Here is a 144,179-nt window from a genome sequence, read left to right on the forward strand (position 1 = left end):
AAGAAACAAAAGAAAAGCAGACACTGGGGAACAACTGAACAAGTGGCGTGAAAGAAATAAAGAGAAGAAAAAGAAAAGGAAGGAAATATGGTGGAGTGGGACAGGTGGCGTTGGCGTGAAGAAAAGAAGGTTCTTAAAGTGGGTTTGGTCCATGGCCAAATCAAAAAATAAAAATAAAATAAAAAATGATTTAGGGTGCGTTTGGGAGTGCGTTTTTTAAAAAATAATCTGCGATTTTAAACCAAATCGTAATTTTAGGGTGTTTGGGATTGCGATTTTAAAAACGCAAATTCTAAAATCGCAAAAAAATCTGCGATTTCCATAAGCTGATTAGAGGGTGCTTATTTGAAAAAGTGCGAATTTAAAACAAAATCACGATTTCTATTAAAAAGATATTTGGCGCAATAGTTACCTTTTTTAGAACGGAAATGAAAAAAATACCAAGAATACCCACCAAAAATATATTAAAACCCTTATTTTCTCTTTTTATTTTTTTCTTCTTCCTCTCTATCTTGTTCATCCTTATTGGTAATTTGGTCATGAAACCGCAATTATATGCTAATGTTATCCAAACACTCAATTGATAAAAAAAAGTACTTTTTAGTATGTTTTACCAAACGTCTGTGCGATTTTAAAAAGTAGCGATTTTAAAAACACAATTTTTAAAAAAGTAATTTTTAAAATTGCACTTATTGAAATCGCACTCCCAAACAGGCCCTTAGCCGTCGAAGATATATGATAGGGCCAAAGCCACTGCAATGGCCAAATAAATAAAAAAATAAAAAAATTAATTAGGCCATTGAGGGTGGCCGATGGCCAGTCTACCCTTATGTCTCAATATGTGGTGGCCGGTCATCCCTTATTGTCAAGATGGAGTGGCTAACTACCCTTATTTTTTTTAATATTTGTTTTAAATTTTTTATTATTTTGTTTTTTAGTTTTGAAAGTTTTATTATTATTTTCTTTAATAAGACATTTGTCTTATTGATGGCTCTAGAGAGATCTTAGCCATCAATTAGGTCATCTCCCATCTAAAATAGACTGAAAATGATCATATTTCCATTATTCCAATCCATTAGTGATATATCACGTCTTTATACCATTGGAGAGGATCTGATTGGCCATGATTCCCATTAAGGTGGAATTTTTGTGTCATGCTTTCCGCACAACGTGCACCAGGCTGCCAGGCATATATTGTAGTGGGGTCAACTACAATACAATTGAAAGGTATTTTGTATTATTCATTAAAAGAAAATTTTTTTTAACTTTTAAAACTTTTAGAGAAAGATTCGCCCGGCCCCCACCCATCCACAAGTGAAATGTATATGGATGGTTTGGTTTTGATTGTTTGTGAATGCGTTGACCAGTCAAAGGTTGTGGGCCCAGCAGTCGTTGTAAATTGCACAAGTTCCTTCCAAGAAATTTCCTGGACGAAACAAAGAGACTTCCTTAATGCAACAAAATTCCTTCCTTCCTTCCTGGTATCTTCTACGTTTGATTTTTGTTAATGCAAAGAAGATGCTCTCTTATATTTATATATGAAGTCGAGTTTACAAGTTTGGCCAACTTTGGGAGAGAAGTGAGAAGGAGGAGGATGGGAAGAATGGGTTTTTTGTCGGTGTTTGATGTGCAAGAGAAGGTGATCGGAAGAGAAGGGGCAGGCAGCGCCTGCCCATATTGTGGAGGCCCGGTGCTCGCCTGGGACTATGATGCTCATTTACTCTTTTGTTTCTTTCCAATTTCCCACAAAACCAAGAGGAAGTTTTACTGCACTATTTGCTCCAGGCGTTTAATTCCTGCCCTTTAATTTCTTCTCTATCCTCTTTTTCCATTATAATATTATTTTTACTTTTTTTGGGCATTGCTTGTATCTTTGTTATGTATTACAACGTGTGATGTGAGCAAAAGCTGAAAAACAAATTTTTTTTATTGTTATTATTGTTATGGCTATTGTTGTAACATGTAACGATTTGTAATGAAACAATAAGAATTTTATTACATGTGGCATTTAACTAATTTGTATTGCATTATTGCTCAACCCATTAACGCGTTAAAAAGTATCATTCAAGTTCAAATCATCCTAAAGATCACACCTTATAAAACAAAAGCTCATAGAACAAAAGTTACTAGTTCAAATTTTCGTTCTTTTTCCCTCCCCTTTGTAAACCCATTGACGTTCACATAATCAAAATTATATAAGAATTCTCCAGGCAACTCTAGCGGAAGATTTGGTTTAGATTAGAGAGAAAGTAAACGAATACACATAGAGGAGTGTATTTGATGAAAAGCCCCGACCAGATACTGGATTCACGAGACTGAGAAGCTGCATGGTAGTTTCATAATTCGTGTGCTTTGTTCCCTCCAAAACTGCATTCCACCACAATGATCTTGATAATGCTACGCTTACACCCTCTTTCCCTTTCCTTTTTTTTTTTTTTTTTATAAATTTTCAGCTAATTACACTAACCGTTATCTTTACCTTTGGAGTTAGTCCATAGAGATAAGTTGATGCATTTTTAAATGACGTGGCAATTTGATATATTTTAAGCAGCAAAAAATAGTTTCATATAATACTTCCGACTGCAGGTAGAATCCATGATAAACAAGTCACAACACAAGTCATTAAAAACAATTTAGCACTACAGAGCACAGAAAAAATTGTAACAACTTTCTAAGGAGGTAAGAGCTTGCAACAAAACTTTCTGAAATTAAAATTCAGAAACAAAAGTGGACAATAAAAAGTTTCTTACTTAAAAGACGACATTTTATCTAACTTCAAATAAATTTTTAAGTAAAAAGAATAAAAATTGGAGTTGTAGATTACTTCAAGAGCCGAATCCTCTGACTAACAAATAGAGCCAAAGCCTAATTCATCCTCCTGATTAGCTCATTGATGTAGTTCTCACGATTTCCTGCATCTCCTCCCTCGACATAGTGGTTCCTTTTCTTCTTTAGACCACCCAAGGGTGCCTTGAGCTTAAATGGCCACAGGAAATTGTTTGCCTCCTTAAAGTGAGGTCCAACTGACATGATCTCATGGATGAGATCTTCCGTGCAGATAATGCCATACTTGCCCAGAGCCTGTGATGACATTATAGCATGTAAGCAACAAAGCATTTACTGGACCAAAACAGGACTAGCAGGAGAACACGAACCTGTTCAATTATGGAGTTGTCAATCAAAGCAGTTCTCTGCTTGTTCAATTTTCCATATCCCCTCTTATAAATCAGTTCTCTCACACTCTTCAAGTTGGGATATCTATTATCACGTGAATCCAATTAACAAAACATGGAACAAAAGTTTAACACATACAATTTCTTTTTTTTAAGAAACACATACAATTTCAATGAAAGCCTAATAGCATCAGTGGGGGAGAGAGAGAGAGAGACACACACACCCATAAGTCACGTAAGGCTCAACCCTATGAAGCATATTCATTGTGGCCTTGTTCACTTTCAAAAAGACACCATTGAAGATCTGTTTAAAAAAGAATGATCAAAGCATGAAGATGAAAGAAATAGCATTTTCTGTAAATAATGCACTAGATCAACCAGGAATATTGTTCCACAGTAGGCAAACAGAAATCATACCAAAACAACTTAAAGCCATAATGACAAACATGTTTAATTCCCCACTTAAAGCAGTGCCTACTAAATCATCATCACATCCAATTATTGATAACACTTGTTTTTAATGATTTTACCATATCCCTTAAGACATAAATTTCATAGTTTCAATACCCAATTATTAAAACTATGAAAAATAAATTTGGCAGATCACTTTAAAATGCAAAGTAATTCTATAAGTTCCTCGTGTCCCTCCAAAAATGAGGTGACTTTTAAAATTACCATTTGATCAAAATTCAATAGTGATCAATCACAAGCCTATTAGTGATTTTAAAAGTTACATCATTCTTGAAGGGACACGAGAGGAACTTCTACAGCATTACTCTAAAATGTAGGGTTTAATTTGAAGGCCCACAAACACCAAGGTATTGGTATCATTTATTTTTCAAAAGTATCATTCTGATACCTATGTAGGGCTGGAAATAGAATTCTGAATTTCTGACATAGTGCAAGAAAACAACATATCATGCCACATTGTAAAAGTAACCAAAGTTGGTTTCAGATTTAGCTTATTCAAAGCCTTTCAGCAATTGTAAAGAGATCTTAAGTTTGACACTGCTCAACAAGATACCAATAGGCATACTGTTTTAATTGATGTTTATTTAAAGCTCTCAAAAGCTCAAAACAAAAAGGTGCTTACACCAAAACAACTGGACATTAGAGGTTTCGGCTTCGACTGAAAGGGTTGTAGGCCTTGCCTCAACTCTCATGGAGCTTACACCTAAACACCTTGAAAAACAAAATCACTAGCACCACAAATACCCAAGACAATAAAGCCTTGAATCTGAACTCACCCTACCCTTCAAATAGGAATCATAACAAACACACACAAAATATATACAAAACCTCAGTACGCAGATATCATAATGTAACACCATTCCTTGTCTACAAGGGATTCATTTAATGCAGTACTCTCAAAGGATTAGAGTCGTTACACTACCTGTCTAAGACGCAAGAGTTGCAAAATCTTTCTCGTCTTTGGGTGCATGGCATTGATACTGTAAGTCCCAAGTTTAACAAATATAAGAACCAGCACATTTAACATTAAGATACATGTAACAGTGTAATCTAACATGAGAACATACCCACGAATACGAACGATGAACAATAACTTAGCCTCAGGGTCAACATAAAATCCTCCTTTCAACTTCGCCTCTCGCTTCAGTCTAATCAGATCCTTCTCCTGAATAGCCAACAAAACTCAATAATCAGTGAACCATCAAGCACCAAATGAGCGTACAAATAACTAATATATACCTGCTCCTCATACTCCTCCGCATACTTCTTGGCTCTATTGTAAATTAGCTTTCGGTTCTCAGTGTTCTTCTTTTTTGTCACTTCAAGATTTTGTTTCTTTGCCAAAGCCCAATCTTCTTCCCTCTTCCTCTTCTTTAAGAGTGACTCTGGAATCACTGCCTTGACTGCCTCTTCACCCATGTCTGCAGAAACAATATAAAAAGGAATGAAAATGCAAGTTCCAAGTTCACAACAAAAATTTCTTACTCATAAATTTTTTATATTTTTTTGATAAGTAAAGATGCATTATCAAAGCGCAAAGGGGCGCAACCCTAGTACACAGGAAGTATACAAGAGAGCGACTAAGAGGGAGAAAAATAAGAAGAAAACATAAAGAGGAAATCAGGGAAACTAATCACTAAGGGTGCTAACCAACCAGCAGTCCAAGTGAATAGGGTGTACAAGAAAAAGTGTGTGAGATCCTCAATATTCCTAAACAAGTCCTCAAAACATCTAGCATTTCTCTCAATCCAGATGCACCACATAAGGCAAAGAGAAACCATCTTCCACACAACAGCACTGCGAGCTTTGCCACCCGCCCACCAAGAATCATACAACCCCCTAACGCTGCCAGGCATCACCCAGCACAAACCAAACCGAGAGAAAACGGCATTCCACAAGATACGCGCAACCCCACAATGAAGAAAGAGATGGTCAACTGACCCCCCATCCGATTCACACATGCAACAACGGTTTATCACAACAATACCTCTCTTCCGAACATTATCCAAGGTCAAAGTCTTCCCAAGCACGGCCGTCCAAGCAAAAAAAGCCACTTTCGAAGGAGCCTTGGTGCGCCATAAACTCTTCCAGGGGAAAGGGGAGGGATCTTTAGAAGCAAGGATCCTCTAAAAAGATCTAACCTCAATAATTCTTACTCATAAATTTTTTAAACACCAACCATATGTTGACTGAAAAAAATATCAGCTCACGATCACTTCCGAGCATACACAATGAATTATTCCATTTCATTGCCTAGAAAATGGCTAGTAGAACAACAAAAGTTGGAATTCCACAATTTTTATTGTTAGGGTAATTGAAATAGTTGAATTTTTTAGTACTTCCATGTTTGAAAACCAAAAAAGCACATACTTCAAAGAAGCTATTTCATTCGGTCCTTTGAATCATCAACCATTAAGTGGTAAATAGACTAAAAAACAATTAGAAATTCATCATTCGCCGTAAGCAAGAACTTGTGAAGAATAACATAGAATAGTTATGTAATAAATTTTAAACTCTAATGAAAGTAAAAATGAATAACAGCTATATTTTTTTCTCAGATGGAAATAAAATGGCCAAATTGAACCTAAAACAAACTATATTAAGCACCAACAGAGAAATTAAAGGCAAAAATGAACTTTTGTAAAATCCAACTAATCATTTCCCATTTCACTTCACCACCAAGTAATTCCTTTTTACACATATTTAACTACTAGTGATTTCCCATATTTAACCACTAATTATCAACTCCAAATAAATAAATGAACACCCAAAGAAACATAATAATACTAAAGATTCACTATTCATGAATTTTTCACAGCAGCCAGACATGTGTCAAACTAGAAGTTCGCTTGGTCAATGCCAAGAAAACGTTGAAACCTAATCTCATATAAGCCTAACTCATTAATTTAATTTAATTTCGATGAAAGAAGTATTTCGCGTACTTATTATAACCCAAAATATATGTTTATACAAAAAAATAATAATGCAAGCCGATAAACAACATAAAACACAATGCTTAATTTTCCTTCAGTTTTCCTAGCAAATAGATGTGGAACAAAAACTTAAACGCAGATTGATCGAAACTTAATTTTCCCCGCAATCAAGCAGACATAAATCAAAAGCCAGCAAGCGTACAGCAAAATATAAACACCGAAAAGGCTTTAATACAGTTACGAACCCGATTCACCTAAACCACAGAACAAAACGAAAATAGAGAAATGTTTGAGATATAATGCTTAAAATTCACAAATCAGCACAATTGAAATCAAATGCCAGAGTCAGATTACGTTGAAGAAGCTAAGATCTCTGAAAGGAACTCACCGAACTAAGCTCTCTGAGCTCTGCGGAGGGTGGGACTCGAAACCTAAAGGCTAGGGTTTTCCCAGCGGACTAAGGCTGGCCGGGAACGGAACTAGGATTTTGTAGGGTTTGTATGCGCTTCGGCTTGGGTGATCCGACGGGGAAGATTTGTTTTCGAGATGAAGGTGGATCTTAGCCGTTGACTGGAGGGTTTTATGCCACGTATGTACTGTGAAAAATAAATGGCCTGAATGTGCCCTAAGGCCCAATTTGTTTTGTTTTTGTAGGGTTGGTGAAAAAGAATCCTTAGCTTTGCATTAAAATTTAAAAGAAACAAATCAAATACTAACACAAAAAGAGGCCTAAAATATAGAATTTGAATACTACTGTTAAGGACTCGTGCCGATAGTCGGGATAAATGAACTTTAGGCCAATGTGAATTGAAGTTTTTTTTTTTTTTTTTTTTTTTTTTTGACAAAAAGCTCTTTTGAGTTTTAAAAAATGATTGATTACTTCTTAGAGTAAGGGCCTGTTTGGGGTATTTGAGAGGCTTAAAAGTGTTTTTAACGCTTAAAAAATCCGTTTGAAGAAAAAAGTATTCGATTGGTAAAAAAATTAACAGTGCTTTTAAAGGTCCAAAAAGTCTAAAAATGGTCAAAAAGCATTTTTGGCAAAAGCTTCAAAATAAAGCTTTTGCCCAAAAGCTCTTTTTGACTTAAAAACTTTATTTCTCAAACGCAATCTCAAACAGACTCTAAGCCAAAAGAACAATTTGGTCATATTGTTTGTAAATGACACGGGTGTGTCCAGCAAGAATCCATTAACAATTTTCCAAGCTTCAGTCCAACTAAGAGCATGTTTAGAATTACATTTGAGAAATAGAGTTTTTAAGTCAAAAACAGCTTTTGAACAAAAGCTTCATTTTTAAGCTTTTGCCAAAAGTGTTTTTTTGGTCATTTTTAGGCTTTTTGGACCCTTAAAAGCGCTTTTAATTTTTTTACCAAACGAGTACGTTTTTCTTCAAACAGGCTTTAAGAATGTTAAAAGCACTTTTAGGCCCCTCAAACGCAATTCCAAACAAGCCCTAAGTCCACAAGCCCAACAGAATGCCAAGGCCCAAATTAAAGAAATTCTGATGCAGTCTAGAGAATTTTAGTGAATTCAAAAAATCATAGTCGTCCATTACTTCATCATTTTAAAAGCATCATAGTCGTTCATTACTTCATCAGAATCTTATCTTTCCAACTAAAAAGGTTTCAGATCATTTGGAGTCGTGTGTCAAAAGTTATGACCGTTTGAAGTGGAGTGGTCAGCCTTCTCGGAAATATGCATTAAGGTGGTTGTTTGTCCTCTTGTCTGCTACTCCACAAATTAATTATTGTTTTCTGCCATTATTACTTGTTTAACTTCATTAGATGCTTATCCTATGCTTATAGGGTTGTTCTAAGCTTATATAATACTTGTGTGTTCAAGTGTAGGTCGGACTAGAGTATTGTGTTAACTGGCTTTTGAGATGGGAGTTCTCATTGTATCTCTGTATCTCTTTGGTGTGAGCCTTAGAATGGTGAGTGTTCTAGTTTTATATCTCTTGTTATAATCCTTTGGGTGGTGATATTCTATATCCCTTTGATGTTATCTCTTGGGTGGTGAACTTCTATCTGTCATTTGAATGTGAATTTGTGTACTTGTTTTCCATCTCAATTTCTGTTCGGTATCAAATTGGTATCAAAGCTAAGGTTGCTCAAGTCTTGATTTCTATGGCTGCTCGTGGTCGTCGTGCTCAGGCTAACCAACCCCTAGCAGCTCCAAAAAGAGACCCGCGAGATATTGAAATGGACAACTTGAGGAGACAAGTCCAGCAGCTCCAAGAACGTTTACAACATTTTGCAGCCTCTAAACATGATGCCTCTCATCATGACTCGGAGGATGAAGTTTCCAGTGACGATGGAGAGAGAGTTAATCCTTTCCACCAGGCTCGTAATCACACCTCGAGTGATAGCACTCCACCTCATCCTCGAAACCTAAGAATTCATAGTGTCCATGCCATTATTATGTCAAGGTGGACATTCCAGAATTTGAAGGAAGAATGCAGCCTGATGAATTCATTGATTGGCTTAACACCATTGAGCAAATCTTTGATTACAAAGATGTTCCAAAACACCACAAGGTGAAGCTTGTTGCCATCAAGTTGAGGAAACGTGCTTCTATTTGGTGAGAGCACCTTAAGAAACAGCGGGAACATGAAAGGAAAAGCCGCATTGTGACTTGGGCAAAAATGAAGAAGGCTCTCAAGAAGAAGTATTTGCCAGATCATTATCAGCAAGATGCTTTTCTTAAGTTCCACAACTTTCGGCAAAACGAACTTTCTGTGGAGGAGTACACGGCAGACTTTGATTATTCTATGATGTGTAGTGATATTGTAGAACTGGAAGAGCAAATGGTAGCCCATTACCTTGGAGGTTTACGTTCCAAAATCAATAATGTTGTTCAGTTACAACCTTATTGGACTTACAATGATGTTTGTAAGCTAGCACTCAAGGTGGAGAGACAATTGAAGGAAGGGCATAGGAATACTTATCGACCTTTCAATCAAGGAGGAATCACCAACCGGGGGAGTAGTTTTACTGCCAAGACCACTCCATATCCCAAGAATGCAGCTACCAAACCAGCTAAGAGTGAAGCCAAACAACCAGCCAAGAATGAAGCTCCAGCAGGTTCAAATCGCTCCAATACTTCTAACTCAAGTAGAAAATGCTTTAAATGTCATGGTTTTGAACATATTGCTTATGATTGTCCAAATCGCATGATAATCTCACTTGTTGAAGAAGACTTGGAAGATGATGAGGATGAACCAGTTGATGAAGAGTCTGAGGAAGGCTTGACATATGCGGATCAAGGGGAGTCTTTTGTAATTCCCAGGATCTTGAAATCCACCTACACAGAAGAAGATTGGCTTCGGAACAACATTTTCCACACCAAGTGCACCTCTAGTGGCAAGGTATGTAATGTCATCATTGATGGGGGAAATTGTGAGAATGTGGTGTCTACAACCATGGTGGAGAAACTCAACCTGAAAACAAAACCTTATTCCCATCCTTACATGCATCAATGGCTTAAAAAGGGCAATGATATCCAGGTAACAAAGAAATGCTTAGTTCAATTCTCTATTGGGAAGAATTACTAAGATGAAGTTTTGTGTAATGTTGTTCCTATGGATGCATGTCATATATTGCTTGGTAGGCCATGGCAGTTTGATAGAAGAACTTTTCATAATGGTTTCAAAAACACTTATTCTTTTGAAAAAGATGGCACCAAAATTACTGTAGCTCCATTAAGAATGTTGACTACACCTAAACCTTCTAAAGGGGAGGGTAATAATCTACTTTCTACATGTGAAGTTGAGAGAGCTTTAACAGAATGTGGGGAAGGGTATGCTCTAATGGTAGTTGAAAAGAAAGACCCAATTGAAATTCCTCTTATCTTACAACCAGTTCTTGAGAAATTTCCTAATGTTATTCCGGAAGAGCTTCCACTGTGTCTTCCACCCATGAAAGACATATAGCACCACATTGACCTTTTTCCAGGTTCCGTTCTACCTAACAAGGCAGCCTATCGAATGAATCCAAGAGAGCATGAAGAGTTGCAGAGACAAATTGATGAATTGATCACCAAAGGCCTTGTGAGAGAAAGCATGAGTCCTTATGTTGTTCCAGCACTTCTAGTACCAAAGAAGGATGGTTCTTAGCGTATGTACATCGACAGTAGGGCTGTGAACATGATCACCATCAGGTATCGCTTTCCCATACAGGGGCTAGGTGACCTCCTTGATCAACTTCATAGAGCCACAATCTTCTCCAACTTGGATCTTCGTAGCGGATACTATCAAATTCGCATGAGAGATGGTGATGAATGGAAGACAACTTTTAAAACTAGAGATGGTCTTTATGAATGGATAGTCATGCCATTTGGACTCTCTGATGCTCCTAGTACATTTATGCGTCTCATGAATCATGTTTTTAAACCTTTTATAGGAAAATTTGTTGTTGTTTACTTTGATGATATCTTAGTTTACAACAAATCTCCAGAACATCATTTGGAGCACCTTCAACAAGTCATTCAAACTCTATGAGAGCAGAAGTTGTATGTCAACATGAAGAAGTGTCGTTTCTTCACAAATAGCCTAGTGTACTTAGGCTATGTTGTTTCTAAGGAAGGAATCATGATGGATCAGAGCAAAATTGAGGCAATCACCATCTGGCCTATTCCCAAGTCCCTTTCATAACATCAGAAGCTTTCATGGACTTTCATCATTCTACCGGCATTTCATCAAAGGCTTCAGCACCATTATTGCTCCCATCACAGAATGCCTTAAGGGAGGAACGTTTAAGTGGACTGAAGAAGCCCAAAAGAGCTTTGAACTTCTCAAGCAGAAAGTAACGGAGGCACCAATCCTTGTGCTTCCAAATTTCTCCAAAGTATTTGAAATTGATTGCGATGCTTCTAATCTGGGAATTGGTGGTGTTCTCAGCCAAGAAGGCAAGCCGCTTGCCTTTTTCAGTGAAAAGCTCAATGACTCTCAAAAGAAGTATTCCACCTATGACCAAGAATTTTATGTTCTTGTTCATGTCTTGGAGCATTTGAGTAATTATCTACTCTCCAAAGAATTTATACTTCATTCTGACCATGAAGCTTTGAAGTACTTGAACAACCAGTAGAAGCTCTACACACGACATGCAAAATGGAGTGAGTTTTTGCAAGCTTTTTCATTCTCAATCAAGCACAAGGTAGGTAAACTCAATCAAGTAGCTAATGCTTTAAGTCGAAGACACTCTGTACCTAATACCATGCAAGTGCAAGTTGCAGGTATTGAAGTTTTCAACCAACTTTACAAAGATGATCCTGATTTTGGCTATGCTTGGAAGGAATGTTCTAATGGTCCTAACAACCATTTCTTGCTGCAAGATGGTTTTCTTTCAAAAACAATCATTTATGCATTCCCCAATGTTCATTAAGAGAAGCCATTATCAAATAAGCTTATGGAGGAGGTCTTACTTGTCATTTTGGTAGAGACAAAACTTTAGCTCTTGTCCAGGAGAATTTCATTTGGCCTAAGATGGTACGAGATGTTGTGCAACACATAAAGCAATGTCGAATTTGCCACCTCGCAAAGAGTCACAAATAGAACACCGGACTATATATCCCATTGCCTGTTCCAAATGTCTCATAGGAGGATATTAGTCTTGACTTTGTTGTGGATTTACCCAGAACCCAAAGGAACAAAGATTCCATTATGGTGGTGGTTGATCGATTCTCAAAGATGGCCCATTTTGTCCCTTACAACAAAACTCTTGATGCATCTCATGTTGCGGATTTGTATTTCAGGGAGATAGTCAAGCTTCGTGGCATTCCCAAAACAATTACTTCCGATCGTGATTCCAAGTTCGTTGGTCATTTTTGGCGTACACTTTGGCGAAAGCTTGGAACTATCCTCCAGTTCAACTCTACATACCACCCTCAAACAGATGGTCAAACTAAAGTTGTTAATCGAAGTTTGGGAAACCTCGTGAGGAGTTTTGTGGGAAAGAACATCCATCAATGAGATCTTCTCCTTGCCCAAGCTGAATTTGCCTATAATAGGTCTACTAGTGGTTGTAGTCCTTTTGAAGCTGTCTATGGCCAAAACCCTATTAGCCCTCTTGATTTGGCTCCAATTCCTACAAACATTCAATTTAGTGGCGATGCTGCTGAATGAGCCAAGGGAATCAAGAAGCTGCATGAGCAGATTCAAGGTCATATTGAGAAGCAAAATGAAAAGTATCAAACACAGGCCAATAAGCATAGAAAGCCAATGGTTTTCAAAGAAGAAGATTTAGTATGGATTCATTTCCGAGAAGAAAGTTTTCCAGCTCAATGGTGATCTAAGCTCCTACCACGAGCAGATGGTCCTTTCAAAGTGCTCCAACGCATTGGAGAAAATGCTTACAAAATTGAGCTCCCTAGAGAGTATGATGTATCTGCCACTTTCAATGTATGTGACTTGGCACCATATGAAGAAATCGAAGAGGCCACAGACTTGAGGGCAAGTCCTCATCAACTGGGGGAGTATGACACATGTGTGTCCTGCAAGAGCCCATTAACATTTCCCAAGCTTCAGTCCAAATAAGTCCACAAGCCCAACAAAATGCCAAGGCCCAAATTGAAGAAATCCTGATGTAGTCTAGAGAGTTCTAGCGAGTTCAAAAACATCATAGCCGTCCATTACTTCATCATTTCGAACACATGCCTAGGTCTAACTTGAAGTTTAGAATCTTATCTTTCCAACTAAAAGGGTTTCAGATCATTTGGAGTCGTGTGCCAAAAGTTATGACCATTTGAAGTGGAGTGGTCAGCCTTCTCAGGAATATGCATTAAGGTGGCTGTTTGTCCCATTGTCTGCTGCCCCACGAATTAATGATTGGTTTTTGCCATTATTACTTGTTTAACTTCATTGGATGCTTATCCTATGCTTAAAGGGTTGTTCTAAGCTTATATAATACTTGTGTGTACAAGTGTAGGTCAGACTAGAGTATTATGTTAAAAAACTAGTCTTTGGCTTTTGAGAGGAAAGTTCTCCTTGTATCTCAGTATCTCTTTGGTGTGAGCCTTAGAGTGGTGAGTGTTCTAGTTCTATATCCCTTGTTATAATCCTTTGGGTGGTGATATTCTATATCCTTTTGGTGTTATCTCTTGGGTGGTGAACTTCTATCTGTCATTTGAGTGTGAATTTGTGTACTTGTTTTCTATCTCCATTTCTGTCCGGTATTAGTAAAGCTTACAGAATATGTTATAATCATAAATACTAACATGTACCTTTTGTCCATGTTCCGTCCATTTTTTAAAGGAGATCCCCGTCAACATGCTAAACAATACAATACATGCCCTATATGGATTATTAATATTATTTTTTAAAAAAGAAGCTTAAAAAGAAAACCAAATAAAAAGTTACTTTGTCCAAAATACAGGCATCTAGCTTGAGCCAACCCCAACTTGCAAAATATGAATGATCAAAACCACCTGCAAAGGCCCCTGACTAGGGTGAACCATCCCATGGCCCTTGGAAAAAACAAAACAAAAACAAAAACAAATTTGGGGGTGGTTCGGCCATCCCCCACAATTTCAAAAAATAAATAAAAAAAATTGTTTGGAGGGTTCACCCCTTGGAGGTAGCTGAACAATCCCCAAAGACTATGGAGGTGCTTCGCCCACCCATAAATTAGCCATAGAAGGTGCCAAAACCACCTTCAAACCAAATAGGGTGCAAAATTTATTTGTTTTTTTTTCTTCGTTTTTTGTTTTTTTTTCTTTTTTGAATAGAAATTTTCTCCAAATCAGTTTGGATGAAATTTCCTCGAACCTACTTCAATAAGTGCCAAGTGTCATATCTCACATATTTTATTTAATATTTTTAACAGTTATTTATTGTCATTTTACTAACCTAGAAACCTAAACATTAATTTTTTAGAAACCCAAAGATTTTAAGTGACACTTGTCACTTATTGAAATAGGTTTGAGGAAATTTGTGTCTTTTTATTTTTTATTTTTGGAAAAAGTACACTTTACCCCCAAAGTTTGAGCCGATTTTCAATTCAACCCCCAATGTTTCAATTTTTACAATGCACCCCACCAAAGTTTGTCTTCTCTGACAGAAATATGATCACGTGACCCGCACATGATCACTTAAGCTAATTCCTCCCCCAAAATGCCCCCAACCCCCATCTTCTTCATCAAAGACCCTGTAACATTGTCTTCTGGGATTACATATAACCGTGAAAATGGCCGAAGAATGAACTTTAAAAATCAAGCACTGTAAATTTATTGAATTAACAAGTACTGATACCTAATTAAATCATGGCAAAAATGGAATCCACAAACTCTCTTTCTGAGTAAAGAAAAAGGCATATCATGTTCATAAGTAGCTTGACAAATAAACCTCTTGGCACATCCAAACGAAGATAGTTTTCCTCCAAACTTCCTCCAACTCAGTCTATAAGAATGACATATGTCATTTGAACATGTGAGATGCATATGTTTTTTTAATAGTAGAAAAAAAGTTGGAATAAATAATTTTAAAAACTCATGTGCATCTCACATGTAATTAAAAAAAGAGACACATGTCATTTTTATAGACTGGGTTGGAAGAAGTTCCTCCAACCCAATTTGGAGGAAAACTCTGCCCCATCCAAAAATCTCCAGCAGCTTCAATTCTAAAGAATATCAACTCTCTTGCACCAAATATCAATCTGTTCTAAAGCCAAAATACACAAACTATATATGTTATCACCACTGTGAACCGAACAAAAAATCTTTGGCAAAATTTAAAAAAATAAAATAAAACCCAATTTCAGAATATAAAATCTAAATTCAACCAGAATCCAAAAGAAGATTAGCAGCAAAATATCAGCCTCACTGTTTAAGCAAGACCCAGATGAAGAAATTACATAAAAAAACAAAGGAAGCCATAGAATCACAGCTTTTGCTTTCCCAAAAAAAGACGAGCAGAAAAATATTAGCCTTACTATTGGAGGAGACCCAGATGCAGAAATTGTATAAGAACGAAAAAAACAAAACAGAGGAAGTTATTAGACAACTTAGTTGAGAGTTGTCTACATATGCACATGTATAAAATGTATTTCAGTTTGTAAGTTTGTTATTATAGTTGCAGTTAGTTACAGTTAGTTGGAGATTAGTCGAAGTTAGTTGTTAGCTAAGTTGTTAGCTGCAGTTAGTAGTTAGAAGCTTGTTAAGCTTATGATCAAGTATATAAACAGTGTATTTCATCATTCTTAATAGGTAAGTTGAATATACAGAAAGTTCATTCAATCTCTCTGTTTTCAATCTTAGTGTTCATCTAGTTTTTGTGCTTGTTGTTCTTCTTCCTTTCTTCTTTGCATTCAATTGTTACAGATTGCAATGTTTGACATGGTATCAAAGACATGATCACACATGTGATTCTTCTGCATTTTTAGTTCATCTTCAAATGGCAGGCATTCCACATCTTCTGCTCATCCAAACATTCCATCTCCTGCTGTAAATCCAAATGATTTTTTAGCTTTAATTGCAAAAAATCATACACACACTCTTCCAAACAATTTGGAAGATAATCTTCCAAACAATTTTTTCAATCTTTTTGTAATCACTCATCCCATACATTCATCCAGTCCTCTTTTTCTCCATAATGGAGATAATCCAGGACTTTTGCTTGTTCCTCAGCCATTGGCAGGAGAAAATTACAGTACCTAGAGCCGCTCAATGCTTGTTGCTTTGAATCCAAAGAACAAGATGTGTTTCATTAATGGTTCTTTTCCTAAACCTTCAATGTTTGAGAGTTCTTACAATGCCTGGATTCGTTGTAATGACCTTGTTGTTTAATGGATTCTCAATTCCATTTCCAAGGAGATTTATCCTACTATTATATACATCACATCCTCTAAAGTAATGTGGCAGGATCTTAAGGATCGATATTCACAAAGGAATGGCCCTCGAGTCTTCCAGCTACAGAAGGCCATCTTAGTGGTTGCTCAGGAGAATACTTCTACACGTCAATATTTCACTCAATTTAAGACTCTTTGGGAAGAACTCAATAACTATAGGCCTATTTCTATATGCAACTGTTGTCATTGTGGTCACATGAAATCCATTCTTGAGCTCTATAGCCAAGAACGAGTCTTGCAATTTTTGATGGGTTTGAATGACTCATTTTCTGCTGTTAGAGCTTAGATTTTGCTAACAGGTCCTCTTTCATCCATCAACAAAGTCTTTTCCCTCATCATTCAAGAAGAAAAACAAAGGGAAATAATTGCAAGTTCCCCTAGTCATGATACTTCTTCTACACTCATGACAAAATCACTCATGCCTAACCCTATTGCCTCATACATCATTCCTCATGAACCTGCTGTATTCATGACCAAAACCACACCACCAGAGCCTAGGTTTGCTAAACAGAACTTTAGGAAGGATCATCCTATATGTTCTCACTGTGGAGTAGCAGGTCATACTATTGAGAAGTGTTACAAAGTTCATGGCTATCCATCTGGATTCAAGTTCACTCGAAACAAACCCAACCAATCTATTCAACACTCATCAAATCAAGTGTAGGGTACTAATTTGACTAAGTTTCATCAATTGAACAATCCTCCTCTGTTGACAATGATTTCTTAGCAGTGTCAGCAATTAATGGAATTGTTCCAATTCAAATTTTCTTGCACATAGACTATGTGCCGGGAAATAATTGTCTTGGCTTCCTAGCACATAAATTATGTGCCATTAAAATTTCCTGGCATATAGTTTATGTGCCAAGAAATAATTTTCCTAACATTGAGATTGTCGAGCTATACATTATGTCAGCAATTAAACATCAATATGGGTTTTCTTGACATTTAAAACCGGTTTGCTAGCATTTAAAAAATGCTACTAAGTACTTTTTTTTTTCTTTTTTTTTTTTTGTAGTGTATATGAGTTATTAATAGTATTTAAAATTACACATTTAAAAAAAAAAAAAATTATTTTTTTAGAAAGCAAACAAAAAAAACTTAGAAAACAAAAAGAAGGGAAAACTATACTTTACCCCCCAAAGTTTGAGCTGATTTTCAATTCGGCCTATTCGTTAATCGCTGCCATCTTCTCTGATTTTAATGTGATCAAGTGACCTACACGTGATCACTTATGCTGATTCATTCCCCAAAATGCCCCCAACCCCATCTTCTTCATCAAAGTTCATTCTCTGGCCATTTTTACAGTGCTTGATCTTCGTGAGCCAGCTAGTGGTTTAGATCAGCCTACAATCAGACCAGTTTGGTGTAAACTAAGTAGCCTTCTGTTTAGTTAAGAGCCAACTAGTCCATATCATTCAGATACAAGAATGAAGGAGAGTTTTTATAGCAATGCAGAAGAGAGTAAGAGCGTCCCCTATGGGACATCTGATAAAATTGGAATGCGCAAGGATGACACGCATAAATCGAGAAATCTGTCATAAAATCTGCGATTCTATGGTGTCAAGCATTGCAATCTGTAACAATTGAATGCAAAGAAGAAATGAAGAAGAACAACAAGCACAAGAACAAGATGAACACTCAGATTGAAAACAGAGAGATTGAATGAACTTTCTATATATTCAACTTACCTTTTAAGAACGATGAAGTACACTGTTTATATACTTGATCATAAGCTTAACAAGCTTCTAACTACTAACTACAGCTAACAACTTAGCTAACAACTAACTTCAACTAATCTTCAACTGTAACTAGCTACAATTATAATAACAAACTTACAAACTGAAATACATTTTGTACATATGCATTTGTAGACAACTCTCAACTGCGTTGTCTAATAATACTCCCCCTCAAGGAGGATTGCAAATGTCCTTGACAGACAACATGGAGAGCAAACCGATGAAGTCTTTAAAACCAAGTCCCTTGGTAAAAATGTCTGCCAACTGATGTTGGGAATAAGATAACAGTCAATCTCTATATGCTTGGTTCTCTAATGGAAAACATGATTTGCTACAATATGGAGAGCAGATTGACTATCAGAGAAGAGTAATGCAGCCTTTGGATGAGAGACCTGAAACTCTTTAAGCCAAGAGAACAACCACATGAGTTCACAACAAGTAGAAGCCATTGCGTGGTATTCTGCCTCAACAGAGGATCTAGAAACTGTTTGTTGCTTCTTAGATTTCCAAGAAATCAATGAACCACCAATGAAGATGCAAAATCCAGTAATATACCTTCGAGTATCAACACACCTTGCCCAATCAGAGTCTGAAAAAGCGCCTTCAACTGAAAGTCCGAAATTGTTGGAAAGAATAGACCTTGTGCAGAAGAACTCTTAACATACCTCAAGACTCTTGTGGTAGCATCTAAATGTGATTGTCTTGGTTTATCCATAAATTGGCTTAGGATTTGCACTGAGTATGTTATATCAGGTCTGGTAATAGTGAGATAGAGAAGTCTGCCAACTAACCTCCTATAAGAGGTAGAATCCGATGAAAGAATGCCTTCATCTTTTGACAATTTCAAATTCTGCTCAATTGGAAAACTAACTGGCTTAGAAGCAAGTAACCTAAATCTTCAAGAATCTCTAAGGCATATTTTCTTTGGCATACAGAAATGCCTTCTGTGGACCTAGCAATCTCGAGTCCTAGAAAATATTTCTAAGGTCGTAAGTCCTTTAAACGAAACCTATCATTCAAGAGAATGATGAAATCAGAAACTGCTTTTGGATCATTGCTAGCTATGGCAACATGATCAACATAAACTAAAAGATCAATATAAAAGGAACCTTTGAGCCTTGTGAACAGAGAATCATCAGCCTTGGATTGAGCAAAACAAAGATCAATTAATGTTGCAGAGAATTTGGAGAACCATTGTCGGGAAGCCTGCTTCAAACCATACAATGATTTAGCCAGTCAACAAACCATACTCTCCCACTTGCTGCCAAAACCAGGAGGCATAGTCATATAGACTTTTTCATCTAAGTCCTCATGCAAGAATGCATTATTCACATCCAATTGATGCAATATCTAACCTTTAGCTGCTGCAAGAACTAAGAAACATTTCATTGTTGTTATCTTGGATACAGGAGAGAAGGTTTCATGATAATCCAACCATTCACATTGAGTGTACCCTTTGGCCACCAACCTAGCCTTGTACCACTCAATACTGCCATCAGATTTCTGTTTTATCTTATACACCCATTTGCAGCCAATAGCCTTCTTGTTTGGAGGTAATGCGGTAACTATCCAAGTCTTGTTTGCTTCAAGTGCTAAGATTTCAGCCTGCATAGCCTCACGCCAATGCACATCCTTAATAGCTTGATGATAGAACTTAGGTTCAATGTTGAGTGAGTGCTAAGGCAAAAATGTTTATGAGAACGAGACAAGTTATCATTGGAAACAAAATAAGACAATGGATAAGATTTACCTGAATTAGTAGACATTGCAATAGATGGGGGTGGAGAAGATGAAACAAATTAATAATGATAATCCTGCAAGTAACTAGGTCTGGTTTTGATCCTAGTGGATTTTTTAATGGATGGACAGGACAATTGACTAGGAACAGAAGAGGGAACATAATAAGATGGAGGATTTGGTTCAACAGAAGGTGTTGAATCTGATGAGGTATTAGGTTCAGAAGTAGGTGAAATGAATGGCTGTGAGTAGGGGTTTGTTATGACTAGCTATGGTTGAGGAATAGGAGATGAGATTGACATTGCTGGATTAGGAGGAAAATCTGAGATATCAAATGTATCAGAATTTGGAAAATGGATGGATGAAAGATTGGTGTTATCATGAGCTATAGATAATGAATGATCTAAGTGAGAAGTAAAAGGAAAAATGGTTTCATGAAAGATAACATGTCTGAAAATGATGACAGAATGATTATGAAGACTAAAAAATTGGGAAAAATCCAATTTACCCCCCTGAAGTTTCAGGGGTTTTTCAATTTGAACCTCAAAGTTTAAAAATTGGCAGTGTACCCCCCAATGTTTCAAAAATTTTCCATTTAAACATTCAGTTACTAATTTCCGTCAAATTAGATGGAAATTTATGAAATTACATAATTACTCTCAGGCTTTTTTTTAAAAAAAAAAAAAAAAAAAAAAAAAAAAATTTCGTCCAATTTAACGGAAATTAGTAACGAAAGGTTTAAATTGAATTTTTTTGAAACATTAGGGGGGTACATTGCAAATTTTTAAACTTTGGGGTTCAAATTGAAAAACACCTGAAACTTCAAGAGGGTAAAGTGGATTTTCCCCTAAAAAATTTATAACCATTCATGCCATATGGATATCTTATGAAAATACATGGAATAGCTTTTGGATCAAACTTGGTTCTATTTTTAGATATAGTTAACACATAAGCTAAGCATCCAAAAATTTTGAGATGAGAATATGATGGGACTGCAGAATATAGCAGCTCATGAGGTGATTTGTTTGAAAGAAAGAGTGTAGGTATTCTATTTATAATGTGAGTGATTGTGAGTATGCAATCTCCCCAAAATTTTAAAAGAAGATGTGATTGAAATCTTAAAGCTCTTGCAACATTTAGTAGGTGTTGGTATTTTCTCTCAACTATGGCCTTCTGTTGTAGGGTTTCAACACAACTAAGTTGATGAATGATGCCTTGATCAGAAAAATAATCTTTCAGTTACATTTAGCACCATTATCTGATCTAAGACACTTGACTTTAGTTTGAAACTAAGTTTGAACAAGTTGAAAGAAATATTTGATAATGGAACTAGTTTGAAATTTGTGTTGCATCAAATGAACCCAAGTAAACCTTGAATAGTCATCCACAATTGTAAGAAAGAAAATAGAACCATTTATTGACTTGGTGGCCAGAGGACCCCAAATATCGCAATGAATGAGATCGAATGCTAACAAAGATACATAAGTGCTAACTGAAAAAGGAAGCTGATGTTGTTTGGCCATTTGACAAATTGAACAAATGCTATCAAATTTACATGGGATTGCAGGAACATGCTTTTGTAACAACCTTATTCTAGATATGGAAAGGTGCCCTAGTCTATAGTGTCAAACATCATGTGAGGATTGTTTGATGGAATTAAAAGGTGCATGTTGTTGAAAGGAAGGAAATGATGCAGCTTGGGCATGGGTAGATACCTTGTTCTCTTGCAACAAGACAAATAAACTAGCTTCTTCCTTACCCACCCCAATCGTTCTCCAATGGTACAAATTCTGTATAAAACAATATCCAGTAAGAAAGATGAGACAACATGTTAGATTTTTAATGAGTTTGCTAGTTGAAATTAGATTGAGGGTAAAAGATGGAACACATAAAACTTTAGTCAATGTAAGATTGTCTGAAAGTTTGACAGTTTTGCCTATGTGTGTGATAGATGCTATAGATCAATTAGGTAACTTCACGTGTTGAGACTATAGCTGTAATTGAAGTAAAAATGTGATCAGTTGCACCAGTGTCTATAATCCAAGAGGTAGTTTTCTGTTTTGAATGTGGCACAATGTTAACAAAGGAACCAGAAAAAACAAAGTATTTAGGATTGAGGGCACATAGGCTATGTGCCAAGAAAACTTGAATTTCTTGGCACATATTCTATGTGCCAAGAAACTTGAATCCAGTATAATATATATTTTTTTAATATATTCACAATATAATCACCAATAAAAATTTTTTTATTTAATGGTGAATTTAAGAACCACATCACATTTGGGAGGACTCTACTCCTCCTTATATCATTACTCCATAAAGTGCTAGTGCATTATACAAAACAAAATCAACTAATGGTCACTAATGATCCAAAACAAAAGTAGATTGGTCACTAATGGGAGTGCACAAGCCATTTACGATGTTGTATGTAATATTTGATATAATTACATATTTAGTTTCCTATTAAAGAAGACATGTTTTCTTCAACCCAATGGATCATATAAAACAAAAGCATATTAAAAAATGGGCAATCCAAAGAAGGTGGGTGATTTCTTGGTTGTTGATACTTGGGTTACTTGTAATGCACTTGTGTTTTTCCTTGATAGTGTTTTTCCCAGAGCGAGGTCACCTTCTGCTTGGCATAAATCCAGCCCATTGACTATAACCTTCAACAAAAACAACAATATTTTATTATTTAGGGTTTACCACGATAATTTAACAAATCGCAACTTTTTTGAGGAGATTTACCAAAATTGATGTCACATGCACTCGAACAAGATTTACCAAAATTGATGTCACGTGCAAGCTTCCATTTATGACTCAACAAAGGCAAGACACAATAGAACTCCCCTACATAAATTCTACCTGTATTGCCTATCAACTGCACCAGCCAAGTAATTACCATTAGCAAGATTGACTTTGAGAGAAAGAAACATGAAAAAAAAATTAGTTCCAATGATGAAGCAATACTTCAGTAACATCTCTCTTGATTGCACATTTGTCCTCCATGTTATCTTTTCAGAAAAAAGCTGCAAGCAAATAAAGAAAAATGTGAAAGAGTGAAAGAACTTGCACCAGAAATAGTCGAGTAATGTGCAGATTTCTCAGCACAAATTATTTGAAGCTCCACTCCAAGAGAGTAGAAAATATTAATAACCAACGAAAAAATGAAAAAGCACTCAATTTTTGGCATTTAAAAAAAATATGCCACCAAAATGTAAAAAACTTGGTATTTAGAATAAATGCTAGGTAAAAAAAAAAAAAAGCCAAAAAGACCAATTTTTGTTGTAGTGATAGAACATGTGTCCCTTTTTGAAAGGCATTGACGTGTAGATCCATATAATTATGGATGAAACCTATACATAAGGTGCATGTCGGTATTTAGGATGATGACAGGTACCACTTGTAACACTTTTTGAAACCGAGATGGCTATTTGATTATGGCCCTTACCATAAGTACCAAATCAACATTTAACCCAAAAACAAATTTAGGGTAATTTCAAATCAATTGTCTTCTAATATCGTCGCTAAAACTCCTTCCCCTCAAACGCCATCCAAATCTCTTAATCTTCCCTCTATGCTACCTAGCAAATTTTCGAATAGTCACCCAAATTGTTGATTTCAGTCATCTTTGTGACATTTCAATGCCTTTGTCATCATCATTGTCTTTGTCTCCCTCACCGCTGCTTTTCGTTGCAGCAAAAAGTTGCCACCTACAAAGGTAAGGAAATAACACCTTTGTTGCTTTCCGTCGTCATTGCTTTCAGTTACTATTATTTGTATTTGAGTAATTTGTTAATGCATTATAGCACTCACATTGGATTAGCCATATATGACTTTTATGCAAAATGGCTAAGCAAATGAATAAAAGTGTCTCCACATCAGCTTACGTAAAATAAATGCAAAATGCATTTTTAACTCATTTGTGAACAGTACACCGCTACATGTAGCGACACTGTTTACCAATGCATTTAATATTTTATTATTTCTCTCTCCCCCTCTCTCTTTTCCAGAAACTTCAACATTTCGTTTCTCACTTTATTTCTTCCTCTCTAGTTCCTCTCTCTCTCTCTCTCGTTCTCGCCCTTTCGCTCAGCCACCCCGCCTCCTCATCCTATCGCCTCCTTCGCCGGAATGTGGCTGTTGAAGTTGAGTCCATTAAAGCATTTTTAGCAGCCTCACCAAATTTTACTCACCAAAATAGCCAAAAGTACATTTTTTTTTTCTATTTTAACAACTCATTTTTTTAGAGCACCCCAGTAGCCTCACTATTTTAATAATCCACTTTCACTATTCCATTTAAATATTCTTTTTCAAAATATTAGTTTATTCTTTTTTAACTATTAAAGAGAAAGAGAGAGAAACAAAAAGCAAAAACGAAGAGGGAGAAATGAATTGTTTAATCAATAAGTGAGTGAATAGTCCTTTTTTTTTATATTTGGTGAGTACTGTTCACTTCACTATTATTATTATTTTTTTTGTTAAAGTATTGAGTCTGAAAAGTGAAGATTTAAGCCACTTTTGTTAAATTGCCTCACCAAAATAGCCAAAAAATAGTTTGGTGAGGCTGCAAGAAATGCTCTTATAGATTGTGTTGTTAGTGGGTCAGCTTGTTAGTAGGAGTTATAGTCCACTAAGGAGGGTTAGTGGGTCAGAGTCCTGTATCTCAGTTACAAGCATTAGGTCATGGGTACAACACTATGTTAGTTGGTCAGGAATTACATATTTCTTGTATTTAATCTTCAAGCTTTACATAATGAAATCATCCAAAAAATTATCTAGTGTTTGTGTCTCCTAGGCATGAGTTTGAGAGAGTGAAGGGATTGGCCACTTGAAGTGACAAAATTGTTTATCTTTATTATCTTTTATTGTTATTTCCTTACAAATCTATGCTCATAACACCCATGCGATCCTCGTTCACTATTGATAAGTGCCAAATGTTGCATATTTGGACCCATTTATTTACATTAGTTAATCCTTTAGCTGTGTCGTTATTTAATATTTTGTGTTCGTTTTGTGTTTTTAGTGTTTTGTAGGTCATTAAAGAAAAACTACAGCTTTAAAGGAAAAAAGTGCAAAGTTTGGAGGAAAGCATACTTTGAGAAGACCTAGATGATGTGGTTAAGTTTAACCAAATCCAAGAAAAATGTTAAATCAGATTAAATTGGATAAAAGATCAGATTTGATAAGATTTCGGATCAGATTCAAATTCAAATTCTGTATATATCTCAGTATTTTGACCATAACTTTCTGCTAAAATATTGGATTGAAGTGATTCAAGTGGCATTGGAAAGATAACGCAAAATACTACAATTTCTTGTGAAATAGGATTTTCCTAATTCGGATGGTTACTATGCTAAAATTGCCCCGCAAGTAAATGACACAAATCTGAACCAATCCTATTCCGATTTCAAACTTCTATTTTGACTGGGAGACAGGCCTCTGAATTATCTAGGTTTAATAAAGCTTCTAAGACTTCCCTAAACCTCTAAATAGACTTCTTTACATTCAAAAAAAGATATACAAGTACAGAGAGCAAAATTCTACAACTTTTATCTTTAGTTTTTTTTTTTTTTTTTTTTTTTTTTTTTTTTTTTTCAGGTTTAGGTTTAGGTTTTATTTTTTATGTGTAGCTAAATTTCCAACTAAGGTTGGGGATGAAGCCTCACCGATGAAGAACGACATCACTTTTATGTAAGTCTTTATTTATCTGATTTTATTGAGTTTATTATTTCAATTGTTTTACTTCTAATCAATTGTGTAGAGTGATTATTGGATATCTCTTGTGATTTAAGAATACATGTGATGATTTGAGATAATTTCATATGATTGATTGTTTGGTTTTTAACTTATAAAAATTGGATATCCCTTGTGATTTGTTCTACGGATACATCTGGTGTTTCAATTGAATTTGGATTCCTTTTGTGATTTGTGAAATGAATGGATACATGGGATGATTTAGATTAACTGTTGAAGCATAGTAAAACATACATAAGATTTTAATTGTGAGAATTTCGGATAAATATTGATGAATATGGAGTATGTTGTTATGATTCGGTGAATGTGGATTCCCAAACCTTAATCTTTATCTTTTGTTTTATTTAGTTTATGTTTATCCTTTAATTTTCAAAACTCAAAATTCAAAAACCGTTTGGAACTAGGTTAGGATTTAATTAGTTTAGATTTAAATTTGTTATTCAAAAATACAATTCCCTGTGGGTTCGACCTCGCACTTCATTATATTGCAAACGATTCGTGCACTTGCGAGTATATTAAAATTTGCACGACAAGTTTTTGACAAATCCTATTCCGATTTCAGACTTCTATTTTGACTGAGAGACAGACCTCCGAATTATCTAGGTTTAATAGGGCTTCTAGGACTTCCCTAAGCCTATAAATAGACTTATTTGCATTCAAGAAAGGATATACAAGTCCAGAGAGCAAAATTCTACAGCTCTTCTCTTTAATTTAGTTTTTCTTTAACGAGATACAAAACACTAAAAACACAAAATATTAAATAACGACACAGTTAAAGGATTAACTAATATAAATAAAGGGGTCCAAATATGCAACATTTGGCACTTATCAACTATCCTCATCCCCACCATGTTATAGTTCAGGTTTAGTACCACCCTTATCTTGATCCTTGTTTGGGGGAAGTTTTATTTATGGCTTTCGCCATTCCAATTTATGGGATGGCTACTGCATAAATAGCAATCAAATTACATGAATGCTGTCAAATTATAGATTTATGTTCTTTGATTTGATTTGATTTGGTTTGGGTTTTCTCTTTGATTTGGTTATAGGATTTTTTTAATGCTCTGTTCTAGGTTTGTTGATTCAATATTGGTAGTCTCACTATTGTCAATGACAAACTCTTACGCGAAACTGAAAATCTGGTGTCATTGGTGACTAGTTGAGAATTGATTGCCCTCCATGCTAGCACTATGCTGCACCATATCATATTGATTTGTGCTTGTTCCATGCTTGCTCCAAATTCCGTTGTTTGATCGCTTAACAGTGTGACATCCACATTGTTCGAGGGTTTGGTTGGTGATATCGGCATTCTTCCCTAACTCCTCACTCCTCATTCGAAATGGGGGTAGCCGAAACCACCCCCAAACCCACCCCATTGGGGCCCTTGGGGATGGTTCGACCACCCCCAATCCGGCCATTTAGGGGTGGCTCGGCCACCCGTTGGCCTGCACTGAATCACCAGCAGTACAACGGAGCTTCGCAACTTAGGTGGTGTTTGTTAAACAACAACAAATACCACCACACTATTTATCTCATTTTTTTTAAAAAAAAAATCAACATCAAAACATTCTCACTTTTTATACCACATCATTTACTTTTTACTACTATTTAAATAAATAAATAAAAAAATACTACAAAACAAAATTTTTCACTTTTCAATACCACTTTTTTACTTTTCTATACCAATCATTATTTTTTTTAAATTTTTTTTTTTAATGTCAACAGTATCATGGAAAAGGCCTTGTTGTTTAACAAACAAGGCCTCAAAGAATGTGTTGAAATTATTTCCAATCCTCCTCGATAGCTATATTGTCCCACAGATAAAAGGAATTGCTCTAAAAAAAAAAACAAATCCCCTCCTCTTTGTATCTCCGACAGTGTAGGAGGAGGGAGTTACGACTCCCTCCTCCCCACCCCTTTCCCCTTTATTCCCCCTCCCCTTCCCGCCTCTTTTGAGGTCCTATTAGTCTCCTTGGAGACCTTATCCACCTCTTTAGAGGCTTTTTCTTGTCTGTCTAGCAACATGGTCGATCCCTCCTCCACCGTAGTACGCTAGGTTCTAGCCTCCAGCAGCCGCTCTTATCCTTGGATCTACCCCTTTTCTGAAGGTTTTGGTTTGATTTTTTTCAAAATCAGATCTAGAATTTTTAGGAAATTCAACCATCTCGCGCTCCATCCCGCCGTGATCCAGGGTCTTTCTTCTTCCAGCCGCCACCAGCCGTGTCTCCTTCTGGCAAGCACGCACCCACGCGTGGCCAACACGCGTTGCCACGTGTCCAACCTTTTGCAATGCGTGCTGCCTGCCACCGTCTCCCGCTGCTTATGCCTGTCTACTATGGTGGTCCCCCACCATCCCCCAACACCCACTGCTGGTGCGTGGTCTTCACATGCCTGTGAGTGTCTTGCACTCGCTGGACCACTCCATGTTCCTTTACCATGCCCACCTTGGGGTTACTGTGTTGCTTTTACTGTTTTATGTAATTGATGTTCTTCTGCATTTTCTGTTGGTCTATGCTATATTTACTGTTTTCTGTGCGTTATAATCTCCCTGTACTGAAGTTGTTTGATCTACTGGAAGATATTTTAGATGCTGGTGGTCGTCCTTCAACGGCTCTACTTCGGTTTTCTGCAGTGCCTGTCCTGCAACAACCATTTAACAGTGGTTGTTGCTTTTACCACAAAGGACCCTTCATTGAGTTCTTTTGCAAACCGCCTTATGCGGCTCTGGAAAAGGCCCGGCTTATTTACGGTTCTTATAGAACTATAGACAAAACTATTGTGTGCTGTTTGGTCCTTTTGGATCAGATCCAGAATTTGTTTTTGAATTTGTATTGCATTTACCATTTGGGCTTTGTTGTCGGGGTGCCCACCCTTTTGGTTGTTTTATCCTGTAACCCGCTTTCCCTTATTTGATTAAAAAAAAAAAGCCCTCAAAGTCTAATGCTTTCTGAGTTGACACTCTTGTTCATTTTTGCATTCCCATCAAAATCCAAGGTAATAATTTCAGCTCATAGACTTGATACTCATTGCTATTGAGCCTAAAAATTGGCCTACTGGGTTCTCTATTCATCTTACACTTTCAAATCTCATCAAACTAGTCATGACCCATTTGCCAAAGCTTAGGATACTATCTATTCTCAAATGGGTTTCTTCAAATATTGGTGAAAATCACCTTGGTTCATCAAAATCCCGATTTTGGCCGTGGCACTCTCAATATATATATATATATATATATATATATATATATATATTTTAATTTAATTAAAAAAACATTTTTTAATGTTTTTAATTAAAAAAAACTATTTTTTTTTTTAATTTTTAATTAGGTATATGGACACTAGCCACCCTCATTTTTTTTTAAATTTAATTAAAATTAATTTTTTAATGTTTTAAATTAAAAAAAAAAACTATATTTTTTTTAATTTTTAATTAGGTATATGGACACGTGTCAATTTCTTAATGTTCTGACGTGGCTTTTCGTCAAATTTTGGTCGGAATTTAGACAAAGGTAGTACCATTTCCATCTTTATGTAACCCTCTTGTGATAAAAATTTAAACCCTAGGGGGCAAAAAATCAAATTGTTAAACCAATGGACAAAAGGTATTTAACCCTAAAATGAATTAAAAAAATTTAAGAAATATTATTTTAATAAATATGTAAGAAGTTTAGATAAGCTAGGTCTTGAAAAGTGGTTAGCCAAACTAGATAAAATGGGTTTTGGTTTGCCCTTTTGCCTAAAAATTTAGATAAACTAATGTGAATGCTCTTGCAAGAGCAAATACTTAAAGTACACAAGCAATGGAGGTGCAAAACGACTTGACCATTTGATGAATGTATAGGTGAGTTTATTACTGGGTTGATTATCTGATGTTGGGGATTTGGTCAATTGGACAAAAATTGTTAAGACCCAATTTTCTAAAGTAGATCTTAAACCCACCAAATGGTCATTGGACAAAATTGAATGTATATGCTTTCTTTCTATCATAGTACAAATCATTGATGCAATCCCACCTACAAATGGAACAACTTGGACAAACACGAAGCCCCAACTTGAAACTTTCTTAACCTTTTCATTTGTTGCATTTTACTATCAACTAATAGAACCAATAGAATCAGGCTCTGCTCACATGTCCTCTGGAAATTGATCTTCACATGTAGAGAAAAGTGATGTTAAGAATTTTGCAAATTCTATGTGATTTCTGTCATTTATTGCGCTTGTGTAAATATAGCTCTCTTATGTTTCGAATGGTTCTCATTTCAATGTTATACTACTAACAAGCACCACCGGCATTCAACTCCTCTAGATTCTTCTCTTAGGTGGCATCTGACGCACTCTTCGACTACTACATTTCGAGAAACATTATTATGGAGATGATGGTGGTCTTCAACGACTTTACGGAGACTTATCCACACATTGGAGAGGTGTTCGCCCATCAAGGATGGACATAGATGCGCTCTCCACAGGGGTCAAGATATCGTTGACCCTTGTTCGTGAGTTCTAAGTGAACATACGTTACTAAAACAAGGACACCTTCGAGTTACGCAAATACTTTTTTTCATATGTCAAACACCTCGCTATTTTGCAAATTAGCAGGTTGTCATGGTGTAGAGTGAGAAATTCACAAGGATGAATATGTCGAGCGAATGGCTGACATTGTCAAGTTTGCTTAAATAGATGTAACTGATAATGTTATAGTAATGTTTATTTGAAAGCTTTGAGGTCATATGAATAGTTGTCTCATATCATTTATTTATGCTTTCCGCATGTTTATACTATGATAGATTAACGTTTAGTGTAATACCTCCAGTCAATTAATAGTTAATTGGCCTGAATGAATTACCAGTAAGGCAGCAACACTCCAAATTAATCAAAAATTAACTAACCTAATTTTGGGGCGTGAGACAAGGTCAGTTGCTCAACCACCAAATGTATGAGGAATGAGGGAAAGCAACTGCATGTAGAGCTCAATGTGTTTGACTCGACAACACCAAAGCTGTTAGAAGCTACTATGAAATCCCACTTGTTAATGGAAGTTTCTATTCACACTCTCATATTCCATTTTCATGAGTTTTAGATAGTTTTTTAATTTCATCTCAAATGTGTGTTTGAGAAAGTAATAGTATATGCTCTCAATCGACAGTCATTAGTGGCTTTTGGGCATCCATTGGGTACGGTCGAGCATGTTGTGGTGAATGATGTAAAAATCGATAATAGCTTAAAAATACTTCATTCTTTTTTCTTTTTTCTTTTTCTTTTTTTTTTTATTTTTTTTTTATTTTTATTTATTATTTATTATTATTATTATTATTAAAGTGAGCATTATAATTCCTTAGTTTGCTATAATTTTTGCATTTTATATTTAATTGGAAAATATTGTTTAATCACTAAACTTGAGATTAAATAATATACTAATTCAAGTATTTTTTTTTTTTTAGGAATTAAAATAATAAAACCAAGAAAGAAAGAAAAATCAAAGCAAGGGATGAAGAAGAAATTGTTTTCCTTTGTGAAAGAATGAACCGGGTAAAGAAGTGGTGCAAGGCAAAACAAGAAAGAGTGTTTTTTGTCCTATACGTATGTGGATCCCGAAAAAAAAAAAAAAAGGGTTAAAATGTGACAAAACACCGGAAAAAAGTGCTAGGGAGCAAAATAAATGAATTAAGAAAAATTTTCAAACTAACGTGGCAAGTTTTTTTTATTGAAAAAATTCGCTTTCTCTCTCCCCTGTTTGCCACCCACCAATTGCCACATCAGTTTAGAAATTTTTCTGGGTTCATTTGTTTGGATCCTAGTACTTCTCAACACCGGAAGAGAGGAGACTTTTCAACTTAAGTAAACGTGACCCCACGACACAGTGTTAACAAAAAAGTGAAACTTTATAAAGGATTCTTAAACTACTACGCGTTTTGAGAAGACCTTCATAAATTTTAAAAATTCTCAATTTCACCTTTCGAACTTTAATTTGATGCAATTTACCTGCTCCGTCAATTTTTGCCATTAAAACACCTAAAAAGATAAAATTATCCTCCGATTTTATTTTATTTTTTAAAAAAAAGGAAAAAAATGAGAAAAAGAAAAAAAGAAAAAAAGGGTCACAAGGTGGCCCAACCGTGGGTCACCTTGTGATTTTTTTTTATTTTTATTTTTTTTTAAAAAAAAAAATTTGAAATTAAGGGTAAAATTGATTTTTTCTTAAAAAGTCAAGGGTATAATGGTCATTGTGTCACTTTTAACGTTTAAAAACTAATGGGGTTTAAATTGATTGCAATTAAAAGTTGAGGGGTTCAAATTGAGAGTTTTTTTAACTTTGGAGGGTCTTCTCAAAATGCACAGTAGTTCAGATATCTAAAGTGAAGTTTCTCCTAAAAAGAAAGAAAGAAAGCAAGAATTTGTGTATGGCAAAAGCATTTTTTCCTTTGTTATCACTACAAAAAAAGAAAAAATAAATAAATAATTTTTTTTTAAAAAATTTTTTTTTCTTCACACGTCACCAATTAGTGACATGTCAATTTCTCACATGTCACTATTGTTTTTAGTGATGTATCAAAATATTGTTCTGTTTCGTCCTCTCTTTTCAAGGTATTCTTTAGGGGTGTAAAAAATTATCGGGAAACCGGAACCAGAACCGCAAAACCGAAAACTGGGAAACCGGGGTCCCGGTTCCGGTTTGAAAAATTCAAAAATCGGGTACCCCGGTTTCGGTACCGGTTTTTGGTACCCGGTTTTTACCGGAAATACCGGAACCGGGTTTTCATTTTATTTAATAATATTTATATATTATTATATTTATATATTAATATATATATTATATATATTAATATTTTTTACACTTAGGTTTAGGTTTAGGGTATTTTAAAAAATTAAATTTTTATTTCTAAGGCCCAAATAGGCAAAAACATTGATTTTTTAGGATTTTTGGACTCTTTTAGGTTTATTTTTTAATTATTTGGAACAATCACAACAAAGCCCATTTAATTTAGACAAAGAAACTAATAGATTTTTTTTAAAAAAATTGGCTAACTTATGAAAAAAAAAAAATTGCTTATTTTAGGCCCAATACTTAAAATAAGCCCAAAAACCAATTTTTTAAAAAAACCGGTTACTGGACCGGGTAAAACCGGAACCGGCCGGTAACCGGGACCCGGGTAAGAACCGGCTCCGGCTCCGGCTCCGGCTCCGGTTTTGGCCAAAAACCAAGAAACCGGATCGGGTTGACACCCCTATTATTCATGTAACTAGTATTTTATGCTCAATAATATTTTCTAAATATTATTTTATGTGTTGTTATTTTCTTGGACATTACATCAACTACAAAGTGTGATACTACATTACGATCTGTAATATTAATCATGTGTATATAAGATACTGGACATCCTTCTTTTGCATTTTGAGGTTTATTGTACAGAGCATCTTCAGCAAAAGTAGTTATTTTAGCTATTAGTTTCTAGTTTATTGTACAGAGCATCTTCAGCATCTTCATTTTAGCTACTAGTTTCTTGTTACACACTTAAGTAGAATATCTATTTTAACTCTCTACTCTAATTAAATATTATTTTTATTGTTTTTATTTTCATTGAGGGAGAGGGAGAGAGAAAGGGGAGAGAAAAAAAGAATAAATTTTTTTTACAAGTTGCTATAGTGAGCTCCAAAAAGGGTTATACAAAGCTAAATTTTAACAAAACTTATATTTTAAAGTGATTGTTGGAGATGCACTAATGTTTGTATTTTAAATAAGAGGAAGAAACATTTCTTAAGAGATTCTTCCTGCCCCAATTTTGTGGTCCTTTGGACACCATTTCAATAATCACATAAAGGAATAGGAAAGGCAAGTATGAACATGTCAAGCTCAGTCAGAACTAATGACTTTCACTTCATAAGAAATAATTTTCAGCATTTTGAGCTACTTCATGGGTACATAATTAGTAATATTTAATAAAGAGAAATAAATAAAATGGCACACAAAGATAAATGGGGCATTCAACCGTTCTAAGTAGTAGACCAACGGTGGTTGGGAGATGAGAAAATAAAAGCCATTTATGGTAGTCGTCCTTCCATTTATTCATTTAGGGCCAACGGAGGTTGGGAGATGAGAAAATAAAAGCCCTTTATGGTAGGCATCTTTCCATTTATTCATTTAGGGAAGTGTTAGGAGGTCAAATAAATGAACTTAGAAAATTTTTTAAATTAATTTGATAAATCATGAGTGACAAACAAGAAAAAGGAAATTATATTTTTTTTTAATTTAAAAATCACTGCCACGTAGTTTGAAAATTTATATTGTAAATTATGTCTTTCAACTTTAATATTAAGACAATATTATTCTTCATTTTACACTCGTTTGAAATACATGGGAAGAGGAAGGGTCCCTTATGTTCATAAGGGTAGAATTGTTATTTAGCTTTCATTTGGACAATTATACCCCTATAAAATAAAGATGCCCGATGGAGAGGATCCTTCTTCGCCCTTCCATGCTTCAGAGAAATCAGAGAGCCTCTCTCTCTCTCGCTCGCTTTACAGTAGAATCTACAGACGTAGTGTAAATGCTCCCAAGTTTGATTCCCACCATCTGTTCCTTCTCTCTCTCATTCAACTCATTAAAGCCTTTCTTTTTTAATAAATTTTGGCTTTGAATTTATGCTTTCTCAATCTACTCATTTCCTACCTTTGCTTTTTCTAATGCGTTTTGATAATATCTCTGAATCTTTCTCTAACTTCCTCACTCTCAGATCGCAATTCTTTTAGATTGCCCATTGCTTGCTATTTCTTCACAGATCCTGAAAATTGGATTTCTGAAAATTGCTTTATTCTTTCTTGCACACCCCTGAAAATGAGGCATTTTCCCCGAGAGCAGAGACCACATGGCCAATTTTGCCCTGATCAGCTGAAGAACAACAATGGACGGTGCATCATGCGTGGGACGGTGGGAGGAGTGAGGGGTTTAGAGACGAACAAGATGGAACACGTTTTTTTTCCGTTTTTCACGTGGCGTTTTTTTGTTTTTGTTTTGGTATGGATGACGTGGCTTAGCTTTTAATTTTGAGGGTAAAATGAGAAATAGACCTCTTTAAAATATGAGGACTTTAATAACCAAATATATATATATATATAGTCATTATTTTATTAAAAAGAAAATAAAAAAAGAAAAAGAAAAAAAGAGCGCGGAAGTTTCTTCGAAATTTCCTACGCGCACTTTTTTTGGTTTATTCTGTGTACGTGAAAGCAACAATTATTCTCCCTCTGTCTCTGTTCACTCTCTCTGCGAGACAAAGATGATCTGGTGGTGAAGATCGTTTGCCATTAGGTGTATTGTTGGTTTGGCTGGCGAAGAATCGAGCTCCTTCTCTGGCGGTGATTGTTTTGATCAGAAACCAGTACTTGAAAGTCGTAAGCACAACCACTGATTTATTGTTTTTGTTTTGGTTTTGGTGTTGAATTTGCTTCCTCCATTCCCCCCCCCCCCCCCCAAATCACTCCACCGCACGATGCGTGTTTTTTTCTTTCTAAAATTAAGAAGCAAAAAAATGATGCCCACATGCAGCGCCACCCTGTCATTACCTCAAAATAACACATGTTGTTGTTCTCCGTGGTTTTCTGATCTGGTGTTGTTAGTGGGTGGGCGAGTTGTGGGGCCCGAATGAGCAGGGCATGGCAGGTGATTGATTTTTGTGCTACGGCTTCTTGCCATCTCTCTTGCGACAGTTAAATTCCTCTTGAGGAGAGGCGGAGGAGGTGATTTCTATCTATCTATCTATCTATGGCCACCCGTGGTTCCACCTCTTCCACCAATGGCCTCTTGCCGCCGCTCTCCAACCATCATGACGAAGAGGCGGGCCCCAGCAAGGCCTGTGACCACGATGACATCCACGCCCCGACCTCTGATCCCTTCGACATTGCCCACACCAAGAATGCGCCATTCGAGACGCTCAGGCGATGGAGGGTAATCTTACTACAACAACAACAATGTCTCCAAATTGCTATTCCATTCTGTATATCTATCTTTATATGCATTTCATATTCCATGTCTATTTTTCAACTTTCATGCGCTCAGATATGCGTGTCTTTGTAGTGTATGTACGTTCTTTGTCGTCAAATTGTTTAACTCATATATATATATATATATATGCATTTTATTTCTATCACTTACCTTTATGGAATTGCGAGGTCTCTGAATTTGAGTTTTGTATTCATGGCTTTCATAATTCTGTTTCATTTGACATTTATGAAATACACTAACAGTCTTCTATTTGAAGTGATTATTATATTAAAGGAAGCTGCACAAAAGCATAGGACCATATCCCAGAACAAAAAAAAAAAAAAAAATTGAAGAAGAGATAGGGAATACAAAAGCAACAAGAGCAACCGGGTTGAGAGAGGGCTCAATCCCTACTCAACACACACAAAAAAAAAAAAAAAAAAAAAAAAAGAAAAAAAAAACGAAAAAAAAAAATGAAGCAGGGTTTAGTGAGCTAATATCTCCTCCGAGAACCCTCATGACCTTTGACGGCACCTATTTTCCTGAGATGGCTTAAGGCCATGGAGACTGTTAATTCTTCCTCTATTCACAAAACATGACATCTTGAAGTATATATTACACACAGGTCGGGGCTAATGAAGATGTGTTGTACTTTTTTCTCTTCAAGTGGAATACATGGAAATAACAAACATGAACTTGCAAACTAGACTGCAAAGGGACTTATCCTTGAACCTTTAAGCTATCCAGAGGACATTCCTTTTCAAGATCTTTTAGACTACGGAATATTCCATTTGGAGCAAGATCTCCCTCTGAGAAGGGACACGAGAAAAAGAGGTGATCCAAGTCTTCATGAGCTTGTCTACAAAGTATACTTTATATCTTGGAGCAAGTCAAGTAAGTGAAGTCTATGCTGAGTGTATAGTCCGTCTTGAATGGCTAGCCACAAACTCGTAGTCTATAAGCTGATGGTGCGTATAGTGATAGGCTTCATAACAGGGCTGAATGTTTCAGCATAATCAATACATGGTTGTTGATGAAAGCCTTTAGCAACAAGTCTTGCTTTTTATCTATCTATACTTCCATGAGCTCTTCGCTTGATTCCAAACACCCACTTGGAGCCAACAATGTTCATAGATGAAGATTAGTTGACTAGGGACCACATGCCATTTTTTAGGAGAGCATCAAACTCCTCATTCATGGCCTGATGTCATTTAGAGGTTCACTTTCCTCAGATTGTAAGCAGGGATGAAGGGCCCGTGGTGGATATTTGATTCTCCCATCAGTGAGTTGCTGTGGCTGTAAAATATCATGTTGAGAACATCCCGTGTGTGGTGCGTGGGAGAGGCCTTGGTTCAGTAGAATCAGTGGAGGAATTGGATGAAGCTTGCAAGGAGATTACACTGGAATGGCACTTGAGGGTGGGGAAATGGAGATAGAGGTGGGGGTTGAGTTGTCGGAAGTGATAGAGGGTGGCGATGGTGAGATTGTGAGGTGTGAATAGGTTGAGAGGGTAAGATGAACATAGCTGGAATAGATTGATGGTCATTGGGCGGAGTAGGGGACAACCGTTTGCTTTTAGAGAACGGGAAGGATGACTCGTTCAACACTAGGGCTGTTAAGAGACCAAGCCGCTCGCTCACTCGCTCGAGCTCGGCTCGCATAAGCTTGGCTCGTGCTCGATTCGAATATTAAATGAAGCGATTTATGAACACGGATTCTGGCTCGAATATTAAATGAAGCTAATTTGGCTCGACTTGGCTAAGCTCGTGAGCAGCTTGTATAAAGCTCGAATTGGTAGTTATTCACATAATTCCTCTTATTAATATTAAAAATTGATGATTTTTTTTTTTTTCCTAATAGCATCATTTTATTATAAAATGATGTACATATTCTCTCTATTTGAAACCAACCTTATTGTATTGACTCGGGCTCCATACTCCGCTAGCCAGACTAAGCAAATACTCATATGCAAGCTGGCTTCTTGAGCTGTTTAAGAGTGCTTGAAGTTTAAATTTATAATAAAAAAATAAATTAATAAATTAAATATAAGAGCCAGCTCGTGAATTAGCTCGGCTCGGCTTGACTTATTATGAGCTCGAGCTCGAGTTCGATTTTTTGGCTCGTCCTTAAGCTCGGCTCGAGTAAAATTTAAACAAGCCGAACCCAAACAAGGGAAGCTCGCTCAAGCTCGGCTCGTTTACACCCCTCTTCAACACAACATGACGAGCAATGTACACCTTCCCACACTGGGAAGGTGTAGGCATTTGTAGCCTTGATCCTCTTTGCTATAGCCAATAAAAACACATGCCTTGGAACGAAAGTCTAACTTATGTGTGTTGTAAAGTCTAAGAAAGGGCCAACATTCGCAACCAAGGTTTGGGGAATTTGTAATCGGGAGTGAGATTGAAAAGAAGTTGGAATGGAGATTTATTTTGGGTGACCTTGCAAGGGAGGCAGTTGATGAGGTATGTGGCTATTTCAAATGGAAAGTCCCACAAGGATAGTGGGGTGAGAGCCATGTCAAGGAGAGTGAGGCCAGTTTCAATAATGTGTCTATGACGACGCTCAACAGAACCCATTTGGTGATGAGTGTGAGGGCAGCTGGATCTATAGGTGATGCCCATCGATAGTAAGGTGGATTGGAGAGGACGAAATTCCCCTCCATTGTCACTTCGAACAGCTTGAATTTTTTCGTCAAAGTAGGTTTCAACTAAGTTTTTAAAACGAAGAAAGATGGCAGAAACCTCAAATTTATGTGTTATAGGGAATAGACATATTTGGAGTGAAAGAAATGCTAGATGTTTTGATAATTCCACTAGGACCATAGAGGAATTGACTCATTTCTTCTTATTTACGCTTTACTCTTGGACGGCCGCTTGGCTAGCTCCTTTAGTGATTAGCTTCTCTGATTTTCTTTTTCATTTCTCCCCCTCCTAGGCGCTCTCTGTTTATACTTCCCGTGTATATGGGTTGCGCCCCTCTGCGCTTTTTTATATCATGATTACTTATCAAAAATAGGGAATAGACATATATATTTTGTGAAGTCATCAACACTACAAAAATAGAACTTCTTCTTATTGATTGAAAATTAAAGGAGCAACGCCCCATACATCAAGAAAGAGTAATTGTAAGGGGTTGCTCGAACGGACATGGACACTGGAAAATTGTAGACGATCGCTTTTGCCTTGTTGACACAAGGAACAAATTAAAGCAGTGTGGGATGATGAAGATATTGGAAGTCTATTTGAACGAAGAACTCGACGAATAACGGGAGGAGCAAGATGGCCTAACTGACGGTGCCAATCATCCATGGGAACCTTCTCTCCAATATGGGCAGCTGGTTCCTTGGAGGAGGGATGGGAGGAAGGCCATGGGTACAACCCGTTTCTACTCGGGCCTTGGAGCAGCCGTTTGCGGGAGCGGAGGTTCTTAACAAAGAAGCAGTTAGGATGAAATTCAACAAAGACACCATTGTCACGAGTAAATTGATTTACGGATTTGAGATTTTTTTTTTTTTTTTTTTTTTTTTTTTTTTTTTTCTATTTGAGGAACATGAAGTAAAGAGGAAAGACCAAATTTATGATTGGAAGAAGGTACAGTAGCAGTGCGAATGTGTAATATACGCAAACCTTAGTCGTTTCCCACTTTGATTTGGTCTGAGCTAGTGTAGTCATCTGCACAAACATTAAAGTTGGCTAACTCATTGGCAAGATGGTTTGCATCTAGTGTCATGATATCATTGATAGTCTGGAGCAGTATTGGCAGTGGCCATGAAAGCAGCGACTTGATTTGAATCCAGGGCAAAAGAGCCATCATAGCGTTGCCAGCAGTTAGGAGCAGTGTGCCCAATCTTCTGACAGAGTTGACAGGTTGGTTTAGACGAGTAACTGTAGCCAGAAGAGTGTGGTGGAGCACCTCTACCACGACCACGTCCAAGTCCACGGCCGCAAATGGTGTAGTTGTTGCGGGGTCTAGTATTATGGGAGGTACCATGAGGAGGGTGGTACTGAGGAGACGAGTACTGTTGAGCATTGTTGGCAGTGGAGATCGAGAGATCAATGGCAGCAGTGTGGTGCTCAAGTGCAGAGATCTTTTGATGCTGTGTATGGACTAATTATGCATTTATAAGGAGATATCTCCTGATGCATTCAAGTCTCGAGATGCCTCAATTTCAGTCAATCAGACCATAGTGGGGTTGAAAAGTACTGAATTTGAGTGATACAAGGATGCTATGATCTACAAATTCTAGAAAAACAGGATTATGACATGCAGATGAAATTAATTTCAGTAAACCTGGAAAAGGAAATTTTGCTAATTGATAGTTAAGAGATTTGTAGTTAGCACTTTGCTTTTATGCTACAAAATATGGGACAACTAAGGAATAAAGTGCTCTTACAATCATAATAGCTGAAATTACAATTTTGAGGTAAATGGGTGGTAAGAGACAAAACTTTACAATTTGGAGACGGAGGATCTTGTGTGATAGATGCAAAAATAATACTCACCATCTTACCCCGGTGAAGCATTTACCTATCAAATGATAAAGCGTTTTTTTCCCTCCTTGACCAAGAATGCGTTCACAAGTGAAGCTGCTCAAAGAAATATAGTCTTCTTGCTGGATTTTGTGCTACATGAATGCGTGAATCTGAGGAAGCACTTTGATGAAAGACTTCTTATAATTTGCTAATGAATTCTGATTTCCATGCCTTTACATCTTGTCCCTACTAAGTTCCTCTTTGTCTAGGATATAATTTTTGGATTATCTCCATACTATCTTGTTGAAAGATTGGATATATTTGACATTTGCCAGAACATTGGAGTCTAGTTTGAGGTGGGGGTGGGTTCGAAAGTTCGTTTCTGGCATGATACTTGGTGTGGGGAAACTCCATTGAAACAAGCTTTCCCTTCTCTGTTTAGCATTGCTAGAGATAAAGAAGCTTGGGTGAAGGACAATTTAATTTGGAGGAGTGGGGTTATAGAGTGGAATGTCACTTTTGTGCGACATGTTCAGGATTGGGAGATGGATTTGGTTGCTCCTTTTTTTTAGCGGTTGTACTCGTGCAAGATCTCTGTAGGTACGGTGGATCGTATTTGCTAGGCCTTGTCTAGGAAAGGTAAGTTCGAGGTTAAGTCGCTCTTCAAGGCCTTGTCTAATTTTGGCCATGAGATGTTTCCTTGGAAGAGTATTTGGCGCACTAAGGTGCCTTTGAGAGTGGCTTTTTTTGGGTGGTCCGCGGCCCTTGGCAAAATTTTGACTCATGATAATCTGCGGAAGAGGAACCTTGTGGTGGTGGAGTGGTGTTGTATGTGCAAAAAGTCAGGAGAGTCAGTAGATCATCTTCTTCTCCATTGCGAAACTGCAAGAGCTCTTTGGCACACTATTTTCAGTCGGTTTGGGTTATGCCTTGCAGAGTAAAGGATTTGTTATATTGTTGGTGGTCGGGAGGTCGTGCTAGAAGTGCGGTAGTGTGGAAGATGATTCCTCTATGTCTTATGTGGTGTATATGGATTGAAAGAAATGTTAGATGTTTTGAGAATTCTACTAGGACTATAGAGGAACTGACTCATCTTTTCTTCTTTACTCTTTACTCTTGGACAGCCGCTTGGCTAGCTCCTTTAGTAATTAGCTTCTCTGATTTCCTCTTTTATTTCTCTCCCTCTTAGGCGCTCTCTTTTATACTTCCCTTGTATATGGGTTGCGCCCCTCTGCGCTTTTGATATAAATTTATTACTTATCAAAAAAAAAAAAACATTGGAGTCAAGTAATCATTCAAGTTCTTGTTTTCTGTGGGTACTGTGCTAGCTTGTGGTTGATCTGGACTTGGTTGTATTTCAATCTTCCAATCAGGTTCCTAAAGTTTCTTGCGTTACTGCTGTCCTTCCTCTTGTTTCATATAGCAGGATGGTTCTCTAGTTTTGTGGAATGACTCTTGCTCATCTATACGACTGGCGATCAATCTTGAGATTTTGGGCATAGGACTTGGAGACATGAGTAGATCACGAACTCTGCCTCTCCTAAAACAGTTTATTCTTAAGCAGCTATCTTTTTCTTTTTTGGAGTATGATGAGCATATGAGTTTCTGCTTGTAGGCAATGCCTGTTTTAACTGTTCATTGTTGATTTAATTTCTTATTTTTTTATATTTCCTCACATCATATGCCAAACTTGAGTTTTTAAATTGCTGTTGCATGTTAAACTCTAGTATTGTGGTTAGAAAAAAGTTATTTTATTTCTGCGTGGACTTTGGACTGAAAGAGCTTTGGTCCTCTACAGCAAGCGGCACTGGTGCTAAATGCTTCCCGTCGATTTCGATACACTTTGGACTTAAAAAAGGAAGAAGAGAAAGAGCAAAGGAGAAGAATGATAAGAGCCCATGCACAAGTCATAAGAGTAATGTTTTTAATATTGGCAAAGGATTTAGTTTGGTTTTTCAGATTGTTTTATCTAATCAATGACTACTTGTATTAGGCAGCATTACTTTTCAGACTGGCTGGGGAAAGGCAAATTGGTATATAACACTGTCTGAACTTCTTCAGCTATCTTCAAATGGTTATTTAACTTTGATCTGTTCTTGATGGCAGTTAGTTGTATGTTATGTGCTCTTAGTTAAAGCTGTTTTTTGTTCTTGTTTTACTTTTTTATTTTATTAATGTACAATTATTACAAGGAGAGGATTTGAAAGAGAATATGGGACTCTGAAATTGTTTGCACGTATGTCATGGAGAAATAGACAGAACCAGGATTTGATAAAATATATGAGATAGAAGAACAATTTATTACTTGCTGCTCCTAGCACTACCTTTATCATTCCTCTTTATTGACAGCATCATATATTTAAATTGTAATCATCCCCTAACTTCCACTTTGCAATATATATATGCAAACTTTAATATTAAATACATGGCTGACAAACGAAATCCTCCAACATTTGTTTTGAGTCCACCAAGGAGTTTTCATTTGCATCATTTCATTTTTTTCCTAACCTGATGTCTTCCTATGCATTGATGACTTTGAGAGCTATATAATTATTTCTATTTTGATTAAGACTTTATGGTCATATAGTTTTTGGACGTTGGTATAAGCTAGTCACAAAAGAAAGTCATATTTTGCTATAACTATAATACATGTGTATATTCATTTTGTTAGAATATTAGTTAACTAATTCAATTCATCATTTTTTATTGGTTAAATTTTTTGAAATAATTGGTAATTTAATACGGAATTAGAAAGGTGGTCATCAATTTGAATCTTGACTTCACACTTTATTATTATTATTATTTTTTTTGATAAATAAGTGATTCATTGAAAATCACAGAGGGGCGCAACCCTAATATACCGGAAGTATACAAAGAAAAGCCCCATTGTAGACCAAAAGTGGAACATAAAGATAAAAATTGAGACATGGTGGAAATCTTAGGCACACTACAAGCTTTGGTCCAATGGAACAATGTTTGAATAAGCAACTTTTTGAGCTCTTCCATTGACCTTTCTTGATCTTCAAAGCATCTTGCATTCCGCTCTCGTCAAATGATCCACATAAGACACAATGGTGCTATTCGCCACACCTCCTTAGTTAAAATATTACCACGCTAACCACACCAACATACTAACAAATCTGTCACCCCTTCAGACATAACCCATGTGACATCAAAAAGAGTGAGTACTACACTCCATAACGCTCGTGCCACTTCACAATGAGGGAGAAGATGGTTGATAGACTCACCACTTTGCTTGCACATGCAACACCATCCCACCACAATTATACCTCTTTTACGCAAGTTGTCCAAAGTCAAAATCTTTCCTAAAGTCGCTGTCCACACAAAGAAACTAACTCGCAATGGAACTTTGACTTTCCATATACTCCTCCATGGGAAAGTAGAAGTTTCTGTTCCCGAAGAAGAGAGCATGCGAAAAAAAGATTTTACCTAAAAAATATTTCGTTTGGAAGGATTCCACAACATGTAATCCGTCGCTCCCATACGCATGCGAAAAGTATATAACTTCCCAAAGAACGTTGTCACCAACTCTACCTCCCAATCTTGGACAGCTCGTATGAAGGGAACATTCCACTATATGCTGCCATTGGACAGTTGCATATGATCCTTAACCCATGCCTCCTTATTGCAAGCTATTCGAAATAATTCAGGAAAAGCTTCCTTCAATGGCTGATTCCCGCACCAGTTATCGTGCCAAAATCTAACATGGGAACCATCACCTATCCCAAAAATAATAAATCTCGAGAAAACTTCCCATCCTCTTCGAATATGTTTCCACACTCCCACTCCATAAGGACCCTCCACCACTTTGGTACATTGACCGCCATTCATGCGCCCATGCTTGACCTCAACAACCAACCTCCAATATGCCTCCTTTTCCGTAGCATATCTCCATAACCATTTACCCAATAAGGCGAGATTAAAAATGCGCAAGTTCCAGATGCCCAAACCTCCATCTTGCATGTGTGAGCAAATTGTAGTCCATTTCACTAAATGAAATTTAGTCTCCTCATTTAGTCCACCTCATAGGAAATCTCTTTGTTGTTTCTCCAATCTGTGTGCCACACTCACCGGAATAGGAAATAGAGACAAGAAGTATGTAGGGAGGTTGGACAAAGTGCTTTTAATCAGTGTGAGCCTCCCTCCTTTTGATAGATATATTTTCTTCCAACCCGCCAATTTCCTTCTCATTTTCTCAACAATGTCATTCCAAATGGTGGTAGACTTGTAAGACGTCCCCAAAGGAAGACCTAAGTATTTCATGGGTAATCCTGCCACCCTACAACCAAAGATTCTTGCCAGCTTATCAACGTTCTCCACCTCACCAATTGGAACAATCTCAAACTTTGCCAAATTAACTTTTAGCCCCGAGACAGCTTCAAAGCATAAAAACAGACAGTGCAAATTTTTGAGTTGGTCCTCATTGGGACTGCAAAAGATCAATGTATCATCAGCAAACAGTAAATGTGAGACACTAAGTCCAGGATTGTTTCTCGTCCCCACATAAAATCCAGACACAAGATTACTGTTTTCTATAGCCTCCATCATCCTACTCAACCCCTCCATAACAATAACAAATAGAAGAAAAGGAGATAGTGGATCTCCTTATTCCCCGAGAGCTACTAAGGGTTCTCCATTAATCAAAACTGAATATCGGACTGTAGAAATGCAGAACGCTATCCAGTTCCTCCATTTTTCCCCAAACCCACTTTGTTGCAATATGAATAGCAAAAACTTCCAATTCACATGATCATACGCCTTTTCTAAGTCCAATTTACATAACAAATCGGATTCTCTAGGTCTAAGCCGGCTGTCGATGCGTTCATTTGCTATCAGTACCGAATCTAGAACCTGTCTCCCCTTGATATACGCATTTTGAAACTTCGATATTATCTTCTCTAACACATTTTTCAACTGATTAGCTAGCACTTTGGAGATCAATTTATACACAATTCCCACCAAACTAATAGGTCAAAAATCCTTTAACTCCTCCGCCCTTGCTTTTTTTGGAATGAGCGCGATGAATCTAGCATTTAGATTTTTCTGAAACCTTTCCTTCTTGTGAAAATCTCGGAAAACAGCCATAATGTCTTCTTTAATTACTTCCCAACATATTTGCACAAAACCCAATGAAAAGCCATCAGGGCCCGGAGATTTGTCTCCTTGTAGCTCCTTAACCACCTCTAACACCTCATTTTCTTCAAAGTCCCTTTCTAACCACAACCCTTCCTCACTACCAATATATTGAAAGGATAAACCATCCGGTGTTGGCCTCCTACTACATCTTTCAGTATATAAATGGGTATAGAATTGAACAATGTGTGCCTTGATATTAGTGGCCTCTGAAGACAAAGAATCATTGATAATTAAAGACTCAATGGCGTTGTTTCTTTTGTTTGAGTTTGCCATCCTGTGAAAAAATTTGGTATTCTTGTCCCCCTCCCTTAACCATAGTGCCTGAGATTTCTGACGCCAACTTATCTCTTCACACAACAATAATCTTTCCAACTCCGAAGATAATTCCTCCTTGCTCCTCCTTTCCTCCTCGTTGAACCCACGACCTTCCCCACTAATATCAAACTTCCTGATGTCATCTAGCAACATCTTCTTTCAACGATTTGCAGCCAAACCAATTGACTTCACACTTTATTTCTAATTCAACTAAATGGTATCAGAGTAATAGTCTTGAGTTTGATTTCTGACTCCACACTTTACCTTCTATTTTAGTCAAGTATTCAATGTCTTGAGTTCCACTTATTAAGGATGAGCCTGAACCCATGCGTGGGAATGTTAGAATATTACTTAAATTATTAAATTCACTAATTCCTATTAGCTTAAATTTTTTGGATAATTGCTGATTTAATACATATATTAGATACATGTATTTATATACTTTGGTGGGGTAAAATTTATAATAAATAGCTTAATAAACCTTATGTGCCGAGCTTTGGATCTAAGAGATGATCTATGGATTTCTTCGATATTGGTAGTTTTCTCTAATTATTATTATTATTATTTTTGATTAGTTTCTATATTTCATTACCATATAGTATTAGTTTTGAAATATAATTTTTCTAAGAATTTGTTCAGGCAATTGTATTAGTAGTCTTGGTATTTGATTCACTGATGCTTCATTATACCAGTTTAAAATCAGAATGTAGATGTTCAAACCTTTGTCTCTAATGACAAATTACCATGAATAAGCAACTGCTAATGTATCATGCATATGATGGTTTTCCAATTTATATTTATATCCGTACTTTATTATAGCACTCTTGCATTATGATCGATAATCAAGTTATGCTTGCTTTTTTATGCCAACGTTTCTTTACAAAGTTAATCTGTATGCTATAGTTGAATGGTGTTGACTTTTAAGATTTTTATAACCTTAGATTTATATTTGAATTTTTTTGCTCATGCCATCCAAGTTTCTTGTTCCTCGTTTTAACTTATGTTTGAATCATCTAGTGTTAGGTCCCATGACATCACCCTCAACTCCAACTGGTGATTATTCAATTGATCTTGAACAACTTGCTTCTATGACCAGGGATCATAATCTTTCTGCTTTACAAGAATATGGAGGGGCAAGTCATCAATGAATTTATTTTTCGTCGTTAATGTGATTTTTTTCTGTAGACTAAGCTTACATCATGTCAATGGTCAGTCCTCTAACAGGTTAAAGGTTATGTCCTCTGACAGGTTAAAGGTTTATCAGAATTACTGGAGACAAATCTAGATAAAGGGATCAATGGGGATGAAACTGATTTGTTAAGAAGAAGGAACTCATTTGGATCAAATACTTATCCTCGGAAGAAAGGGCGCAGTTTCTTGGTATTTTACTGAATTTTTTTAACTGAGTATATTTTTTATTTAGTATCGAGTAGCTATCACTTCATCCCCATTCTGTTTGCTGCAGAGGTTCTTGTGGGAAGCGTGGCAAGATTTAACCCTTATCATCTTGATCGTAGCTGCAGTTGTGTCATTGATTCTTGGAATAAAAACAGAGGTGTGCTTGACGTGTTATTTACATGTTACATTTTTATACTGTGGACTATGCCTGTTTCTCTAGATGCAAGCAAGCTCCTGAATTTATTGTGAATATTTCTTGCTCTCTGAATTGAGGATTTAATGATACTTGCTACGATATTGCAAAAAGAAAAGACAAAGTGATCTAGAAAGGAATAGGAGGAACCATACATTATAGCAATATCATTAGTTGGACGAAGAGCACGCACAATATCAAATGGTAAGAAAGGTCACTAAAGGTGCAAGTACAAATTTACTACATCAATATGCCAAATTTGACTAATATCTGATCATTAATGGTCTGCAAGGCCACTAAAGATGCAACTGCAAATTTGCCATCTAAATTCCGAGAATGTTATTCTTCTTCAATCATGTCATAGATCTTGACAAGTTTGCAACTGCAAATTTTTGATGCATGGGGCGAGACACAAGTCTTATTTACTTTTAGAGATCAATTCTATTTGTTTTTATTTTATTTTTGGGTTTGGTTTCTCGTTGTTTTATGTAAAGAAGTGAGTTCTAGCTTTATTGCTGGTGTGTTTCAGTGTTTTGTTTGTGTTGGAATGAAAATTTTATTCATAAAAAAAAAAAATTCTATATGGTTTTTTTTTTTTTTTTGGATTTTGTTTTAATTTCTGGTAATATTGGTCCATGTAGTTTTATTAAGGTCATATTAGTTAATTGGGTTATTATTATTTAGTTTTATGCTTTATTTCATTTTCAAAAGCCAATGGTTTTATTGTAATTCAATAAATAGGCTTTGCCTAAAGTCCCTTAGATTAGGGTTTAGTCTTTAGTCTATTCTAAGTGTATTTTGTACTCCAATGGAAGTAGACTTTAATGAAATAAAAAAATATGTGGAATTAATTCTTGTTCTTTCTCTCTTTCCCTCTTCTTAGCTTCTGCTCTCTTTCTCTCTCCTTAGCTTCTTCTTTCTTTCTCTCTCTTTTAGCTTCTTTTTTCTCTCCCCTTAGCTTCTTCTTTCTTTTTCCCCTTGTGGTTTCTTTCTCCTCTCTTTTCCCTACTTTCAATGTCTGATTTTTGTGATTATTGTTAGTTCTACATCAGTTAATGGTTCAAGGGGTGTGACACGAATTTTACTTTAGTTTAATCTTATTTAATTTTAGAGAACAATTTTTATTTTTTATTTTTATTTTTCTGGCAATGTTGGTTCATGTGGTTCTATTTAATTTAGGCCCTATTAGTTAATTGGGTTATTACTATTTGTTTTATGTTTTATTTGATTTCAATAGGGTGTTTTTGTAATTCAACAAAAGGCCTTTGCCCAAAGTCAATTAGATTGGGGTTTAGTTGTTAGTCTATTTAAGCAGACTTTGATGAAATAAAAATGTGGAATTGATTCTCGTTCTTTCTCTCTTTCCCTCCCCTTAGCTTCTTCTATTTCTCTCCCCCCTCTTAGCTTATTTCTTTCTCTCTCTCTTCCCTTAGCTTCTTCTTTCTTTCTCCCCCTTTTAGTGTCTTTCTCCGCTATTTTCCCTACTTTCACCATGTGATTTTTGTGATTATTGTTGGTTCTACGTCAGTTTTTTAGCCTTTATGGTTGACATATCGTGGGATGTTAATGAAAGCACCTGGCATTGTCATTTTCATTGGAAATCTTCAGATTGGGGAATGTATCAACTTTATAGCTAAGCATTTTGATGCATATGAAGACCTAAAGCCCAGCGTTCACAGTAATAAAATCATTTTGGTCCTATTACACTCGAAATTAATGCTTATGTATAATATGATTGTCATATTTTTTGGGTCACAATCAAATTCTACTTTACTCGTTTGTTTTCCTTGTCTCCTCTCTCTATTCACTCACTCTTATGGTGCTTGTTCCTTTGATCATCTTGGTATGTTTGCATCTTTAACCCTTCTCTCTTTCTCTCTATTTTTTTTTTGTTTGTCTTTAACCGAGGTGTTCTCCATTTTGTATTTTAATATTTCTCACAGGGTCTAAAAGAAGGATGGTATGATGGGGGAAGCATTGCATTTGCTGTTTTTCTTGTTATAATAGTCACAGGTATGCAATTTTATCTTCTCATTCTTTCCATAGTTAAATGTGTCCACTGATTGCCATTTGGATGGAAGTAAAGTAAATAAATCCATGAAACTTACGACTCTATGGGGTTCTGAAATGCTTATAAAGATGCATAGTCCATTTTCTCCCATCCTCTTGATAACTAAAACTCAAACTCAAAGTAAGACTTAATTTCAGTTAATATGGGGATCCTCTGGGCATCTAAGTTAATTTCAGTTAATATGGGGATCCTCTGGGCATCTAAATTGAATTGTTCTTATGTTATATTCCTGGTGAGGAAAAAATGCATATGCAGCTGATATTTTTAGATTGACCGTGGTAGGTCCTTTACGTGTGTTGCTTATAGTAGACAAATTTGCACTAGAGTTTCAAACTTTCTTAAATCTATTGGTGTTCTTGTTTCCAGCGATTAAAATCGGAGAAACTTCAATTTTTCCTTCTCTTCATTAACTTTTATTACCAGACTAATGATCCCCCCCCTCCTTTTTTTTTTGCTGTTAACCAGCTGTTAGTGATTATCGACAATCTCTTCAGTTTCAAAATTTAAATCAGGAGAAGCAAAATATACTATTGGAGGTGTGTACTGTTATGGCTTGAGAACATTAATGTTAATTTTTGGGATGCTTAATTTATTTTATACATTTGAAACTATATGCAGGTCTTGAGAGGTGGTAGAATAGTAAAGATTTCGATATTTGATATTGTTGTTGGTGATGTTGTACCTCTGAAAATTGGTGATCAGGTGAGGAACTTAATTGTTGAGTTTGTTCAGCAGGAAAAATGAATTTAATCTTTTATTCAATTCTTATTTGGGATTGCATAGGTCCCTGCTGATGGCATCTTAATTGCTGGTCATTCTCTGGCCATCGATGAATCTAGCATGACTGGAGAAAGCAAGACTGTGAGCTAATTATTATATCTTCTTGTAGTTTAAATATCTAACTGCTAATCCTTTTTATTCTGAAGTATGGCATTTTGTGCAGGTCCACAAAGATCAGAAAGCACCTTTTTTGATGTCTGGTTGCAAGGTAGCAGATGGCGTTGGTACCATGCTGGTAAATATAGTGTCATATTCTTTTTCCCAATTTCCTTGTAATTTATTGCTTTCGCATGGTTTCCATTGAAGCGTACGCCATGTTCTTTTTCTAAATTTGACTAATGTCATATAATTGATTTTTAGTCCATGTACTGCATAATCTTTTGGATCCTTGTGTACTTGTATAGTGAAATACATTCCCATTATTGTTGTTCATGTATGTAATTACTACAGTAGCATCTTCGTATTATTTTACTTGCATAAGACCATCCAGTAATCTTTACCTCAAAGTTTTGATCCTTATGTAGCTTCTCTATCATTATTCTAAAACAAATTTCCTTTATGACTATGAAGATTTCACCCTTTTAAGCAATCTGTAGGTAACTGGTGTTGGGATCAATACGGAATGGGGATTGTTGATGGCAAGTATCTCAGAAGATACTGGTGAAGAGACTCCCTTACAGGTTTTCCTTCTCCTGAAATATTGTTGCTTTTTCACTACCTTATGGAAATTGTGTACAATATTTTTTGTGACCTGTGATAGGTACGGTTGAATGGAGTTGCCACTTTTATCGGCATAGTTGGGCTTTCAGTAGCTGTTTCTGTGCTTGCTGTCCTTTTGGTCAGGTAAATTTGTATATCATTAAGTAGTTCATATTTACAAGAATTGAAGGCCATTTTACCGGCTACAATCTGATCTGGAGTTATAGGTACTTTACTGGATATACAAAAAATCCAGATGGAACAGTCCAATTTGTGCGTGGTAAGACTAGCGTTAGTGGCACAGTAGATGGAGTCGTTAAAATATTCACAATTGCAGTAAGTGCATTTTTAAAATTTTTGTCATGTACTATATTTAAAATTTTTCTTTCACTATTTTCCTTTTCTTTTGTTATTTCTTCACTAATTATAGAACCCATTAGGTCACCATTGTGGTTGTTGCAGTGCCCGAAGGCCTTCCTTTGGCTGTTACCTTGACGTAAGTATGAGCCACCGTTTTGTTTCATACTGCAGCTAGAATAGGGCTAAGGCTAGTCTTTTTCAATTTGTACACAATTTCCATAAGATTCTTTTATGGTGTACAATATTGTTGCTTTTCCTGAGGATTCTCTAAGATTCTTTTTAATTCTGTCTCTGTTCTTCAACTGGATGATAGCCTAGCTTACTCAATGCGGAAAATGATGGCAGATAAAGCCTTGGCAAGTATCCATATCAATTTTGGTTCTCATAAATTGCTTTATATCTCTATTTTTTTTTTTTTTTTTTTAAAATTGTACTTCTATAGTACCTCTTTTTGACACATGTAGATGTGCAGGTGCGTAGGCTTTCAGCTTGTGAAACTATGGGCTCTGCAACAACAATTTGCAGCGATAAGACAGGAACATTGACCCAGAATCAGGTGTGTTCTTACTAGCAAATTAACATAATATTCTGGCATGCCCAAAACCCCAAATCGGCATGGTGCGTGCTAGAAGCATTCATTTTAAAGAAATTTCTGTAAACTTTTTTCCAAAATAACTATCCTATCAAGGTAGAATATTTGTCCACAATATGCAACACCATTTATTCTGCAAGATTTCTTTCAACCAAAGACGGACATGATAATGGCTATAAATGCAACATTTCTCACACACAAAAAAAAAAAAAAAATGCATACTCAATTTTTTACTAAACAAGCTAGAGTTCTAAGATTCTACAGTACATCAAACAATATTCTTGACTTCCATATCCTACAGAAACTAAGAAATATAGACATATAATACCTTTTCCACAGTAAGGTTCCAAAATAAACCTTAGTAAAAAAGTTCATTTCAACATTAATTTTAGAGCTTCAACTGGGCTGGCAAAACAGGTACCTGGCAAATAAATAGATACCAGTTTATCCTATACATGTAACTATTTTTTATGACGTCTATATGAACTTTATTATAAAAAAAACATGCATAGGATAAACGGGTCGTAAATGTGTCATATCAGGTACCTATTTTGCCAGCCCTACAGTTCAACATTCCCATACAATCTCCAATAACCCCACTTGTGTTTGTACATTAGAGACCTAACCCAAGATAAGGTTGCAATACCTGTCGTCAAATGTTTTTGTCTCGTCTAACTGGGTTGTGTTTCCCATTGTTGGACTGGGACCCTTTCTTTAGCCTAAGAAGAGGCGACTTCTTTGGAGCTTTAACTAGAGGCCCTCATTTGACCTGGCGCAAATATTGCTCCTCCTTTGGCCCAACATGGTTGTGCTATTCATGGGGATCCTCTCATTAGGACTAAGATATGATCCTGAGCCACTACCTCACACACCTTAGGAAGGTTCAAAGCGCTCACAACCATATATAATATTCAAGAAAGCCATACTCAAATGTGCCAGACTTAATGTTTACAAGATTTGTGCAATTCTTAAAATAGTGCAAGTTAGATCATCACATGAGTTTACAATGGCACTGTTATATGACTAGATGTCAGTATGCATCATGCTTACAATAAGTTAGCTCGACTCATACTAGTTTTCTGATTTTATTTTGAAAATAAAGTATAATGAATACATATATGTTCCCAAATACTAATTTGTTCTAGCATTCATCCTTTCATTTCAAGACAACACATTTAGGTATGTTTGAGCAGCCCACATTAACTAAATCCACTTACTTTTGTTAAAGTATTGATTAAATGATTAAATTTACATCATCCTATAAGCTTAAGTTTTTTAGGACAACTGGTGATTTAACGTTGTGTGTGCATACGATGACCAAGAAATGTAACAGTTGCTTCAATTCCACTTGATCCTAAAAAAAACATAATCACAAGTCAATATCTAAGATTAGGTTCCAAAACCACTAATTTTTCCTAATACAATAGTACCTAAGAGTATAATTTTCCAAATTAAACCCGTTTTGCTCAAGGTCATATTTGCTCAATGCATTCAGTCTTCAGTTAAGGACCTTGATTCATGATTGAGTCATCAATTTGGGAATGCCGGAATTAGCCTCGTAAAATCCTCAAATTTGATGGTACTACCAAACCCTAATTTCAAAAATTCTTCAATTCACAACTAATTGGATTCAACTAAAAATGACATCAAAATATTGTAAATCAAGTTAGAAAAACACAGCTAAAATGAATTAATTTGGTGAAATTCACCCTATAGGTTTTGGTTGGTTTGGGTCGTTCAATGGGTACCAAACAGACGGATTCCGGTCAAACCAAGTTTTTTTGGCAGTGAGGAGTGCGGTGAAATCCCCATCATTGCTAAACAATTCTCTCTCTCTCTCTCTCTCTTTCGTGGTGGTTTCCATGATTTGCAGTGGTTTGGAGGAGAGAGGAAGAAGAGAAGAGTAAAGGAATGAAGAAGGATGAAGGGTGGATAGACGGTTGAAATGACGAAGTGATTGATCGCGCCTGGGGGGTGGGGGGAATTAGGGAGAAAAAAAAAATGGAGTCTAGGCCACACATGCAATTGTGTAGAAATACCCTCCACTTTGCAAATTATGAAGCAACCCAGGGGCGGACCTATGTTGTAAGGTGGGGGGACCCTCACAACCCTTAAAATTTTTTAACTTCTTCTATCCAGAGCAATTTTACATGAAGTCTCAGCAAATTTGTGTGTTTGGCCACCCCTAGGTTTGGTCATGGCCACCCCAAACTTATTGTCCAATGGTATTTAAAACAAAACAAGATGTCCTCTGTCAAATGCCAATTAAATTTCTGCCTTTGTGACCTGATACCGGTCTCATTGTGTCTACGTGGGCTTCTTTTACCAAGTTGTCCCTTGCACAGTTTTAGTATTCATCCTCCTTTAGCTTCTCAAATCATTGTATGGATCCGGATAAACTATGAATAAGAAATTCATTCGGTCTTGATTTTTTTTTCTTTATCATTGACCAATACCAATACCATTTCCGACCCAATAGATTATTTGAATCTGCACTTCTTTGAAGAGTCATGCTATTTAGTAAATTATTATATTACTATTATTTAACCATTATTTTTATGTCATCTTAATTATATATAAGTCATATATCAACTTATTAAATAGCATTACTCGTTTTTAAAAATTGAGTAATAGTATACAATTGTCATAAAATTGAAAGAACTTTAGTAGTGAAAATCAATTATTGATTTTTTTTTTTACAAGCACCTATTGATCCAAAAACTAATTTTTATTGACACATCGTCTCAATTATATAACAAGTTTACTTATCAAAAAAAAAAAAAAAAAAAAAAAAATTATATAACAAGTTTACTATATAGCATGTCTCTTAAAAATTCTTATAAGAATCGAATTATGTTAATCCTATTAAAAAAAAGTGATTTTTTATGCGCCTCCCACCTCCATATTACCTTGTTCTCCACCCTGAACATGATGAGGCCCACCTATTAGACTTGCTAGCCATGATGAGGCCAATGTCTCTGCACCAACCACAGGTGCTGCCTCACTTGTTTATCTTTTCTTCTTCACGAAATCTTTTGCCTTTAGTTCTGGCCACCCCAAACAAATTTTTCTAGTTCTGGCCTTGAAGCAACCCTACAGAATTTTGTAATTATCAAAATAACTCCTTTTTGACCATCTAGAAATTCATCCACAAAACTATCATAAATAAAAAGGAGATGATTCATGTCAATATTTTCCATATCTTTTCCTTATCTCATCCTATAAATTCAATAGATCAACTATTAAATTGTTGAACTCATGTGGACTTCACACAAATTCAATGGTGGATTTATCTATTCACTATAGAGAGGATTGAAATGAGAATGAATTATATCATTTCTCTAAATAAATTTCTAATCCACAAAACTATCATAAATAAAATTCTAAGTATTAGGATATTTAAAAATTATGCATGTCACATCAAAAGTTATCACCCAATATCATTCAAATTATCATAGTGAAATATTTAAATTCACAATATTAAAATCTTTCTCAAGATGTGTAACTGTACTAGCAAAATTTGGGTTCAAAACATTTAAGCACCACTACCTAGTATTTGTACAATAAAACCTCGAAATAGTTAAACCCAGTATGATAATTCTTACAACATGAACTAAGGAACCATAAAGACCATAAGAACATGGATAAAGATGATCCTTGATACGTTTACATGGAGTCAAATAGAAAAGAATTAATTATGGATATGTAAGCTAGAATTGAAAGAGAAAGAAAAATGGAGAAAGAAAGTTTGAATTGAAAGAGAAGAAAAATTGACAAATACGAGAAGAAATGATCTTAGTTTTCCTTGTTGATCTTATTGATAGAATTACATGCGTTTATAAAGAGTAGTAATAAATTTAATATGGAAAATACAATAAATGGGAAATATTTGGAAATCAAATTTTGGAAATCATATCATAATTAGATCAGCCGCATATCTTCAAAACGGCCCTTTCAAGTTGAGGCAAAGATGTCTTGTATGCCCAACATGTACATGGTTGACTGAAGAACACCACTGGACACTCCCTTCGTCAAAATATTCACAAGTTGGTCCCTTGTTTTAACATAAGGTGTACAAATGAACCTTGCACACAACTTTTCATTGATAAAATGTCTATCAATTTCAATGTGTTAAGCTTGATCATGTTGAACTGGGCTATGAGCAATATTAATCTCGGTCTCGTTGTCGTAGTATAATCTCATATGCTACTTACAATCATATCTAAGCAAAATTTTCAACCATAATATCTCACATATCCCACGGGCCATGGCTTGAAATTTAGCTTCTACGCTAGATCTAGCAACCATTAACTGACTTTTACTACTTCAAGTAACTGGATTTCCTCCCACAATAGTGTAATATCCCAAAGTAGATCTTTTATTCGTGATTGACCTAGCTCAATTTGCGTGTGTATAAGCTTCTAACTTTAGGTGATCATGTTGGGCAAACAACAATCCTTTTCTGGTGAAAGATTTCAAATATTGAAGAATTCTGGAAATTGCTTTCATATGAGACTGCCAGAGTGAATGCATAAACTAACTCACTACACTAATTGCATAGGCAAATATATTAACTTTGGTATCCTACTTATCAAAAAAAATATTAACTTTGGTATCTTCCTTTATCCACTAGAGGACTCTCACTACTCTCTTCTAACTTTTTATTCTTTTCCACTGGGAGAAGAAGATACCATGTCTCAATCTTGCTACTTCAAACTAGAAAATATTTTAGAGGCATAAGAAATCTCAAATCCACTAGCTAGATAATTCTTCAAACGCTGCATTTCCTTATTATCATTTCCATTCAACAAGAAATTGTCTGCATAAACAATTAAGGCAGTTATCTTTCCCTGCAAAAAATGTTTGATGAACAATGTATGATTTGCATGATTTTGTTTATAGCCAAATCCTTGCATAACTTAGGAGAATCTCTCAAACCATGCCCTCAGTGATTGTTTCAATCCATATGGGGTTTTCTTTAATGTACACGCTTTACCCTTATTCTTCTTCCTCTAAATCTTCAAGACGGAATTAATTCTTCACATCAAGTTGTTGAAGTAGACAATCTAAGTTTGTTGACAAAGAAAGTAGAATTCAGATAGAATTCATCTTCGTTGTCAGGGCAAGCAACTCCTCGTAGTCTATCCCATAAGTTTGAGTACAGCCTTTTGCCACCGATCACGCATTATATCTTTCCACTGATCCATTAGTAGCCTTATGCTTCAATGTAAACACCTATTTGCATGCAACCGCCTTTTTTCCGGTAGGCAAATCGATTAGCTCCCATGTGTTATTTTTGTATAGAGTGCTAATCTCTTCTTGCATTGCTCTCTCCACTTTGGATAACTAATTGCCTCATGTATATTTTGAGGAATAGAATGGAAGACAATTTGGATACAAAGGTACGATATGAGGGTGAGAGATGCTAATAGGATATAAAGTTAAATATAGGTGGTTGAGTACAAGATTTAACAACGCTTTAAGTTGAGCAATAGGCAGATTCATATAATCGACCACAATTATTGAAGAATTTAAATTAGGGGTAGAAGTACTATTCCCTGATTCAAGGTCAAATTTGCTAGGTAGCATCGAGAATAGCCTTATTTTTTATCGTTTGGACTTAACTCTTAGCTCTTCTACTGGTGGCGGCTTATACAACTCATTAGCAACTTGTCATGCTCTGGCACAAGAGTAGGGACGTGTAAAGGATTACTTATAGAAAACTTCTCTTCACTTGGAAAGTGTGGATGAGTGAAAATATGATTGTGACTCAAGAAAGGTAACATCTGTTGAGGCAAAACATTTATGTGAAGGGGATGATAACATTTATACCCTTTCTAAGCAAAGGAATAACTGAAAAAGATACATTTGTGAGCACGAGAATCTAATTTACTCTGAGTCGCACCATGAATGTGAACAAAACAGATGCAACCAAACACTTTGGAGGGACACCCTTGGAAGTAGATAAGGGTGGGGACAACACCTCAAGAGGTGTTTTGAAATCTAAGGCATGTGAGGGAATCCTATTAATGAGGTATATGCTGGAGTAAGGCATCATAAGGGTGGGGACAACACCTTAAGAGGTGTTTTGAAATTTAAGGCATGTGAGGGCATCCTATTGATTACATATATGCTGCAGTAAGGCATCACCCCAATAAGATTTAGGGACATGCGTATCAATCATTAAAGACTGAGTTACCTTAAGAAGATGTTGATTCTTCCTCTCAGCAACTCCATTCTGATGGGGAGTAACAACACAAGTAGTTTGATGGATAAAGATAAAGAAACCGCCCGTGCAGGACCTCAAAAATCATTATGAAGAACAAAATATGCATTGCTTTTAGTTATACTAGGAGAAAATGACACAACCGATGATGTTTAGCAAAAGTTGACAAGATTCACACTAAAACTTAGAAATAGGGTGATGAAAAACTAAGGAAGGAAAATCGGTTGCAATAACATAAAAGGATACTCTGTTTATTGATGCCAAAACCAAATTCTTGCTGTAGATTCATTTGACCGAATAGTGTGATAAGCCCATGTGAGTTGATCTTGTGTCGTGGGTTGAGAATCCAGATAGTACAAACTATCTCTTAGGCTACCACTTTAATTATTGTCCCCGTGACTAGGTCCTGGAAAGAAGAATATTCAGAATAGAAGATGACTTTACAATTGAACTCAAGGGCAATACGACCAGTGGACAATAAATTGGTAGAAAATCTGGTGTATGAGGGACAAACAACAATGACATGGAAGGTGTGATAGGAATGGAGCCTTTACTAGACACTAATGGTAGAGAACCATCTGCTATTCTAACCTTTCCCTTGCCAGAACAAAGATTATAAGAAGAAAAGAAGGAAAATATATTAGTCATATGATCGGAGGCCCCTAAGTCAATGATCCAAAAATCATCAGATGGGGTAGTAGATGCATTCAAAGTGGTGGCCAAATTACCCATATGGGCAATGAAGGAGGATGCAGTAGCAAATATTTCCAGTCGAGACATAAGCCGAGGAAGTGTGTCTACCTCTTCCTTGCTAAAAGGACCAACAAATGTTTCCATCATAAGTAGAGACATAAGCCTATGTCAGTTGACATGTCAAACATGTTTTCTCATGAGTCTATGGTTTACATGATTTGTAACATGCATGATAAACAATAGACAAAAAGAAGTTTGTAAGAATATCATTGTTTTCATCACACCAATCGTATTTCACCCACTATCACATAAGAATTGTATTTTGTTTTGTGAAACCGCTTAAAAACACGTGGATTCAAATTGATTTTAATTGGATTTCATGAATATGGCCTAGAACCATCCACATGACTCAGCCACAGGGCTGGTCGAACCATTTGGCGCCCAAAATTGATGTTTTTCAAGCCTAAAATTGACTACGTGTTTTATTCAAATATTATTCAAATAATATTTAAAGTGAGGATCCTTTCTAGAGTGAGGATCAAACCTAGATTAAAACATGTTACATCAGTCCACCACGATCAAACCTTTCTTGCGTATCAATTTTTGATCAATCAAACCTCTTACACATATTACACCAGTCCACTACGATCAAACCTCTCTTGCGAAGATTATCTAAAGTGAGGATCCTTCCTAGAGTAGCTATCCACAAAAAAACTAACTCTAACCGAAATTTTAACCTTCCATATACTCTTCCACAGGGAAGAAGATTTCCCCACCTTGTGCCTCTCCGAAGAAGAAGAAGAAAGCACTTCAAAGAATGATCGAACCTTAAAAAGCTTTCTCTTGGAAGGAGTCCACCAAATGCGGTCCACACCCCCCAAATGGCGCCGGGTCTCATACAATTTGCTATAGAGGGGGTGGGACTCTGGAATAGTATCCGAAGGGGGTGGGATGAGTTTAAGCAACATGTGCGCTTCGAGGTAGGAACCGGGTCTCGTGTTTTGTTTTGGCAAGATGTGTGGTGTGGGGAGGTATCACTGCAGATTTTGTTTTCCGCCTTGTTTAATATTGCATGTGGAAAGGAAACATGGGTAGAGGAGAATATGGAGATGGTAAATGGTGCTATTTATTGGAATGTAAGGTTTATTCGACCTGTTCATGATTGGGAATTGGAGGAGGTATCGAGATTTTTTGAAATGCTGCATTCCCAACAGGTAGGGCATGGTGGGGTAGATAAAATTAGTTGGATTCCCTCGAAGAGGAAAATTTTTGAGGTGAAGTCTTTCTACAAGGTGAACATCAATTCAGCCCTGGTTGATGGTCCGTGGAAGCTTATTTGGAAGAGTAAAGTTCCTCCGCGAGTGACTTTTTTCGTATGGACGGCGGTTATGGGGAAAATTTTAACATTGAACAATTTACGAAAGAAGAACATCATTGTGACGGAATGGTGTTGTATGTGCAAGAAGAGTGGCGAATCTATTAATCACCTTTTAGTGCATTGTGAAGCTGCTGTAGAGGTATGGAATATGATTCTCCAGCTATTTGGTATAACGTGGGTGATGCCGGGGAGTTTGAAGGAATGCTTGGGAAGTTGAAGAGGGCAAAGGGGAAGGCGGATAGTCATGCACATTTGGAGGATGGCCCCTTTGTGTGTAATGTAGTCCTTATGGAGAGAAAGGAATGCGCGGAGCTTTGAGGTTCGTGAAATGGGAACTATAGAAGTGAAGAAAAGGGTGCTCCAAACACTCTTCTCTTGGAGGGTTTTGGGGTATTCTTCACAAGCATTCACGCTTACGGAATTTATAAATCTTTGTGCGTCCTTTTCAGTTTAAAGCTTGTGTAGTGGGCTCTTTTGTATACTTCCTGTATACATGGGTTGCGTGCAACCCCTTGCGCTTTTAATACATTGACTTTTACTTACCAAAAAAAAAATTTGCTAGAGAGAGCCATCACCACCCCACTTCCCAGTCCTAAGCCGCTCGTAAAAAAGGAACATTCCAATGAACTTCCTCATACAAAATCTGCATATTATCACTCATCCAAGCCTCTTTGTTTCTTGCAACGCGAAACAATTCAAGGAAAGCCTCCTTTAATGGTTGATCTCCACACCAAATATCATGCTAAAACCTAATTTGGGATCCATCTCCAACTTCAAATCTGATGAACTTAGAAATAGACTCCCACCCTCTCCTAATATGCTTCCAAACCCCAACACCAAAAGACCCCTCAACCTATCTAGTACACCAACCTCCATACATACTTCCATATTTTGCTTCGACTACCTTCTTCCAATAAGCTTCCCTCTCTGTAGCATACCTGAGGGCGCGCTCACGAGCTTAACTAAGTTGAGCCGAGCTTGCTTCGTTTAATATTTGAGCCAAGAGTTGTGTTCACGAAGCGCCTCATTTAATAGTTGAGTCGAGCACAAGCCAAGGTTATAAGAGCCAATCCCAAGCTCGCTCGCGAGCGGCTTTGCTCGCGAACACCCCTAGTTACAAGACATAAATTGATGAAGTGTGTCTACCTCTTCTTTGCTTAAAATACCAATATCGACAAAAGTAGAAATAGAATTTGGTGTGGAAAAATCTACTCCACCATAGAAGTATAATTGCTCAAGGCTTGGTTCCACTTTCTGAATGACGCCTTCAACCTCTTGTAGGATGGCCATGAAATCTCTCTCAAGTCTCTCGACAGCTTGAGCCTCGTGTATGGAGAGTTGGATTCTCACTGTGGGAGGTCACCTGACTCTCTTTCCTCTTTTTATGAATTTTGTTAGGTCTAATTGTTGTCATCTTGAGTTTAGATATACAACCAAATAGCTCCAATACGCAACACTAGGGATCAAAAGAGATTAAAGAGCAGTAAAACAAGAAACTAGAATTCAAACATCAAAAACAAAAGCAAAGCAACATCTCTGTATTTTTTTGCTCTGCTGTTGCTGAACGACCTGTAGTTTAGGGACCATGCTTGTTGTCCAGCCCTATACTAAATGACTTGTTGTTTTTCTCAACAGTGAACACATGTTTGAACAACATGATATGACCTTTTGTTTACCATTCAAGTTAATTTCTTAGGTTATCTAAATGAGTATGTTTCTTTTGTTTTTCATTTATAAAGAACATTTTGGTAAATGAAGGAAGCTCATTCCAGAATCATCTAAAACATCTACATTCATTAAAAGCAACCCAAAAAAATTTGGGACCAAAAGCAGTTAGCGTAGACCATTGAATTTCTACTAGCCTCGGTTTCATTGGGAATCTTTTATGTGTCTTTCTGAAACATATTATGGGCAGATATTTATATTTTTTTCGCCTACTTTTGTGTTGTTTGCAAATGTTTTAGCTAACTATTAAAAAAACCTTCAATTATTGAGGTTTAAATGGTTCTTGACTTTTAGTTATATTTTTTTGATTGCAGATGACTGTAGTTGAGGCATGTATTGGGAGAAAGAGGATAAATCCACCAGGTGACTCTTCGCAGTTAAATCCACTGGTATCTTCTCTACTTGTTGAGGGAATTGCACAGAATACCACAGGCAAAGTTTTTGTGCCTAAGGTTAGTGACCCTCTTTTTTGTTGTTGCAAAATCTAGTGAGGGCTTACTTAGAGGTTGTAATCTTAGTGTCTGTGTGTGGACGAATTCTCGGATGCAAAATATAACACATTCTTCTTGAATTATGAGTTGGCTTAACCCTTTCAATGGATATCTTTGATTTTGATAGAGGTTATTGTTGATCAATTTCTTTAGGTCAAATATTTATACATAAATGACTATTCTATGCCTCCTGAAGAAATGATCCTCGATTTGTTTGTTTACATGCATAGTTTTTGTCAAAAAATTTTGCTGGGAGCCCCTCTTGTATATGTGGTCTACTAATTTCGTTGGGTATTTTATTGGTTGTCTCTGAGTGTTGGGATAGTTTCTCTATGACACTTTTCTAAAAGTGTTGGGAGGTATTGGAAGAGGACATCATGGCAGTTTTTAAGGGGTTTCATAGGCGACGAAAGTTTGAGAAGAGGTTTTAATGCAACCTTTGTTTCTCTTATCCCAAATGTTGACGTGGTGACTTGCATTCAAAGTTGGTGGGGAACCATTGCTTTTTTCCTTTTACTTGTGGGTTTGGGAGACAAGAATTCCAAGTTAAACTTTGAATAGAAGACCTACGTGCAGTAGCTTTATTTGACTGACTTGGTTTTCTCCCCTCAAGCAATCAACTTTGCTTGATTATATATACATGTCTTTGGTCCTTTTTTAAGTGTGCACAAGAGAAGCAACAAAGCCGCACATGACAGTGGGCTGCTGTACTTAAGGAGTAGCAAGCACTGTGCATCATCATAGAGCCGCACAAAAGGTGAAAAAGGGTGGGCTGCTATGTATAATCGACTGTTTTCTTCTTGATTTTGGAGGAGCCAAAACAAGAGAGAAAAAGAAAGGATGCTATTGCGTGAGAGAGAAAAATAAAGACCAGCCGCCGTCTTGTCCCAGTAAAAGAAGAGTTTGTATTTTTGTCTTTTGTATTCTCTTTTGGGGAATAATCTCTATTGTGTGATAGTGAGATTTGGGTGGGTGTATTTGGGTTTTGGGTCTGAGGGATTTTCTCTCAACTATATTTTGGTACTCCATCTTTCATAGTGAATTTCTTCGTGATCACTTCCTCCAGTGGACATACCTCACACCTCACATTGAGGGAACTACTTAAAATCTTGGTGTTATTTTTTGTGTGATTGTTCTTGCATTGTTTAACCGTAATTGTGATTGTGGTTTTTGCTAAACACCAAAGTAGGCTATTACTGACACTAAGGACTTCTATCCAATTAGTTTAGTGGGTGGCGTTTATAAAATTATTTCCAAGGTCTTAGCGAAAAGGCTAAAATCAGTGTTGAGAAAGATAATTTCTAATTCACAGCATGCATTCATGACTCTGGAAAAATTTTGGATTCAGATATAATTTCTGATGAATGTTTTGATAGTCGGAATAGGTCTAGAGAACTTGGAGTGCTGTGTGAATTGGATTTGGAAAAGGTGTATGATCATGTAAATTGAGAGTTCTTGTTTTATTTGTTGAAGATATGTGGATTTGGGGAGAAATGGAGGGATTGGATAGCGCTGTGTATTACTGCAGCACGGTTTTCCATCTTATTAATGGTTCATCATCCGGCTTTTCTAATAGCTCTTGTGGAGTGAGATAGGGGGATCTGTTATTGCCACTTTTGTTTGTGATTATGGAGGTATTGAGTCGGATGATGTTGGCTACAATGTATAGGAGATTTTTGTCTGGATTTTCAATGAGGTTGAGGAACAATGAAGAGCTACTAGTGTCTCATTTACTCTTCAGTATTGCACTTAGCAAGGATGCGTGGATGATGGATAATGTGCAGTTTTAAGATGGGAATATTCATTGGAATGCAATTTTTACTAGACCGGTACAAGATTAGGAGGTGGAGGTGGAGGTGGCCTTTTCTTTCTTTGAGAGGTTGTATTTTGTCAAAGTAAGAGAAGAAGACGTGGATAGAATTTGTTGGAGTCCTTTCAAAAGGAGCAACTTTGAAGTGAAGTTTTATCAAGTGTTTTTGTTTGAAAGGAAGTATTATCAAGTGTTAACTAGTCCTAATGCCCCTTTTCCTTGCAAGCGTATTTGAGGAGCAAAGGCTCCTTTGAAGGTGGTGTTTTTTGTGTACAGTGGCATTGAATAATTTGAGAAAGAAGGATGTTGTAGTGGTGGATTGGTGTTGCATGCGTAAGAAGAGTGGGGAGTCCATTGATCACCTGCTGTTTCATTGTGAAGTAGTAAGAGAATTATGAAGCTCTATCCTTAATCTGTTTGGCGTTGATTGGGTTATGCCTAGAAGGGTTAGAGATTTGTTGGCTTCATTGTGTTTAATGTGGTTCATTGGAGAGAGTGGAATGTTGGATGGAGGTTGGCTTCATTGTGTTTAATGAGGTTCATTGGAGAGAGTGGAATGTTGGAGCTTTGAGGATATATAAATTTCGGTGATCAAGTTGCTAATGATTATGTTCAACACTTTATATACTTGGATATCATCACATCGTAGCTTGCTTGTTTCTAGCTTTGCAGATTTTTTGAACTTCTGTTTGTCTTTTTTTCTTAATAAGGGTGTTCTTTTGTATATTTTCAGTATACTAAGGTTGCGCCCCACTGTGCTTTTTAATGATGTTAATTTCTTATCCAAAAGAAAAAAAAAGCATTTTGGTTGGTATTAATGTTGAAGCTTGAGAAGAACCTACAATTCTTCTTTAGTTGGCTCCAGAATTACAACTGCAGTTCTCCCTGGATGTACCATCCCTCTTTTGGATGCTAAAAGATAAATATGCGTTGACATTCACTGCCATGAAACCATGGCTGATCTTATTACTTTCTAAAAAGTTTTAAAAAACTGAATACTCCAGCAAAATGGATTTTGCTATGGTTTATATTTTCTTTCAGAAAAAAAAGGCCAAGATGTTTGGCTCCCTTCTAAATGATGTTTGTTTTTATATGCCCACTCTCCAAACCCAGAATTTCAGGCCTGTTTGGTAGCTGTTTTAGAAATAGTTTTTTCTATTTCTAAAATAGCAAAACGCGTTTCTGTACTGTTGATGTGTTTTTGGCAAACTGTTTTAAAAATCAAAATAAGTGAAAACGAAAACACCCAAATCAAAAATTGGGAATGACTTATACATGTTTCCGAAAATAGTTTTCGGTGTTTTTATTTGGTCTTTTTTGATTTTCTTCCTTTGTCGAGAGAGAAATATTATACGCATTGTTACGTAGTTATATTGTTATAGATATAATTATATATTATATACTTATGCATAATATATTATATTTAATTATTTACATACTTATACCCTCGGCTACCCCCAAACAATGATTGAGTTTTTTTCAGAATAGTTGTCCAAACAAAATTAGACCAATTTTCTATTTTTAGAAACTGTTTTCAAAATCCGTTTGCTGAATGCTTTTTTAACGAAAAAAGAACAGAAAATTATTTTTGATTTTGTTCTCGAAAACTGTTCTAGAAAACAAATATAGAAACCGATTTGCCAAACGAGCCAAATCTAGAAATGGTTTGTAGAAGCTTTTCTCAATACCATTATAGAAGATGGGTCAAATTACCCATGTAAACCTCTAGAGACTGTACTTCGGGGGTAAGAATAAATCTGTTTTTTTTTTTAATAAGTAATTTTAATATCATTAAAGAAGCACGAAAGAGCACAAACTTAGTACACATGGAATATAAGAGAATCCCTAATGTGAAGAAAAAGAACAAAAATTCAAAAAATCTGCCAAACTAGAAACAATCAAACTATGGTGCATATATCCAAGTATAGAAAGTGTTGAACATAATCTTCCGCAACTCTGTCACCAAGGTCTCAACATCTTCAAAGCTCTAAGCATTCCTCTCTCACCAAAGATACCACATTAAACACAATGGAACCAACCTCCATACTTCCGTAATTGTACAACGCTCAACCTGTCATTCCTAGCTTGCCCCTCTTAATGAAGTATGGCTTTGAAAATGTCCTAATAGCTTGTGCTTTTTTCTCTACTTGAGGTGATGAGTCAATGTTAATTGTTGTTGCTACCAATTGAGTTGTAGAATTTAAAAATAAAAATGCTTGTATGGTATGACTCTTTGCTTAACAGGGATTTGGTAATATCGTATTAAACTTATGTGTGATTGATCATCTTAAATGCATATTATCATGCTCTAGTTTCCCTCCACTATACTATATCCAGTTATTTCATTTGCTTTCAGTAGAATATATAGCATTCATCATGGAGATTTCACCAATTTTTGCGACTATGAATGTAATTTAGGATAAGAATTACAAAACATTGAGAATTATAAGAAAAAAAAAGAAGAAATAACCAAACATAGAGAATATATTGAATGCATATGTATTCAAACATACACGTGTCAATATTTTTTTTGATAAGTAATAAAAAGTTTTATTAAAAAGCGTAAAGGCACTCCGGAGTACATTGAGTGTATACAACAGGATCACCTAACTAGAAGGGAAAATCGAGCAAGAAAATCATCCTAACTAATTGACACCGGAAAGACATGCGCAATAGTCCAAAGATACAAAGTATGAAAGCAAGAAGTTAAGATGTCTTCCAATGTCCCCTCCGAATCCTCAAAGCACCTATTATTTATTTCCCTCCATAAACACCAGAAGAAGCAAGTAGGCACCATCTTTCAAACCGCGGCACTCCCCCTCCTCCCCGAAGACCACAAACAAGCGAGTAAATCCGAAACCCGTCTCGGCATCACCCAAGACAACCCAAACCGACCAAAAAAGGCACACCACAAAGCATAAGCAACCTCACAATGCAAGAGAAGATGATCCACTGTCTCCTCATTCCTTTTGCATAAATAACATCTGTTCGTCACAATCACTTGTCGCTTTCTGAGGTTATCTAGGGTTAGAATTTTGCCCAAAGCCGCCGTCCACACAAAGAAACTTGCCCTTGGAGGAGCTTGAGTTCGCCACACGCTCTTCCAAGGGAATCCCCTCCCTTCAGAACGAACCAAGGAAGCGTAAAAGAGCTTGACCTTGAAACGGCCTTTTTTGGAAAATTTCCACCACAACCTATCTTTACACCCTCGATTCACTCGAGCAGACTGTAACACCTGAAAGAAAGAGGCCAATACATCCACCTCCCAGTCATGCGCCTCTCTAGAAAAACTAAGATTCCATTGGTTAGAGTCACCCATCACCTCCAAATGCGCCGCAACTGGGGCGTCCTTTGCACTAGCAATATTGAATAAGCCTGGACATACATGTGTCAATATTAATAGCACTATAGCTGATTTTGCTGTAATAGAAGGACTGAAAATTGTTACAACAGCATACTATTTGAATTAAAAGTATCAAACATGAAATGTAATTGTTTTTACAAAACTGCACAAGTGGGAGGGCTGAGGAACTTTTGAAATAATTTTTGACAAACTCAAAAGATAAGAAAATATATGCTGTTTAAATGTCATGCATTTTTTAAATCTTCTGAGGTACAGCATCTTTGGTGAAAAATAATATGAATAATTACTTTTTCTGAAAAAGTACGTTGGACCAAATTGACCATTTAATTACACCACCTCAACATCAATGAAATGTGGTGATGTATTGTTACACACGTTTAATGAAGATTTTTTCAATTTTTAATATAATTAAAGTGACAAAACTGGAAGTTTTTAATCCTTGACTAACTTCATGAAAATATCTGAACCGTATCTGCCCTAGAACCAAGAGCTTTCTACAAGATCTTGACCTGATAATAGCAAAAGAAAAACTGATAAAAATTGATCTAGCTATTTCCTCTAGTGCTGATAGTTGTGCTAGGAATTAAACCAACATAGCTGGTTTTATCTTTAGATGGACCCTAATTTATGGCTATTGGCTAATGGTTAATAGGAACTTGTTTTTTCCTTTTACATAATACAATTTATGGCAGTATAATTTGATGGTATCTCTATTACTAATCACCCAGATGATTTTCTTACTCTATCCTCACTTCAAAGGGAATTAGCATAGTTTTGATCCGTAAGTCTGTTCTTGTTTTCTTCTATCATTGGATTACTCTTTGCTTCCAGAATTTATCTGGGGGCTCTTTGATCTTTAACTTTGCTGATTATCGATGTGGTTGCCTCTATAGCATCAAATTCTGCCATTGACTTCCTTTTTTTCCTTAGGGCGGTGGAGATGTGGAGGTTTCTGGATCTCCTACGGAAAAGGCTATCCTTTGTTGGGCAGTCAAGGTATGCTTGTTAAGTGTATGTAGTATCTACGATTGGTACTTATTTACTTAGTGAAGTTGATTTTAGTATTGAATTTGTTTTGCAGCTGGGAATGAATTTTGATATTGTGAGATCAGAGTCAGTGGTTTTCCATGTCTTCCCTTTCAACTCAGAGAAAAAGCGTGGTGGTGTTGCTGTAAAACAGGTAATTGATTTATCCCAAGGTTTCATGTTTTTGGCATAGTTTTTTTCAACCCATTTTGACTGGGTTGGATTGGGAGGGTGTTGGACATATGTTGAGTCCTACATTGGTTATTTACTTAGTGAAATTAGCTTATGTAAGTGATAACATGGAGCATCATTTGTGATTAGTCTTTTTTTGGGTATAGTGCAAATGTAATTAGCATGTCCTAGGTTGTGACATAGTTGATCACAAGTTTATTTCTTTATATTATTTGTTTGATGAGGAAATTTGATATTAATTTCTCAATACCTTGTTCAGCATATTACTATCTATTTGGAGATTCTCAAAACAGCCCTATCATGGCATATCTTGTGACAAATGATCAAAATCTTCATCCCCTCCTTGTAAGATTTGACAAACTCTTTATCACCTGGGAATCCCGTCAGAATCTCTATCGTCAACGCTAGCCATTTGGTGCACTTGTTAGTTAGAAGTAGCTCACCTAAAAAGCCTTTCCTCTTTTCTTCTAGCTCACCCAAAACCAAAAGCACAAATGCTTTTGTCTCCACTAGAAATCTACTTTGCATCTTTAGGCTCACCTAAAAGTTGGGTTCCTTTCCTCACCAAGAGATAAAAGGGTGTTAGACACGCTCATCCGTGCCACCAGAGAAGAAAAAACAACCTTCAACTACAATCTCCCGCACACTGGGGCCTGTCGAGCTAAAAAGAATTGAGCCAAAATAGATCCCTAGTAGATCTATCTTACACACACCCCCACCGCTCTCCAAAACAAAGTACAAATGCGATTGCACGAGCCTTTGGTGGAAGAAGGCAAGCCGGAACTCAATGACAACCACCTCAAGCGAGCCACACGCTCCGGAGAAAGCTACCGCTCATGTGGGCCTAACAATTGGAGTAGATGAAGAGCTTAACTAACAGCTAGGAAACCAACCAAAGCCACCTGAAGCGTCGATAGGGATTACATCCCAAATCACCATTACCATATGCGTTGGAGGGAGGTGAGCAGGATCTGGAATCCAATGGGACGTGCTTTCACGTGCATCCGTTAAGGGTAGAGAGAGAAAGAGTGCTTAGGCTTTCAGAGAGAGTGTAGTTGCTTTGAATAAGAGACATATAAGTACCATTGGGAGGATGAATGTTTTCCTTACCCTTTGTGGGTGTTTTTCCCTTGCGATGCCGTTGGATTGGACTTTGAGTTGCGATAAGAATTCTTGTCCTGTGGTGGGGGTCGCGTGTGAGGGGTTTGAGGATATGACTATGGCGGTCCTAACAGCTATTGAAGAGGATCATCCTTGGGAAGTAAAAGGTGCGCGTTCTAAGACGAGGTAGAAGGGAGCTGTTAAACTTATAATGCTCCATAAACTATGACACTGCTTGCCGTCCTCTAGGCATGGGAAAGGCAAGACTCACATCCTTTAGTGTTGAGTGCTTCGTGTGGGTTTCGGGTCAAAGGGCTTTTGGTGTTTTGTGGATTTCAAGGTTGAGTGCTTGTTGGGTTTGAAGGCTTTTCGGGTTTTGTGGGTTTTCTTCTTGTTTTGTTTGGGTTTATGTTAGGTGCTTCCTATGTATACTGCCTTTACGCTTTTTATGATATTTCCATGAGAAATGCTCTTTTTCATTCTCCTCACCTTCTCCTTGCCATCTCCTCTCTCTTGTATTTTTTTCTTTTTTGAAAAAATCAAGATGTTGAAAGAAGGAAGATGCTGAAGAGATGGTGAGGAGAATGTGTTGTAGCAACTTTCTATTTCCATTACCCATCCAAAAAAAAAAAAAAAAAAAAACCAGGATAATCCTGACTGATTCACTATGTTGGCATTTTTAGCCCAAATGTCAGCCCACCAAATTTGAAAATATGTGGCTTAAAGCAGAGGGTTTTGTGGAGAAGGTCTCTTCTTGGTGGGGGTCGTATTCGTTTGAGGGTTTAGCTAGTTATGTGCTTGCTAATAAATTGAAATCCCTTAAAGTGGACTTGAAAAAATGGAATGAGGAGGTGTTTGGGGATATTGGGAGGAAGAAGAAGGAGCTGTTGGGAGGTATTGAAGAGTTGGATGAGGTGGCAGAGTCGAGAGGTTTAGGCCAGGAGGAGAAGATTCGGAAGGCAGACTTGGTGAAAGAATTGGAGAACACCTTGTTGTGTGAGGAAATTCATTGGAGACAAAAATCGAGAGCTTTGTGGCTCAAGGAGGGGGATCGAAATACTCGTTTCTTCCACAAGATGGCTAATTCTCATCGTAGGGGCAATCGGGTAGAGGTGCTTCGTATAAATGGGGAATTATCCGAGGATCCAGTTATAATAAAAGATCACATAGTTCAGTACTATCAAGGCTTATACTCGGAACAAAGCACTTGGCGTCCTAGATTGGATAACCAGCCATTTTTGTCTATTGATGAGGAGGATAATAGGTGGTTAGAAAGAGATTTTGAGGAAAAGGAGGTTTGGGAGGTGGTTAAGGGCATGGATGGTGATAAGGCCCCGGGTCCAAATGGCTTTTCCATGGCTTTTTTTCAAGCTTGTTGGGGGGTTATTAAACAAGATGTTATGGCGGTTTTTGCTGAGTTCTACCGAGGACGTCATCTGGTGAAGAGTTTGAATGCAACTTTTATTTCCTTGATTCCGAAGAAGGCGGAAGCGGTGGAGATGAAGGACTTTAGGCTCATCAGCTTGGTGGGAGGGGTGTATAAAATTGTTTCTAAGGTGCTTGCCAATAGGATGAAAACTGTTTTGGGAAAGGTTATTTCCTATTCTCAAAATGCTTTTATCGGGGGTCGGCAAATCCTAGATTCCATTCTCATTGCCAATGAATGCGTGGATAGTCGCATGAAATTAGGGTTGCCGGGTATTCTTTGTAAATTGGACTTGGAAAAGGCCTATGACCATGTCAATTGGGATTTTGTTTTGTATTTGCTGCATAGGTGTGGTTTTGGAGAGAGGTGGAGGGCTTGGATAGAGTGGTGTATTAAGTCGGTAAGATTTTTCATCCTTGTGAATGGTTCTCCGGAAGGCTTCTTCAATAGTTCGAGGGGAATCCGGCAAGGGGATCCTCTTTCTCCTTTGTTGTTTGTGCTTATGATGGAGGCTTTGAGTAAAATGGTGAATACGACGGTAGAACACGGCCTTTTGACTGGGTTCTCGGTGGGAAATAGGGTGTTATCGGAGCTGATGGTCTCTCACTCTTTATTTGCGGATGATACTTTGATATTTTGTGAAGCTTCTATTGAGCAAATCCGGTATGTACGTCTCATTCTCTTATGTTTTGAAGTTGTATCGGGTTTGACAGTGAATTTGGGAAAATCAAAGATTGTGGCTATTGGTGAGGTGGAGAACATGGGGGTATTAGCTAGTATCCTTGGGTGTAGTGTTGCCGAGTTGCCTATGAAGTATTTGGGTCTCCCTCTAGGGGCGTCGTACAAGGATACGGTTATGTGGAATGATGTGATTGAAAAGTTGGAGCGCCAGATGGCGGGTTGGAAGAGGATATATCTCTCTAAAGGAGGTCGCCTAACTCTTATTAAGAGCACTTTGGCTAATCTTCCGACTTACTTTTTGTCTCTGTTTCCGCTTCCTATAAGTGTAGCTAAAAGGATTGAGAAAGTCCAAAGAGATTTCTTGTGGGGAGGAATGGGTGATGAGTCTAAGATGCATCTTGTAAGTTGGAATCAAATTTGTCGTCCCCTTCGCTATGGTGGCCTTGGCATTCGGAAGTTGCACCTTTTTAATCAAGCTCTTTTGGGGAAATGGCTTTGGAGATATGCAAATGAGAGCGAGGCTCTTTGGTGTAAGGTTATCAAAGCTAAGTATGAAGACAAGGAAGGTGGGTGGTGCACGAAGGAGGTGCCGGGTTCCCATGGTGTGGGCCTATGGAAGCACATTCGTCAAGTTTGGAATTTTTTTGCCAAGAGATTCGATTCGAGGTGGGGGAGGGTTCGAAAGTTCGTTTCTGGCATGATATTTGGTGTGGGGAGAATTCCTTGAAGCAAGCTTTTCCGTCCTTATTTAATATCGCCAGACACAAAGAAGCTTGGGTGAAGGATAATTTTACTTGGAGGAGTGGGGGAGTTGAATGGAATGTCATTTTTGTTCGGCCCGTTCAAGATTGGGAGATGGATATGGTTTCTCCTTTCTTTGATCGGTTGTATTCTTGCAAGATTTCCATAGGAGTGGCAGATCGTATGTGCTGGATTTCGTCTAAGAAAGGAAAGTTTGAGGTTAAGTCGCTCTACAAGGCTTTGTCCCACTCCAATCAAGAGGTGTTTCCTTGGAAGAGCATTTGGCGCACTAAAGCTCCTATGCGAGTGGCTTTTTTTGGGTGGACAGCGGCTCTAGGCAAAATCTTGACACATGATACTTTGCGTAAGAGGAATATAGTGGTAATGGAGTGGTGTTGTATGTGCAAGAAGTCCGGAGAGACAGTCGATCATCTTCTTCTCCACTGTGAGCTCGCAAGTGCTCTTTGGCATTCGATTTTTATTCGGTTTGGCTTGCATTGGGTCATGCCTTGCAGGGTGAGAGACTTGTTCGAGAGTTGGTGGTCGGGAGGACGATCCCGTAGCGCAGTTGTGTGGAAGATGATCCCTCTGTGTCTTATGTGGTGTATATGGAATGAAAGAAATGCTAGATGTTTTGGTAATTCCACTAGGAATATAAAGGAATTGACCCATTTTTTTCTCTTTACTCTTTACTCTTCGACGGCCGCTTGGCTAGCTCCTTTAGAGATTAGCTTTTCTGATTTTCTTTTTCATTTCTCTCCCTCTTAGGCGCTCTCTTTTTATACCTCCCGTGTAAGTGGGTTGCGCCCCTTTGCGCTTTTGCTTTATATTACATTTACTTATCAAAAAAAAAAAATGTCAGCCCACCAAGTTTGCCCCCCTCTTGGTTTTGGGCTTCTTGAACAATATCAACCCCAAGGGTTCTTTTGACCCATAATTTGACCCACCCACAAATGCTATTAATATATAATATGTAATAATGTAATAGAAAAAGTAAGAAATGCATGTTGCGAAGGTAAAAGGAAATAAGAAAAGAAACAAAAAAAAAAGCTGCAAAGTGGATGGGTCTTCCAAGCTCAAAATGGTCATCACAGCAGCAATCTAATTTTTTCTTTTATAACTGTTACCTTATTCCAAAAAAAAAAAAAAAAAATTGAAGCTTCTATCTCTTAAAGATGTGAAAGATGTGTTGGCACTCCAAGCTCAAAATGCATACAGCCTCTGCTATCTAACTCAACTTCAATATCCTGTTGATTATATTCTGAAGAATGGTTTAAGACATATATGATATAATAACATAAGAACAGAAAGTCTGCCCACTGATGATTTTGAGATCACATGCGTTTGTACATACATATCACTTAATATTTTTCCTCAAATAGGATATTTTTTTCCCTCTTATTTGTAATGGTTTTTTTTTTTTTTCCTCTCAAGTCTGTTAGTTTTGAAGCTTGCCAATTAGTGAAACTCTTTTAAGTTTTTCTGTTTAAGTTGTTTCCCCTTTTGTTTTTTGAAGTGACCTACTACCATCTGTTCTAAATGGTCCGTTTTGGGGGCTTAGGGTTTTTTTTTGGGTTTTAGGGCTCTCTTATGAGGGGCTTTAGTGTGCTAGCTTTGGCTTTTTTGTATATACTTCCTTTGTACTTAGGGGTGCCTTATGCTTTTTGATGCATACAACATTATTTATTAAAAAAAAGATTAACTCCGACCATTATATTGTTTCCAGTGGAGATGTTTAGACCTTAATTCCTTCAAATTATTTTGGAAATGCTGGGGTGTTTAGTGGAAGATAAAAATTTATATGAAAAAGCATTATTCAAAAAAAAAAAAAAAAAAAGTTCTTAGGGTAACATAGTTTGTATGCTCAAGTATATGCATCTGGAGATGCATAGAGGTGCATATACCTAGCGCCATAAAGTGCTTCGAGAAGAGACTATTTACTTGTAAAAGCTTCTCATTATTAAAGAATATTCACATACTTAATTTAAATTGTTACACAAGCTCCATATGGTATCAAACTTCTCAAGATTAGTACTTACAAATTCATTAGGTCTCTGGTATGAGCCATGGACTCTTTCCCTTAAGCCAACTGATATGCTCATTCCAAATTGTTTTGGCTGGAACTTTGGCAACTTCGTAAGCAGGGTTATATTTGGAAGTTCACAGAAGATTGAAGAAGATCTAAAATCATATTTTGAACTAGCATCATTGCATGTTAGAATTGTGTTAATGTTCATTATATTTATGTGTGTTTTTAAGATGCCACAGACTGTCCTTTATACATTAAGCATTTCTTGTTTGCCTCATTCGCTCACGGCTCACGAGATTCTGCTAATAACTGTTATGGCAGAATGACTTTGAAGTTCATATACACTGGAAGGGAGCAGCTGAGATAGTTCTAGCCTCGTGCACAGGGTATCTTGACTCAAATGGTTGCTTGCAGTCCATTGAAGAAGATAAGGTCAGGAATAGTGGTTGCTCGCCGAATAGCAGTAATACCTCATCTGAAAGCTTATGAGAAAACCAAAAAATAAAATAAAGATAGAATTACAAATACAAATAAAAAAATAAACAAAGGTACCAAATTTAAGTGAAGGAAAAACTTTACTTACCACCGCTGATCTTTCATCACTTTTATACCTTTAAGCTTTAAAAAGTGTCAATTTATGATTACTATCTTTCAGAAGTTTGCAATGTCAACCCTTCTGTCCAAATTCAGCATTAAATCTTAACGGAGGAAGCAAAATCCCCAAAATACCCCTATCCAAATTCAAGATATTTTTTGTAATTTTATAAACATCTTAGGGGTATTTTGGGAATTTCACTCATCAACGGTTAGGACTTAATGCTGAATTTGGACGGGAGGGTTGACATTGCAAAATTCTGAAAGATGATAACCCTAAATTGACAATTTTTAAAGGTTAAGGGTATGATGCAAAAGTGATGAAAGATCAGGGGTGGCGAGTACAAGTTGCTGTTAATAGGTTGGCATGATTTGCGTAGATAATGTATACTAAGGTCACAAAGATCATAAGATAATTTAAAATATTTGACCAGAAGTTTGTCCTTAAAATGGTTATAATGCCACATATATGATTGTCAAGGTAATATCAAATAATAAAGAACTTATCTTTTTTAATTCTCACTAAAATCCTTCACCAATCTTGTTGTGAGAAATACTTTTGGTTTTGCTATGAATCGGTATATTATGCTACGCATTAGTTATGCGACAATTGACGCAAACTGTCATTATACTGCAAATGTTTTGTGATCATTGAGAGAGCTCATGCAAGACATTACTTTTACAGCATTGTACTGAATAAAACCATGGTCATTATGATTTGTTGCACAAAATGACTTAGCACAAACGTTTCTACCAGGAATTTTTTAAGACAGCTATTGATGAAATGGCTGCAAGCAGTTTGCGATGTGTTGCGATTGCGTACAGATCATATGAATTGGACAAGGTTCCAACTGATGAGGAGCTTTTAGCTCAATGGGTTTTACCTGAAGATGGCCTTGTTTTGCTTGCTATTGTTGGTATAAAGGTAAACATCAAGAAATAAAATTCTTACGATATCATGCATTATTGTTCTTGGTTTCTACTGGTGATCATTCAATTTTGTGCATGAACTGTCAGTTTATATGGTTCTTTTCGACTAACTGATTTTGAGAAAATTGTGAAGGATGATTAAATAAACTTTTCCCAAACTTATCTGATGTATAATGCTTTTGTTTTTTCATTTGTGATATTGGAAAATAGTAATAAGATTGACAATTGGGAGTAAGAGTACAATTTCTATTGATCTGGCAGTAACGATAAGTGAACTATGCTGTGAATAGTATTTTCTGTTTGTGAATCTACGAGGGCTGGAATCGGGTTTGAAGATTATGATTATATAAAAAAAGAATAAATCTGTGGGATTTGCTATAAAATTGCTGGGAATTTCAAAAGGGAAACATAGCTGAGAAAAACAAACCTAAGCATTATACCTAGTGTTCCTCTGCATTGTACCTTGGATATGGTTTCATTACGTAGTTTATAAATAAGTAGTTGTTGGAATTCTGATAGCTGTTTTCTTTATTCAATTATCATAGGAAAACATTACATTCATATTTATATGTATCGAATTTCTTTGAGTTTTTGGAGTTCTATTATTCTTTTCTATATTTTATGGGGCTCTCTTATATACTTCTTATGTACTAGGATTGCACTTCTCTGCTCTTTTAATGAATTTGTATTACTAATAAAATAAAAATAAAAATTAGTAAGCCCAAAATTAAAAAAAAAAAAAAAAAAAAACTAGTGAAATCCATAAATATAACCCCACACTACTATTAAGCGAAAATACAAAATAAAATCAAAATATACTTCAAATTAAATTATGCAAGCTCCCAGGTACCATCACATCATCTAATGCATGCCAAATTAAAGTTTGGGTCTTGGAAGTGTCTTTTCCATGCCTTTGATAAACTTTATAAGAATGCTGCACTTATCTCTAATATCTCTCCCCGGCTTGAGAAAACTGAACCCTGGCGAGTTAAAGGCAATAAGCTATTAGTAGAAGTTGGGGTTGAGGCGTTGGAACTTATAATTAGTTATCCAAGTACAATTGAAAGTGGATGTTCCTTCCATTTAATGAGATACCTTTGATAGTCTTTTCCAGACACAAGTTGATAATCAATGATATCTTCAATCTTTTCCTTCACATGTGGGGCTCATGGGAGTTTAGCAAAAATAGCATCGTTAGGTTCATCTTTGTCATGCCCTTGGTATAAAGTGAGATCTTAAATATTGAAGACATTATTATTTATACCCATATCTTTTGGCAAGTCAAGAACATTATTAGCACTAAAAATGATAATCAAAATTTATAAGAATGTGCACTTTTTGAATGTGTTAAATTGTAATTTCCTAAGAGCGTAGGTAGTGATATGAAAATCTTCTAGAAGAATGCTCGGTATCCTAGTGGAGCTGTCCCTATAGCTGTCATAGAATATTCTTATATTTTGGCTCTATTTAATGAATGAAGAAGGATGAATGAAATAGTAGCTTCATCCCATTTTCTCAGTCTTGTTTCATTACATGGTATCAAAGCATTTTAATAGAATAAGTCTGTAGAGCAAATAATTCATTTTCCCCTTTGTTTTCCAACAAGTTTGAAGACCACCTTCGTTCTTCCACACCTTGGGTTGGAGGTACTGGTGTTGTCATCCGCACAACCATAATTGTTGTATGACGCCGCCATTGCCACAATTTCCTTGACCAAGGTTGTGGAAACAAAGCCCCTGGTAATCTAAATGGTTCAGGGTAGACACTGGTCTATTTGTTCGGTTTGGAGGTGGTTGCAGTATCATTGGTGACTGTGTGGAAGTTAGGGTTCTCTTTTGTGTTGTAGTGGCCGGAGAAGTCATGGTGCTTGCTCCTCTTTGATTTTGTGGTTGTCTTTGAAATTGTGTGGCTTAACCGACTGCTTCAGGTGGTTGTCGGAGGAAGAATTTTTTTTTTCCAGACCAAACACTGTCGTTTGGTTGTGAAGATACCCTAATCTTATTCGGGTAAAGGTCTCCTTGGCTGTGTTAACTACTTATCCAACATACTCTGAGTGATGTTTACAATATAAAATGCTCTTATTTATAGGAGAATCACGTTGGATACAAATAGACTTTTACTCTAGCTAAGTTAGCTAGGTGATAGTTTTTAACTATAATTAGACTTCAATTGTAACTCAGTGACATTCTTCAACTGTAAATCAATGATAGTCTTCAATTGTGACTATTATTCTTGAACTCTATGATATGCTTTAACATTCCCCTTCAAACTAAAGCTGTAAACTTAGTAAAACTGGAGTTTGTTCTTTGGTTAGCGACGAAGGCCGAGATAGTGGCTAGAAACTCGTTGGAGTTTGTGGCGGTCGAGGGAGGTGACTCGAATTGATGGCGCCTGATTTGAAATATCGACTGCTCTTGAACTTGAACTTCGGGTACTATGGCTGGCATCGGCTACTATGGCCAGGATTTGAACTTCGGTAACTTTTGGCCGGCATGGGCCAAACATATGCCTCTTTGAGCTTCTTCTTCTTTTTATTTTCTATTTTTTTTTCAAACTAAAAGTTAAGGAACTCACAACTCATGAAACCTAGATAACAAAAAAAAAAAAAAAATGATCTTAGCAAAGGAAAGTACCAAGGCTGAAAGGTGGCGGCAACAAAGGGCTGTGGGCGGAGAGTAGGGCTGTTAAGAGAGCAAGCCGCTCGTGAGTGAGCTCGGGCTCGGCTTGTGCTCGACTCGAATATTAAATGAAGCGTTTCGTGAACACGAATCCTAGCTCGAATATTAAATGAAGCTAGCTCGGCTCGGCTAAGCTTGTGAGCAACTCGTATAAAGTTCGAATTGGTAGTTATTCACATAATTTCTCATATAATATTAAAAATTGATGATTTTTTTTTTTTTTTTTCTAATAGCATCATTTTATTATAAAAGGATGCATATCCTTTCTCTTCGAAACCAAGTGCCTTGTTGTATTGACTCGAGCTCCATATTTCGCTAGCCAGACTAAGCAAATGCTCATATGCAAGTTGGCTTATTGAGCTGTTTAAGAGTATTTGAAGTTTAAATTTATAATAAAAAAATAAATTAAAAAAATTAAATTAAATATAAGAGACAACTTGTGAACTAGCTCGACTCGGCTTGATTTATTATGAGCTCGAGCTCGAGCTCAATTTCTTTGGCTCGTCCTTAAACTCGGCTCGAGCAAAATTTAAACAAGCTGAGCCTAAACAAGGGAGGCTCGCTCAAGCTCGGCTCGTTTACACTCCTAGCGGAGAGGCAGAGATCAGTGCAGCATTGATCAAGACAATCAGCGACAAATTTGTACATTGACATGAGCTTCGATGTAGCCAATGTAATGCTCATTGTTGAGCTAATCAACCCAAACGAAAAAGAAAATACAAATTGAAAGAAAACTAAATTTTGAACTAGAGATGCTTCATGCCAAGGCTTTAACTATCTCTAGTGGCACTCTAGGCGCCAACGTCATGGGGAATCTGAGTGTTGGGGATGATGCAGACACTACTCAGAGTGATAAGACCCATGAGCTAGTTCCCAAGCCATATAATAGTTTTCGACAATGTTATTTTTTTTTCCTATTCAAATAAGAGAAAACTGGGGAGGAGGAATACAAAGGAGAGTCTTTGCCACTCCTTAAACGAAAAGAGGAAATAAAAGACAACAAAGTGGGAATGCTTCTGAACACAAGGTGAGAAGCAACCCATCTAGCAACAAGGTGTGCACCAACGCAAATCAAGGAGAGCAGCTGGAGCTGGATGTTGGAGATGAATGACGCAAAATTCCAGTCCAAGAACTAGAAATCCTTGATGGCAAGGATAGTTAACATTGAATCACCTTCAATGATAAGCGGGGAACAACCGAAAGAGGCAGCTAACCTTACTGCCAAAAGCATGGCGTGGGCTTCACCCAAGTTTGCATCCGTGGAAGAGAGCTTCAAATAATTAACTGCTAGGAAATTACCACTATGATCTCTGAGGGTGGCGGCAATAACAACAAAAGTTGGTCTAATAGCCACATCAAAATTGACCTTGAAAGTACCAAAAGGAGGTGGCATCCATTCAGCTGAATCAGACTCCCCATGTTGCCAAGTTGACAAGTGATGCCAAGTACTGGTTTTTATAATCTTCAGAATTGCAAGGGGCTCAGGCTGAATAGACTCATGAATCAACTTATTGTGGGCAAGCCAGATTTGATCCATTATAACCAAGGCTGGGATTTGGAAACCACGCACTTCATTCATTGGTATGCCAAGTTTCAAGTGGGGACAGAGAAGAGTTTCAATCCAAGCAACAATAGGCAGCAACGAGAATGCCACAATATCCAATGTGACCTTCCTCAGTACCCAATCTCCGAATTTAAACCTTCGAGGCTTCACCCTCTTCAATGAATATATACATGACTAAAACGACGTCATTTTTGGCTGGTATAAAACAACATCGTGTAAATAAGTAATGTGAAACGTTTTTATATTCGTATTGGGTGTTGGGTCGGAAAACCGACATTTCAAAATCAATCCCACCTTTTGACGTGACAGTGCCACTTCAGAGTTCTGCTCCCCTATAGGTGTACAGCAACCACAACCATCCCCCCCTTGTGCTTCCACCACCTTCCGCGGAGCCTTCAGATCCAGTTTCTCTGACATCAGAATCTGTACTTATTGCTCTCCAAAAAGGTACTAGATCTTGTGTGACCAAGCATCCTTTTGTTTACTTTGTTTTTTTATCAAGCCTTATCTCTTTTGTTTTCTTCTTTCATGTCGCATATTTCTATTATGTCCATCCCTAGAACAGTTAAAGATGCCCTATTTGACCCTGGTTGTCGAAACACAATGGAAGTAGAAATGGAGGCTCTGCATCAGAATGCCACTTGGGAACTTGTTCCTCTTCCTCCAGGCAAACAGCTTGTTGGCTGCAAATGGGTATATAGTGTCAAATTTAATCCTGATGGCAGCCTAAATAAGTTGAAAGCTTGATTCGTGTCTAAAGGCTATACACAAAGCTATGGCATCGATTTTGATCAGACACTCTCTCCCTTTTTCAAAATTTCTTCTATTTGAGTTTTGATTTCTCTAGCAACCAACCTTGATTGGCCCTTGTATCAATTGGATGTGAAATGTGCTTTTCTTTATGGTGGTTTTCTTGAAGAAGTCTATATGGAGCAATCACCTGGGTTTGTTGCTCTGGAGGAGTCTCAGGGATATGTGTGTAGATTGAAGAAGGCACTATATAGCCTCAAACAATCTCCATGAGCATGGTTTGGCGAATTTTCTAATGTGGTAAGAGAGTTCGGTCTTCTTCGATGTTAGACTAATCATTCGATATTCCTTTTGCATACAGATGCTGGGTATATCTTCCTTGTGGTTTACATTGTAATTACTGGGAATGATTCTAGAGGAATTGCTAGACTGGAACAATTTTTGTAGGAGAAATTTCTGACTAAAGACTTGGGGAACTTTGGTATTTCTTAGGCGTTGAGGTTGCTAGAACTGAACAAGGGTTAATTTATCTAGAGGAAATATGTGCTAGAGTTGTTTGTAGAAACAAGTCTTTTGGGTGCTCGTGCTGTTGATGTTCCTATGGACCCAAATCAGAAGCTTTTGAAAGATGATGGAGAGTTGTTTCATGATCCTAGTAGATACAGACTATTGGTTTGGAAATTGAATTATCCTACTATCACCAAATCAGATATCTCTTATGCGGTAAGTGTAGTAAGTCAATTCATGGAAGCACCTAAAACTTTACATTGGGAGGCTGTGATTCGTAGTCTTCGATATCTAAAGAAATTTCCAGGTTGTGGTATTCTATTTAAGAAGGATTAACTGATGCATATTGGGCAGGATCCCCATTTGACAGAAGATCTACTACTGGGTATTGTAGATTTTTGAGAGGTAATCATTGTTACTTGGAAGAGTAAGAAACATATAGTGCTTGCTCGATTAATGCAGAGGCAGAGTATAGGGCTATGACTCTTATGACTAGTAAATTGACAATGGTTCTGACAATTTCTTAAGGAAATTGGATTTTTCTGTTCCTACACCTATTCCTCTATATTACAATAATCATGCTGTTGTGCACATTGCCTCTAGCCTAGTGTTCCATGAGAGAACACAGCACATTGAAGTTGATTGTTATTTCATCTAGGATAGAATATTGGGTATAGATATTTGAACACCTTTTGTAAAATTTGGAGATCAACTTGCTGATGTGTTTACCAAGTCTCTTTGTTGTGGTCGATTATAATTTATTTATTCCAAGTTGGGCTTATGTGATATATTTGTTGTGTTGAAGTGAACTGTAATTTCCTAAGAGTAAGTTAGAATGAACTTTAATTTCCTAAGAGTGTAGGGAGTGATATGAAAATATTCTAGAAGAATGCTAGGTATCCTAGTGAGCTGTCCGTATAGCTGTCATCGAATATTCTAGTATTTTGGCTCTACTTGTTGAATGAAGAAGGATGAATGAGCTTTGTAGAATTAGTAGCTTCATCCCATTTTCTCAGGTCTCGTTTCATTACATATTGAATATTTTTGTACATTCCTTTTTGATATCTTGCAGGCCTAATTCGAACCATCACCTTGTCTGCTTTGTTGAATTCAACAAATGTTCTCTGCAAATCAGTATGTCGTTTGTAGCTCTCATTGCTTGTTGCATTCCTTTGCTACACCATATCATGTATCTCGTACAGATGTTTGGCAAACGCATTGGCTTTAACACCAGGATAGGTCTTAATTGGTAGAGAAATGAAATCAATTGGCTTCCTAGGAAGTAAACCTGTCACACTCTCAAAGGGTTTGCAACCTGCATACTGATTAATCGAGCTATTATAAGCAAATTCAGCTATAGGAAGCATTTGGTCCCAATTTGCAATGTGATTGCCAACAAAGCGTCGAAGGAGATCACCCAAATTTCGATTAATAATTCCGTTTTCCATCATTTTGGGAATGAAAAGAAGATAACTTAAGTTTTATATTCTGCAATTTCCATATAGTTCTGGAAAAGCTACTGATAATTTAACATTGTTAGAAGAATATATTAGGATTTGGGGGTAGTTTAGTCATTGTTGTATTCTTTAAGCTTACATAATAATATGTTTGAGGTAGGCTATGGAATATAGAATGAGCGTCCTATTTTCTCTAAACCTTCTCCATGCAAATCTCTCAACAAACGGTCTGAGACGAAGCTCTAAGGCAGCCCATTAAGTTGAATGACTTCTTGAAAGGGGAGTTTAGTTATATGGACAGCATCAGATGCCTTCAAACAAGGAATAAAGTGAGTCATCTTTGAATATTGATCCACAATCACAAAGCTAGTCATGGTGCCAGAGGTTTTTGGGAACCCTAGGACATTCAATACTTAGGTCTCTCCATGATTTACGAGGAATTGGTAATGGCATGTATTTACTTGTAGTTTTCTCCATTCCCTGTAATGTTCGACAAAGTAGGACATCGGGAGACAACTCTTCAAGCCTGGATATTAATAACAATACTCAACCATTGCAATGATCTTATCTCTTTCAAAATGACCTGCTGCTCCTCTGGAATATAATTCCCGAATTACGTGCTCATGTAGAGATGTGTTAGGCAAGCAAAGCTGAGTTTCCTTAAAGAGATATAGTCATGCAAAGAAAAATGAGCATACGTAGCATGCTAAAATCCTTGCAAGATGGATACTTTTTCTTTAGCAAGTCAAAGCCCACAACTTGAATAGACATCAAGGAAAGGATACTTACCACTCAACTCAGCACATCATGTATTATTGTTATTGTTATCGTTGTGTTTGTTGTTGCTATTATTGTTATTCATACACTTTTTTACTTTCTGTGTCAAGCAATTATTTTGACTGCATGCGGGAGTAATCTCATACGCGTGGGACTTTGTGTTTTAAGTTGACCTTTTTGACTGCATGTAGGATCCCTGTCGCCCTGGTGTCAAAGACGCAGTCAAAGTCTGCACAGCAGCTGGTGTAAAGGTAGCCTGTCTCTCACATTTTTTGAATAACTGATTTAATATTTTGTGTAATAGTAAATCGTCTTATTTTATTTTATGCTTACTATAACTAGAATGTTTGGACATGTATGTAGCCTTGTCGGTCGTATCTCTAGTTTCAGGTTGTTAGAGAGAGAATGCTATGTTTTGATAGCCTTGAATCTTGACGAGGTTTCCTTACTACCTGTCTCTTTCCAGAATATTGCCATATTGTCATATATATATATATATATATATATGGAATGAATGGAGTGAGGGCTGATATAAAAACATTCTCTTCTAATTTTCATCAACATGGTATCAGACCTTGGGATTTGAATTGTTCTCTTCCCTCTCGTTCTTCTCATTTCTAGCATCCTCTTTTCTTTTTCTTCTTCCTCTCTCTCTCTCTCTCTTTTTTTTTTTTTTTTTTTTTTTTTTTTTTAGTTTTCCCCCCATTTTTCATTTTCGGACTACTCTTTTTGTTTGTTTTAGGTTGAATGTTTTTTTTGTTTTTGAGAATAACTTCTATGTAAACCCACTCATTTACAACATTTAATAAAAGATTGATACATCAGCTTGAAGTATCAAATATTATAAACACAAACATCGAATATTTTTCATTATTTTTTTCTCAACCAGCGCCTTTGTCCTGTCATATAAGATTTCTTTCTCATTTTCTTTTTTATATGAATACTTTTTTATTGGTTTGGAAAATCCTGATGTTGCTAGTTTCATGCGGTTCGTGAGACTGAAACAATTTTTATTTATTTATTTTCATTACTGTTGTTTAATTTTTTCTCTTCATTTGGATGGCATTCTACATCTGTTTGGTTACTGGGAATTCCATTGGAATGAAAGCAAAGTCTCTCCCCAACATCTGTTTTTTTCATTATCCTAGTCCAGTTTTCTTCACTCAGCTATCTCCATTTGGTCTTTTGCATCTGTCGTAATATGCGTGAAATCTTCCTCAGACATTGAAAGAGATAGTGAGAGAAAGGGCAAGAAACTTCACTTGAAATACGGTGGTGGATTCCGGCAGGGTGGCAGCTGTTTAGGGGTAGACCGGGTGAGGTTAGAAAGAATGGAAAAAGTGATCATCTATGGTGGGTCTATGGGTTGGTTTGAGATAAAGATCCAGTGTTTTCACCTTCATTTTATTTGATGTTTCTAGCTGTTGTCAAATTTTTATTGTAGGTCATAAAAGAGGATTTTACACCATATCCTCATAAAATAGGCTCTTTTTTTTTTTTTGTGGGCTTGTTGAGTGGTGTATGAAGATGTGAGAGAGTATTGCCGTCTTTAGAGTAATGCTACAAGTTCCTCTATTGTTACTCTTGTGTTCTTCTAAGAATGATGTAACTCTTAAAATCACCATTGAACTTGTGATTGATCTTTTTGAATTTTGATCAAATAGTAATTTTAAAATCCACTTCATTTTTGGAGTGACACAAGAGTGAGTAGTGGAATAACAGAACAGAGTCCTTGGCTAGCTGTTGTGTTTGTTGCATCCTAATGAGAATATACTACTTAGGGTGTTGTTCATAGTTGGTCGGCATTGTATGTTAGGGTTTTCTTGGTGGATTTATGGAGGTTCACAGCGGTTTCTGATCCGTTTTTGGCATTTCCAGAACTGTCACCATGCAATATACAATGCTCCCTTGGTTCTCGGTGCTGCTTGGGCAAACTTGAGTTAGTCTCTACGTGGGCCTCAGTTTGGGCCCTATGGTTTTTTGGTTTGCCATGGCCTTCTCATTAAATAAAAAATGTGTTGGGCTATTTGCGTTTAGTTTTGGCTGTGTTCCAAAGTTTGAGCCCTGCCAGCTTCATAAACTTTGGTCGTGTTCTAAAATTTCAGCAAAGATTAGACTCAACCCAACCCGATCCAGTTTCAATTGGATCACTCATTTGACCCGACTCCAACGCAGGTCTAATTGGGTCCAAGCCCATTCTCCTCTCGGGTCAACCCTATCCATCTAACCCAACCCCACGTCTCCGACAGGTCTTGGTACGTTCGGCCTTGATAGTTTCCCGGCCCCCCGGTGGCCAATTCACTTCCTTTTTGGTCAGTTCAATCGTTTCTCGGCCGGTATATACCGAGTTTCGCCCAATTCAGTGGTGTTTCGGTAGGTACATGCATTTTCCGATCGTATCAGAAATGTGACGCACTTGCATGTCGTGTATGGAAACAATATTTTTCTCAATTCTCAGGTCATGGGTGGTCATGGGTGCCGTCGAGTAGAGGAACATGTATCTATCAACCACTCACGGCTGATGTCTAACGAATGGAGATTTGGACGTCATTCGATTCTCAGTGGCTTGATGATCCCTCTCTCCATGAGGGTTTATTCCTCCACTTCAGCGCTACTCTTTCTGATATGCTGTTGTTTATCCAGTCTTCACTTGTTCCCTCTCGTGGTGGATCACCAGGAGAGACAATGCTATGCTTTCTATGTTTGTACACTTCTACAAGATAGCATTGGTGAGGTGTCCCTACCAACTGTCCCCACTAGCTGTCTCTTTCCAGAATATTCCGTCATATTGTAAATGCTTCTCCTATATATATGGAATGGATTTTTTGAGATGTTTTCTAAGTGATGTGTCAAGCTTGCATTTTTGACCCAAAGCCATATACAAGTGGTAGACTCATATTAATAGCAATATTTTATAGGAAGCTGATAGGAAGAGGTAAATTTAAGAGCAATATTTATGTATTAATAGAAACATTTTGTAGTGATCTATCAGCAACACCATTATGCATTAATAGCAACATTTTGTAGTGAGATGTTTCCAATTCAGAAAAGGGACATGTGCAGTGCAAATGCTGAAGGGTAAAAAACAAATGTTCAGCCCTAGGATACTAGGTGGTTTACATGAAGTTCCAGAATCTCAGAAAACCTGAACATCAATTATTTGACTTCTTATGGTATATAACTTGCCATTTGCTACTACCGACCTCTGTCTTGCACCTCTAAGCAAACTGGACTTCATTCCTGAGTAACTTCTTATATACAAGAAAGTTGTTGTCTTTGGAACTACTACATACATATGTTCCTATAATACCCTGCACCTGCCACTGTCCAATGCCCTAAAAGATATAATAAAGTGGATGTAAGGCTGTCTAATTAGAAAAATTTTGCACTTCCTGTATCTATACAACTTGAAATCATATATATATATATATATATAAAAGCTGAATCACTCTTTAGAGATAGTCTAGAATTGCGACATGTGGCGTGAACCTATTTTTTTTAAAGGCTAAACTGGTTTTTTAAGGCATAGTTTTTGAACCGATTTTTTAAGAGTGAACCGGTTTTTTCTTAAAAAACCGGTCATTAATTGCGTTAATTATATTTCAAGAGTTTTCCGTATATAAATTATTCAATAAATTAAGTATTATTAATGTGCCAATCAAATAAGGAAACAAATAATATAAATCAAATTATTATGTATTAATAATTTAGTCAATTTAATTTGTATATTAACACATTTAGGATTCTCAACAAAAAAAAGACATCATATATATATATATATATAACACTTTTTTTAGTGTCATTAATTACGTTAATTATATTTTAATATAATCTACATGTCATTAATTAGTGTCATTAATTGCATTAACTATATTATAATCCATGTATTCTTCTTGCTAATTTTTTCTTTATACTATTCATTTTAGATCATATATACTTATAGGAACAAAGATTTAATTTTTTTCTATTTAAAGAGGTGAGATATATTTTTATACGTCTTTTTAACTTATAATGAAAAATGATGTATTTAAATTTTAAAATTAAATTATAATGAAGAATTCCGCGCATAGCGCGGGTTATAAACTAGTTAATTTTAATAACTAAATCTATAAGGTATGAGGTATCCATTAGCATGGGCTATGCTGTATGTTAAGAATGTGCACTGCATTATGTGTCTATACTTCCTATTTTATGGTTATGGTTCTTATGTATTTCCATGAGATAATTTTTCATGATATTATTTCAAAAATGACCTTTGGCAAGCGTTTTTTTTTTTTAAAAAAAAAAAAAACTATATATAGGTAAGAATGGTCACAGGAGACAATCTTCGAACAGCGAAAGCAATAGCGTTGGAGTGTGGGATACTTGCTACAAGTGAAGAGGCTACTGAGCCTACAATCATTGAGGGAAGAGTATTCCGTGAATTATCTGAGAAAGAAAGAGAACAAGTTGCCAAGAATGTCACGGTATGCTTCAAATATCATGATTTTCTAGGTCTATATGCGTTTACTATGGATTTTCATTAAGTGTGAATTTCTCCCCTGTAACTTGTTACAAACTCATAGAAATATGTCTTACATGTTTTGCTTGGATATAAGATATATTAATGGTTCATTTATGACTGATGTATAGGTGATGGGGAGGTCTTCTCCTAATGACAAGCTCTTGCTCGTGCAAGCACTTCGTAAGGGAGGAGAAGTTGTTGCTGTAACAGGAGATGGCACTAATGATGCTCCTGCACTTCATGAGGTTTATTTTCTTTATCAATATATTGATTTCAGAAGCTTTGAAATTCTAATTTTTTATTTTTTATTATTATTATTTTTTCTTCTTAAAATTTTAAAGATACGTGCACCGGAATGTTTCAGGTAGAGTCTGCTAGTATGACATTTATGTCATGTCTTAATGCATATTACATTGTAGTGTTGGAGTCCTTCAGATGTGTTTCACTTGGAGACTTTCAAATACTTATGTCCCATGACGTGGATACCGAGATATATGCTAAGCAAATGATTTGTTACATGCATTTTTCTGCCCTGTCCTTTCACCTAGACTTTTATGTTTACAAATACATATTGTTCTCTGTGAATGGGAGAACCTTAGGCTTCGTTTGGCAAATGCCTTTGAGGCTTAGATACTATTCATCAATTTTTTTTTTTCATCATTCTTACTTTTTATATTACATCAATCACTTTTTATTATTATTCAAATAAAAAAAGCACTACAAAACAAAATTTTTTCACTTTTCTATACCACCACACATTCTTACTTTTCCACTTTTCCTAAAAAAAACATTCTTACTTTTTTTCACATCAAGCTACAGTATGGGGCCAAAAACCTTTAACAAACACAGCCTCAGTGTGTATGGTACACCAATAACTGATTGGCTTGAGGCCTGAATTCGAGAATGTTAGATCCCTGTGCATCAGCAATCATAGATGATAAATAAACTTGAGATTTATATAATTCTAAAGACTAATCAAAGTGCATAAGGAATTATCCCTTGTGTTTATGCATTATGTGCCTATGCGAGAACAATTTCTTTTTCTGCGTCTTGTATGTTGCACACCCCTTTTTTTTTTTTTTCTAGAATTTCTGTCATCTTAACAATGATTTCCTAGTCATAGTTGATTGCATTTTTGCCATTTGTACTTTAGGCAGATATTGGTCTTTCTATGGGCATTCAAGGAACTGAAGTTGCAAAAGAAAGCTCGGATATTATCATCTTGGATGATAACTTTGCTTCAGTTGTAAAGGTCAGTAAGCATGTTATCCAATTAGACGAGCATATTATAAAAGCCTTTGTGTGCGTCTCTGTGTTTTGTTAGGGCATTATACAGTTGGTGTTTCAGCTTTACCATCTTTATAGTGAATACATTTTCTCCTTTCATCAAGAATAGTAAACTGAACATCTCTTAATACTTCACTTATCCATTGAATGTATATGCTGTTGTTTCTCTTGCATGTGGCTTTTTGGAGATTATGTTAATATAATGTATATTGTATAGTTTCAAAAGTTCTTTGCACCTAGGAAGTGAGGATACTGCAAAAGGGTCCCCATATCATTTCCCTAAACAGCTTACCTCTCTCTTGCTCTGTCTCTCTCAGGCTTTCTTCAACAAAGACCATGATCCCAGTTGCTTTATCCTTTTTTTTTTTTTGTTGCCTTTCATCTTTGATCTGACATGTGATTATTTTTATATGGCAGCCAAAAATCAACTCTACTCCGAATTTTGTTTGAGCATTTATTCTTTGTGATATACTTGATATGTACCTAAATGTCACGTACTTGATTGGTTTTACTTAATCTTGCTATACAAGTTTATTTTACAGTTTTTTTTTTTTTTTTTTTTTTTTTTTTAAAAAAAGTATTTTCAAATTAGTTACCAGTTAATGATAGATGAATTACACCTTTTACTCCCTGACTTATGGAAGGACTACAGGTGTTGTCCAATGCGTCTCGTCTTTATCACCATATATGATCAGAAATTTTTGATATAGGAAAAGTGGGGTTTATTTCATGAAAGGAAGGTCTCTGCTTTAATAATGAAGGAAGGTCTGTGTTTTAATAATGAGATCCCCATGTGGGTTCTCACCTATTTAAGGGTCCTGCAACTTCCATTGCACTTTTCTATATCACAATGTGCCGAGGGCTTCCTGTAGAATCTTGACTGCTACAGTCAATTTTTCACATGGAACCCTGCAGTTGAAAAGTTTAGTATGTGAAATTTCATACAGATTTTCTACATGCCTGTCATGGTATTTGTAACCAAAACTTCTGGTGGCATCAATTTCTCGTCCTGACACATCTATGGGGAAGCAGGCTATTAGTGTGAAAGCTTTGGCTTCAAAGCATAGTTATGAACAATCCATACAAGACATCAATCAGATTGAGGGACCATTTGGTCGATGGTTCAACTGAAAACTCTTAAAAAAGTGGGATCTTATATACAATTATGTAGAATATGCTAGAACTAATAAGAAAGTAACGACACTACTTTTTTTCGTACGGTTGTTTTCTATTTCATTGGAACAACATTAAAAATAAATAAATAAAACAATGATTCACAATATAGTTATGATATAAAATTATATAAATTAATTGATTACACATAGAAATACAGAACTATATTCCTCAAATTTTTAATCTTTCTTTTGCTTCATTTCAAAGTATATGCTAATTTTTAATACAAAACTTTCACTGAACTTTCACTTGCACGTCTGTTTGTCAGTATGAACTCATATTCATTTCCCTGGAATATGTGTTATATTCTCCCTACATAGATTAAACATAAATATATAAGCAAATCATAGACAATTTTTTTTATACCAATGTTATTTGGTTCTCTGAACTCCATCAGGTCTTAAGTTGAAACCCTTATATTTGCAAAATTCTTAGACAGAAACTTGTATACCATTATTATTTGGTTTTCTTAACTCTATCAGGTGTTGTGTCAAAACCTTGATATTTGCAAAAATTTTCAAGTGTTTTACCATAGAGATTTTAACCGCCTGGTTCAGAAAGCCTTCCTAGGTCAAGTGACTCACTACAAACCCAAGCCTGGTCACTTGTTTATTGGTTCGATCAGCCTGACCTTCCACATTTAATAACTAAGCTTGAAAGTTATTCACTATTGTTTTTCAAAACGAAATTCTGATCGATACACCTCTCACAGCAAGCTGTTTAATGTTATATATGACTGGAAGTTATTCCAGTACAAATATCCATGTAGTAGTAGTTCTATAGGACTAATAATAGGTTGTGGTACATACAGTTTGTCTATAATTCGTATTTTTTTTTGATGAATAGTTTGTTAATAATTCGTCATCACCTTATTGGTGATTGAATATGGTGTAAAAACTGATATCGAGTTCCTATAATCATATTTGCAATTTGTGTCTGAGGATTTCCTTTGTTTACTTCTTGTAGGTTGTCCGCTGGGGACGTTCTGTCTATGCAAATATTCAGAAATTTATCCAATTCCAGCTTACAGTTAATGTTGCAGCTCTTGTGATTAATGTTGTGGCAGCAGTATCATCTGGTGATGTTCCCTTAAATGCAGTGCAGGTTCCTCTCTCTCTCTCTCTCTCTTGCGGCAGATGTTGAATATTATATATAGTTGCTTATGAACTTGTTTCGAACCTTAAAGTTGCATGTGTTGGAACATTCTCAAATTTTTATATATAGGCAGGATGCAGATTGAAGCAATAGAAAGTCCAAAATATCCATTATAATCACTACTTTAGGCCTGAGCAGTTTAACAAGGTTTCTGCTTCTGATGTTTTCTTCGTTGTACATTGAAAAAACTGATACAAACTCTAGTCATTTAGGAATATTTGTTTTGAAAAATAAAATTTTTATTGTCGTTGTTAAATAATAATTAGAATCCTTGTCTATTAAGGATTACAAGTCCTTATTTGTAATAAATGAAATCCTTGTCCATTAGAGACTAGGAAGTTCATAATATCTGAAATCATTGTCCATTAGGAACTGAGAGTCTTTGTTTATAATTAAATGAACCATTGTCCAGGTTCTTTGAGATGTCTATAAATTGTAGTACCCTATGAAATAATTATTCAAATAATAAAATTAAAGACCTGGTTTAGGGGGGTTAGATCTGCTAAAAATGATCTAGAAGGCTAAATCCTCGAAGTGATCACTCTTCTTCTTCTTCTTCTTCTTCTTCTCTCTCTCTCTCTTTTCAATTTCTTGATTTATTTTTGAGAGAATTTTAGGATCTTAGAAGTTGGTATTACAGAAACGATGTAGCGCATGTGACTTACGTGTAATAAAAAAAGACAATTTTGTCATTTTTGATTTGATGGATATGCAATGGCTCTTGGCAATAATTCCCAAAGTGATGATGAGTCTTGGTTGGAGTCGAAGATTGAGGCAAGGGTTACAACAAAGATTGATAAGAAGTTGGAGCAAAGTCAAGGATTTATTCAAGATATGATCACCCAAGCTTTGACAAAAGTAGTCAAGAAACTTAGTTCTGGATTTGTTACTAACCATTTTTAGCAACTTCGGCGTGGTTCTCAAGACAATAAAAAACAATGCCCTCCTGTCTTCCTTTAGGAAGACGATATTACGCATTGCTTAGTTAGAAACATGAGGATTTATGGAATTACTAACCATTTTCAGCAACTTGGGCGTGGTTCTCAAGACAAGTAAAACCAATGTCTTGTCGATCATTGTAACACCGTCTTCCTGTTGGAAGACGATATTACACATTGCTCAGTTAGAAACATGAAGATATAAGAATTCCATAAATCCTCATGTTTTTGATTGAGCAATGCGTAATATTGTCTTCCAACGGGAAGGGGGTGTTACAATCATGATCAAGGTTTCCTTGGCATAAAGGTGGAGTTTCCCTAGTAGGAAGGAGGAGATCTAACTTGTTCGATTTCATGAGCTAAAAAACTTTTTTCGTTTCTATAAAATGTTGAGGCTTCAAAAGTTGAAATAGCTACTATTCACCTCCATGGGGATATAATTTGATGGTGTGATTGGTCACATCAACAATGGCCGGAGAGTGTTACAATGGCTATGTACTTCAATGGCGGGTTGGGTTGTCGTTGAAAAGTTGCTTTGTCTTTGTTGGTTGGCTCTGTGCTATTCATAATTGGTGTCTCTGACAAGGTCTGATTGTCGCCGGCAAGTTTCCTCGCGAGTTGTTGGAGAGAAGGATTCTTGTCTAGTTTCTGGTGCTCGCTATTCCTTATCGGGAATAAGGATATCCTTATTGAGGATCAGAATAGCTTTGGTTTAGTTTAATATTTAGCGTTCCTCAGCCGGTTCCGACTGATTTTCTATGTTTATCGACTGGTTCAAGTTTGTTCTCAGTGTTCCTTAATGGTTTTCAGCTAGTTTGCATTGTTTCTAGTCCGGTTCAGGCTGGTTTTCCTTGATTTGACCGGTTTATGTTGCTTTCCAGGTGGTTCATCAGTATTTCAACTGGTTCCTCGCTCTTTCTACAATATTTTGGCTGATTTACTTTGGTTTGAGTTATTTTTGGCCTATTCCAGCATTGTTTGTGGGGGTTTTGACTATTTTGATTGGTTGTTGTGGGTGGTTGTTTTTTGCATGATTGTGGTGGATTATTTGGCTTATTTCTTGCTGTTGTTACATTGATTGGTGAGTTCAGTTGACATTATGGCCGCTAAATTAGATATGGTTCCTTCGGCTTCCCTAATTAATGCTCCTACATGAAGAATTATGTTTATTGGGCACGATCGGCCAAAGTATTCCTCAAAGGAAATTGATTGTATAATCACTTAACCTTGGATACGCCTCAGAACACTAGTTTCACTAGCCTTTGTGAACAAGAAGATAACCAAATAATCTCTCGTATGTTGTTGAATGGTATTGAGCCGCACATTGGATACTCTTGTATTTATCTTCCTACTGCCAATATTTGAGATCATCCTAGTCATATGTACTTTGGTATCGAGAATATTACTTGGATTTGTGAGGTATGTAAACAATATTTTGGGCTTGAGCAAGGTGCATAGTCTATGGAAGAATACTACAATCAAGTTTTGGCCATTTGTAAGAGATGATCATGCATCAGCCACCCCACTCAATTTGTTCAGAAAATCCATATCTTGCGTTCTAATAATGCCAAACATTGTACCTCTAGTTCTTGGAGGCTCCTAGGGTTTCACTTTGGGAAGCTGTTACTCGTATTATTTGATATTTGAAAAGAGCTTATGGTCTTAGGTTATTGTATAGGCTGAACGGAGCTCTGGATAGAAGGTTTTACTGAAGCTGATTGGGCTGTTTCTCCATCAGATAAATGATCTACTACAAGATATTGTACATTGTTAGGTGGTAATCTGCTCACTTGAAAAAGTAAGAAACAAACAGTAGTGGCACGGTCTAGTGCCAAAGCAGTATACAAGGCAATGGCTCATTGGACTAGAAAGTTCATAATTGCAATATTTAGAATCCTTGTGCATTAGGGGCAAATAGTTTTGTTTGCAATTATCCTTGTCTATTAGGGACTAGGATCTTTGGGATGTCTATAAATTGTAGTGCCTATGGCTAATTATTCATGCAATAGACTTAAATTTTGGTTTAGAAGGCTAGTTGCCCTCAAAATAATCACTCTTCTCTCTCTCTCTCTCTCTCTCTCTCCTTTTTCAATTTGTTAATTTACAATTGCTAGGACCATAGGTTCGTATCAAAAACTTTCATTTTTCTCTCTACTGCATAATCAAAAATAGACTATAGGGCCCAAACACTCAATTGCCCTCAACTATGTTTTCTCAATCTCGAGATAATTACTTGATCTTAGTGCATAGAAAATTTGGAATACAAAAAGACGTAAAAGAGACGAAGGAATCCCCATTTTAAAGTTATCTCAAATTTTTAGGAGACATACATATTATATACCTAGGCCTGTCCAAGAAGAAAACAAATGTTTCTTTATCTTTCTAGGTAAAAATTGAAGCATCAATTGTTGAATGTTTAGAAAAATATTTTTTAAAAATAGGTTTTTATTTGTTCTTTTGTTTTTGCAAGAGTTTCGAAGAGTGCAACATTTGGCACTTAATGGGTTGATTGATATTCCTAGTATAGTAGATGCTTTCACACATACAATCATACTCAATTAACTAATTCCTTGCAGTTGGCCAATTTTAAGAATATAGCATTCAACTGTCCCTTTACCAAGTATGGATTTGTCACGCAGTCTTCTTGGTGCAGCTTCTATGGGTGAACCTTATAATGGACACTCTTGGAGCACTTGCTTTGGCTACAGAACCACCAACGGATCACCTTATGCATAGATCACCCGTCGGCAGAAGGTTTGCACATGTGGTCTTTGTTTGTGCTTGTTAAATACTGGGATGATTACCTTTCTTACAAATATTTGAAGACAGATGGCTCGACACATAATGTTGGTTATTGTAGGGTTGCGCCCCTCTGCGCTTTTCAATGAATTACTTATTTATAAAAAAAAAAAAAAAAAAGTTGATAATATCTTTGTTTTGAACTATATGATAAAAGAATCCAATCTGGATTCTGGGGATATCTGGAGTAAAGAGGAACAAGGATTTTAGTCACTTTTCTTAGTCATGATCTGTTCCTTGCTAAATTCTTTTTCCCTTTCTTTATTCTATTAATTCATGCTTGTCTTAGAACTATGGGGTTTACGATCATTTTGGTAAATTGAAATTGAAGAGCTTTGCGTGCATATTTGAATACTTTTCATAGGCTACATATGTAAATTTATATTGTTTGCTTGAACCACTGTCGGATTGGTATGATGATTCTCATGTCTGTTTTTTAAGGGAACCTCTTGTAACAAATATCATGTGGAGGAACATACTCATACAGGTACCTGTACCAAGTTTGAGGTTTATTTTACTGGAAGAGATCACCACAGAAAATGGGCAGTATCTCTCTGTGTTGCTGTTGTAATATTTATCTATATACTTGTCATTGCAGGCCTTGTATCAAGTTATTGTCCTCCTTGTCCTCAACTTCTGGGGCAAGAGTATTCTTCATCTGAATGGTGACAAGGCTTATGCAGTTGATGTGAAGAATACTATGATATTCAATGCATTTGTCCTCTGCCAAGTAAGTAATTGATTCAAGAAATGAGTATGTATCAACTTTATGATTCTGCTTTTATGCAAGACCATCAGCTTCATAAATTTCACGATCACTATCTCATAAGATATTATAAGAGAATAGGATATACATGGAGGAGTATGATTTGACATGTGAGACATTGGAATGGAAGTATGAGTAGGACGAATAGAAAGTTTGCAAAGCAATATTAAACTGATGTGTTGAAGTTCTTTTTTAAGTCGGGGGTTGATTTTTCGTTTATTACTATTGTTACAGCATTTGCATCTCAATTAGATTTGTTTGAACATAAATTGAGTTTGGTTCATATAGGACTGATGTTATAATTGAATAGCTGGGCTTTATATTTACATTCTTGAGAGAGAAACTTTAAAACTTGGAAAAGCTGGGTATGAAATAGGAAATTTTGATTGGGTCAGTCTACTTAAATAAGTAAAAAAATGACGAAAGTGCCTTGTGAAATAAGTCTTGGGTTCAAATTCAAAATTTTGAACTAATTAAATTCCATTTGAAAAACAGAAGTTGATAAGGTTATCGATTTATTAGAGATGGGTTTCGATGATACGAAGAAAAAAGCAGAAAATATTCCCAAATGAGTCTCAAGTATTATTACCTGTTACAAGCCTAATTTGTGCAGTTTGAATGATAACTTATCAATATCTGTTGTAATCCTAATTTTGGCGTCTTTTTGTTTTTTCTTTCGGGAAAAGAGAGTTTGCTGCTAATGTTGTCAAATGCAGATATTCAATGAGTTCAATGCTCGCAAGCCAGATGAAATAAATGTGTTCAGTGGAGTTAGCAAAAACTACCTGTTTATGGGAATAGTTGGAATGACCTTCGCACTTCAGGTGAGCTGCCACTCTTATTTATTTTTTTATTTATTTTTATTTCGTATTTTCATTTACACTCGGTACTAATAAAAATGCTACTTGTAATGATTCTGTAGATCATCATCATTGAGTTCCTGGGGAACTTTACATCAACAGTAAAACTGAATTGGAAGCATTGGCTTATAACCATTGTCATCGGTGTTTTGAGGTGAGTTTGTTTATTGTTTGGTCTGAATTCTGAACCCTCTCTCTCGCATCCCATCCCTTCCCATCCCATCCCATCCCATCCATCCCATCCTATAATGGAGGGTATATAGTATATTAGTATATACTGAAAACTAACTTTAAACTTTGTGACAGCTGGCCTCTGGCCATGATTGGCAAGCTGATTCCTGTTCCCAAGACTCCGCTGGCCAACTACTTCACTAAGCAATTTCAGCGATGCAGAGCTGCTCGTGATGCTTGCTTCAATTCCACCTAACCACCATATTTATGTGATATTATTATACACTCAGACAAATCTCTTGTTTTAAATCCAAATTACACCCTTATGTTATTGACTTATGATAGTAAGTTATATATGGGATATGGCATGTTAGAGTTTTGAGCTTGTAGCACTACAGTGCGGAGTTAATCTCCAATTCTATGTTGTAATTTTCCCATTTGAAGGAGTGAGTGATTAATAAAATGTAATGGGTCTAAAGTAGATAATTGGATTGAACATTATATTGTAAATGTAGCCCATTTCTATTATTAGATTAGCTGGGAGTTGGGCCCTAGTATGAAAGGAATAAACCAGTTGAATCTTGTGCATCTCAAATGGATCAATCTTTCAATAAACAGATATTATGTTTTCATTTCACATAAAAAGAATTATACAAGAATTACAGATTACAAAGAAATCTGTTACAAGTGATATCCGAGCCCTTCGTTCGTACAAGATGTGGCACCAGCAAGAACTCTCCGATGATGGTTAGGATCCTTCAGATTGGGCAGAGAAGGCAGATCTATTCTTTACTTATCAACGAATGCCTTGGCATCTAAGAATATTCCTGGTCTCATTTAATGAGTGTAAAAAAAAAAAAAAAAAAAATTCAAATTTTCATAACTGGGAAGAATTCTTGGAAGCCCGTTCAAGCAAGATTTTTGCAAGAGTGGCAGCAACAAGAAGAAGCAAAATAGAAGATGATCCAAGAAACGGATCCGGTTGAAGATGCCCAAAAAGAAACCAAGAAATCGGTAGTGATGAGTCAGAGCTAGACCTGTCCAATAAGATACAACGGGCTCCTAAAAATGTCCATAACCCAAAACAATGACGAATCGGAGTTGCAAGCAGACAAAACCACCAAATATTTGAAGAATTTTCAAGATAGTGATGGGCCTTCTCAAGATGAAGAGTATGTGTTTGACGAAATGCTGGAACATAAATTGGAGCTAATAAGGGATATGTTTTGGGATTATGAGTGGTCGGTCTATAAGACAAGGTGGAAGCTAACGACATTACTGAAGGCATGGATCAATCTTTGAGTTCGTTTGTGTTTCAATGTTGGAACTGGTGTCCAAAACTCCAATTGACTAGATGATATTTTGATTACATTTGAATAATACTATTTATTCTCTGATTTTTTGCTGAACAATGAGCATATACATTATTGTTTTACATGATATATATATATGTGATTGTATATTTTCTTTTATATACATGTAAAGGCCCTAAGTTGCATTGTATAGATTTTGGTGTGAGTAACAGGATTATCACACAGAAGATCTTAATCATAGGCCCTTGCAACTTTTAAATAATTGTTCATGGTCGTAAATGTAACATGGCATTTCATCTAGACCACAACATATCAACCTTAACGATCTATCTTGATTAAGAGAAGCAAGTAAACATTTCATCTAGGTTTCGGGTTGATCACATGTAGCATTGTGGGAACACATTCAAGAAGGAATCCAAGTCTTTTATCAAGAACAAAGTGATAAATAATATTTTCATTGTTTTAGATTTAATGAGAATGATTATTATGAAGCTCGGGCTTAAGTGTTTCAATGAGATTTACCGAAACTTACATATGTATAATGTGAGATTGAGTTTCACAGATACATAAGGATAATTATGTAATTAAATCAGTTACTTAAAGAAAAAAAGGTAGTGAACAAAGTAATAGCATATAGACTTTGGTTCAATTATGGAATAATTCCATAGATAAGTACATCCCGAGATTAATTCACTTAAATTGAAAATACAAAGTCGAGTGTAGTCACAATTATTTAATGGAATTAATTATGATTAATAGTGTCGTGTGACATCTCATTGGAGACATGGTCACTGGCCTATTGGAGCTAATTGTATTTTTCCCTTTAAGTCCTTCGAGTTGGTGTAAACTGACTATTGGTTTTGGGCATTAATTATATATTTATTTATTTGGGCTCTTGGATTTAATTCCTAAAGGCTTAAGAAGATGCCAATGGGATAAAACCCAATCCCAAAGCCTTGGGCTTCTAGAAAGTAGGGCTAGGTCGAGCTAACCTTAAGTAGCACATAGGGAGAGAATTCTATATTTCTATCCTCATTGCCGGCAGTCACAAGGGAATTTATTCCCTTGCGATACATACTCCTAGTTTACTAGGAGTAAGCATCCTAGCACTAATAGGATTGTAGAATGCTCATTTCCTACCTCTCCAACTAATTCCAAATCTATAAATAGAGGTTTCTTAGAGAAGAAAAACACACAATTGCAATTCTACAAGTTGAGAATTCAGATAAATATGCAAGAGAAAAATATTTTCTCTCAGGAAAGCTTTTAGTTATTTTCTTGTTCTTGAGAATAATTTTGTAAAATCACATTTATAGTCATATTCAGTCATCAAAGAGAAGATGTAATGGAAGAATTTATTCCTCAAGAACTTGAAGTTCTTCAAGAACACGAAGAACATTGACAAACATGCAATCAACAAGATGCATGTTAGAAATGGGTCTCAGACCTAATTCAACCGAAAAACTAGCTCAAGAGTTGAGGTTTCCCCTCACCCTTATAAATAGCCCATCTCTTTAATACCCAAGCAATGTGAGACTTCCAGTATGAAGAACAAGAAATCGTGTTTGAATCCTTGTTCAACATAGAGGAAGATTTGCAAGCAGAATTATACGGCGATCAAATTATCATGTTAGTAACACAAACTTGTGTTTTAATTTTAGGGTTAAATAACTTATACACCACTGTGGTTTAACTTCTTTATTTTTTGACCCCTGTTGTTTACTTTTTATTACAGGAGGCCCCTCTGGTTTGTCTGCCCCTCGGGTTTGTCTAAAAAATAAACCTTAGGTTCAAAAAATAAATAAGTTAAACCACAGGAGTGAATAAGGTATTTAACCCATAATTTTAATCTAGCCATGTTTATCTTGAAGTCAAAAGTTACTGAGATTCGCTACTTTCCATTGCACACCCTTGAAGCCATAGGATCCCAACAACTGGTATCAGAGCTTACTTTAAGAAATCTTGGTTTAGATTGCTTTTGCATGCATTCAGTTTTATGCTTTTCTTGTGTTGGATTTTTCCAACAGCTCCGAGGATTTAGTTTGATCGTTCCAAACCCTAAAAAATGTTTATTGGCATATAAGGATTTGATCTGGAACGTTTCAAGTTAATAAGAGTACGTTCGGTGTTTTATTTTTAATTTAGCATACGAAACAGTGTTATTGTATTTTTCAACCGGGGCTGCTGGGATTGCGATTTTTTCTAGGATGTTTAAGCAAACTTTAAAAATTTTGGGCACTTGTTTTCACATGAAAAATTCGTGGTTGACATGATGGTTCAAATAGATTCGTGTTTCGATTTATATCAAAAGAGTTATATAGTTAATTCTTCATTTGTCAACGAATCTGAAAATTTTCTGAATTCCAGTAGGGACTTTTTTGTTTTAATTTTTTAGCATAACTTGTAAAAGCCTAAAAATTGATGTGGCATGTAGAAAGGTTGGTTAATGCATTGAACAAGTCAGAACAATGTTTTGAATTTTTATAAACACGTTTCATTATGTTTTATAATACAACTAAGTCTGGAATTTTAAATTCCTAGTACATATATGAACTTGCAAGATTTCTTTTTGATGCATAATAAAAAAAGAAATTTCTTTGATTATGGAATATGTTATATGTGGTATATAACGTGTTAAAGATCAAAAGAAAATAAGTATACATGATTCTTTGTATGTGTTTTAGAAGCACTTGGATTTTAGTTCAAGTTTTAGAGGATTAAAACAATGGGGATGAAATCAACTGGTCTTGATTTTTGAGTGCATGGTTTATATGTTGTCAATGATTTTAGAAGAGATTTGTATCATTAAAACACGGTTGCATTCATTGTTTTGATATTTGGTAACATAGTAATTTAATCACCATGCACAGTGGCGGAGCCAAGAATTTGTCTTAGGAGGGGTAGAAGAAATTTTTTTTTTTACTATATTTTTATTATAATATATATATGTATGGTAAACACAATTCAAATTAGAAATTATAACACAATATATGTCTCACAAGAGCATATCTATTAGGTGGATCTAACTTATTATGAAATGTATTCGTACGGTTACCTATTCAGTATTGGTTAATGGAAAACCCCATGGCCTTATTACCCCTTCAAGGGGGATTAGGCAGGGAGATCCTCTCTCACCTTACCTCTTTATCATGTGTGCCGAAGGTCTTAGCTCCTTGCTAAGTAAAGCTGAATTTGATGGAGAGCTCACGGGTTTGGCTATATCTAGAGGGGGGACACGTATTAATCACCTCTTTTTTGCAGATGACAGTGTGCTTTTTTGCAGGGCTAACATCTTTGAATGGCTCAAAATTCAAGGGGTATTGCGGTCATATGAGCAAGCATCGGGACAACAACTAAACAGAGAGAAGATCTCCATATTTTTTAGCAAAAATACCCATCCGGAGACAAGAGCTCACCTCATGAATGTGGCTGGAATTGGTTCTACACAATGCTATGAGAAATATTTGGGGCTCCCAGCCCTTATCGGTAGGTCACAGACGCGATCATTTCAAAATATTCAACGCCGAATTTGAGATAGACTTCACGGATGGAAGGAGAGATTCTTGTCACAAGCGGGGAAGGAGGTGTTTCTTAAAGCGGCCGTCCAAGCTATCCCGGCATACAGGATGAGCGTCTTCCAGCTTCCCGAAGAATCAATTCAATGATTCTGAAATTTGGTGGGGACACAAAGACAATTACTCAAAGATTGCTTGGATGTGTTGGGATAAAATGAGTCAAGCGAAAGAGATGGGGGGCTTAGGTTTTTGAGACCTTGAAGTTTTCAATCAAGCACTTTTGGCAAAGCAGGGTTGGCGAATAGTCCAAAATCCGGATTCTTTGGTCGGTAAGATTTTCCATGAAAAATACTACCCAGGGATCTCCTTATTGGATTCTAATTTGGGAAGAAACCCTTCTTATGCTTGGCGTAGCATATGGAGAGCACGGACTATTCTAGCTGAGGGGCTCATATGGCGAGTGGGTGATGGAAAATCTATCAAGATTTGGGATGACTGCTGGCTCCCTTCAGGCAGATTGCACCCGCCTGACTCTGAGACTCCAAACAGTGCCCGGGTATGCGATTTGATTGACCAGGACAACAGATGGTGGAATGTTCAGAAATTGCATGACACATTCTCGGAGATGGAGGTGAAGAACATATGTAATCTAGCTATATGTCCTGGAAGTTAGCCGGACTATGTGGTATGGGGGGAACAAAGAACAGCGAATTCTCAGTCCGTAGTGCGTATAATATGAGAAAAGCTACAATGGAGAGGGAGAAGGGATCCTACTCAGACCTACAGACCAACAGTACTGTACGGAGAACCATTTGGAATGTAAAAGGAACAAAAGCACTATAGATGTTTCTCTGGAAGGCATGTCAGAACATTCTTCCCACTAAGGCAAATCTGCACTGGCGGCATTGTTCTCCTGACCCCCTGTGCCCAATCTGTGAGATACATGAGGAATTGGTGGGGCACATCCTATGGCACTGTTCGAAACCATTGCAAAAATGTACAAGTGACGATACCACCTTTAGGGAAGTTTTTGAAAGGCTATGGGAGAAGCTAGATGATACCACTCCCCAACTCTTCACCACGGTAGCTCGCCTGATCTGGTTCAGAAGGAATAACTTGGTTCACAGTGGAAATTTTTTAGCTCCTGCAGCTGTTTTAAAACAAGCACACGAGCAGATTGCGAATTTTGAAAATGCCACAGCTTGCCGGCAAAACAGTACGAATCATTCTGGGCCATCAAACAGGGAAGACAGATGGGTGAAGCCGCTGGAGAACGTGGTGAAAGTGAATTCGGACGCCTCCATCTCAAAAGAACTGAACACGACGGGGGTGGGTGTCATTCTCCGGAACCATGAGGGGACTGTGCAAGCTTCCTTTTGTACTTATAAAGATGCTACAATGGAACCCTCGTCGGTGGAGGCCATGGCGGTGTGGTATGCAACGGAGGTGTGTAGGAAGCTGGGAGTGCAAAACATTATTCTTGAAGGTGACGCAATGGAGGTGGTCCAAGCTCTGCAACGTGAAAGTATCTGGAGGGGAAGCTACTGCATGTTCGTGGAGGAAGCTAAGAGAAACCTGCATCAGCTCACGGGGTGGAGTGTAAACCATGTTTTTAGACAAGCCAATGTAACTGCCCATAATTTAGCAAAATTTGCTATCTCCATTAGGGAGGAGAAACTGTGGACGAGAGATTATCCCTCTTGTATCCATGGTAATGCACTTGCTGAGCAAGCTTTTGAATAATTAATGTGATAGAGTTTTTTCCTCCAAAAAAAAAAAAAAAAAAAAGGAAGAAGAAGAAAAGCATATCTATGGGACTTCATAAAGATATGCCATAATTGATATATCAATAAGTTAATATGCCTCTCTCTCTCTCTCCAAAAAAAAAAAGTTAATATGTAAGCACTAGTATAAAAATAAAGACAAATACATAATACAAAGTATTTAAAATTGCATCCTACATCTTATTTAGATAAACAAAATCATCAAGTATCAAGTCCGAAAGTGGCTAATAAAACTTGTTGACATTTGCAAAATCCCAAAGTATAAAGAAAACCTTATAAAAAATGCCAATCTTATTATTATCAAAATTATTAAAAAAAAAAAAAAGAAACAAAATCAAATTTAACCATATCACAATGAGTTTTTAGATATATAAACAAATCTTTAATTTTTAATGGGTTGGCAACAACAAATCTTGTGATGAGGGTAAATAGTATATTAGCATAAAGAATAAATAGGTTTGAGAATTGTGAGATGAATCATGAATGAAATGTGGAACAATGAAGTTGCATTTGTTCCTACAATGTCTTTCACTTGGATTGGTTGCAATAACAGGTGTCAAATCCTTCTTGTTTGTTCAATGAAAAGAGGAGGTTTTTATCAAATCCATAACACTACACAGACACACGTCACAAATAGTCTATATATATATATATTGGACGGTGCACAAAATTCTCATTGATAATTACAATATGAAAATTAACAATAAAATAAATAAAGTACAAGAGATGAAAAGTAGAGTATGAAAATATCTCACAATACTATAAAATCACGCAAGAGCGTTGTCCTTAAAGGTTGGTTCATGTCTCCCAGAGTGAATAAGTCAGTGCAATCGGATCCTTTGACATGCAACCTCTCAGGATTAGACTATAGTGTCTACCTTCGTTAAAGACGCACTTCCAATAACAAAGAGTAATAGAACAACCCAATTGTCAAAGTGGATGAGGGACTTCAAAGTATTATTTTGTAGAAAAGCTAACAATATAATATATAGCTTTCTAGCATAGAATACCAAAGAATTTAACAAGAGAAAATAATATATAATACATCCAAAAAATATATCTTTGGAGAACTCAATATATGTGTATCTATATGCATAAGTGTTGTGCCTTATATAAACAAAACATAAAACCAATCTTATGACCAAATGGTCATAATAAACATAAATGCCATAAAAGCTTGTTAATGGACAAAAGCTTGGTCAACACCGCCTTTTTCAAGCAACGATCAAACTATAGGAAACTAAATTAAAGTTTCTCAAAAAAAAAAAAAAAAAAAAAACTAAATTAAAGTGATTTTATTTTTCCGTAAAACTGTTTTAATACCCAACGGTAATAAATATTAATAATAAACCATAACTTAATAATAAAGATTGTTTGTAAACAATATTAATGTCCAAACCGTTATAAACCAAAATAGTTAAAGCTATTTTTATTTCTCATAAAAACTCATGAAGATAATAATATCAAATAATAAAACGGTTTACCCACCAGAGAAAACCTCCACAAACGACACATCATAGACGACCCAAGGTGCCCTATATGTGGCCTTGAGGTTGAGACGGTCTTCCATATTCTATGGAGATGCCCCTCAGCTATGGATGTGTGGGGTGAAGGGGATCGTAAATTTCAGAAAAGCTCCCTCAATGGTCCTCAATTTGTCCAAGTTGTGGAAAGAATGTTCCAAGTATGTAATTTGGAAGAAATGAGACTGTTCGTTGGATTGGCAAGGCGGATATGGTTACGAAGAAATGAGGTGATACATGGAGGTTCTTTTGCCTCTCCGAAAGAGCTGCTCCTACGTACAAGGGGGGCTCTACTAGATTTCCAACAAGCCAACGAGACGCCAGTTGTGCCGGGGACACCAGCCAGGCCTGTTCAGGTGATGACTCCTCCGAATGGGTGGATTATTGCACATTGGGACGCCTCGTTGGACACGGACAGAGGACTTATTGGACTGGGAGTGTTACTGCGAGACCACAAAGGGAAGATGATTATGGCAAGAAGTATCACACGACGGGGTTATCTTAGTGCTATCGATGCGGAGACAATGGCAGCTATTACTGCTGTCCAAATCTGCCGAACCTGGGGCTTTGATAGCACGTTGTTTGTGGGCGATGCACAGCTGGTAGTGGAAGCAGTTCAGCAGGGGGCGCGAGGTTGGAGTAGGCGGCACCCTCTTCTCGAAGACCTTCACCATCATCTGCGTGAGTTGTCACACTGGAAGATAGCTTACAGTGGAAGGGAGGCCAATCGGCCAGCACATGAGCTTGCAAGAATGGCAACTAAAAGTGTAATGGATGCTATGTGGGTTGTTGACCCTCCTCTCTGTATTCAGAACCTACTGGTTCTTGAGGAAGCTATTTTTGATGCTTAATTGGAAATAAGAGTAACACAGTTTATCAAAAAAAAAAAAATAATAATAAAACGGTTTCAAAGGACTGAAAAATGAATGTTTGTAACACATATTACAATAATCCCTCACATGTTACAAACATTGGAATAAGAGGAGATTGAAAGCATTCATCAATGTGGTACCTGAAGGTTTTAACCACACCTAGGATAAATAAGTAGGAACTTAATGAATCGTGGTAGAGTTAAACTCTTTTAACCAAATCTACAAGTTAAATAAACTTATCGTCTACATAACTTTCTCCAAAAACAAAAAATTAAATCAAATCAAATAAACGAAAATTGGGTTCTATAGCGAGTTGACGCCTTATACAGACCATGCACCTCTAGGTTTAATGAGTGCTCTAGAGACTTGCCAAAGTCTCATAGGAAGTGGCACCACCTTCACACTCACATAGGTGGCGTCCATCAGGAATGTGTGCAGAGAACACCCCATCTCAACAAGTAGGGACTATGGACCCATTAAGAGTTTTAAATTCATCCTCACTCACTCTACATCTTTTGTTATACCATAAAATGGCTTTCATGAGCACTCTAGAGACCTACCCAAATTTCATAGGAGATAGCACATGCACACTCATATAGGTGGTATCCATCAAGAGTGTGTGCAGGGAACACCCCATCCCAACAAGTAGGGACTATGGACCCATTAAGAGCTTTAAGCTCACCCTTAATCACTTTGCATCTTGTATTGTCTTACAGCATATGGATGGACTCATTATTAATCTTCTCAACAAGATAGTTAATAAATATAAATTGACAGTATCATACCTCATTTCACTTGTGACTTCCTTTCCCGTTAAATCTTATTCATGGGATCTCCAATCTGAGGTTGGGTATCAATCACAGTGTCATAATTTGAGTATCATATCCCCCTCGATGTTTCTCTCGCTGGCCTTCTTGCTAGTAGCTTGGTCAAAGAATCTGCAGAATTGTTTATGACCTCACAAAGTCCATGGACATATACCAATTTCAATAAGCTACCTCACAATATTGTGCACTTTCTCACTATAAAGCTTTGCTCTTTGCGCGAGCTATGGCAGCCTGTCAATCACAATGAAAACACAGGTGGAATTGTATTAGCATATAAATGCAAATAAATTAACCAATAGGTTCTTTAGCTATCCATCTTCAGTTTCTGCATTCTTCAAGGCAATTAACTTTGACTACATAGTAAACCTTGCTATGCAAGTCTTTTTGAGGATTTCCAAGAGATAGCCCCTCTAGCCAGAGTAAACACATATCCACTAGTAGGCTTTGCTCATCTGAATCAAAATCCAGTTAGCATCACAATATCTTTCAATATAGCAAGATAATCATAACATGACAAACCAAAATTACTTGTACCGTTTGAGTATCTCAACAATTTAGAGATAGCATCTCAATGCTCAATACCATGATAATAAGTATATCTACTCATTCTACTAACAATATATGTAATATATATCATTCCTAATATCCGAAGTTGCATCATCAAAGCGGTCCTAGTCCTGACTTCAATACCAAGATTCAAAACTCTGTGTCCCTTGTATACATTTAATTCATCCTATGCTCTGGTAGATCATCTCCTACAGTCCACGGAGCCAAAAGCACTGATAAATCTAAACCTAATACTTAACATATCCATTCCTATGGTTCAAAGAGCAACTGTTCTGATACCAACTGTAACGCCCCAAAAATTAATTAACTAGTAATTAATTCCATAGTTCGTCTCCCAGCCTTATTCCTCGCGGAACAAGACTCAGGGACCTCTACTCTTGAAAACAAAGGATACTAAACAACAGAAACAAAAGATTCTATAAAAATTAATCATTACAACTAGAGCGTCTACCAAGGAACATCAAAGTAGCTGAAATTACACTATACAAGTTATCATCTTTATAAGGGATCTATGATACACCTTAATATGAAAGCATGCATAAAAGCTCTAAGTCTATATCATAACTCAAAAGTACTAGTTACCATGAGTACCCGCCTAAGCTTGCAATGAGTCCTTAAGCATCTCCCGGGTCGAATCCTTCAAGATAACTGGATGCTTCGTGGTATCCATTTTCTGCTAAACTATCTATAACAGCATAGTTGTACATATGGAGAAAAAAAATGAAAATAATACAAGGGTAAGTCCGACGACTTAGTGAGTATAAATGCACATGATGTACCCATTATTAAATGGTGAACTTAGTTGTTTATAAAGCACATACAACATTATGAGGTGACAGTTTATCATGGATGTGCTATAGATATAATATATGCTTATAATTATGAGTAACAGTAATAGTTCAACCGTTGTTTACCTGAAATATTACCCATTCTCAACAGGGTTGGCGCTGTCCCAAGGGACCTGTAATACAACACCGGTGCCCCGAATATTGTACACTACTGTGCATTACATTAGTGGCACGACCGAGTCCGACCTTGAGTGGCTCACACTACTAATGATGTACGTCCTATAGTGACCATCCATTAGGCAATGGCTGCGCCTTGGCCATGAAACCATTGCATCCAAAGCCCCCCACACACACATTTGACCATAAAGTTAACCAGTATAGTAAGCCCATGGCCATTATCCCACACGTACCAGTGTACCATGTCATAAGATGCAATTAATCTTATCAGTCTTTTACATGCATAGTTTATAAGCCTTATTGTTATCGTATTAATCAATATACGTTTTCGCAAAAGAGAGTTCCCGGTAGTTCTAAAATGTATTTCATGAGAGTTGCAAAATATGCATGTTTGATATATATAAAATAAATGTGCAATGCAGGAAAAGTAACAACAAGCATCTATGTGAGTTTGTACTCACTTGGGTCGTAAGGTTCCTCCATAAAATGCCCTTGAGGCTCCATAATCTCGAATACTAAGAAAAGACCTATCATTATTTCTAAATCCAACTAAAACAAACCTAGAACATGAAAACAAAGGCTATCGGATGACTTGGTCAAAACGTCATTTCCCCTGAAATGCTTATGATGGTACATCCAGGCTCAAGGCCGTACGTTTGCCCAGAAAGTTTCAGGTACAACCTTGTTTGTTCCAAAAGTCCACCTATCCTCCCAAACTGCTTCTAAACCCATCTAAATGGATTTCCAAGACCTCCTATCTCCAAATAAGGTCTCCATGCAATAGAAAACACAATGGAATGCTAAGCCCAACTCTAAACAAGATCAATGGTATAACAATCTAAAGTTTCAAACCAACGTCTAAGCTACTCTAGAAAGCATTAAAAGAGTATAATGACTTAGAAAGAAAAGTTAAGTAAGCACAAAGGGTTACCTCCTAGAAGCAACCTTCAAGAAAACACATCTCCTTCTCCACAAAACACACAATCTGACAAGAACACACTCATAAAAGGGTTTTTGGGAGCCTGGGGGCGAGTTTGAACGAGAAAAGGGTGAGGGTAGGGTTAGTATTTACAGAGGAAAAGCTGGAGATGCCCACCAACTCTTCTGAAAAGTAGCGGATGTCCGATACTATAGGGGCGTAAGTCCGGTACTGTTTACCTAGCGGTCCAAAGGTTGTAGTGTACGTCCAGGTATTATCTAGGGGTTAATCCAAAAGTAGCATACGTCCAGTACTATTGGGGAGTACGTCCGTGTACTATTTGCAGAGTACAACGTACTATTGTCAACGTACGTCTAGTGGTCCCCATGCGCACGTCCTCTACTACAGATAGGAGTGTATGTCCGGCAACCCTAGCATACGTCGGGTCTGAAAGTCCAAATCCCCAAAATGCCCCTCTAGCTATTCCTAATGGCCCAAAGTTCAAATTAACCCTCTAACAAGCTATCTAAGTTTAGTTAATTATTTTGGTCACTACATTATCTTCTTTTAACTAAAGGCACAATTCACAAAGATATCAGGGCATATTTCAAAAAAATGAAACTCAGAAGCTAATCCTTAAAAATACCCCCAAGAACTAGGCATCTCCATATAAAACTTACCCAAGGAATACCCAGAAGATTAATGACCAATAAGAGAGCAACAATGGAGATCAACAGAACAAAGCAAATGAGAGATTATCACACATGAGGCCTCAACAAGACAAAATAACTACCAACAAACTAACTTTTAACAAAAATTAGACACTTAACTCAAGAGATTCCAAACAAATTTTCAAGAAAAGTCAGAGGATCGTTCGTATTTTGTCAACAGATCGGACCAAAATTAAGAAGATAAGGGCAATGTGATACATACCTTTAAGAGATGCAGAAGGTGAAGAGAATGGTCCAAAAAAGGAAAAGAAGAAGAAGATCCTTTCGAGAAGTGCAAAATTATCCTGAGCAAAAATGAATAAACTGAATAAAGAGTTTGAAAAGAAAAAAAAATAGATCCAGTTTCCATCTGAACGGGAGGGATCGTCCATTAAAACGAGAAGACTAAAGAAAATCAGACGGTAGAACTCCCGTTCTAACGTAGTACTTTTCCTGTTATGATGGAAAGAGTAGCATTTCTTGTCATGACGAGGATTACTCCAGTTACGACAGAAGACAAATCACCAATCCCGTTAAGACGAAATTCATTCCGTTAAGACAGCATACCCAACTCCTCTGTTAAAAAAAACTTTTGAGAACAATTTCCATCAAAAACAATTTTCCCAAGAAATAAGCAAGAAGTTCAAAAGTCAATTATACCAGGGACACAAATGTTGCAACAATCACATTCACAGATTTAATTCCCACAAGAAAAGTTTTGGGAAGACAATCCATTCAAGGCATAAGAAGAGTTTTGGGAAGACAATCCAATCGAGGCATAAACTGTGAAGTGAGTGATCATTTCAAAAACATGATACATAATTCAAACTTCACATTTCAAGATGTCATGCAGGAAATTGTTTATCACTTTTAGACAAAAGTCAAACCCTTCTTCCCTAATTCTTGTGAAAAAATCACACACCCATTACTCTTCAATTGTCCAAGACATTTATTAGGAGCTGTAATAATCCCTTGGGTGTTTCATCTTTTATTGCAATGCCAAGATATTGGCTTTTTCTTTAAGGATCAAGAAGCAAGATATCATTTGAACTTAAACAAAAAGCACATATGATCTTTGATCAATTTGCTTGTTATTGAGAGAGGTGATGCCATGAATGTTTAGAAATTTCAGACATATGGGGTCAATTTGCAAAAAGGTCAAAAACAAAATTTCAAATGGGATAGGCGTGAGACACTTGAAGAAAAAGTGTATCCTAGTTTTGAAACTTGTATTTTATGGGAAATGCATTAGAAAGATTGACAACCAAAAGACTTACTTAGGAATCACTTCAAATGAAGGCATTCAGATCACCTGTGTTCACATTGTATCAAATTGGACAAAGGAACTATCATGCTTCATCACAGGGAAAAACAACAACAAAGGTCAAGGAGAGGGAATGATATCTTAATAGTTGAAATATTTCAAATAGATTTTTTTTTTTTACGAAAACACAAACAGAAACGAAATATCAGCAACACACAAAACATGGGCTAGAATACAAAAGAGACAGAATATGTATGGAGAACTAGCCATGTAACCCAACCCACCCTAGAAACGACTTTGATTACCTTCAAGTTTGTCCAACCTAAAGGTAATGTCTTTCATCAAAGAAATAATTCTGCTAAGGGAGTCATTTTGGGTCTCATTCTCATAACCATGGGAGTTCTTTTCAATTTGAGTTTTATGAGAAAGTTGGTTGTAGTAAGGTTGGATGTGACCTATTTTGCCACAAAAATGACAAGTGGTAACTTTTCATTGAAATGGAGTCCTCCTCATAGGAATATGAGAAATTTGTCCACTAAACCTTCCCATTCCTATAAGAAATAAAGGTTTAGTAGTCACTCTGCCCTTACCCTTATCATTAACAATAGAACAAAACTAATCAAATTTTTTGAAGCTACCACATTTTTTGAAGAGGAGGCATTCTGATTGTATCCAATTCCATGCTTGTCATCAAACGACTTTTGCATGCTTAGTATGGTATTCAACTTAGATGAAGGGGATTCATCAGGAAAGCACTCTTTTTGGATATCTTTCGAACTCCTCATTCCATCCATTTTGTACATCAACATCTGATTTTCTTCCTGCAAATTGGCACAAACCTTGTAAACATCAAACAATTTGTTCTTTAATGAATTATTTTCAACTTTCAGAGATTTTTTAAGCTTGTAAACAGAGTTCAACTGGTTTTGGAGAGATATGTTTTCTTCTTCGGCTGCAGTCAATTGCTCTAGGAGCTCATTGCAATTCTTTCTGGCATATGTGCAATTTCTAATAAGAGTGTTGTGTGACACATGATGATTGTGGCTTTTCACTGAACCTTCATCCGAATTCTCTTCATAAGACTCGCCATCTATCTTTGCTAAAACAGAATCACTTGAGCCTTGAATGGTGGCAGGAAATACTATGCAAGCCACTTTCTTTCCTTTTTGATCATCAGAGTTACTTGGATCTGATTCATCACTCATGGAAGCATTCATGGCATTTGCTCTAGCTTTTTTCAGGTTACCACAATCAGCCCTGATGTGACCAATACCTTAACATTCATAGCACTGAGGTAAATAAGTTCTCTTATCTCTGTCGGATCTATCCATTGTATCCTTTCGAGACTTTCCATTTGCTTGCCGCTCTATTGGTTTTTTACCTGTTTGCTTCACATTTTCCAAATACTTCTGAAAATTTCTAGTTAACATAGCAATTGGTTCAGAATCAAAGGACTCTTCTTCACTTGGTTCCTCACAAACCACTTCCTTCTCCTTGGTGGTTTTCAATGCTATGTTCTTCACCTTAGGAGAGAATCTCCTGCTCTCATAGGTTATGAGAGAACCTACCAATTCATCAACATCGAGGAGCTCTACATCCTTGCTTTCCTGGACAGCAGTAATTTTGGGATCAAAATGCAGAGGAAGTGACCGAAGAATTTTTTCAATAACTCTCACTTCAGACACTTTTTCATCATGTCCTCACATAGAGTTCACAACTCACTCAACTTGGTGTAGAACTCACCAAAAGATTCCTCCTCCTTCATGTTTATAGTCTCAAAGCGAGACATCAACATTTGGCGTTTGGCCTTTCTCACTCCCTTAGACCCTTCGTGGGTTTTCTCAAGAATATCCCAAGCTTCCTTCGAAGTCTCACAAAGTGTAATCTGATGAAACTCATCTGAAGACACAGTTGAAGATGCAGCTTAACCCACGGTTATTCCAGTTGCTCTTCGTCGTATCTTCTTTACTCCACTTGTCAAAATCCATTTGGCTAATCAAAACCCTTCTCAATAGTAATCCATATGTTGCCATTCAGATCTTTCAAGTAGGCTTTCATACGGACTTTCCAATGAGCATGATCATTCCCATTGAATATGGGAGAGGCATTAGAAAATGAACGAAATAAAGTATTTGGCTCCATATCTAAGAGGTCAACAAACACACTCAAGGAGTTAGTCAAAAACCGAGCGAACCAGTGATGTGTGCCAAATATTGCATATTTGGACCCTTTAGTTTACGTTTGTTAATCCTTTAGCTGTGTTATAATCTGATGTGTTGGGTTAGTTCTATGTTTTTAGTGTTTGGTAGGTTGCTAGGGGAAAACTGTGGGTTTTATGTGGAAGTTGCATTCTTTGGAGAAACGCTGCCAACATACATGGGATTGAGCTCAACCCTCTACGCTTGAGCCCAGCACAATCACGATCGAGCACAGCCATTCCCAAGTCAAGCCCCAGGGCGCAAGCACGCCTGCGCGGCAAGAGGAATTCATATGCTTAAGTGCGCTCGAGCACAGCAAGTGTGTGATCAAGCGCACTTGTCTGAACTGGCTCCGTTTTTAACTCTAAAACCTTTGTAAACCCTAGTTTTAAGCCTACAAATAGAAAAGTCTTTAGATTATTTTAAAGAAGGCTACGAATTACGAAATTTCAGAGGAGAAAGAAAAGAGTTTTAGGGTTTCCTAGCTTTTGGATCTTAAGTTTGGGGTTTTCAACTTGTAAGTACTCAATTTTCATGAATTCAATTAATTTCTTTTTGTCTTTCAATATCATGAGAGGCTAAACCCTCAACTAAGGCTGAGGATGAAGCATCACTTATGATTAGCAACGTTGTTTTCATGTATGTAGTATTTTCCAATTTAATGAATTTATTTTCCTATTGTTTTACTTCAAATCAATTGTGTTGAATGATTCTTGGATATCTTTTGTGATTCAAGGATACATTTGATGATTTGAGGTAATTTGATACAATTTATTCCTTGGTTTTCTTTGTTAAAAATCGGATATCCCTTGTGATTTATTCTCCGGATACAATTCATGTTTTGATTGATATTGGATATCTTTTTGTGATTTACGGATACAATTGATGATTTGATTGATATTGGATTTCTTTTGTGGGTAATGAATGGATATATGGGATGATTTTGATTAATTCCTTGAAGCAAAAGTAAAACATACCTAAGATTATATTGTGAAAACTTTGGGAAATATTATTGATCATAAAAATATGTTGCGATGAATTTGTGAATGCGGATTCCGAAACCCTAGTGCTTCGTTAATAGATTACTTTCACTTTAATTAGTTTATGTTTTTGATTTTTCATTCACAAAACAATTTCTCAAATTTTGGAACTAGGTTAGGGTTAAATTGATTTAGGCTTAAGTTTGCTTTCAAAAACACAATTCCAGTGGGATCAACCTCGCACTTGCGAGTGTTAGAATTTTTCACAACAACCCGCTCTGATACCAATTGAAGGTTTATACGGATCGTGTTCTTCCTCTTGCAACCAAGTATTCAACAAAGAATAACTAAGCCATATTATCAAACATATAACATGCATAGCAGAAGTAGAAAACAAACACAACAACAACACAAGGTTTGTTTACGAAGGGGAAAACCCTTGAGCACCTCAACGTAAAAACTAATCCGGGGCAGCCCAACCCAGAAAATCACTAAAAGAAGATTCACAGTTACATAATAGACAACACCCGCACCCTTAAGCACCTATAAACTTAGTAAGAACGACAAACCTCTCAGCTTGTCTCCATTGTGATCATCTTCAATCAAGACATCTCCTTTACCAACCCTTTGGTAGACTTTCTTCAACAAACCTCCAAAGTAACCATCTTTGTCATGAGTAAGTAAACAAGGCAACACACTAAAGGCTAAGATGCCAAACAAGAGAAAGGGCAGCTTCAATACCACTAGGACCCAGTGATAGTGGAGAAAAGAGACTTTAGTGAAGAGAGAGCTCAACAAAATAAATTCCCAAAGTCTGAAGAGTGAGCCAGTGACTAAGAGACTATTTATGGGCGACCCATTTTCTTTGTCACATCCTAACGAGACACTTTCCCGTTATGACAGAAATAATAGATTCGTAAATCTGAGAATTCCACGTCTTAACAAGAAAGCATTTCCGTTTTTGACAAGAAGAATAAAAGTCTCATCTTCGTCACATGTCATGTCGTAACGCATTAGCTGACGTAAAACTAGGGAGTCCAACTTTGGTCTCGTTATGTGTCCCATCCTGACGGGGTTCCTAACAATAAAATAGAGGCTTCAATTTTGTGCCTGTCACATGTCCTGTTCTGACGAGAAAACATGGAGTTCAACTTTTGCTCCAGTCACATCCTCGTCTTGACACAGTTCCTAAAGAGAAACCAAAGAGTCCAACATCTGCTCCCATCACATCCTCGTCCTGCTGCCATTCCTGATGAGAAACCAGGGAGTCCACTCTTACTCCCATTACATGTCTCATCCTAACGAGACTCTTGATGTGGCGACAATAACTCCTCGTTACATGTCCTGTCTTGACAACATTCTTAACAAGAAGAAACAGAGGCTTCAATAACCAATCCCGTCACATGTCTCATCCTGACGGGGGTTCTAACGGGAAACCAGTAGCTTTTCAATTAGTCTCGTTACACGTCCTAGTCTGACGGGGGTTCTAACGAGAAAATAGAGAACTCCTCTGAAGACCCTAAAAACAACACAGACTACCCTTCAAACAACCCTTAAGGTTTTACACAAAAACACTCAAAGTTTTAAACACATAACTATTACATGAACAATCATTGCATTTGGCCAATCTAAAACCTAACATAAAGTTTTAAACCTTGTTTAGGGTTTTGTCATTGGATGGCCAAAGGGGGAGATTGTTAGGTTCTAGGTTGGCCTAATTCAATGACTTGTCTTGTAATGTTATCTTTCTTTGGGTGTTTAAAACTTTGGGTAGTAGATTTGATAAGTCCTAAAATATTTATATTTTAGCCCCTTAATTTATATATATTAATCTCTTAGTTTTGTTAGTTTGTGCTATTTCATTTCATTTTTGTGTTTTCTGTGCTTTTGTAGGTCATGGAAGAAACGAAAGCATTTCTGGAAAAGCTACAAGTCCAAGGGCAATTTTGGGAAAAGGCTAGAGTGTGCAATCAAGTGCACAAGACCTAGGCTCGAGCACACCTGTGCTCGAGCGCAGCATGCGCTCGCGCGCACAAGAAGAAGCATTGATCGCAACTACGATTGAGCATAGAAGACATGAGATCGCGCGCAGCCACGTGCTCAAGCGCACACGGGCTAGGATTGAGCGCATTCATGCCAGCTTACATGACAGCGTGCGGAAATAGTCATTTTTCAACCCAAACTAGGTTTTCCAAGTCCTAGTTGAGCTAAGACTTAAACCTACAAGTTTACTAGAGTTTCTAGGATTTTTAGGGTTTTTCTAAACCTATAAATAGACCTCTAGGCCTCTAGAAAAAAAGAAAATTTTAGAGGAAGCATTGGGAGAAGAATTGACTGCTCTTCAAGGAAGCGTTTTTCGGGTTTATTCTTTTCCTTTTTATTTTAGTATGAAGATGATTAGCATCAAATTTATGTCTAACTAAATACTTTAGTAGGGCTAGATTGAAGCCCTAATCATGTCTCTTTAATATTTCAATATTGGCACTTTTGTGATAATCATATTGTGATGCTCAACTTGATTATTCCCTGCTATATTGAATTCCTCATATGAATGCATTTGGCCAACATACATGTGGTATGGATTAGTTATTTAGGTCAATTTCAATGACTGAGCTGTTGTTACAAATATCTACCAAAATTAATAGGCAAATAATTGTATGTTTTACCCGCGCATGAGGTCAACATAGTAGTATATGATGCAAGTACGGGGTCATTCCCACGAGGATTGCTAAATTTTGCTTAAAATAAATTTCAAAAGTAAAACAAAACAAAGATTGAATTTTGATTTGATAATAATAAAAGGTAGGGCTTTGATATCCACCACTAATTATATTTAGATAATATAACAATATGCTAATGCTTTGATTATGTATGCATACTTAATGTTTGTCAACTTAAGGGTATGGGTGTCTAGTCCTTAAGCTATTGATTTCCCTAAGAAACAAATTAGGCATGGGTGTCTACACTAATTCTTTTCTTTCTTAATGGATTTAGCATGAGTGTCTACTAAGTTGTTCTTTAAGAAAGCATGAATTTGTAGAAATCGACAAACACATGAGGCCTAGGGCATAGGTGTCTACTCCCGGTTCCCCATGTTGATTAACCCAATAACCTGGTGTGGATTTCTTTTGTTACTTTTATTAAACCCAGGACTCGGTCATCCAAATTTATTTAACTAACTAGTGTATACCACATGCATAGGTTGATTATGCACACACATATGAGGAATTCATGAATGCAGGAATTAATCAAGTTAAATATCATAACATGATCATCACAAAGGCGCCAATATTTAATATTAACTAAACATAACTAGGGCTTCAATCTAGCCCTACTAAATAAATTAGTTACACATAAGTTTGATGTTAAACATCTTCATAAAAGAAAAAGAATAAACCCAAAACTTGAACTTGAAGAGCTCCAATTCTTCTCCTTGGAAATTGTGTGTCTATTCTAGAGGTTTAAGGGTCTATTTATAGGCCTTAGGAATACTCTAGAAACCCTAAAAATTATAGGGTTTGAGCCCTAGTTTGCACTAAGTTACAAAACCCTAGAAATTGCACTTTCCATATTGAGGCTGGCGGCTGACTTGCCCATCACGCACGGGTGTGCTCGATCGCATCCCGTGTGCGATTGATCGTAGGTCTGCAATCAATCCTATTGTGCTGGGCGCTTGATTGCGGGTGCCTTGTGCTCATGGTCTTCGCCTGTAGTGCGCTCAATCGCAGCTCCCCTACGATCGATCGGACTACCAGAGCCTCTAAAATTCCTAAAATCGCTATTTTATGCTCAAGACTTCCGAAATTGCTTCCTTTTCTTCCAAGGACCTACAAAAACAAGGAAAACACATAAAAGAACTAAAATGGTATAAATTAACCAAAACTAAAGGATTAAAGTTAAGGCCTAAAAATATGAATATTTTAGCACTTAACACACCCCCAAACTTACATATTACTAGTCCCTTAGCAATACAAAACTAAAAACTAAATGAAAAATTGAAAACAAAAAGATAAATCCAACTTTCATGGGATGTACGATGGCATTTAGCGTATGCAACAAGCCTTTTAAACCTCTCGAAATTTCCTAGAGGACGGGTGGAGTCTCGTGAGGGTTTTTCAGAAATGTTACCCACAAACATCATGCACAGTTCATGTTATTCCAAAAATTAAAGTATCACCTCAAAATCATGATTTTCGTTTATTAATAAGCTTAAAAAGATGAACTCCATCTTCACAATGAATTGGAATCTCAAAGTTCTATTACTTACAAAGGACATGCTAAAACATCACAAGTTTGAAAACGGTGTAAAGTGAACTAACACAAAATTATGAGGCTTTCAAGAATTTCCAATGTATAATGTCTCCATATCTCAAAATTAACTGAAATCCTTATTAGAATGAACAACAATGGCATATTTCTTTTTTTCTTCCTTTTTTTTTTTTTTTAGTCACGTTGTGCAATGTTTGGTTCCCTTAAGCTTTCTAATTGACCCATGTAACGAGTGTTAAGTCAATAACTCCCAAACCAGATGGTTTTAGGGCATTAGGTGTAAAACACCCCAATGGACCTACTAACTCGAGTAAAAAAGGCTACAAAACCAAACTAACCATGACATCAATCAAATCAAATATTTTCACTTTTTGATATGAACACTCAATGTTTTGAGGCAAGAGGTCCAGTTACTTAGCGAAAAGCTTATCAATGATTTTTTTTTTTCATCACAAATATATATATGGCAAAGTATCCATCTAATAAATCATTCAGTTCACCCAAGATACAGAAACACACACATCAGTCTTCATGCTATGCCCCACAAATTATGTGCTAATGTGCTTGTGTGATCAGATCAAATATGTGATTTCTCAACTGTCCTAAGCAAGTAACCAACTAACAAATTCTCTCATCAAATCATGTGTTCAAAATTTTAAGCTCACTGATGAATTCAAGCCACAATTCTTTCAGATTAACCAAATTTTTAAGGTAAACATGAACATGCATAAATATTTATTTATTTATTTATTATTATTTATTTTTTTATTTTTCAAAACAAATAACATGAAACTGGGACAGAGTGTGTAGATAGATGTGTGCCCATACCCCCAAACTTAAATGACACATTGTCCCCAATGTGTCTAAAACAAGGAAAGAATTTACCGGGAAGATGGACAATAGTGTTGTAGTGCCCCAGAATTTTCAAAGCTATTTAAATAGATTATTTTGATAATGATGTTATTTTAATATCCATTGTAGCTAAGGATTTTTAATTCTTGGGAAATTTATGAGAGTGGTAATTAGAGAATGGTAACTGGTGAAATAATAGGATAGTAAATGGTAGGTATAAGGATGGTAGAATAAGAAGGTAGAATAGTATAGGATAGGTAGAATAGTATAGGGTAGATAGAATAGTATAGGGTTGGTGAAATAGTATAGGGTTGGTGAAATAGTAAAATGAGGGTATAATTGTAAATTGAAGATAGAATGAGGGTATAATTGTAAATTGAAGGTAGAATAGTATAGGGTTGGTGAAATAGTATAGGGTTGGTGAAATAGTAAAATGAGGGTATAATTGTAAATTGAAGATAGAATGAGGGTATAATTGTAAATTGAAGGTAGAATAGTATAGGGTTGGTGAAATAGTATAGGGTTGGTGAAATAGTAAAATGAGGGTATAATTGTAAATTGACGGTAGAATAGTGTTTGATTTTCTCCTATAAATAGAGCTCTTCTCCTTCAGAATTTTCACCACTCATCTCATCTCCCATCTCTTGCATATATTCTTCCTTCTTCCGCTTTTTACTCGGTCTTTCTTCTTTCTAAGAGTGTTTACTCAGAACAGAGAGAGAAAGGGCGAGACCAAGCGCTACAAGAAAGAAAGAACACAAGAGATAGCGGACTTTAGAAATTAGTTTCAAAAGATATACTAGTGGTGTTAGTCATATTGGAGCAACTAGATTCCTTCATACCACTTTTAGCTTCAGTCTAGAGGTAAGTAAATTCACTACCCCTTCTAAAATTACTTCATGTCATGCTATTTATTCATTCTTTAGTAAATTGTAAATGATTATTTTATTTATGTATTATGAAGTTATGTTGCATGCATGAAGGATTTCTAAAAGAATTATCTAGAAAGTTTCTATTTATTTAAACGCTTTCTAAGTACAACAAGTTTATATTTGAAAAGGTTTCCATTTTGAGAAAAGAAAGTTGAGAAATGATGATGATTATAAGAAAGAAAAAAAAAGATGATAAACCCTCCTACATGTTGCCCTAAGATGCATCAAAAGAAGTACAAAGAAAAGTACAAGAGATGAGATAAATGTTTATGAAATGAGGGCACATGTATGGTGGAGAGTATTTTTGGCCCCAAGATAAGTAAAGATGAGAGTTCGGTACCGATACTCGGATGGAGGCGAAACCACTGAAGGAGGCTATGCCAGAAGGTGGTATTCCATCAACAGACCGTTGAGTGCACCAAGAAAAAGAGTTAATTGACGGTCGGGCATGGCTGAGGCCACAGTTCAGTGCCATGGTCACAAGGACCCGCAACCCTCGTGCACAGGGGTAATAGTGTACATGGGCCTTATTATGAGAAAATGATACTATATTTTCAACGAAGATATGCTAAGATGATTTACAAAGATTATTTATAATGATGCATTATGATGATGATTTATAAAGATGATTTACAACGATGATTTATTACTAGATGTAATAGTATGTATATGTTACGGGAGATGCAACCGTACGTACATATATTATTATGGCTGGATGTATATTTATTTGTGAAAACGATTTTCAAAACTGAGAACAAGGAGTAAAACTATTTATGGTTATGGATTTTACTTGCTGGGCCCCCTTTGGGCTCATTCAGTTTTATTTCTTGTTTTCAGGTAGAAAGGATGCTGGAATAGGAGGCCGGAATGGGGTGGGAATAATTATTAATTTTCAAAGTCTTTTCATATAAGTTATTATAATAATATGATATTCCGCAACTAAAGTTTAATGTTTTCTAATTTCGCTTGTAATAAAATCTCTTGAATAATGTTTTATACATTTTTTTGTATCCTTTAAAATCAAGTACTCTGATAGACCTTATAGATCTTTGCAAGAACTTTTGTTGTAAAAGAAGAAAAGTGGCAAACTCAGCCTTAACGGGCTGGGGATGTTACAAGTGTCTTGGAAAGCATGCCTCATAGCACACCGCCAAACTTGAATCGAAGCACACTTGCCCCTGCAAAATAAGAAAACACTAAAGTAACAAAGGAAAACAAAAAAAATAAAAAAAATAAAAATAAAACAAACAAACAAAATAAAAAGGATATATTGTGGGGTGTCTCCCATGAGCGCTAAGTTTAACGTCTTCAGCCAGACTATGGCACTTTAAACTTGAAGCACCAGTCTTTTCTTCTCTTACACCGAAGGGAATGAATATTTTCTAGGGTTAAATACTAAATACCCCCTTGGGGTTTCATTGCTTTATTTTTTTTTTCCTACGGTTTGATTTTTATCACAGGAGATCCCTGTGGTTTTGATAATAGACCAAATTAGTCCTTTTGTCAGTTGACCGTTAGTTGATTTAACGAAAATCCATGTGGATCAATCAAATGTTGACATGTGGCACTTAATTTTTTTTTTTAAATAAAAAATATATATATTTAAAAAAAAAACAAAAAAAATTGGGGATGGCTCTTGGTCATTTGGGAGTGGCTCGGCCACCCCCTTTGGCCATAGGGGTGGCCTGGCCACCCCCATCTGGCCGGATGGGGGTGGCTCGGCCACCCCCTTGGCTCCAAGGGGGTGGCTCCCTTGGTGCCCTAGGGGGTGGCTGAAACCACCCCCAGTGGGTACTGGGGGTGGCTCGGCCACCCCCATGGGGCCTAGGGGGTGGCCGAAACCACCCCAACCACCATTGGAGGTGGTTTCGGCCACCCCCTTTGGCACCAAGGGGGTGACCGGAGCCAAGGAGGTGGCTCGGCCACCCCCATCCAGCCAGATGGGGGTGGCCAGGCTACCCCCATGGCCAAAGGGGGTGGCCGAGCCACCCCCAAATGGCCAATAGCCACCCCCAATTTTTTTTTTTTTTTTTTTAAAGAATTCATTATTTTTTTTTTAATTTAAAAAAAATAAAAAGATTTTGAGTATGTGCCACGTGTTAACATTTGATTGGTCCACGTGGATTTTCGTTAAGTCAACTAACAGTCAATTGACACAGGATTAATTTAGTCTATTATCAAAACCACAAGGACCTCCTGTGATAAAAATCAAATCCTAGAGGGGAAAAAATAAAGCAACTAAACCCCAGGGGGTATTTAGCATTTAACCCCCTTTTCTATTACAAGGTGATTCCAGATGTCTATAGATCGAGGAGGACCACTTTGAGTTTTCTCAAATAGTTTCTCATTCGGTGGGGAATCTTGAACTGGAATAAAGTAGGAAGAAATCTCAGGGAGCTTCTTTATCTTGATGTCCTCAATTTGCTCATGTGGTAGCTCTAACAGACTTCTCTCTTGGCCTCTTGGTGTTTTAGGAATAAGAGCTAATGGTGGAAAAATCTTAGTGCTTTCTTCTCTTTCCTGATGTGGCTCCTGTGGAACTTCGGTTTGCTCCTCCTACCCCTTTTTCACTTGATTTTCAGCCACCTCTTCACTCCTCAATGTGACAGCTTGGTCATGATAGTAGGTGCACTCTTCCTCCATGTAGTGCTCATTAGGATTGGCCACCAACTGACTTTGACACTCTTCTTCTTTGAGGATGTCTTATATTTACTTGAGATGAGCCTCCATCCTTTCAAATGATTGCATGCAGGAGTACTCCCTCCTTTCAAATGATCGATTTCTTTCCTCCATTTGGCTAAGATAAGCAGAGATTATTTCTTTTAAGCTGGCATGCGCTTCTTCTAAGGCAGGACTCACTTCTTCTAAGGCAGACCTTTGTGGAGGAGGTGGTTCTTCTTGGTATTGTTGAGGCCAGACGATGGGAGATGGCTCCTCTTCATGAGCTTCTATCTTGAAAATGGATTGCTACAGATTGGGGCTAAGATAGGAATAGGAATGATCATAGAATTGTGGAGATGGCTCTTCTTTATGATAGCAAATACTCTCTTCCTCCATATAGTGTCCATGAGGAGTGGTAACTGACTGACTTTGGCACTCTTCCTTTTTGAGAAAATTTGTTCTTTGTGTACAATGGGCTTCTGTCCTTTCAACTGATTTCAAATGAGAGTTCTTCATCTCCTCAATTGCTGAACTAATAAGAGCTAATGTATCTTCAGAAAACTCAAGGGGAGGTGGTTCAGCCTAATATTGCTATTGTGGAGCTGATTGAGATGAGTATGCATGATCATAGAATTGCTTATATGAGTGATGTTGCAATCCATGAGCTTGTGGAGCATGAATTCTGGGAGCATGAGCTTGCCATGAGAGATTGGACTGTTGGCTCCATGATGGGTCATTGGAATCAAAATAGCGGTCGTTCCCTAGTCTAGAGAACGATGTGTTCATGTGCCCATAAAATTTGTTTGAAGTTTGTCTCATTATAGGACATTCTCTAACATGGTGATAAGGGTCATGGCAAAATGAACATGGTATACGAGGTGTCGGAATGCCGTCCCACACGTGTGAAAACAAAAATAACAAAAGGTTCAAATAAAAAGGGAAAATAAAAACAAAATTAAAAATAAAACTTACGAAGATGCAGATTCAACTGACCCTGCATGAAATAAAAGAAAAAAAAAATCAGATCTATAATTATTGCAGTAACTGTGCTACTCTCTGGATGTGCGATCGGTTGCACAGTGAGGTGCGCTCGATTGCACTGGTGCACTCGATTGCCCTGGTTGGGCACTCGAGCGCACCTTCAGAGGCAAAACAGGAACTATGGAAAAGACTATAAAAACAAAAAATTTTAAAGCAAAAATAAATTAACAAAAAAAACTTCCAAACAAAATCAAACAATCCCTGGCAACGGCGCCAAAAACTTGTTGTTACAAATATCTACCTAAATTAATAGGCAAATAATTGTATGTTTTACCCGCAAGTGCACGAGGTCAACATTGCAGTATATGATGCAAGTACGGGGTCATTTCCACAAGGATTGCTAAAAACAAAACTAAAAATAAAACTTACGAAGATGCAGACTCAACTGACCCTGCATGAAATAAAAGAAAAAAAAAAAAAACCAGATCTATAATTAGTGCAGTAACTGTGCTGCTCTCTGGATGTGCGATTGATTGCACCGTGAGGTGCGCTTGATCGCCCTGGTTGGGCACTCGAGCGCATCTCCAGAGGCAGAACAGGAACTGCGAAAAAGACTATAAAAACAGAAAAATTTAAAACAAAAATAAATTAATAGAAAAAAAAAATTCTAAACAAAATCAAACAATCCTGGCAACGGCGCCAAAAACTTGTTGTTACAAATATCTACCTAAATTAATAGGCAAATAATTGTATGTTTTACCCGCAAGTGCACGAGGTCAACATAGCAGTATATGATGCAAGTACGAGGTCATTCCCACAAGGATTGCTACATTTTTCTTAAAATAAATTCCAAAAGTAAAACAAAACAAAGATTGAATTTTGATTTGATAATGATAAAAAGGTAGGGCTTTGATATCCACCACTAATTATATTTAGATAATAGAACAATATGCCAATGCTTTGATCATGTCATGTGTACTTAATGTTTGTCAACTTAAGGGTATGGGTGTCTAGTCCTTAAGCTATTGATTTCCCTAAGCAACGAATTAGGCATGGGTGTCTACTCTAATTCTTTTCTTTCGTAAAGGATTTAGCATGGGTGTCTCCTAAGTTGTTCTTTAAGAAAGCATGAATTTGTGAAAATTGACAAACACATGAGGCCTAAGGTATGGGTGTCTACTCCCAGTTCCCCATGTTGATTAACCCAAGAACCCGGTGTGGATTTCTTTTGTTACTTTTATTAAACCCAGGACTCGATCATCCAAATTGATTTAACTAACTAGTCCATACCACATGCATATGTTGATCAGGCACACATATATAAGGAATTCATGAAAGCAGGAATTAATCAAGTTAAATATCATAACATGATCATCACAAAGGGGCCAATATTGAATATTAACTAAACATAACTAGGGCTTCAATCTAGCCCTACTAAATAAATTAGTTACACATAAGTTTGATGTTAAACATCTTCATAAAATAAAAAGAAAGGAAAAGAATAAGCCCGAAACTTGAACTTGAAGACCTCCAATTCTTCCCCTTGGAAATTATGTGTCTATTCTAGAGGTTTAAGGGTCTATTTATAGGCCTTAGGAATACTCTAGAAACCCTAAAAATCGTAGGGTTTGAGCCCTAGTTCGGACTAAGTTACAAAACCCTAGAAATTGCACTTTCCATATCAAGGCTGGCGGCTGACTTGCCCATCACGCACGAGTGCGCTCGATCGCAACCCGTGTGCGATCGATTGCAGGTCTGCGATCGATCCTGTTGTGCTGGGTGCTTGATCGCGGGTGCCTTGTGCTCGTGGTCTTCTTAAAGAACAACTTAGTAGACACCCATGCTAAATCCATTGAGAAAGAAAAGACTTAGAGTATACACCCATGCCTAATTTGTTGCTTAGGGGGATCTATAGCTTAAGGAGTATACATCCATGCCCTTAGGTTGGCAAACATTAACTAATCTTGATATGATTGGAACATTGGAATATTGTTATATTATCTGAGTATGATTTGTTGTGGATATCAAAGCCCTACCCTTTTATCTCTATTAAATCAAAAATCAATCTTTTATCTTGTTTTATTTTTGGAATTAATTGTAAGCATAATTTTAGTAATCCTCGTAGGAATGATCTCGTACTTGCACCTTATACTACTGTTTTGATCTTGTGCACTTGCGAGTTAAAACATACATTTATTCGCCTATTAATTTAGGTCGATATTTGCACATCAAGATTTTAGGTTCTAGAGGTTGGTTGAAGAAGTCTCTGTTTTCTTGTTAGAAGCCTCGTCAAGACAAGACATGTAACGGGGAGTTACTATTTTTTCGTCAGAAACTGCGTTAAGACAGAACATGTAACTGGAGTCACTGTATTCTCGTCAGGAGCTGCGTCAAAACGAGGATGTGATGGGAATGAAGCTGAAGCTACTATTTTCTCATCAGGAACCTCGTCAGAACCAGACATGTAACTAGACCATAACCGAAGCTATTGTTTTCTCGTCAGAGGCTGGATTAAGATGAGACAAGTGATGGAGAGGAGACATTTGTTCTTCACGTTAGGATGGGACTTCTTTCTCATTAAGATATGGGTTGTTTATGATCTACAAATTTGGCCTTCACATCATAACGAGAAAGTGTCCCTTTAAGACGTGACGACGGAAATGTTTCACTATAAAAGGATTTATGTCACTGTTCATTCTTCATACTTTGGAAATATTTTGTGTGAGCTCTTTTCAGTGAAGTATCAATATTTCTCCACAAGTGCTGTGTCTCGGTGGTGTTGTTTTATTCAAGAAGGGGTGTGGTATAGCTTGGAGCTGCTATTTTCTCTTGATTGGCGTGTTGCCTTGTTTGCTCTTCTACTTAAAGAATTCTACTTTGGATGCTTTGTGAAGGAAGTCTACTGAAGGGTCGGTAAGGAAAGTCACTACTTGAAGATGGTCATGATGGAGACATGCTAGGAAGCTTGTTGTTCTTACTAAGTTTAGAGGTCCTCAAGTGAGTGAGTATCATCTATTCTGTAATTGTGAATCTTCATTTAGTGATTTCTTGGGTTTGGCTGCCCCGCAATGGTTTTTACCTTGAGGTGCTTAAGGGTTTTCCACTTCGTAAACAAATCTTGTGTTGTGGTTGTGTTGTTCTATTTGTTTCCACTGTGCATCTTTTGTGTTTGATGAAATGGCTTAGTCTCTTATTTTGAAATATTTGGTTGCTAGAGGTAGAAAATAATCCTAGTAAACTTTCACATCTTATTTATCTTTCCATTCAACCCAAAATGTGGATACATCTTATGTTGGGATTCACCCCAACCACAATCCAGCGGGTATCTTGGAGTAGAATTAAAGGATCCAATTTAAGCAAGTATATTGTTTGTTTATATCCCAATGACATAGGCAAAGTAGTTTACCTCATCATAGCTCTTACCATTTTAAGAGTATTCAATTCCTTCTGTTGACACACCTTTCTGTTGGAGAGTACCTGGTGCTATCAACTGGGATACAATCCCTGCTTCTAACTAATGGTCTTTGACATCCCAAGGAAGTATACCTTGAATAATCATCATCCTCATGATGAATTACTCATATCTTCTTCTAACTAGGATACTCATGGGACCACATACATCAATATGCTTTGGGCCAAGCCTTGCATACTCAGCACTTTATTCATAGATTGGATATGCAACACCCTTGCTCCAAGTGGTATGATATTGTCCGCTTTGGGCCAAGCCCGTACGGTTTTATTATTGGGTTTACCCCCAAAAGGCCTCATACCATTTAGAGAGAGTATATTTCATATAAACATATCATCTTTTCCATGCATAGGCAATGTGGAATGTCACAATCACCCACTCTTATGACCCAGCGTCCTCGCTGGCGACCCTCGTGGGCTTGTGCACGCTCCCCCATCTCAGGCTGGGCTATGGCTTTGATACCATATGTAACACCTCTACTCCAAGTGGTATGATATTGTCCACTTTGGGCCAAGCCCGCAAGGTTTTATTATTGGGTTTACCCCCAAAAGGCCTTATACCATTTAGAGAGAGTATATTCCATATAAACACATCATCTTTTTCATGCCCAGGAAATGTGGGACGTCACAGGATAATTTCATGGACTCGAAAGCCCATCATTAACCAGTCTTTAAATACTCTTTGAGTTATTGTGTCCAAGATGTAGACGCCAAAAGTATGCTTTATTAGTTGAAGGAATATATATATATATATTATTGGTAATGTATTATTAGTAGGTTCTAATCCAGCGGGTATCATGGAGTATAATTAACTGGATCCAATTTAAGCAAGTATATTTTTATATCCCAAAATGACATAGGCAAAGTAGTTTACCTCATCATAGCTCTTACCATTTTAAGAGTATTCAATTCCTTCTGTTGACATACCTTTCTGCTGTGGAGTACCCGATGCTATCAACTAGGATACAATCCCTGCTTCTGACTAATGGTCTTTGACATCCTGAGGAAGTATACCTTGAATAATCATCATCCTCATGATGAATTACTCATATCATGAGTAATTCAATTCCAAACAAAAGTATGCTTTATTAGTTGAAGGAATATTTCTTTTAATAGTAATGTATTATGAATAGATTCTAAAATAGAATCGTTAACAAATTATAAATCAAGAGTCATTATTAACCAACCATCTCTAAGACAATCTAATGAACTCTTTTTTTATAAAGTTCAACAACTCTATTGGAGTGGACCGGAACCCTTGTCCAACTCCTAGTGCCTAGGTACATCTCTCCTCTTAGTTTCTGGTTACCTAGAACCCCTACACTGGATTGCAGTTAAGATTAGTGGATCCTAAATCCACACACCAGGAATCTGTGGGATTCTCCACTAAACATGTTTCAACTAAGTAGGAAGATTACCTTCATTATTGCAGGCTAGAAACTTGGTGCAGTTTCTTTTCCAATGCTCTCTATCACCACAGTGGGAGTACTTTCCACTTGATTCAACCTTTTATTCTTTCCAATTTACTCACTTGGCATTTAACCTTGCCAACATGCTTCGGTAGGATTTTTCTTCTTCCTGCAGCCTTTCGGCTTAGAAGTAGAAGTATGAGCAATATTAATAGTGCCTATGGACTTTAGGATGCTTTCCGCTGCGATCAACTCATTCACCAGTTTTGCTAATGTGTGTTCATCACCACATTTAGCCCTAACTAATTGAAAGAATTATGCAAGGAGTGACTAAAAATTTTTCTTTTTAAACGCCAATATCCCACAACAAAGCGGATGGTCACAGTGGCATGGTAATACCGCAATATGCCATGAACCCGTGCTATATGCCTCACAAAGCTATATGCATTATCCATGATTAATCAAAGTTTATATCTTTGCAGTGGAATATAAATTACATTAGACATAACATAGCACATTAGTATTAACAAATACATCTATGTGAATAAAGCTTACATACAAAATTATGGCTATACAAAAGTGTCAAATGTGACATGAGCCATAAGCAAAATACCAACATCTAAGCATATACATAAATGCTCTACCGAAGAGAACTAACATCTAGTCCAACAAAATAAACCTCCGACGCATCTAGGCCCTAGACATTGTGCCCCAAATACATGGCAACAGAATCCTCACCTACCTTCTCTGTACCTGCATCAACATTAATGATATGTGCCAAATATTGCATATTTGGACCCTTTAATTTACTTTCGTTATTCCTTTAGCTGTGTTATAATCTGATATTCTGGGTTAGTTTTGTTTGTGTCTTTAGTATTTTGTAGGTTGCTATGGGAAAGCTGCGGGATTTATATGAAAATTGCACACTTTGGAGAAGCAGCCAACGGACTTGCGATCGAGCGCAAGATGCTACAATCGAGTGCACAATGATCGAGCCCCGCGCCCTACGATCAAGCGCATACGCGCACAATCCAAATCTCATTATGCGTGCATGTGTGCACCGCATAGTAGAATTGATGCTCGAGTGCGCTTGAGCTCACTAAGTGTGCGATCGAGCGCACCTGTCCGATCTGGCAATAGTTTTATCCGATTTCAACTTGTAAAACCCTAGTTTTAGGTCTATAAATAGATAATTATTAGTTTAGTTTAGGGAGGCTGCGAATTTTGAGATTTTAGAGGAGAAAGAAGAGAGTTTTAGGGTTTCCTAGCTTTTGGATCTCAACTTTGTGATTCCATATTTGTAAGTACTCAATTTTCCATTATGAATTCAATTAATTTTGTTGTCTCTTTCAATAACATGAGAGGCTAAACCTTCAACTAAGGAGAAGATGAAACCTCACTTATGATTAGCACATCATTCCATGTATATAATTTTTCTCAATTTAATGATTTAATTGCCCTATTGTTTTACTTTAACTCAATTGGATTGAATAATTCTTGGATATCTTTTTTGATTCAATGATACACTTGATGATTTAAGGTTATTCAATACAATTGATTGCTTGGTTTCCTTTGTTAAAAATTGGATTTCCCTTGTGATTTATACTCCGGATACAATTGATATTTTGATAAAAATTGGATATTTTCTTGTGATTTATGGATACAATTAATGATTTAATTATTTATTGGATTTCTTTTATGATTTAGGTTATGTATGGATACACGAGATGTTTTGATTAATTCTTTGATGCAATAGTAAAACCAATCTAAGTTTTATATGTGAGAACTTTGGGAAATATTATAGATCGTGGAGTTATGTTGCTATGAATTTGTGTTTCGTCATTAGATTACATTCAGATTAAATTGCTTATGCTTTTGATTTTTCATTCAAACAATAATCTTTCAAAATTTGGAACTAGGTTAGGGTTCAATTAATTTAGATTTAAAATTCCTTTCAAGAACACAATTCCATATGGGATCGACCTCGCACTTGCATAATCTGTACTACACACGACTCGTGCACTTGCGAGTAATTATAATTTGCACAACAAGTTTTTGGGGCCTTTGCTGGGGAATTGTTTAATTTTTTAAACTAATTTATTTCTAAATTTTTTAAACCAATTTATAATTAGGATTTTATTTTTCTGCAATTTATTTTGTTTTATTCCTATTACTAATAAAATAAAATAAAAAAGATTTTTCTTGTTTGTTTTACAGTTCTGCGGCAACCACCTTCCGCATGCTCCTGCCAGTGCGATCGATCGCAGCCAAGCTACGATCAAGTGCACTGGCGGCCTAGACAGCAAGCTCAAGCACACCTGTGCTCATTATCTGCCGCAACTTCATTCAAGTGCGATCGAGTGCACATCAGCACGATCGAGCGCACTCACAGCAAAGGTAGCAACTGCAGCAGTTCTGTAGATTTTAGCCAATTTTTTTGGTCCTTTTTCGTGAGTTTTTAGTTTCTGTTTGCAAATGTGTTTAGTTCATTTAGTATAATTTAATTTAGTTTAATTCAGTTCAGCTCTTAGTTTTTTTTTTTTTTTAGTTTGCTAGTTTTTTAAATCCTATTTGCATGTTCGGTCATAGATCTTTACATCTGGAGTTAAGTACTATTGATCCCGAGATTGAAAGAATGGCGAGAGAAAATCTAAGACAGCCACCAAACTCACCCACCAATTCTTAAAGTTTCGAGTCTGATTCGGAAAAGTCTGTTAAGATGGGAGAATGAAATCAACCCAGATCCCTTAGGGAGCTGTTGGTACCCACTACTACCAACATACTGTCATGAATAGTGCTGCTAGCTACTAATGCCACTCGCTTCGAGTTGAAGCTGAGTGTGATCAATTCCCTTCCGGCATTTAGAGGGTTAGAGAACGAAGATCCATACGTTCATGTGAGGTCCTTCTTGGAAGTGTGTAAGTTTGTTAATACGCAAAATGTCCAGGCAGAATCGCTACGCCTTCGGCTATTTCCTCTTTCCCTACATAATAAGGCGAAACCTTGGCTACTCAACAACAGACCTAGATCTATCACCTCTTGGGAAATGCTGCAGAGCAAGTTTTACCACAAATTCTTCCCAATTTCCAAAATCAATAATCTAAGTCTATAGATTATCAATTTTAGACAGAAAGAGGGGGAGAGATTCACATATAGCTAGGAGAAGTTTAAAGAGCTTACTATGAAATGCCCACCCCATGGGTTTGAGAATGAGATGATTGTTCAATTTTTCTACAGGGGATTGACGCCAAGTGAGTGAAACTTGCTTGAGACTATGAATGGTAGAGAATTCTTAAGTCTTACGGGGGATGAAGCTTATAAAACTTTGGATGAAATGTCTGAACGAGCATAACAATGGGATTTTCAAAATAGTTGGGATCGACAACCTCCCGCTCCCAAGACAGGAGGCGTCTATGAGGTGAAGAACGATGCTGACAAAAGGGAGGAATTCAAGGTTCTCAGGCGTCAGTTTGATACTATGGTCCTAAACAAACCAGTGAATGCAGTAGATACATACCAAGCTGACGTACGCTTGTTATATGCCAGTCCAATGCACTTCACTCAAAACTGCCCAACTCTGTCAACAAAGTACACGGCTGAGCAAGTCAATGCTTTCAATGAGTACAGAAAACCCACAAATGGACCATTTTCTGAGACTTACAATCTAGAGTGGTGGAATCACCCCAATTTCTCTTGGAAGCAGAATCAACCACTTGACCAGGGAGGTACCTCATAAGCTCAGAATCAGTTTCGACCATCTAATCAAGTGCCACAACCTGCACCACAGCCATCATTGGAAGACATGATGAAAGCATTCATGCAATCAACTGATAAGAACATGCATGAGATGAAGCAAGAGTTGAAGAATACTAACTTGAGCAATAATCAAGCTATACGAGAGCTCAAGAATTCCAACTCCCAAGCTATACAAGAGCTGAAGAACTCCTCCAAGGGCAATAGCAGAGACATACAAGAACTTAAGCAGGCCATGATCAAGGTAGAAGGATAAGTTGGCTAGCTAGCCAATCAAGTGGGGGAAAGAGAAAGAGGAAAGTTCCCAAGTCAACCTGTGCCTAACCCAAACGGGCAATTTGTTATTGGGAGTTCCTCCGCCTTTACTCATGGTCAGGAGCATGTCCAAGCCATCACCACTTTGAGGTCAGGAAAACAAGTAGATAATCAAGTGGTCATGCCTGAAGAGGCCACTAAGGCTGCAAAAGAGAAGGAAAGCCAGGACAAGCCTGCAGGAGATGCTGGATCAAACACTGCCTTTCCAAGTGCTGAGGATCATCCTAGAAAGTATGTTCCCAAAGCTCCGTATCGAGAGACACTGATGGTGCCAAAGAAAGGATCGAAGTTCGATGACATTTTGGAAGTGTTCAAGCAAGTGCAAATCAACATTCCATTCTTAGATGCCATCCAGCAAGTGCCTTCTTATGCCAAATTTCTTAAGGATTTGGTCACCATTAAGATGAAGATGAATGTCCCCAAGAAAGCTTTCCTGACTGAGCAAGTCAGCTCTATTTTGCAATACAAGATGCCTGTCAAGTATAAGGACCTTGGATGTCCTACCATAGCGTGCAAGATTGGAGACAGCAAAGTTGAAAAAGCTCTATTGGATTTGGGGGCTAGTATAAATCTCCTGCCATATTCAGTATATGTTTAGCTAGGATTGGGAGAGCTGAAATCCACTTCAATTACACTTCAGTTGGCTGACAGATCTGTGAAGGTCCCAAAGGGAATCATTGAAAACCTTCTAATTAAAGTTGATAAATTCTACTACCCTGTGGACTTCATCGTCTTAGATACAGAACCGGTGGTAAATGCGGAGATTCAAGTTCCAATCATATTAGGGCGTCCCTTTTTAGCTACAACTAATGCCTTAATCAATTGTAGAACTGGAGTCATTAAGACATTTTTTGGGAACATGACAGTAGAGCTGAACATCTTTGATATCAGCAGGCAGCCATTTGAGTATGAAGAGGTTAGAAGCACATGCTTGATTAAGGAGATAGTGGAGAAGATTGTTATGAACCGAATGTTAAAGACTCCTTAGGAGAATGCCTGATTGCACTGGGAGGTGACTTGGACTTGGATACACTATTGGAACAAGTTGACGCCTTGTTGGACTCAACTCCTGAGATACAGACTGAGACTGAAGAAATCACTTAGACATCATCCTCTGATCCATCTTCATTAGTAGCTGAGCTTGTCAAGCGAGAGTTGAAGCCTCTACCAGAGACCCCGAAGTACAAGTATCTGGATCCTGTGGAATCTCTGCCAGTGATCATTGCTGCTGACCTGGATAATGATCAAGAACAGAAGTTGCTAGAAGTCTTGAGAAAGCATAAAGAAGCAATCGGGTGGTCAATTGAAGACATAAAAGGAATCATCCCTGCAGTAGTAATGCATAAGATTCACTTGGAAGAAAATGCTAAAACCTCTCGCGAGCCACAGAGACGATTGAATCCAGCCATGCAAGAGGTAGTTTGAGCTGAGGTAATTAAACTTCTGGATGCGGGAATCATATACCCGATCTCTGACAAAAAATGGGTAAGTCCCATTCATATGGTGCTGAAGAAGGCAGGGATTACGGTGATCAAGAACAAGGATAATGAGTTGGTCCCAACTCGTGTTCAATCGGGATAGAGAGTGTGCATTGACTGCAGGAAACTTAATGCCATGACAAGAAAAGACCACATTCCTCTTCCTTTCATCGATCAGATGTTGGAGATATTGGCTGGCCATGATTACTACTATTTCCTTGATGGCTACTACAACCAAATTCCGCTGGACCCCGAAGACCAAGAGAATACTACTTTCACTTGTCCTTTTGGTACGTTTGCCTATCGTTGTATGTCGTTTGGATTGTGTAATGCAACTTTTGAGCGGTGCATGATCAACATCTTTTCAGATATGGTTGAAAGTCACCTAGAGATCTTCAAGGATGATTTCTCAGTCTTTGGTTCGTCATTTGAGGAGTGTCTGCATCATCTCACCTTGGTGTTGGAACGGTGTAAGGAGAAGAATTTGGTTTTGAATTGGGAATAATGCCACTTCATAGTAACACAAGGGATTGTTTTGGGGCATAGTATTTCCAACAAAGGTATTGAGATTGACAAGGCCAAGGTCAATCTGATTTCCAACCTTTTGCCCCTGTGGATAGTAAAAGAGATTCAGTCATTTCTAGGACATGCTGGGTTCTACTGAAGATTCATCAAGGACTTCAGCAAGATACCAAGACCCTTATGTAACTTTCTGGCAAAAGATGTTCCTTTTGGTTTTAATGACAAGTGCCAGACAACCTTTGAGATTCTAAAGAAGACCTTAACTTCTACACCAATCATTCAGCCACCTAATTGGGGAGTGTCGTTTGAGATAATATCTGATGCTTTTGACTATGCCGTGGGAGCCGTTTTGGGGCAAAGAGTGGAGACGCTTCTGCATGTCATATACTATGCAAGCAAGAGCAAGACTATGAATGATGCACAACTCAATTACTCCACCACTGAAAAGGAGTCGTTGGCTGTAGTGTTTGCTCTGGATAAGTTTAGATCCTACTTGCTAGGGTCTAAAGTCTTAGTCTACTTGGATCATGCTGCTCTGAAGTACCTCTTGTCAAAGAAATATGCTAAATCTCATCTCATCCGGTGGATTTTGTTGCTGCAAGAGTTTGATATTGAAATTCGAGACAAGAAAGGTATCGAGAATGTGATAGCTGACCACTTATCTAGGCTGGTTGTGGACTTCAATGAAGATGTTGTGCCTATTGCTGAGACGTTCCTTGATGAACAACTTATGCATATCTCTCAGACTCCTACACCGTGCTTCGCAAACATTGTGAACTACCTCGTCACTGCCCAGATGCCATAACATTGGACTAGGCAAGACAAATCAAAATTCTTGGCTGGGGCAAAGTACTTCTTTTGGGATGATCCTTACCTGTTCAAATAATGCCCAGATCATATTATAAGGAGATGCATTCCTGAAACTGACCAGCAAAATGTCTTCTCTTGTTGCCATGATCATGCACCTGGACGCCACTTCAATTCTAAAAAGACCGCAGCGAAGATTCTTCAAAGTGGATTTTATTGGCCCTAATTTTTCGTGATGTCCATGCCTACTGTTCAGCCTGTGATAGATGCCAGAAGTTTGGGAGCATTGGAAGAAGGAATATGATGCCGCTGAACCCGATCCTTATTGTGGAGCTGTTTGATGTTTGGGGCATTGATTTCATGGGGGCCCTTTCCTAATTCTTATGGGTAGCTCTTCATCCTTGTGGTGGTGGATTACGTTTCCAAGTGGGTGGAGGCCATTGCATGCAAGACTAATGATCATAGAGTCGTGTTGCAATTTCTGAAGGAAAATGTGTTTGAACGGTTCGGGACACCACGTGCCATCATCAGTGATGGAGGGAAGCAATTCTGCAACCGATTTTTTGAGCAACTCATGAAGTAATATGGCATCACTCATAAAGTTGCAACTCCCTACCATCCTCAGACAAGTGGGCAAGTTGAAATATCCAACAGAGAAATCAAAAGGAAATTAGAGAAGACGGTGAACCCGACAAGGAAGGATTGGTCTCTTCGACTCAATGATGCTTTTTTGGGCATACCGGACTGCATTCAAGACTCTAATTGGCATGTTTCCCTACCGACTCGTGTATGGCAAGGCTTGCCACCTTCTTGTGGAATTGGAGCACTAAGCTTATTGGGCTGTCAAGCAGCTGAATTTCAATCTCACCAAGGCTGGCAATCAAAGGAAGCTGTAGCTTGATGAATTTAAAAAAAAAAATTGAGGAATAATGCCTACGACTGTGCCAAGCGGTACAAAGCTCAGATAAAGAAGACTCATGACCAAAACATTTTAAGAAGATCGTTTGAAGTTCGTCATAAAGTCCTCCTTTACAACTCACGTCTGGATCTATTTCTAGGGAAGCTCAAATCCTGATGTACTAGACCATTCATAGTGCGTGCCGTTTCTACTCATGGAGCCATCGAGATCGAGGATCCCAAGAATGTAAGTACTCTCAAGGTTCAATGGTCAGCGGTTGAAGCCGTTCTTGGAACTGGAGATTCCGGAGATTGAGGAATTGCCCCTGGAAGATCCTACGTCGTCTACTTAATCATCGGGGGTGAAAAGTTTGGCTGAAGATTATAAACTTAGCGCTTATGGGAGGCACCCCTCTTTCCTTTTATTTTTAGTCATATGTTTTTGTTTTGTTTATTTTTATGTTTTTCAGGACGGGTGTTTTCGCGAGTAAGTTTAGGGGTTGTCTCTTTGCTCACTCTAGTTCCCTACACCTCTTGGTGTTGTATTTCTACCCACATTGAGGATAATGTGTAATTCAAGTTTGGGGGTATGGAAAAACACTTTGTCTGTTTATTGTTGTTCTTATTTGTGTAGTTTTATAGAAAGAAAAAAAAAATTGTGCTATGTTGTTGCCAAGTATAAGTTAAACTGTGACTGTGGTTTGCATTTCATTGGCGTGCTTAAAGGGTTGAACACATCATTATGTCATTAGGAGTCTGAGTCCTTTGACATATTTTTGGGTAAAAGAGATTTAATTTGTTTTGAGATAAATTTTTATGAGCACATTAGCATGTCTTCTGGGAAGTATGATATTTGAGCTTAAGCATGTTTCTTTCGGGATTTGTTTGATGACTTATTGATAAATAACCCTGGCTTGCAAGATTAAAACAAAAATGGAAAAAGGAAAAAAGAGAAGAATCATCATTTTGAGTTTTCCGCTGAGTAACCGGACCTCTTGCCTCATTAAGCGTTGAGTGTTCGCATCAAAAGGTGTGAAATTTAAGTTGATTGATGGTATGACTAGTTTGGCTCTGTAGCCTTTTTGAATTGAGTTAATAAGCCCTTAGGGATGTTCTACATCTATTGCCCTAAAGCCATTTGGCTTGGGAGTCATTGGCCTAACACTTGTTACATAGATCAATTAGAAAGCTTAAGGGAGTTAGACATTGCAGTGCCTGTTAAAAAAAAAAATTGCATATCTTGCCTTGGTTGTTTCATCTGTTAGGGTTTCTTACAAATTTCATGGAATTTGTCTTGAGTTTAAGCTGAAAGCTTCATGTTTATATGCTAATTACACTTTGCACTTTTCAGAACATCTGAGGTCTCAATTATCTATTTATGAGTGAATTGATTTTGGATTTTCTTTTGACTGTGATGACGGTGTTTGTCTTTTTAAGTTTGCTCATGAATAAGAACCGTGGTTTATGTGAAAATCATTTCTTGATTAACAACATAGTGCTACAATGTTTGTGGGTATCATTCATGTTAAGCCTTCACGAGACTTCACTCATCCTCTAAGGATGCCTAGGGGTTTAAAAGGCTTGTTGCATATTCTAAATGCAACCGTCTCTCCCGCGAAAGAAGATTTATGTTTTGTTTTGTTCTGCTTTCATTTTTTTTTTTCGCTAAGGGACTAGCAAAAGTTAAGTTTGGGGGTGTTTGATATGTGCCAAATATTGCATATTTAGACCCTTTAATTTACTTTTGCTATTCCTTTAGCTGTGCAATTATCTGATATTCAGGGTTAGTTTTGTGTCTTTAGTGTTTTGTAGGATGCTATGGGAAAGCTGCGAGATTTATATGAAAATTGCACACTTTGGAGAAGCAGCTAACGGACCTGCGATAGAGCGCAGGATGCTATGATTGAGCGCACTGCGGTCGAGCCCCGTGCCCTACAATCAAGCGCATATGCGCACAATCCAAAGCTCATCGCGCGCGCATGTGTGCGCCGCATAGGAGAATTGATGCTCGAGTGCGCTCGAGCGCACTAAGTGTGCGATCGAGGGCACTTGTCCGATCTGGCAATAGTTTTATCCAATTTCAACTTGTAAAACCCTGATGTTAGATCTATACATAGATAATTATCAGTTTAGTTTAAGGAGGATGCGGATTTCGAGATTTCAGAGGAGAAAGAAAAGAGTTTTAGGGTTTCCTAGCTTTTTGATCTCAACTTTGTGATTCCATATTTGTAAGTACTCAATTTTCTATTATGAATTCAATTAATTTTGTTTTGTCTTTCAATAACAAGAGAGGCTAAACCTTCAACTAAGGTTGAAGATGAAGCCTCACTTATGATTAGCACACCATTCCATGTATGTAATGTTTCCCAATTTAATGATTTAATTGCCCTATTGTTTTACTTTAACTCAATTAGATTGAATAATTCTTTGATATCTTTTGTGATTCAAGGATACACTTGATGATTTTAGATTATTTAACACAATTGATTGCTTGGTTTTCTTTGTTAAAAATTGGATTTCCCTTGTGATTTATACTCTAGATACAATTGATATTTTGATAAAAATTGTATATTTTCTTGTGATTTACGGATACAGTTAATGATTAATTATTTATTGGATTTCTTTTGTGACTTGGGTTCTATATGGATACACGGGATGTTTTGATTAATCCTTTGATGCAATAGTAAAACAAATCTAAGTTTTATATGTAAGAACTTTGGGAAATATTATAGATCATGGAATTATGTTGCTATGAATTTGTGAGTGTGGATTCTGAAACCTTAGTGTTTCGTCATTAGATTACATTCAAATTAAATTGCTTATGCTTTTGATTTGTCATTCAAACAATAATCTTTCAAAATTTGGAACTAAGTTAGGGTTCAATTAATTTAGATTTAAAATTGCTTTCAAGAACACAATTCCTTGTGGGATCGACCTCGCACTTGCATAATTTGTACTACACATGACTCGTGCACTTGCGAGTAATTATAATTTGCACAACAATTAACAACCTCGTCTACACCACGGGAATCAGCACCACCCATGATACAGGAGGAATTATGAGCCCGCCATCTCCATAAAAATAAAGACGCTCAGCAGTATAGAACTCACAAGTTTTATCCAAAATAAACTATCTAACTTTATTCACACTTACATGTTATATAGCTTAACAATAAAACATAAAGAAAGTCATCATGCATCATCTAGCCATAATGGTATACATATGTGTCTGTCCCATACCAGTCACATATGCATACTGATACGTCTAGCATAAAAATCATCATATGAAGGCATCATAAATCATCATCATCACCATAACATTCATTCATATCATCATCATTATATATATAACATCATCTTCTCATATCATCATCATCTCCTCATACCATCCATACATATACATATAACATCATCTCCTCATATCATCATCATTATACAATCATAAGCTATGCATAGGCCAACTCTACAGTAGTGAGACCATACTCAATCGCCACCGAAGTTGAACCCCATTTCCGTTATGCGTGGGCCAGTTCTATGGTAGGAGACTTGTCATCACTATCGGTTCACCCCATTTCATTTCATTGCTCATGCCATGTTCATGCTTATGTTAACAAAACCTTGAACTCATATATTATCATAACTCATATCATAAAAATCATAAAATCATGTCATAAACCATGCGAACCATCAAAATGCTCATAATAACATAATCATCACATTATCTTGCAAACCCACAAAAGCTCATAGAAACATTGCATCATCCATTCATCCAAAGCATCTCATGAAACATCATTAAATGGTCATAGTATAACAAAACACCATAAATCAATCATTCATCCAAAACATCTTTTATACTTTAAAAATAGTATCCTTTTTGCCCAGTATGTAAAATACTTACCTTGTTCATTTGAGTACCCTTCGGTGAACTCTTGATTCAACCGCAACACACCTCACTAACCCTATGGCTGGAATCCCCTTGGGTTTCATCACCTTCTTCTTCTTTCTCTTTTCTTCTTCTTCTTCTTTTCTTTTCGGCCAGCTCTCTCTCTCAATCTTTGGAGCTCTCTCCCTCTCACAGTGCGTGTGTGTGTTTTGGTGAGAAGAGAAGAGAAGTAATAGGGGGAAGAGAAAGAAAGGAAAGAAAGAATGGGGAAAGGGGGCTGCACGTGCAATTGGGAGAAGGGAGGAGATGTTATCTTCTCCCATCCAACCATAGCATGACACGTGGCAAGGGGTGAGATTCCCTTTCATTTAAAAGACCCACCTTTTATAAATTTCTCTATTACCCCACCTCATATTAAATCTATCATTATTGTCCTCTATAATCCCCCACACTACTTTTACTTATTCTAACTACCTTCTACCATTACCATGAATTATTTATTACACTATATTATTCTAATACCATTAACCTATTTATTGATCAATTGTCACACTAACATTATTATTAGTTAATCTTTTTATCACTAAAACTTATATTACATAAATATATCATTATTAAATGATATTGTTATTATATTATTATCATACAAATATTATCATTATTATTAACCAATCTTGTTTATATTTCAATTATGATAAAGTCATTATTATTATTATTATTATAAATCATCTCATGTGCAATTTATTCCATTAATTAATTCAGATTACTATGAGGTTATTAATAATAAACTTAATTATTTTCTTGGGCGTTACATTGCAGTTATGATTAGTGGATCCTGTATCCACACACCAAGAATCTGTGGGATTCTCCACTAAACATGTTTCAACTAAGTAGGAAGATTACCTTCATTATTGCATGCTAGAAACTTGGTGTAGTTTCTTTTCCAATGCTCTCTATCACCATAGTGGGAGTACTTTCCACTTGGTTCAACCTTTGATTCTTTCCAATTTTACTCACTTGGCATTTAACCTTGCCAACATGCTTTGGTAGGATTTTTCTTCTTCCTGCAGCCTTTCGGCTTAGAAGTAGAAGTATGAACAACATTAATAGTGACTATGGACTTTAGGATGCTTTCTGCTGCGATCAAATCATTCATCAGTTTTGCTAATGTGTGTTCATCAACACATTTAGCCCTAACTAATTGAAAGAATTATGCAAAGAGTGTAGAATTAAATCTAGATGAGATTCTCATCAATCTCAGCACCCAACACCTCCAATGTAATTTTCTATTACTGGAATTCCATCAGCCATATTTGTTTTTCAACAAAGTTCTCATCATCCAACAACTTCAATTTTCTTGCAACCAAATGCAACTTAAGTTTTACCAAACATCTCTTTTAGACATCCCAAGGATTCTGAAATTAGTGAGATCTCCTACATCTCTTGTAGGGGTACATTTGACATAGTAGTCAACATGTAACATTGTGTCATCTCTATTTGATCTTAGCCAACTAGTATATTGTTGCTTGTCATTTTGAGCTACCTCCAAAACTGGAATATTTGGATACGGCTAAAACAACTCACATGTGTTTCTTTCAGCCTTGAGCACTTTATCCAAGTTACGTTTCTAGACTACGTAACTTGGTTCAGTCAAATCAATAATAATAGGCAAAATGAAGACATTCTAGTTCTGACAAAAATATTTTAAAATTGATCATATATTAAGCATATATTTAAGCAATAAATAAAATATGTAACCCCAATCAAAAAAACATATAATATTTTAAAAGCTTCGTTTGCCTAATCTTATAATTAAGAACACCCTCCATAAGGAGCAGGGCCCCTGGCCAAGGCGAGGTATCTTAATTACCAAGACTTAGGCGAGACTGACATCTCATCATTAATGTTAGGGTTAAATACCCTTAAGCTCCCTGTGGTTTAACAACTTTATTTTTTACCCCCTCGGTTTTATTTTGTATCACAGATGGTACCTCCGTTTAACTCCCGTCCAAAATTTGACGGAAAATCATGTCCGCACCCCTAAAAACTCAACATGTGTCCATATAACTAATTAAAAAAATAATAATTAAAATGATTAAAAATCCTTTAATTCTTCTTTATATAAAAAAAATAATAATAATAAAAAAAAGGGGTGGCCGGCCACCACCATGGAGGTGACTCCAGCCACCCCGGCCGATTTGGGGGGGCCGAAATCACCCCCAAGGTTGTTGGGGGTGGCTCAGCCACCCTCGTTTGGCCTGGAGTGGTTTCGGCTACCCCAGACCGGTCGATCTGGGGTGGCTGAACCACCCCCAAAAGGCCAATGAAAAAAAAAAATTAGGTTTCGCCTTTGGTGGTGGTTTGCCCCCCCCCCCCCCCCCCCCCCCCCAAACGGGCCGGGGTGGCTAGAGCGGCAAAGCCACTAAGGGTGCCCAGCCACCCTTTTTTTTTTTTTTGTTAAGGGTTTTTTATCATTTTTATTTTTTAATTTTTAATTACATATATGGACACGTGTCGCGTTTTTAGGGACACTGACGTGGCTTTTCGTCAAATTTTAGACAGAACTTAGATAGAGGTACCATCTCCGTCTTTAACCATTATTGAGGTACCATCTGTGATACAAAACAAAACCGTGGGGGCAAAAAATAAAGTTGTTAAACCACATGGGGCAAAAGAGTATTTAACCCTTAATGTTATTACCCCATTAATAGACAGCCGTGTTTTGCAGTCTCTAATCTCAAGACAACATAGCTCCTTTGAAAAATTAATATTTTAGACCAGTCACGTGTATCACCGTCAATTTAGATTTGACTGTCCAATTGATTAACTCCACATTGGTTTGGTCGTTTACAAAAAAAAAACATGTCTCCTATATCCTTTTGGAAATCATAATCCCTGAGGTAAAGCGACACTCTTTGTAGGGAGCAAGGCCCATGGCCAACGCGAGGTGCCGTTTTACTTCATCATCAGATTTATGACGAAGACTGCCATATTTATATTTGAATCTCCCACTTGATATTTTAAAACTTATATGCTTTTCCAAGAGTTGCAATTCCTTTGGAA

General features: G+C 36.8%; 5 protein-coding genes and 1 long non-coding RNA gene across 6 annotated transcripts; 5 read left to right on the top strand and 1 right to left on the bottom strand.

The window, feature by feature from the left end:
• Positions 1-2,680: 2,680 nt before the first annotated feature.
• Positions 2,681-7,162, bottom strand: LOC132188605 (large ribosomal subunit protein uL30y). Its single transcript, XM_088517735.1, has 7 exons — positions 6,966-7,162; positions 4,884-5,065; positions 4,712-4,809; positions 4,567-4,624; positions 3,398-3,477; positions 3,156-3,258; positions 2,681-3,081 (listed from the first exon to the last, which is right to left on the bottom strand). Exons 2-7 carry the CDS (start codon positions 5,061-5,063, stop codon positions 2,866-2,868), a joined length of 735 nt encoding a protein of 244 aa, XP_088373861.1. The 5' UTR covers positions 5,064-5,065; positions 6,966-7,162; the 3' UTR covers positions 2,681-2,865.
• A 2,057-nt stretch (positions 7,163-9,219) lies between these two features.
• On the top strand, positions 9,220-11,659 carry LOC148584941 (uncharacterized). Its single transcript, XM_088517601.1, has 3 exons — positions 9,220-10,080; positions 10,753-10,930; positions 11,277-11,659. Exons 1-3 carry the CDS (start codon positions 9,220-9,222, stop codon positions 11,657-11,659), a joined length of 1,422 nt encoding a protein of 473 aa, XP_088373727.1.
• A 15,771-nt stretch (positions 11,660-27,430) lies between these two features.
• Positions 27,431-28,598, top strand: LOC132187794 (uncharacterized). Its single transcript, XR_015912721.1, has 2 exons — positions 27,431-28,037; positions 28,223-28,598. It is a non-coding gene; the product is annotated as an uncharacterized LOC132187794 (long non-coding RNA).
• Positions 28,599-34,858: 6,260 nt separating this feature from the next.
• Positions 34,859-98,040, top strand: LOC132186523 (calcium-transporting ATPase 9, plasma membrane-type). The gene is made up of 34 exons (XM_059600503.2): positions 34,859-35,030; positions 35,256-35,583; positions 41,893-42,009; positions 42,088-42,127; positions 46,584-46,699; positions 46,815-46,946; positions 47,032-47,121; positions 49,101-49,170; positions 49,694-49,764; positions 49,847-49,930; positions 50,012-50,089; positions 50,172-50,243; positions 50,605-50,688; positions 50,769-50,851; positions 50,935-51,043; positions 51,148-51,203; positions 51,381-51,423; positions 51,540-51,623; positions 61,996-62,133; positions 68,277-68,342; positions 68,428-68,526; positions 74,864-74,974; positions 75,894-76,061; positions 83,991-84,050; positions 88,101-88,265; positions 88,432-88,548; positions 89,457-89,555; positions 91,730-91,867; positions 95,510-95,610; positions 96,097-96,142; positions 96,254-96,385; positions 97,138-97,245; positions 97,344-97,435; positions 97,588-98,040. The coding sequence occupies exons 2-34, from the start codon at positions 35,401-35,403 to the stop codon at positions 97,706-97,708; spliced, it is 3,273 nt and encodes a 1,090-aa protein (XP_059456486.2). The 5' UTR covers positions 34,859-35,030; positions 35,256-35,400; the 3' UTR covers positions 97,709-98,040.
• Positions 98,041-103,123: 5,083 nt separating this feature from the next.
• LOC132187926 (uncharacterized) lies at positions 103,124-104,023 on the top strand. Its single transcript, XM_059602347.2, has one exon. The coding sequence runs from the start codon at positions 103,124-103,126 to the stop codon at positions 104,021-104,023; it is 900 nt and encodes a 299-aa protein (XP_059458330.2).
• A 1,635-nt stretch (positions 104,024-105,658) lies between these two features.
• LOC148584942 (uncharacterized) lies at positions 105,659-106,438 on the top strand. The gene has a single exon (XM_088517602.1). The coding sequence runs from the start codon at positions 105,659-105,661 to the stop codon at positions 106,436-106,438; it is 780 nt and encodes a 259-aa protein (XP_088373728.1).
• Positions 106,439-144,179: the final 37,741 nt, after the last annotated feature.

The sequence above is a fragment of the Corylus avellana genome, chromosome 6, assembly GCF_965113065.1.
Source record: "Corylus avellana chromosome 6, dhCorAvel1.hap1.2, whole genome shotgun sequence".
NCBI classification, from domain to species: Eukaryota; Viridiplantae; Streptophyta; class Magnoliopsida; order Fagales; family Betulaceae; genus Corylus; species Corylus avellana.

Excerpts from the sequence above, each read along its gene's own strand:
- LOC148584941 (XM_088517601.1), top strand. The coding sequence starts at position 9,220 with ATGAAGAAGGCTCTCAAGAAGAAGTATTTGCCAGATCATTATCAGCAA. Across the intron at positions 10,081-10,752 it reads AAAAGGGCAATGATATCCAG|GGGCTAGGTGACCTCCTTGA; the intron begins GTAACAAAGAAA and ends TTTCCCATACAG. Across the intron at positions 10,931-11,276 it reads TGGACTCTCTGATGCTCCTA|GCTTCAGCACCATTATTGCT; the intron begins GTACATTTATGC and ends ATTTCATCAAAG.
- LOC132187926 (XM_059602347.2), top strand. The coding sequence starts at position 103,124 with ATGTTTCTCTGGAAGGCATGTCAGAACATTCTTCCCACTAAGGCAAAT.
- LOC132186523 (XM_059600503.2), top strand. The coding sequence starts at position 35,401 with ATGGCCACCCGTGGTTCCACCTCTTCCACCAATGGCCTCTTGCCGCCG. Across the intron at positions 49,765-49,846 it reads AGCAAAATATACTATTGGAG|GTCTTGAGAGGTGGTAGAAT; the intron begins GTGTGTACTGTT and ends AACTATATGCAG. Across the intron at positions 89,556-91,729 it reads ACTTTGCTTCAGTTGTAAAG|GTTGTCCGCTGGGGACGTTC; the intron begins GTCAGTAAGCAT and ends TACTTCTTGTAG.
- LOC148584942 (XM_088517602.1), top strand. The coding sequence starts at position 105,659 with ATGGATGTGTGGGGTGAAGGGGATCGTAAATTTCAGAAAAGCTCCCTC.
- LOC132188605 (XM_088517735.1), bottom strand. The coding sequence starts at position 5,063 with ATGGGTGAAGAGGCAGTCAAGGCAGTGATTCCAGAGTCACTCTTAAAG. Across the intron at positions 4,625-4,711 it reads TTCATCGTTCGTATTCGTGG|TATCAATGCCATGCACCCAA; the intron begins GTATGTTCTCAT and ends TGGGACTTACAG. Across the intron at positions 3,082-3,155 it reads ACAACTCCATAATTGAACAG|GCTCTGGGCAAGTATGGCAT; the intron begins GTTCGTGTTCTC and ends ATGTCATCACAG.